Source organism: Schistocerca nitens, chromosome 12 (assembly GCF_023898315.1).
Source record: "Schistocerca nitens isolate TAMUIC-IGC-003100 chromosome 12, iqSchNite1.1, whole genome shotgun sequence".
Lineage (NCBI taxonomy): Eukaryota > Metazoa > Arthropoda > Insecta > Orthoptera > Acrididae > Schistocerca > Schistocerca nitens.
In genome coordinates, this window is record NC_064625.1 from 15,770,705 (window position 1) to 15,899,530 (window position 128,826).

The following is a 128,826-nucleotide window of genomic DNA, read 5'->3' on the forward strand; positions in this document are numbered from 1 at the left end:
GGCAGTCGTTGACCGCAAACAATCACTTCCTACGTCACGCGCCTACAGCTGATCGAGCGCTCAGTGCGAATGCACTGACAGACGTAAACAAATACAGAGTCTAATTTCTCCGACTAAATTCTGTATAAAGCTATAAGGACTTCATAAATTATGTTATTAACGTTCAGTATTTTTCAGGATACGGTTGTATAAAATATTTAAGACCTTCAGGTAAATTCTATGTGTGTCCGACGTTAAGAGGACTTGCTATGGAGAAAATTTCAGGAAGAATGTAATTTCAAAAAAAAAAAAAAAAAGAAGGAAGTAAAAAAAACCAAAAAGGTAACGATTAATTGAGTTTATTTTTCAGGTAACATATTTCCACTTAGGTACGTACTTTAGACGTAATTTGCTGCTCGCGATTACGTGATTCATACTTTGTGCTAAATTTCATGTTCTATGAATTTACTAGTGAAGCGACGTGCTTGGGCACATTAACTGATTTTGACAATGATTGACTAATGAACAGGGTTGTTATTTGTATATATTATGCATTGCTTGGCTGCACTGCTTTTTCACTGATGTCATATTTTTTATTATGTGCCTGCTGTGCTTATTTATTTAAATTATAATTGTCACCCTATTAGTTGTGCTGTTATGTATGTAGGTTACACTTTGTGATTTATCTGCTTGCGCCTTCATGTTTACTTATTAAGATTACATACGAACATTTATTTGCTTATGCTGATATGATGCTAATGACTTGTTTATTACGTAAGATATATGTTTGCTGCTTTTTGTATGGATTGCATATTTACACATTTCTGTTTTGTTGTCATAACTACTCTCCAATTTAGAATATAGCAATGATGATGTACAGTGTACGAACATAGAGTTTAGGTTACACTGTGGTATTAATTATAGATTGTTCGCTTGGCGGAGCCTCGTTGTAAGAATTGTGCTGCATCCACTTGTTGACATTCTGTTCTCTACTGGTATATTTACTCGCTATTGCATGTTTTGCTTATGCTCAGTGCCTTATATTTTAAGATAAGAAAATGAACTGCTATAATTCGACGAACGACATTAGTACAAGAAACTTCACAGAAGCCACATGAGCTGGAGGTTTTATGGAAGGTGTATAAATATATGCTAATAGGAAGGAAGCTAACGACATGACATACCAACGCTAGGTTAGACCATTAACAGTAATTACACTGCATTCTTCGTGAGCAATTGAAATAGGAAGTGACACTTGACACAAGAAATACTCCATATGTTTGCTTCTGTTTGCCATAATTTTTGAAGTGGTGTACTCACTGTGAAATATTATGATCATTCACACTCCGTAATCGTACTTAATTACTGAAAGTTATTCAAACTAAAGGCTGTTAGAGGTCATGTATGCATTTCTTTTATTTAATGATGGACAAGGAACCAAAATGTGTCTTATAATTTATAATGAGTAGAAAATTTGGGTCAGATGGATTACACAGAGGTTGTGTGTAGACACTGTGTCTTCGGATTGTATGGGATGATGAATTGAAGTTGCACTAGGATTTTGTCTGTACTTGTTCGAGGAGACTGACTAGAGGAGAGAGTTGTTATGGAAGTGAAATGATATTGGTGCTGAGGTTTATATATATCGACGTAGTGAAGAGGTATTATTGAAGTATTAAGATTAAGTGATGATTATTGGAGTTTTCGTGGACAAGAGGTAAGGTAAATGATATTGATGATAAGGTTTATATGTATCGACGTATTGAAGAGGTATTAGTGAATTATTGAGATTATGCTGACGATTATTGGAGTTTTGGTGGATAAGAGGTAAAGTAAGTGAGGAGCATATTTTTTTTGTTGGTCCATATGGAACAAGGAGGATGAAGATGGCAGACTAGAACACTCAAGTAGAAGGAAGATTGTCTACACACACACTTTGTCAAATCACAAAGCAGTATATACTTTTTTTTGAGAGAGGAAGCATCTGCATATCTTGGTACACTGACAGTTGTTCAGCAACCGTACATTTTGATCTGGCTTGGCAAACATGACGTTGACTTAACTATTATTGACTGTTATACATTGCTGCCACTACTACTTGGTACACATGATGAACATCAAATCTTGGACAGAGTTACATTTACACAGTTAACACTATTCAATTACACAGTAGTACTTAATGTGGATGAAAGATGAGTGAGTGTGTTTTGTGTGTTTTCCTTTCCTAATCCTACCCACCTATCTCCTAAATATTATTTTATTTGTTGGTAGTGGCTTGCACTGACACCCATAAATGTTATAGGTTTACTGGTATTTGTGTATTGTAATAGTTAATAGGACAATTATCTGATATCATTTGTGTGTTTGTTATGATTTGTATGTTTAGTGTAAAAGCATTGTATGTGTATTCAAACTATTGTTCATGCCTGAACTGTCTGATTAGTGATGGTGCTGCACTTTTCAACATGATGCATGACATTTAGTCATGTTTAATTTCTGCTGATGAACTGTGTGATCAGTGATTGTAAAAAATTATGGACTGTTACTTGTACCTTTTCTACATGATTGGTGCCGCTAGGACATGTTTAATTTCTGCTTATAAACTCTGATGAACAGTGTGATCAGTGCTAGTGAATTTTATGGAACTGCTTCTGCTGAGAAATGTGACTTGTTGATGTCTGCACCTGCTCTACATTGCTGGGTGCCACTGATGGACTGTTTCTACTGAAAAGATGTCACCTGTTGATATCTGTACCTGCTCAACATTGCTGGTGCCACTAATGGAACTGCTTCTACTGAAATGGTGTTACTTGTTGATGTCTGCACCTGCTCAACATTGCTGGGTACCACTGATGGACTGCTTCTACTGAAATGGTGTTACTTGTTGATGTCTGCACCTGCTCAACATTGCTGCGTGCCACTGATGGACTGTTTCTACTGAAAAGATGTCACCTGTCGCTGTCTGCACCTGCTCAACATTGCTGGGTGCCACTGATGGACTGCTTCTACTGAAATGATGTCACTTGTTGGTGTCTGCACCTGCTCAACATTGCTGGTGCCACTAATGGAATTGCTTATACTGAAATGGTGTTACTTGTTGGTGTCTGCACCTATTCAACATTACTGGGTGCCACTGATGGACTGCTTCTACTGAAATGATGTCACTTGTTGGTGTCTGCACCTGTTTAACATTACTGGGTGCCACTGATGGACTGCTTCTACTGAAATGATGTCACTTGTTGGTGTCTGCACCTGTTTAACATTACTGGGTGCCACTGATGGACTGTTTCTACTAAAAAAATGTCACTTGTTGGTTTTTGCACCTGTTGACCATTGCTGGGTGCTACTGCTGGAACTGTCAACTGCTTATTCTTGGGCTATGGAAAGCGTTTATGTGAATATTTGTATAAACTGATTTTTTGTGTATTACTGTTTGTGAAAAGTTATGAGACTCTTACCTGCACATATTCGTCATTGCTGACGCTATTGATTGAATTGTTTAACCACATAATACTTGTGTAAACTATTATGTAAAGTCACATGTATGAAAGAATTTGTATTGCTTACTGTATTCTATATAATAGGTTATTGAAAGGTCAGTGCAAAGCCAAAATTTTATCTAGTTATATGATATTTACGTATTAATATTATCTTTTATTTTTGTCTGTATTTTTTTGACGAATTTGGTGGTATTTTCACCACCAATGCTGGCAAAAATACCATCAAATTCTAGCCGTGGAGGAAGGGCATATGAAAGGTGGCTACACTGAGCCACAGCGCCAGAGATCGCTAGAGAGCATTGTTCCGCCGCCTCCACTGGCGGTGATTATTGAGATGTCGTAGTGGGAGTGCTTGTCGAGGACTCGTAGTAGTCAGTTCGTGTTCAGATGTGCTAGTAGGGAGTGCTTGCTGAGATGTGATACTGAAAAGTTCTTGTTGAGATGTGGTAATAGCGAGTCGGTGTGGAGATATATTGTAATGATTAGAGTGATTTTGGTCAATATATGAAGGTAACGAAACTTGATTTATTTTTCATTATTTCCATGTTTTAAATAATGCGTCATTACAGGTTCAGTCAACAAAGCATCTGGCTTGTGTTCTTGTATTAGAGTGTAATTCTGGTTCTCTTGAGTAATTATGGTATTTTTATTTTCTTTAATTAATTCAGTATAAATGATATTTAAAATTTCTTGTGTTGTTGAAGAAGAACCGTGCCAGATGCGTACGTTGAGTTATACTTCCACACGCAGAACAGTTACACTTGTGCTTTGGTTTCGTAGGTTTTATAGTTGCTGGGGACTTAATTAATTAATGGTGTTAATGAAAATTTCCATTTCATTCTTTATTATTGTTCTATGCAGTCAGATAGCGTAATAATACTAGTCAGGGCCAACCGTTACGAGACTTCGTAATCGGACAAACAGCTACTAAAAACAAAAAATTAAAATTATTTTCATTATATATTAATTAAGCCCCCATGCAATATTGAAAAGCCTTAATTTGAAGTCATATTGTGTGATGGTTGGGCAGTAATTATGGGAGGATGATAGTCAGAAACATGTAGATTACCGCACATGGCTTTTGAAAAATATCAACGTTGGTTTGTTAAACCCTATCCATTAATCAAGAATGATGAAGTAAGGTTTTCCCTTACCAGTCACGTGAATTCACAGAAAAGTAGCTACTGGCTAATGGATAACCCTAACACTGTGTATCAGTAACAACTCCTTGATGAAAAAATCGGCATTAATTGTTGTGTAACAGGAACACGCATCATTAGACCAATATTTTTTTAGACAACCTTCAATACGGTTGCATGTATGAAAATTTTGACACATATTGTGCTCGACTCACTGAATACAAAAGACAACACTGCATCTCCCAGCAAGATGGGGCAACATGCCATAGGTCTAAGGTATCACTGGAACGAACTGTCAGCAAACATTTATCGGCACCACGTTCGCCATCTAACAACATGTAATTTCTTCTTGTGGGGACACCTGAAGAGTAAGATCTACAAAAAAAATTCACACACAATACAGGAACTAAAAACACAACATTACCTGTGAAGTCGCCATCATCAGTATGTGCACTATCTCCTGGCAGAATCTGAATATGCACAGACGCTCACAGTTGCGTATTGATATTGCAGGAGGTCACTTTCAGCATCTTCTATAATAGATTTTTCGCTGTAAATGAATGGTACGTCCATTTTAGCTCATCATTGCAGTAATTTCATTGCATTTCCTTTATATTTACACTGGCTACCCTGTAAATTTTTTAATTATCAAAATGTTTCTATTTCTGCATCTTTTTTCTAATAATACATCTGTTACAGACAACTGCAAAAATTTGAGGATGCTGTTAACATTACATGCCAGGTCCTTAATATTCAAGATGACCTATAAGTGTGCCAGCACATATTCCTGTGGCACAACTGAAGTTAATTTTACTTCTATTGACGACTCTCCACCCAATATACATGCTGCATCCTGTCTAACAAGAATTCTTCTGTCTAGACACGAATTTGGTGTTACACCCCATTTATTTCTGTAAGTTTATACGGCTCTGGCACCAAGTTAAAGATTTTTCAGAAATAAAAATGTACTGCACCTATATGATTTTCTCGATCCATGGTTTTCAGCATATTATGTGATAAATGTGTAAGATGAGTTTCGTGTGACTGATATTTTAGGAATCGCATTGATGAAGTCATTCTGTTCGACACTTCATTATGTTTGAGAGTGGAGTATGTTCCAGAATTCGACAACAGTTGGATACCAACGAAATTGGATGGTGTTTTGTTCATCAGTAATGTTACTGTACCCTACTTGTAGTCAGGCATGATGTACACTGTCTTCCAATCATTTGTCACACTTTTTTGTTAAAGGAATCTGTGCAGTGACATTAGTGTGCTCTTTAAGCTTGCCATTAAAGGTTTTTCTTTTATTTACATATTCTTCCACTTATCGCTAAAAGTTCGTTTTGGTTACATTCGGCTGTTTAGGCCTAATTTTTGATTGTGCATATTTAGCATTATACCACAAATGTAAGTGCATTTGGTAATAGTTTACTTACATATTAGTTTCCAAAACATTTTAGTGTCCTTTGGCATCTGTATTTAATATATTATCGCTATCACTTAGTAAATCTCTTAACTAATTTCCAAACTACCATGGATACTAAGTGTGTGAGCTGCAGTAGGTAAGTTAGTTCAGGGGTTTTGTGCAGCTGATGTGACAGGTGGTTTCATTGCGGAAATTGTAGTGGCGTGGGAACTGGGGAAGCAAACGAGACTCTTCCATCCATTCTCTTGCAGGGTTTGCTCAAGAGATAGGGGTGGGTGTAGTTTGGGGGAAGAGACCAAACAGCGAGGTCATCGGTCTCATCAGATTAGGGAAGAATCGGGAAGGAAGTCGGCCATGCCCTTTCAAAGGAACCATCTCGGCATTTGGCTGGAGCGATTTAGGGAAATCACAGAAAACCTCAATCAGGATGGCCGGACGCGGGACTGAACTGTCATTCTCCCGAATACGAGTCCAGTGTGCTAACTACTGCACCACCTCGCTCGGTCAAGAGATAGGATTATAGCTGAACAGGAGGAGAAAATTAGAGCCCTTCAGGTTGATTTGGACAGAGTGAGGGAGGAACTGAAGAGGTTAAGGGGGGAGGAGGGCAAACAGCGGTGGGAAGTGATAACTGTGAACAGGGGCCACAGAAAGAGGAAGGTGTCTGACATAACCAACAGATTTGTCTTGCTACCACAGTTAAGTATGGAAGAGGCTCCAGTAGAAGTAGGCAACAGAATCTCACTAGGAAACCAACTGTTTCAAAAAAAGTAGAAAGTAAGAGGAAAGTTCTGTTGCTAGGTTGCAGTCATGGAAGAGGTGTGGGCCAGATTTTGCAGGAAAAATTAGGTGACAGATACCAGGTCACAAACTTTTTCAAGACAAGTGCAAGTCTTAGCCAGGTGGTAGATATAGGTTCCTCGTGCAAGGAATTCACAAAGCAGGATCATGTGATGATAGTAGGTTGAGTGGGAAACAGAATTGATAGGGATCAGGGCTACAGCATTGAGTGTGACCTGGTAAAAATAGCCTCAGCAACGACCCATACCAATGTCGGGCTGGCACCTGTTTCGTGTGGCATGATCAGCCCCAGTTGAACTGCTCTGTCAGGAGTGTAAATATGGAGTTGGATCAGTTGCGTAGGGTGGCCACTATGTCAGACATTGGATTGGTTCCTGTCGAGGCTATAGATAGTGGGGATTTCAAAAGGCATGGCTTACATCTCAATAGGAAAGGGAAGGGTAAACTGGCAGGGTTGTTAGCGAAATCCATAAGGGAGGACACTAGTACTCATGGATGTACCTCTTTTTAGTCTAATATCAGTGTCCAATGAGATGTTCAGGCAGGCAGGTTATAAAGAGGTCCAAAACTCACAAAATTCTCACAACAGGAAAGTAAATAATTATGTTACCATATTTAACCAAAATATTGGTGGATTAAAGAAAAAAGTAGATTCTCACAAAAGTAAAGTAAAAAATAATGTTACCATTTTTCACCAAAATATTCGGGATTGAAGAATAAAGTAGATGAGCTCCTGGTTTGTTCAGATGACATTGAATCTGATAATGCAACAGATATACTATGCCTGTCTGAGCATCACATTGTGTCCAATATGGAAAAGGTAAATATCAGTGGTTATAAACTAGCTGCACATATGAATAAAGAGAATAAGGTGGGAGGAGGAGTTGCCATATATGTCAAAAGTTATCACTGTGTAGAAAGCTTAGATACAAAAAAGTTTTGTCTAGAGCAACATATAGAAGCATGTGCCTGTCAACTTAAACTGAAGGAGGGCTCTTTTGTAATTTTAACAGTATATAGGTCCCCTTCAGGAAACTTTCATTTATTCCTGGAAAACTTGGATGCCTTGTTGTGCTATCTGTCAGATAGGGGAAAGCAAATTATTATTTGTGGGGACTTCAATGTTGATTCACTGCAAGAGTGTAATAGGAATAATGACCTGGAAGTCTTGCTCGGTTCTTTCAATTTGATATCTGTCATTGATTTTCTTACTCGGGTAGTAAAGGACAGCAGCACATTGATGGATAACACTTTTATAGACAAAGATAGGTTTAAAAACATAAATTCTTGTCCTGTTGAGAATGGGCTTTCTGATCATGATGCTTAGCTAGTTATAGTATATGACATAACTCCATTCAGTAATGCAAAACTACCCTGCAAAGTTGTGCATTCAATTAATGACTCAACAATTAGAAATTTCAGAAAAAGTCTTCAGCAGTTAGACTGGGATGAGGTGTACAAGGAACCCGATGCTAATTTAATGTATAACTATTTCATGATACACTTTTAAGAGAATTTCCCAAAGAAAGTAGTTAAATCTAATTATAAGGAACCATGCAAAAAACCTTGGCTTACTAAAGGAATAAAAATATCTTGTAACCACAAAAGGGAACTGTATCTAACAACAAGAAAGAGTAATGACACAGAAACAGCCAAATATTATAAAAACTACTGTGCTACATTAAGAAAGGTTATTAAAAAGTCTAGAAGCATGTGCATCATGTCTGAGATTAATACCTCTGATAACAAAATCAAAACAATTTGGAATATTATTACAAGTGAGACAGGACAATCAAGAGTACAGGACGACGCCATCGCCATCAAAGCGAATGGAAACTTGATAAACAACAAGCCAAAAGTCGAAAACATTTTGAATAATCATTTTTAAATGTTGTAGAGAAAATAGGATCTAAATGTTCATTAGAAGAAGAAAGGCTGTTAATGAAAAAGGCCTTACCTACACCATTTGATACGATTGAAATTCCACCCACCTCTCCTTCTGAATTTAGGAAGATAATAAACTCTCTCAAGAATAAAAGCTCACATGGAATTGATGGCATTTCCAGCAGGATAATAAAAGCTTGTTCCCAAGAAATAAGTATGATTCTTAGCCACATATGTAATAGCTCACTGAAGCAGGGTATTTTCCCAAATATACTGAAGTATGCCATTGTTAAACCACTGCATAAAAAGGGGATATGTCTGATGTCAACAACTACTGCCCAATCTCTCTTCTGACTTCCATATCCTAAATTCTTGAAAAAGAAATGTATTGTAGAGTAGCTTCACACCTTTGTAAAAATAAAGTTTTAACAAAATGTTAGTTTGGTTTCTAGAAGGGTTTTTCAACAGAAAATGCTATATATACTTTCACTAATGAAATATTAAAAGCTCTGAGTAACTGGAAGCCACCCGTTGGGATTTTTTGTGATCTATCAAAGACTTTTGATTGTGTAAATTATGGAATACTTCTAGATATGCTCAAGTACTGTGGTATGAATGGGACGGTGCTCAACTGCTTTAAATCATACCTAACTGGAAGAGTGCAGAAAGTTGAAATAAACAGTTCACATAATATGCAAAAAACTGATGATTTCTCAACTTATGCTATTAGGGTCATTGCAAATTTTGGTGATATACATCTGAGTAAATTAGCTTACCAGTCCTATTTTCATTCTCTGCTTTCGTATGGCATCATATTCTGGGGTAACTCATCATTGAGTAAAAGAGTGTTCATTGCACAAAAGCATATAATCAGAATAATTGCTGGAGCTCATCCAAGATCATCCTGCAGACACTTATTTAAAGAGCTAGAAATCTTCACTGTAGCCTCACAATATATACATTCACTTACGAAATTTGTTATTAACAATCCCAACGATTCAAAAGTAATAGCAGTGTACATGGCTACACCACTAGGAGAAAGGATGATCTTCACTACTCAAGGTTAAGTCTAACTTTTTCTCAGAAGGGGGTAAATTATGCTGCCACAAAAGTCTTTGGTCACTTATCTAAGTTTGACAGATAGCCATATAGCATTTACAAGGAAATTAAAAGAATTTCTTAAGGTCAACTCCTTCTACTCATTAGATGAATTTTTGGATATAGTAAGTGGGTAATTTCCCAACCCCTACAAAAAAATTAAAAATATTGAGTGTCATGTAATATTTTGTCTAATGTAATATCTTGTATAGTCAGCTTTTATTAACCTGACACGTTCCACATCATTACAAAGTGTCGTATTCATGATCTATGGAACAAGTACTAACCTAATCTAATCTTCATCCTGTGGTGCAATGAGCAAATAGAAATATTCATGACTGAGAAAATTTTATAATGCGTGAAGATTTTAAACTCATCTGCTCTTCTACCTATGTGAAAGATAATTATTTAGTACAGCTTAAGCAAAGCAACTTGCCTCTGCAAAGAGATGCATTCTCATTCTCAGCACTGGGTCCACACCTTTATACTGGAAGGATGGCCATCAATTCTCTCAGCTTTAAAGCATATGAGAAAATTATCGAATCTTATTGAGTCAAATCCTGAACCCTTTCACATGCCACCCCACATAAATGGGGGAGAAAGTTTCCATTTTCTAAGCTAACCAATTCAGATATTAAATATCTTAAGAAGAATTCCTCATTTTAATTACCCTACAAATACTTGAGCATTAGTTATGTTTATATTTCCATTTTGTTAATAAATTATTAATCCACACAAAATATCCACACCATTCCTGACTTGCTTTCGGAAACTACTAGTCTATGAATTACATCAGGTAATTATATACTTATCGTAATTAGCTTCACTATTCCCTATTACTGTTGTCCTTATTTTTCTTTCAAAGTCACAAATCCACAGGGATTTTATGCCCTCAGTTCCAATAATGTCATACTATTGCTATATAATCATTTATCAGTATCTTGTCTTTAGAACTGAAACTTGGTTTATATCATATACAGATATGATAGTCTAAGGGACTTATCACTTCTGAACTACCACATTCTTCCACTTATTACAATAAAAAGTTATTCCTGACTTTATACTGACAATACCATAACCTCACACTTATTAAAACAAAATTTTCTTTTTAGCTTCCATTGACAATAAAGATAAAGTATTTATATAATCCACCCTCTTACACTATTACACAAAATTTTACTCCATATTTTAATGTAAGGGTTAGTATGATTTCCTATTTACGAAAATGTTAACTTATTTCTGATCCAATGTGCTATTAAAAAATATCTCAACCAGAAGCTAGTTGGACACAGCTTCAACTTGCAAAGACCTGCGAAAACAATTTTTAAATACACCAGAAAAAAGAAGAGTTCAGACAATGCAATATATGAAGATGGATTGATGAAGAACAGAATGGTACCCCAAAAAAGATGTAAGTCCCCAAAGATAGATATACATCCCAGCCTTCATTCCAGGACAGCCTCTATGAAGAGCTCCACTGATGGGCCATAGGAAATGTTCAACAGTCCTACAGAGTAGTAACTGCTGGCCTTCCTCTTCAGAGTCCCAAAAATTGGTTACAACATCTTACCGAAGAAAGCCTGTGAAGAGTGATGCAATGCACTTGGCTATGTCCATTCACAAAAAGAACCAGACTGCTAAGTGGATGGACTAATTAGCCATACATGCAGCCCAATCTTAAATTATTTAAGTTTGGCAAGGCATTCACAAAATACCAAACAGTGCAAATCCCTACATATAAAACCTATACAATACTCATATCACCACCTTGTTGAAAACTGTAGAAACTCTTACCAGTTGTCGCTTAATAGATCAAATTTATGAAATCCCACTACAAAAATAAGTGAAATACACACCAGCAACACTAAATTCCGAACTTGTTAGGGAATTGATGGAATCATCAATTTAGACCATGTTTCTCATAGTTGAAGATTCTATGCCAATACTAGCATTAATATTTCAGTTGGAGTCTCCTATATGAAATACAACACATAGAACTAAAAACATGGTTATTACAATTACCAATGGAGCCAGAACAGAACTATGCCCCTGGACAGAGTGCACAGCTATTTATACAATAATTGAGTAGTGCGAAATGCTGGTATTTATAAAAACATAGAATATCTCGGAATATGCAGATATTACAGACTTTTTGAGAACCTTCCAGAAATGATAAATACTAAGTAAAAAAATTCTTTGTGGACGGTTTGAACTGGAAATCTACTCTGTTCCTGCAAGCACGCCACATTGATTGCGGCACAGCAAGCAGCACTGCTCGCACTTCTGCAGAAACACCGCCCTGCTGTTTCAGAATCATGTAAAATCCAGACGACATGTTTTAGGAATGGTTATCCTTTAGGCTGATATCCTGTTACCTCTGCAGGAACCAATTTCGTACTGAATGGTAACTCTTCTCAAATTTCTCGATCATTTCTATATACTTGTTATGCTTATTTGCATGTATAATTCTTGCTGGTGGATTTTCTTGCGGATATTACTTGTAAATGAATATATGGTTTATATTTTCCCTGCTAAATGTTCTTCAAACTTCTTTGCAGTGAACTGAGATCCATCATCAGACAGTAAGTTGATGGGTTACCCAATATTCTTACATTAATGACCCTTCAGTTCATCTATTGCAATATTTGCCTTGATCCTTTTTAAAGAATATAGTTTCAGCAATTTAAAACAATATTTTACTACCACATAAATATATGCTATTCGTCCCAGACCACATGGCAGACGCTCAAAAAGACACTGCCACAGGATCCTGAAGACCTTCTGGTACTACTGGATGGGAAATAGTGTGTATAGATGAAGTACCTGCTTTCTCTTTCTGACATGTGCATCAGCTTCTCAGTGTTTTCTCTACTATTCTAACAGTACACCCTGCAAGCATTTGAACATACCTAGTTGTGGCCTGTACTAAATTACTGTTTGTCCCTATTACTCTTTTTATGATATTTGCACCCTGTTCACTGTAATATTCTGACTTGATGTAACTATGAGTAAATGCTAAACTTTATTTTCTAACTTTTTTCACCAAGTCTTGATGATCGTATGAATCTACTTCACTCTCTTTTCTAGTGTTATCGTTCTCCAGTTTAATTGAGAAACCTAATCAACTGTTCATCATCTATGTTAGAATGTCTTCTGTCCCTTTGAGAAAATTTTTTGTCCATTTTAGAAAATCTCTTCTCGGTTTATTTATTATGGAATACAAGTGTGAAAATGTTGTAATAAAATTTCCTATTGGGGAATTAGAGATACAGCCGCAGATTGGATTGAAATGCAGGTTTTGATGAGCCTGCGCCACAAAGGAGTGTAGGGCACAAGTTTTCACACATTCATGCCAAGACCCTCTTATGTGTCACATGTGTATTCTGGTTAGAGCCGCCTTGTGAGCAAATTGATGCAGCAGAGCAGTTGGAATGCAGCACTCCAGAGTCCAGCATCGCTGCAACATCATCTCACCTCAGCAAATCTGTTTTATGTTACTTCTTGTCCATGACTTTGCTTCTTACGTTTTTCACTTACCTACTGATGCTGTCATCACAAATAATTCAGCACCATGTAAAAATTTATTTAGCATAGATCATTACATTCGTTGCCGATTCAGTCATTATCCTTCTAGAGCTACTCCGCCCATTCCTTTTCCTATGATCTGCCATAACTGTTTTGGATTATAGTATTCACATTCATTTCATCCAAGTATAGTATTTGTTTGATAGTTTGTTGTTGCATATTATCCAAAATCTCAGATCAATAAATTTATAATGTTTCAGAATCCTTGTCTCATTCAAGTAGTCAATAGCCGCCATCACTAATCACTGAATTATTAATGTTTATCAGGCACACATCTAGGATTCATATGTTAGGGGCATTCTTCCTTCCATTGCCTTACATGCATATCATTACCATACGTCTGTACCATAGTGGGATGATTTGCATTTCGAGAGGGGATACTCAATGTATAGCAAAGGCACATTTGGTAGAGTAGAGCCAACTCATAGACCTCTTGCATCATCTTCTCCTCCCACTCTCTGTGTAGACCTACTCCTCCCTCTGAAGTCTACCTCATCCTCTTATCACTATTCGTCTATGTCCTCCTCCCTACTCTCTCAATCGCTTCAACTCCTCCTCCCTCTCTCTCTATCCATTTCCTCTTACCCTTCTTTCTTACCATATCTATTTCCCCCTCGCCCTGACCATTTCCTCCTCCTCCTCTTTCCACCTGCTCACCACCACTCTCCAATTTTCACCTGCCTCACACATCTTCCCCTGCTCGCCCTTGCTCTCTCCATCTGCTCCTCTGTCCATCTCAACCCGTTCCTAGCCGTGCTTATCAGCATATGTAGCCCCTGCAATTCTGTTCCATAAAGCAGACCAATGTTACTCCGACAACACATGTGTTGCACATGCCAAGCTACATATCAGGGGCCTCAAATTAATTTATTTGCCTGTGACATACAGGCTGCCATGCAAAGTTGGTTGATAAAGCATGCCAATGCTACTCCAACACAAAATTCCTGTAAACCGTTTTTTGGCCCTGATTGTAGGCTGCACTGCGAAGTAGGTTGATTTAGCGCCTCTACGTATATATAACGATTGCAGGAGTCTCCGGTTCTTTTTAGGTTACGCATTTTCTCAGTCTTAAACATTGTACTTTAGCACTTCCATCTGATTTATTCGAAGTCTCACAGATTCAGTATTCTTCACTGTTTTCGCCATCTAAAAGATATTTCTGAGCATCAGAGACGAACTGAAATGTCGAGTATTTGCATTCAATATGTCACTTGTCCCTAACGAATTTTCAAAAGTAACTATTGTCTAATATCCATCAAAGTATCTAATTCCGCTATGTCGAAGTAAAACACACATAATAGTGATTAAGTGTTTTCTCGTTCTTCCGAGTTTCATTGAATAAAATTTTGCTATTTCAGACTATCACTGAACTTTTATTATAGACATTTGTGTACAAACATCCTGTTTGAGCAACAGTAAGCTCACGCTACTTAATAGCTTTACCTTACTTCTGATCTTTTTCTTTGTTAGCATTGCTGTCTGGCATTCCATGGAAGTACATAGGAATGCTGCAGCCTGATATCCTCCTTGGTTCAGCTGTACTCCACACACCACTGGTTGCTCCAGACAGTACCTGCTGTGACATGGGATTTTTGCTGTGCAACTCCATTGCTGCACAACGCCCAAGGAACATGTGAAACAAATAATAGATACACAAAGCAAATTCCTGAACATACACCGTGTAACGAAATGAAAAGTGAACCACTTTGAAGACGCTCTCAGCTGTCAGTATAGCCTCATACAATACATGTCATTGGTGGGTATGCAAATGATTAGATCTGCAATTTTCTGTTACTATTAGAATGGCCACCAGAGTAGATTAGTACTCTTCAGGTTTAGTGCTATCAGGCCTATTAAGGTATGTAAGGAATGTGAACAGAGCCATATTTTGAAAGATCACTGTGGAGAAGCCACATACTCAAGTGAGTAAGTGTTATCAGCATGCGACAGAGTTTGAAAGTAGCCTTATGGGGGTCTCAATTTGGTCAACTGGTCGAATCGTGTAACATCCATATCATTGGGGCATTTTTATGTGACAGTGGCTTGGTCTTGAACTGCAGGAGAAAATGGCATTCATGTTCATTGTCAAGATTCTTGTCGAGCATGTCTGATCATGATAAGGGAGGATCATTGTATTGTGTGCCAAGCACATCATGAGACTGACACATTGACACCTAGTATACAAGCATAAACAATGGACTCCTTGCAACGTTCTGGTCATCCTGCACTGCTGGCTAGAGACTAGCTGCAGTCACACTAGACTAGGAAATTACCATCCCATGTGTAGGCTGATGTTAACACGATAAAAGTGACTGTGATGCACGACCGCTGTTGCAGGTCCTGTACGGGCCTTTCTGGATACAGAAAATGTTCGACTGCTGCCCTGGCCAGCATATTCTCCAGATTTCTCACCAATTGAAAGCGTCTGGTCAATCGTGGCCGAGCAACTGGCTTGTCACAATACGCCAGTCACTACTCTTCATGAACTGTGGTATCGTGTTGAAGCTGCATGGGCAGCTGTACCTGTACACACCATCCAACCTCTGTTTGACTCAATGCGCAGGCGTATCAAGGCCGTTATTACGGCCAGAGGTGGTTGTTCTGGGTTCTGATTTCTCAGGATCTATGCACCCAATTGCGTGAAAATGTAATCATATGTCAGTTCTAGTATAATATATTTGTCCAATGAATACCCGTTTATTATCTGCATTTCTTCTTGGTGTAGCAATTTTAATGGCCAGTAGTATATTTTGTTCTTCAGTTTCATTTTGTAGTCTTTCATTCAAATCATACACCAGTATTCCTTTCACTCCTGCAAACGACAGTCTTCAATTTGGGAACAGATTCCACACTTCTCCACTATGCCATGATGGAGGCTTCATGAACATATGGCTGTGTATTGGCGGAAATGAGCTTAGGGGTTATGAGATCAACAAAGATCAATGACATCAGCTGTCAAAACTTTCTTTTCACGAAACCTTGATGGTAGTGTGTCGTGATGGCCAGTGTTGATGCCATTATTTGAAATGCATTACACAATGATTTGAAGGGACGTGTCTTGATGTGATGGTCAATGTGAACTGACCTTTACTATCCATGATGTAGGAGTATAGTAACAAAACTGAGGAACTAGCAACAATGAAGGTTATTAATGACCAAGGCTAAATTCATGCCAAATGTTCTTATCAGTTTTGTGTGGTAAAATAGTGAGGAGTAAAACACCACATGAAAACATCGACATCGATTTGCTATCTAAAATTTATACATAGATACAAGTCAAAAAATATTTAAAAGGAGTAAATATAGCCTTTTGACCTTATGTAACTAATAACATCACAAAAGACTGTGTTTTTCTCCTTCATTGGAGCTGACTTGTTCACTTACACTTTTATTTAATGAAAACTGCTTCATCAACTTACGTTCTTATTTATATACAGTGTGGCCATCAGCTCTGTTTTGTCACTGTAAACCGTAAATAATTCTTCATTTCCAGATATCTGACCCTGCTTGTGGAAGAACACTCAATAGAAAAAGTATCACAGTCGCTTTCGAACATTTGCAATATGTCACGATAACAAAGTACAGTAATAAAAGTAAGTGTTAAGAAGACACAAGAACAAAAAATCCGCTCCTATGATATCAGTGGGCGCGGCAGTGTTATCAGACGACGCTGCCGTCAAAACTTGCTTTCTGAGAAACCTTCTCGTGATGTGACGTGGCATGACGATCCATAAACGGCCTCTGTGAATGCACCTATTTGAACTGCACTGTAGAATGTTTTGATAGCCAGTGTGGGTTGGCCGTAATATAGTTCTGCGTCGGGAGAGGGCTGCTGCGTTGTCATTTGCCAAGACTCTGGCTTGTGACAAGTCACCTGTGATATGAAAGAACATTTAAGTTCAGCAATGAGACAGGGTTGTAAGAGTAACTTTAAGCTGACTAATTTTGAACATGTTGGTATGGGATTAAATCTCAAGAGATCACACTATGGATTTAAAATGACACTAGACACAGCAGCATCAATGGTTCGAGGGAAGATAGTTTTGACATTGACTTTGGTGAGGGGACGATACAGTTGTCTGCTAACAGGGATTTAGACTATTCACTGTGCACTCACTAAAACTATGTTAGTAGATTTTGTGAATTTGCGTTTTCTTAATCTTTATGGTAATGTTATTATTATTAGTATAATTGTTACTTTTTTATTTTATTGTTGATTTGGCCTACTAAGGACCACAGGAAATAGCTCAGATCTTCCTTTCCTCCTTTCCTTCTTTCCAATCATTCTTCATTCTTTCGCTATATTTTTCTTTTCTTCGTTCTGACCATAAAGCTTATTTATTCGATCTTGGACAATTCAGTACAAAAGTACCAGACATGTCATATACAACACAGAAGTCATAAATACATATATAAAATATAAACAGAGTAGGCTAGAATTAGGTGAGGATAAGGCAGGAAGTTGTTTACTTTAGGAAAGTTGTTTACTGTAGTTTGGTCACATCTGATTCAAGTTCCATGAGGACTGAGATATCTTTCCTGTAAGTGTGCGTCCACAAAAGAGATCAAATAGATTGATGGAAGACGTCAACCTCATTTTGATTGTACATTATGTGAGTGCTTCCAGTGTCCAAACCTGATTCTAGACTAAGACATAAAGATTATAGGCTATTAATGAAAACTTCATGCCTTTAAAAATAGGCTAAAACAGTAGTTCATTATTGGGAACTGGACTTGCATAGTTTTTTAATCGTTTTTAAGAAATTAGCTAATTCAATCATATAAAAGAAACTCCTTTAATTCTCGCATTTTAAATAAGATTCTGTAGTTAATATTTTTCTAGTTCTGTAGATGAGCGTTACCTCAATATGTTAGGCTGGAACATTCGCTCGGAAGTACTGAGAGTGGTTTGTACAATATTTCAGTCGTTTGACTTCATTCAAAGGAAGCTGGTTTAGATCTCCCATCCTGCAACCTTGTTTCAAATTTCAATCACTTCTGAAGAATGCCGAAACAGTTTCTCAGCATTAAGACTGTCGCCAGTTCCTACACTCTCTAATGCAGGCGTTATTCCTACTCAAAAAATTGAGGTATTGATAAGTCACCAAACTCTATAAATTTCCATTATTCATCTTTACTCCATCAACTGTTTTAAAGAGTCCATCTGAAAGAACCAAAAGTCTGGGAAGACATGAATAGGGTGACCAAATGCTATTGTGTAAAAAGGAGGACAAACAGCTTCAAAAAGGAGGACATAGGAAAAAAAAAGAGGACACATCGAACGGGTCAACTGCAGATACCACCCATCAGCTTTGGACAAGTCACGTGACTGTCGGGAATTACCGGTAAAACTAGTAGTTACTTGTTACTGATGATCAGGTGGTGGTTAACTGAGCAATATAAAAAAAAATTAAAAACATTGATTGTGGTGACAGTGTGGCGTCAATTGTTTTGTTATGTCAACAACACGGAATTGTTTACAAAGCATGAAACGTAAGACCATTTACCTCCCTTCATTCGACGCACCGCTACCAACATCTACAATTCAAGCAGCAACTGATGACATGTAAACTGCACTTTAACCTTCTGAATACAAATAAACTGAATGACTATGAAACAATGAAATAAAACAATGACAGTTAATCTGTCGAGTTATTTCTTACCTTTATTGGCCACTGAAACGTACGTTCCACCTCCACATATCTTACATTCCGTTTCAAATACATTTCTCCCTTTCTTAAAGCCGGATATTTGCAGGAAAGGACATCTGAAAATGTACACTTTCGTTTAGGCATAGCCAAATATTTTACGTAACTCACTAGGTTAAAAATTACACTCACAAATCACACTTGTACTACAGGAACCCAAGCCAATACAAAGCGACGATACGAAACGAAAATTTCAAATAATCGATATTTGCATTCGCCTATAAAGTAGATCGACGATATCATCGACGATCCTGGTGCCACCTACTAACACCGCCTTCGTGCGTGTTCATCACGAAGACTGTGCCAATAGTTAAAGTATTTAAGAAAAGAGCAATAGAACGGGACGAATTGTAAATTTAACTGTATTACGCCAACTTTGCGAAGAAGCTGGACACTGCAAAAATCCGCCTGGACCCCGGGCAAAGAGCTAAAAAGGAGGATAGTCCTGATTAATCGGACGTGTGGTCATCCTAGACATGAAGGTGGAGAGGATGACAGGAAGTCGTAATTTCTTGGGTTCATATTACATTTTACCTCAAACAGTCTGCTCAGCACAGTCTTCCACTTGTGTGATGCAGTGCAAATAGTTATTTGGCTCTGGCAGCATAGAAATGAGTCCAGTTTCACCATCCCTACACCTGTTTTCTGTCTTTAAAACACATATACCAGAATTCATTATCATTTTATGTGTAAAGTTTATTCTGAAATGTCCACACAAATGATCCAATTAACTATAGTAAGGAAAACTGTGTGTACATTTAAATAGAGGTTATGTGTTCATTCAGAACACAGAAAAAGTCCTTGAGAGAATTGTCCAACAGTGTTAAGTCCATAATTAAAGGCTACAGAATAACAGCAATCCAAATTGCAACGATTTTTGTATTTCACATGGCGAATGTCCAAGTTTTAATCATTAGTTCCACTGTAGCAGTCCCAAGCAGAGAATCGTCCTTTGATGCTTTAACTATTTTTTGCTTTTTTCACATTGATAAACTGCAGTGTTAATCGTTGGTACAATAGTGTAGGTGCCACAAATTTAGTTAAACGAAAAATCCGTATATTTCGCATGTTTATTTACACATATGGGCTTATTGGCTGGCTATCCTTTTTGTGTGATTGATTGTGTCCCAGATAGGTCTGATACGAAATTTTAGAATCTAATATTTTACTGTTCATATCATTTTCGCATAATCTTCTATTAATTTTAACAAGGCTTCTGTGTATCACAGTGTATTGTGTAGTTTTGAACATTGGCAAAACTGTTGAGTGGGTACAGAACTTGCCTGAATTAAATTTGGGATTTTTTGCATAAGCATTAGAGGTGTGAAACTTTGTAAATGCACTCTCGACAGTTACAAATGATCAAACGTGTGTGCAACTAATTTTACTACCCTTACAACAACAATTCAATTGTTTGAAGGTATGGGTATTCCATAAAGCTTTCTACCATCATGAATGTTGTTTCCTCATCATTTACCTCTAATCCAGCTTCCTTTGCTTTTTGAAAGCGCCCTTTTTCTAGTATTTTAAGGTCATTCGAATTTTTAGCGATTATTGCTATATCATCTGCAAAGGCCAGTACATTTATTTTTGTTCCTATTTTAATTTCCTGTTCTGCTTCACTTGCTGCGTCCAGGGATTCGTGTATTACGATGTTGTACAAGAGGGGTGATATTCCACTCCCTGCCTGGCTGCTGTTTTTATGTCATGCACCCTGGAATATTCTCCATTCATTTTCACTACCCCTTTTGAGCCTTGCAGTGTCATATTCACAAGATTTATAATCTTTTTCGGTATTCCGAATCTCTGGATTTTCCCGCACAACGTATCTCTGGATATACTGTCATAGGCTTTCTTAAAATCAACAAATAATATTGTCCTTTTTTTGTTACACTCCCAGTATTTGAATATGGCCTCTTTTAGTGTGACTATCTGGACAGTAGTGGAACGATTCTTCATAAATCCTGCTCGTTTCTCAATTATTATCTCTTTTAAATATAGTTCTAATTTTTTCTGGAGCATCTTGGAGAACAATTTATAGGCAGTGCTAATTAATTAGATGACTCTGTCGTTCCTGCATTTTTGTATGTCGTCCTTTTTATGAATTCGTATTATTATTGCTTCTATCCACTCATCTGGCATTCTTTCTTCATTCCAGATATTATTTGTTTTGCATTTTTTATTCCTTCCTGCTTAAACAATTCAGCTGTTATGCCATCTCTCCCTGGAGCTTTGTTGTTTATTAGTATTTTGACTGAGTCTGTTGTCTCTTTCTTTTTTGGCAGTTGTACAAAGTGAGCTACATTTTGATAATCATGCTGTTGCTTCATTTGTGTACTTCTGTCTTAAACATTTAGAAGCTCAGAAAATGTTCCCTCCAAATTAACATACTTTTGGGTCTTTTCAAAACTGTATTGCCTCTTTTATCTTTAATGCCTTACAACTGTGGTATATGTCTTTTTCTGAAAAATCTGACTGATCTGTAAAAATTTCTTGCATTCCCTGTACTTTTAACCTCCTCTGCTCTTCTGATTAAACTATCCACATGTTCTCTCTTTTTATTTCTGAGAAGATTTTTAGTTCCTGCATTAGCATTTTCATATGCTCCTTTATTTATGTTGAAATCCTCTTGGAGGTGCTTTCTTTGACTTTTTGCTCGTATTTTGATGAAAACTGTGGATTATTCTTCCTTCTTTTTCTCTTTCTGAATACTTCCAGTACTGCTTCTTTCACATTTGTTTTTATCATTGTATCTACCTTACTTTCCATAATTTTATTGTATCTTACATTCGACTAGCTTGGACTTGAATAATTGTGATCTCCAATAGAACTAACTGCCAGTTCATTTTCACATTTTTTCCCTACAACAGCGATACAGAGTGCTTCTGGATGTTACTTGCATCTATTAACCCTTAACTCACGAGGTGTGCTCTCTCAGACTGCGCCAGAATTTTCCAAGTCGCTCTCGTAGGTCAATTATGACCTAACGTATTTATGCACCACTTACCCTCTTTTAATCACCAACCCTACAAATACACTCCTGGAAATTGAAATAAGAACACCGTGAATTCATTATCCCAGGAAGGGGAAACTTTATTGACACATTCCTGGGGTCAGATACATCACATGATCACACTGACAGAACCACAGGCACATAGACACAGGCAACAGAGCATGCACAATGTCGGCACTAGTACAGTGTATATCCACCTTTCGCAGCAATGCAGGCTGCTATTCTCCCATGGAGACGATCGTAGAGATGCTGGATGTAGTCCTGTGGAACGGCTTGCCATGCCATTTCCACCTGGCACCTCAGTTGGACCAGCGTTCGTGCTGGACGTGCAGACCGCGTGAGACGACGCTTCATCCAGTCCCAAACATGCTCAATGGGGGACAGATCCGGAGATCTTGCTGGCCAGGGTAGTTGACTTACACCTTCTAGAGCACGTTGGGTGGCACAGGATACATGCGGACGTGCATTGTCCTGTTGGAACAGCAAGTTCCCTTGCCGGTCTAGGAATGGTAGAACGATGGGTTCGATGACGGTTTGGATGTACCGTGCACTATTCAGTGTCCCCTCGACGATCACCAGTGGTGTACGGCCAGTGTAGGAGATCGCTCCCCACACCATGATGCCGGGTGTTGGCCCTGTGTGCCTCGGTCGTATGCAGTCCTGATTGTGGCGCTCACCTGCACGGCGCCAAACACGCATACGACCATCATTGGCACCAAGGCAGAAGCGACTCTCATCGCTGAAGACGACACGTCTCCATTCGTCCCTCCATTCACGCCTGTCGCGACACCACTGGAGGCGGGCTGCACGATGTTGGGGCGTGAGCGGAAGACGGCCTAACGGTATGCGGGACCATAGCCCAGCTTCATGGAGACGGTTGCGAATGATCCTCGCCGATACCCCAGGAGCAACAGTGTCCCTAATTTGCTGGGAAGTGGCGGTGCGGTCCCCTACGGCACTGCGTAGGATCCTACGGTCTTGGCGTGCATCCGTGCGTCGCTGCGGTCCGGTCCCAGGTCGACGGGCACGTGCACCTTCCGCCGACCACTGGCGACAACATCGATGTACTGTGGAGACCTCACGCCCCACGTGTTGAGCAATTCGGCGGTACGTCCACCCGGCCTCCCGCATGCCCACTATACGCCCTCGCTCAAAGTCCGTCAACTGCACATACGGTTCACGTCCACGCTGTCGCGGCATGCCACCAGTGTTAAAGACTTCGATGGAGCTCCGTATGCCATGGCAAACTGGCTGACACTGACGGCGGCGGTGCACAAATGCTGCGCAGCTAGCGCCATTCGACGGCCAACACCGCGGTTCCTGGAGTGTCCGCTGTGCCGTGCGTGTGATCATTGCTTGTACAGCCCTCTCGCAGTGTCCGGAGCAAGTATGGTGGGTCTGACACACCGGTGTCAATGTGTTCTTTTTTCCATTTCCAGGAGTGTATATGTGATGATAGCTGCAGCTGTAGCTGAGGGTTTCAATTAATTATCATTTATTCTAGAAAAGCTGCAAGGTCATTAATGGCACCTGCTCTTTCGAGAACAGTTACTATCTTCATATATATAGTTAAAGGCTACCCAGCCATTGAACTTCATCTGTGCGAATGCGCACAGGTTGCCTGAGATCTTCCGGGAATCGTCACCTTTGTATGTGCAGGTAATAAGTGGATGGTCAAATATGTATTAGGTACATTACGTATGTAGATTGTGGACAGTTAGGAATGTGAGTCTCACGGGATGCATACAAGGGATAAGTCCTTGCATTTGCGCTATTCATCTGTGTCCTCGGTGGCTCAGATGGGTAAAGCATCTGCCATGTAAGCAGGAGATCCCGGTTCGAGTCCTGGTCGGGGCACACATTTTCAGCTGTCCCCATCGAGGTATATCAACAACAACTGTCGGCAGCTGATGGTTTCAATTAATTATTTATTCTAGAGAAGCTGCACGGTCATCAATGGTATCTCTTCTTTCGAGAATAGTTACTATCTTCATATATATATATATATATATATATATATATATATATATATATATATATATATATATATATATATATATATATAGTTAAAGACTACCCAGCCATTGACTTTCATCTGTGGGAATGCGCACAGGTTGTATGAACTCTTACGGGAATCGTCACCTTAGTGTGCGCTAGTACTGAGTGGATGGGCAAATATTAGTTAGGTACATTACGTATGTAGATTGTGGACAGTTGGGAATGTGGATCTCATGGGAAGCGTGCAAGGGATAAGTCCCCGCAGTCTCGCTATTGATATGTGTCCTCAGTGGCTCAGATGGATAGAGCATCTACCATGTAACCAGGAGATCCCGGGTTTGAGTCTTGGTTGGGGCACACATTTTCAGCTGTCCCCATCGAGGTATATGAACAATACCTATCGCCAGCTGTGGGTTTCAATTAATTATCATTTATTGTAACCCTACAAATGTCAGTTGCATTATCGCCTTATTTGATTGTTGTTGACATGTGTTACTCACATGTGATGAGGTCTTGTAGACCACGCCTCTTGAACTACACACTTGTTTTCGTCAGTTCAGTACAAAATGTGTCAGCAAGAATGTGACAATTTTTCACACTATAAGTTTGATGAAATTTTTAGTCAGTGGTTGGAGAATGATGTGATGATATGGAACAAGAAGTAGACGAAGAAGACATTGATTTTCCAATAGCCAGTGATCACAATTCTGCTATTAAACAAGAGGACCATTCAGAGGAAGAACTTCAGGACAAGGGTGATGAGGATCTTTCTGTTCCTCCAACAAAAAACTAAGTTAAAATTAAATGTGTACTGAGTGGTGGTAAAGAAAGATGTAGATCTCAGTATTGAATATTAATTTCGCAGCATGTCTTTTTCTGGCTATCGAGTTCAGCTTTCATATGCAAGTTTAAACCCCAGAAATTAGTTTTATGAGAAAATTTTCTTTCTACAGAGATAGCATAGTTTTTCAGAATGTAAAGTTTCAGTTCTCTAACAGTTCGTTTTGTATTCTATTGAAAAAGCTTCACAAAAGTATGTGATTTTTGCTTGGTACAAAAATGAAATACTGTCGGCTATATTTAATGCAAGAAAATCAACAAGGAGTATTTAAACAACACTTACATAGTTGTAACGATAAATATTATGTAAGATAAATTAAATTTTCAAATGATTTACAGCTTAAATCTTGGGTTAAAGATAGGGGTCTCAGAGACCACACCTCGTAGTATACATTGCAGAAAAGTCACCTCGTGAGTTAAGTTTTCTCAGATCATCATTTACTAAGTCCAAACGCAGAATTGTCCTACAAATGGCGGCTTCAATATGAGAAAGCTGCATTAACACTAGTGAACAGTCTAGTTATTTTTGGTAAGTATATGGCAAACATCCTCCACACTTCATTTTCTCATACATTTAATTGTTATTACGTTATTCTAAGTCATTGTGTTTCATTGTTTTTGTTATTTCTTATAAATTTTTCCATTTCGTTATTTGTATTGTTAAAATTAAAAACTTTATAGTGACTGATGAAAAATTACTTGAAACAGAAAGACAGCAGTCTGAACAATTAGGAGGTACACAAGCTCTGTTAGGAAAGAGACATTATGGAACACAACTGAATTAAAGAATATTTGAGGTCTGATTCATAAACACCTTAAACCTTCATCCTTTTGTATTGTAATTAGGATGTGCCAGAAATGATTTTCAATCGCACTTTTAAACTACTTCACCTCTATCACATTTATAAAGCGTTGTTTTGTGAATTTTACGATGAAATGGACTGCAATATTGCTTAACTTGAAGTGAAGAAAGTATTGTCGACAGAATCAGATTGATTAGTACGTGGAATTTATTTGTATGTCGTCAGGCATATTTAATGCTTACTAAAGAGATGGACTGAAACCTCCAGTGGAAAAATGCTTGTTTTGTGAATTAAACATCAACTGATTTATTATAGCCATATGTATAAATACGTTATGCAGCTCCTTGATTTGTGGTTATACTAGCTAACCACAGTAGAAATAAGGTACCTGAACTATAAAATGCCAAATACAAGATGTAAACAAAACCTGTAAATCTTGAAGGGTAGGTATTGGGAGAGATATGACTATAGCAAAAATTTGCACTCATCTGGCGACTAAACTTAACCGTAAACAAAAGAATTTTTCAGAGTGTCTGATAGGAGCATTTAGCACTGCGTTCCTTTTAGTAATTTATGGTGTAATTTGATGTAACAAATGAAAAAATTGAGTTTTCGAGATTCTAAATTATTTATAAAATGCGGATTCCTCTTCCTTGAGCTCCTTGTAGAGTATGTGAAATTAGCCTACTGTGACATAATTTTTTGAAACCCCACTTGTTTCTATATTGTTTTCGTCCTCTAGTATACAAATTCTCTCTGCAAGCTACGTGTGGCTGAGGTCAGCAGGAAAAATTGGAAACACATTTACTGACACAGACTTTTAAAAAAATTATATTTACTACATATTTTCTTCAGAATACATCCAATACAATTAAGAGGAGTACTTCTCAGTTGAGTATGAATTTCTCAACATTTTTCATTGGGCAACACAATCTTATAGAAATCACTGCAATGTTCATCATAACTGAAGTAAGTGTATAATCAATTTTTATTAGATTAGGTGAAGAGATGTTTCGCTCATCCCTCATAATGAAAAAAAAACACTCTCTGTGTATGCATTTGTAGGAAATTTACTCAAAACAAATTTAAATAAAACTAAAATACTGCACATGTTTGATGTGCCAGTCAGTTCTATGATGTAGATCCATCTCTGTGATATTCTCATCGTAGTTGCCTTTTCATTCAAATGGTCAGTCCCTTCCCCAGAAAAACAAATCGGTACCATAGTGATCTCTCAACACATACTATCTGAACTAAGGAAATTAACAACACAAAATGATTTGGCTAATCCCTAAACATTTAGAAACACAGGTTTTTTTCAAGTGGTATGCAATTCTTTAAGGATATAGGGTACTTTTCTGGCTCAATATTATGTAAAAAACATCACCTATTTCTTTCAGGCACAGTTTGTAATGTGTATGTTTTGCAGATTTTTTGTTGATATCAGGTAATGCAGCACACTTTCTAAACAAATTAGAAGTATTTAGAATATTTTTGAACCTGCTTAGAGTTATTAAAAAATTTACAAAGAAATTGGTGCAGTTTTTTGCAAAGTGCTTCCTTAAATTGAGGTAGCACTTAATCCAATGTTATACATTTGAAGGAGACCAAATTTTTACCGGATATGAATGACATGATGGCTGAGGTACTTGTAGTTTATGCAGATTAACGCAGCTAAATCACAGGTAATAAATATTTAAGGGACAAAATAAACTTATGCTTTATTCGCACAACACATATTGATACAATATATTATGTTGCCCCATCAACAAACACGGAACATGTATATTCCATGGGGTCTAAAGAACTCTGCACATCATATCTTGTGCACCACTATCCACACTGTAAAATGTTTGTTCACATATCCCCAACATTCCCCCTTAAACAAATATTTTTCAGATACTCAACACTATACATCCCAGGTTAAACCATAATGTTTCACCAGCTTCTGAAATTTGTCCTTACTGAGAGGCTTGGTTAGGAGATCAGATAACATTTTTTTCCGTCCATAGATAACTGAGGATTAGATTCCCCTGTTCCACATGATGTCTTCTAAAGTGATACCTTATGTCAATATGTTTGGATCTTACACTGGTGACATTATTTTTTGCAAGTTTAATAGGTCCCATATTGTCACAAAATACCAGAGTTGGCTTTAATGTTGGAGGAGATTCTATTCCACTCATCAGTGTACAGATCCAAAGAGCTTCTTGGATAGTGGAGGACAAGGCCATATATTCAGTTTCTACAGTACTCAAAGCAACAGTTCTTTGTCTCTTACAAGACCATGATATCAATCCTCTTATTAGTCTAAAACAAATTCCAGTGAGAGTGCTATTTAAATGTCTGAATATTCTCTTGTCTGCCATCCAGTGCTTTTCTCTCGGATCACTGCACAACTTGCTGTGCTAAGTACAGTAGACTTCCTACAGCTTCCAAATAGGGTACACTTTCCTTACATTTCTTGTCGTCATCAGTTATTAGCAGTTTTGCATGTACTCCATAGGAGTAGAAATAGGTTTACAATTTTCCATATTGAACTTTTATAAGATCTTCCTTGTGTACAGAGATTGATCAATCTATAATTCTTCTCTGTTGGCACTTCTTAGAATCTTCATGCCTAAGTATTGATTAATTTCCCCTAAATCATGCATATTAAATTTTGACCATAACTGTTCTTTAAAAAGTCCATCTGTCTTTCACTATTGGTTAAAATAAAAAAAGGTCATCTACACATATGGCTATGATTGCAATTTCTTCATTGCTCTTTTTATGATATATGATGGGATCTGCCTTTGACTATAACATGCCTAGTTTTATAAAACTTTTATGCAAACATTTATTCCAGCAATGACAACTTTGTTATCCATATATGCCTTTCTTCAAATGGCCAATTCTCCTGTTCCCTTGATAAGGTCGCTTAACTTCTTCAGATGCAGTCACATATATTTCCTCTTCCAGTCTTCCATTCAGATAGGCTGTTTTCCCATCCATTTGATGAATTAATAAGTCTTCCTTTACTGCCAGAGCTAAAAGGTATCTTAATGATGAATACCTCAGCACTGGTGAGAAAGTTTCCTTGTAGTCTATTCCTTCTTTCTGGGAATATTCTTTATCTACCAATCTGGCTTTGAATTTTGGTATTGCACTCTCAGGATTTTTAATACTAAACACCCAACTTGCTCTTAGTGGCATGTCAACCCATTCATATGTATCATTATCCACAAAAGATTGCAGCTGCTTTTCAATAGCCTTTTTCCAATCTTGAGCATTTGAACTTGCTACAGCTTCATCAACTGTGATTGGTTCATTGTTGATTGTTTGGGCAGCATAAATTTCTTAATCTGGATATTCTTTCGGTTTTTCTTTACATGAAGACTGCTTTAAACTGACTTCCTCGATTTGATTCTTGGGTAGCACATCAGCTTCCTCTTTATTCTCGTCTTCCTCTGTTTCAGTTTCCATCTCTGTTTCAGCACTATTACACATTATGCTTCGTTGCATTACTGTATCATTTGGACTACTTTCCTTTATTTTAGGTCTATAATCCTCCAAAAATACTACATCTCTACTACTTATTATCTTCCTATTCACAGGATTATAAAATCTAGCCTTTTGAGTCCTCACAGAAGCCAACAAAAATATATTTTTGAGATTTTGCATCCCACTTTCCTTTAATGGTATTGGAATCTGAATCATGGCTTCACATGCAAAGACTTTTAAGTGCTTTAGAACCGGTTTCTTCCCAGTCGATACTTCATAAGGTGTCTTGTGCCTCACAGATTTGGTAGTTGATCTGTTAATTAAATACTCTGCTGTTGATACAGCCTCTGCCCAAAAACACTTCGGTAGCTCAGAATTCCTTAACATAGTTCTTGGACGACATGGACGATAAATAGCGTGGACAAGAAGAGAATAGAAGCTTTCAAAATGTGGTGCTACCGAAGAATGCTGAAGATAAGGTGGGTAGATCACGTAACTAATGAGAAGGTATTGAATAGGATTGGGGAGAAGAGAAGTTTGTGGCACAACTTGACTAGGAGAAGGGATCGGTTGGTAGGACATGTTTTGAGGCATCAAGGGATCACAAATTTAGCATTGGAGGGCAGCGTGAAGGGTAAAAATCATAGAGGGAGACCAAGAGATGAATACACTAAGCAGATTCAGAAGGATGTAGGTTGCAGTAGGTACTGGGAGATGAAGAAGCTTGCACAGGATAGAGTAGCATGGAGAGCTGCATCAAACCAGTCTCAGTACTGAAGACCACAACAACAACAACAACTTCTTGCCTTTTCTACAGTGGTTCTGTTGGCCCGTTCTGCAACTCCATTCTGAGAAGGACTGTAGCGAATGGTAGTCTGATGCCTAATACCCATTCCATTCAACTGTTCCTTAAACTGTCTGTTTACCTATTCTGATCTATTGTCTGATCAAATAATTTTAATTTTCATTCCTGTCTGTCTTTCGACCATTTTGCAATAAACAACAAATACATCATTCACTTGATCCTTGCTACTTATAGAATAAACATGCATGTATCTAGAAAAATCATGTATGAATGTCAGGAAATGGAAGCTACCTGCTAAGGATTCATTCTCCATACGATCACAGAGATCTGAATGTATGAGTTGCAAGACCTCGGTAGATATGCTCTGACTCAATTTAAATGGCAATCTAGCCTGCTTCCCTTGCAAACGCACCTCCCATTAAACATTATTCATTCCATAATTATCCATCCCAATTACCATATTCTTCAGTAAAGTCATACTCTTCCTATTCAAACGTCCAAGTCTCCTATGCCACAAGAAACCTTTTGCGGCGTAAACAGAGTCATTTCCTGTTTCAGCAGTATTTTGAATTGCATTCATTTTGTAAATACCTCTTACATTACTTGCAGTGGCTACAATATCACCTCAAGAGTCTATCACTTTTGCTCCCTCTATATCGAAGATAACTTTATTACCCTTCTTTACTATTTCACTTACTGACAACAAATTAGTTACAATATTCTTTACATAATGAACATCATGAGCAGTACCAATTTCCTTTTCCCCATTCACAAGCAAATTAAGATCCACTTTTCGTGCGAGTTCAGACCTTAACTTAGATCCATCAGCTGTAGAAATTCCAATGTCAGTCCTTGACTGAACATCGCACAAACCTGACCGAGCTTTGGTAATGTGCACAGATGCTCCTGAATCTAGGAACCATTCTGCATAATCGTCACTCACTTCATTAAAAGAGTAAAAAACAGAAAATGCCTTACCTTTATCGGTAGCCTTTCTTTCAGGACTACTAGAATTAACATGCTTCTTTTCTTTTATATTTAACTTTTCGTTACACTTCGAAGCAATATGTCCAATTCACTGGCATCTGAAACATATTATTGGCTTCTTCTTCTTGTACTTAGAGTATAATGCTTCTGAAGCATTATAATCTGGTTCATTCTTCACGTCCTATAGAATCTTTACTTTAACGCTATCTGCTGTAATGGATATTCCCGAACATTCCAAACCCATAATCGTTGGCGAATATTTCTCTGGTAGTCTAGCTAACAATAAAGTTCCAATTCATTCATCTGTATTTTCAAAACCAATATTCCTCAGACGATTGGAGACTGAAATTCTTTTATTCACATATTCATCTATGCTTTTACACTTATTCTATCTTGTGGTTATCAGCTCACGAAGTAATCCTACTTTTCTGGTTAAACTACCATCTTCACTTCCTTTTTCAGTTTCTCCCATACCTACTTTGCTGATGTAGCCTTTTCTATGTGAACATAATTCACTGGATCAATCAAAAGGATTAGTTTTGATTTCGCCTTCCGATCCTTAGTAGCAAAACTTGATTCCGTAGGCGCCAATTTACCGTTTACGACGTCCCGTAAGTCAAATTGCTCAAATGGCTCTGAGTACTATGGGACTTAACATCTGAGGTCATCAGACCCCTAGAACTTAGAACTAGTTAAACCTAACTAAGGACATCACACACATCCATGCCCGAGACAGGATTCGAACCTGCGACCGTAACGGTCGCGCGGTTCCAGACTGAAGTGCCTAGAACCGCTCTACCACATCGGCTGGCGACATAAGTCATCCAAGTGCAAATACGCCTCAACGACAAAATTCCAGGTCGCGTAATTTTCGCGCCCTACAAACCGCTCTGTTTGTGGTATCTGTGTTGTACTCATTTTTCCATTACTTTCTTCTTCGTATAGCGTACACAATCCAAGTGTACACAACTTCCGTGCACCTTTTGCGTAAATACACATCACCTTAAAGTTTATTATTTCGCTTTACCTGGCCCCATAACCTGTTGTAGTTGATGCAGTTTACCGCAGCTAAATGACAGGTAACAACTATTTAAGGAACAAAACAAACTTATGCTTTATTCTCACAACACATATTAATACATTTGACTACCAAATTATATTACTTTGCCCCATCAACAAACACAGAACATGTATATTCCATAGAGTCTAATGCACTCTGCACATCATACCTTGTGTGCCACTATGCACGCTGAAAAATGTTTGTTCACATATCCCCAACAGTACTAGACCTACTTAATTCCACCTATTATGTATATTGCAGTGATAGAAAATATCACATCCTACATTTTAATTTTTATAATTTTTTCCCAATGAAAATGTTATTTTTTCTGTAATTTAGTTAACTCTGCAACAAAGCTTAGGTCTACTGTATAAGTATGGACTATTACAAGTTACAGTAAAAAATTAGAGCAATGTTTTATAAACTTTAGGAAACAATTGTACCTGAATTATGAAAACTACAACTTGCAGGGAATTCTGAATAAAGATATGAATCCAATTAAACTGTGCCTCAGAACATCCATGAAACATAGTCTTCATCCTGCAGCATTTCTGCTTCTTCTAGCTTCCTCTCGGCATTCCTTTTAGCACTTCTTGCTTCTTTGGTAACTTGAAGAGCGAATATTTCAGCTTAATGCACCCATTGTCTGTCACAGGCAAACAATTGATCTTCCTTGTTAGAGCCACATTTTATGCATAAATCTCTCAGGAATTACAACCTTCCCATCACTCCATCATTGAAACATATCACTGCATCTAGTACACCAACTTTTAATATATTTAGTCCTACAAAAACATTCGTGGGTAATGTTTCCCATATGCAGTGGTTGATACTTTCATTTGTATTCTTTGTGCCCCCATGAAGACATTTACTAAACAAAACAGGGTCACTCAGGTCTCTAAAAATTGGTTTTATTTCATTCATAACAGGCTCATTGAGAGAATGTTTATGATGCTATATTTGACCACTTTCTTTTGCTTTTTAGTAACCAAGCCAAGAATCTGCTCGTTTATGGCAAAGTCCATGAACAGGGTGGTCATCTGTGGACAACTTATGAAAGTAGGTGACCCATACAGCTTTCCTCATTGCTGTAGTTTGATTCAGAGGTGCAGTTCGTCTAATGGCCAGGTCTATTTCAGTTTCTGTCAATCTGCCTCTGTCAGACAGAGATTTTCCATCAGATAGCAACTATCCTTTCGTTTCTCTTCGCAGCTTCCTCATTCTAGCACTCATCCTCTTTTGCACATGTCCACAACACTCCAATTTTGTTACCAAGGTATCACCATAAACATTGAACTCATTAAATTTATTGAAAGCTTTAGAGTCAGCAACGCCTAGGTACTTTGTATACCTAACGTTATAAATGGGCACCGACCTCTGAAATATTTTTAGAGCTCCATCACACTCCATACCTCTACTGTAACCATCATAATTCTTAGAAAACGGATGTTCAATATGTCCTTCAGTGTTACCAAGGCAGGTGTGGCAGTACTTAGATAAGCACTCAACATCAACAACTTTTCCATTCTCCAGAAAGGTAGCATTTACAACACCATTCAAAGAATGATGTCCTCGATATCGCCATGTCCTATCAAGCGCAACAGCAATGTCACTGGTTCCACTAGCATTTACAGTTTCTTCTACTGCACGTTTCATAGATGCAATAGACACAACCATCAAGGCACCTAAAAGTATTTTTATGTACTTCCTGAAGCTACTGGGAGGAGCAGCAAGGTCCATCAAACCACAAAACGTTTGATTAAACTTTTTTCCTTTTCCTATTGCACGCATTGCATACACTAACTTCAAATTCACATCATATGAATTCTGGACAATGTTCGAAGTCATTTTTGAGGTAGATTTATTGCAGAATCTACATAGAACAACTAATTTTGTCGCTAAATCCCCTTCCTTCTACTTTGTTGTTCAATTATTTCCAGACAGCCTACACAATCACATTGTTTACATTTCGCCACTTCCTTTATCAAATAAGAAAAGATGCCCAAATCCACTACAAACAGCGTCATTCTTAACATACAAATTTGATCACCAGGAGGTGTGGTAAGTGGGAGTTTCTTCCCTGAAGAACTGATACATAGGTTACTTTCAACAGTGTGGCTTGTTTTGTTTATGAACTGGTTACCAAGGAATTTACTTTTATTGAATTTCTTGATGTGTGGCATAGTTCGTCTTTATTGCGCACTAAAGCATATGTACTTCCACAAATATATGGGCAATACACATTCAGTAACATGTGAACAAACTGATTCAGCAAAACAATAGTAAATACTAGCAAAGACAGTTATTTACAGACACTAGAGACCTGCACTGTTACCAACATATACAATATATCATACATATAATTCTTTTCGAAATAATACTTTTTTCTGTAACAGAAATACAGGGGATGTGGCAGTATACATGCCTTTCACTTTAAAATTTGTTATATATATGTAATTTTTCATTTGGGAACCTATAATTTATATATCAATGTAATCAGGAAAGATTATAGGATTTAATAAAGTAATAAAAAATTCGATTTTTCCACCATTTATAAGTATCCTGTATCCTTAAGGACAAAATATTACTATCATCATTAAATATTTCAGACACAGTTTATATGTATGTCAGCATTCTTCCAGTTGTGTATTTATGGTCTATATGTACACCACCGTTTGGTTTCACTATACCACAATTTTCACAATTTTCCTTTTTTAAGTGAACATAGGGAAAGTTGTTCTTCCGATAGTTTGCATTTATATTGTTTACGGTAAAACTTGAAACATGGGGACAGATTCAGGTTTTCAAGATCTGCTCATACACTGCTAATACATATTCACCTGAGTCCTCATAGAAATCTAGAATTCTGTGGGATACACATGCTTGCTCATCAAAACACCTAACAGAACCAGGAATACTTTTAATTACCGATGTTGTAAGTATCAAGTACCACAGCAAAAAATTTTTATGCTTTAAGTTTTGAATTAAATTATTGATGCTGTTAGGGTCCAAAACACCAGTAATTGATGACTGACATTTTGTTTTACCACATGTGATTTTATTTGCAATTGTCGGATCTGGGAATAACTGAGACGATATTTTCACACTGAACTCAGTGCTAGCGTAGTTAAAATGATGTTTAAATATGTGAAACTCGAACTTAAGAGCAAATGCAGTTATCTGAAACGAAAAGATCACTATTAATAGTAACTTTTTATAATTTCCTAAATGGATCTTTCATTACCTTGAAAATTAGAAATGTTGAAATTAGTGTGCACTTACTAAATATCTTGTCTGCTTCAGCAGAGTCCCTCTTGTAGAGATGGTTCGTCAGTGTGGTTTGTACTGATGTTGAGGGTCTGCATTTGTCGGTAACAATGTTAAAATGATGCCTAACATCAGTTATACTGCTATATGAAATGTGAAATCCCTCTCCATCTTTTACAATGCATATAGTACACCTTGCTTTATATGCATTTGCTGGAATTCGTCGCAATACTGGAAATTCTTTTTCCCAAACTGAATGATACACTATCAGGCTTCTATTCCGGTGAATATCTATTTTACTTTCGTGGGATTTGTCACACTCCCACCCATTTTGAACACACTATTTCCACGACTAAATCAGCTCCCAAATTTAAAATATACGAAATATTACGATAAAGCATTGAACCTGCTTCCAAAATGAATGAAGCCATATGCCTTCTTGCATGCAATGAAAGCACAGAATGTTGGTCTGCTCCTGTCGATGGATACTATCATCACATGCGCTTTTGCACTGTGCCTGTAACAAAATGGGAAAATCCTCTATTGTTCCAGCTAAAACCATCCAAATGGTAACCACTCTGCAGACTGCATGCCATTTTCTTCTGATAAATGTCACATTCATACAAATATGGACTCCATTATCCATGCATATAAGCTACCGCATTGCGTACATGCCCTTTCTGCAAAAAAAGTTGAAAATCATCTTATGAAGACCCCAATTCCTATGAAAGTCATGTAAGTTGAGATCACGAAGCTTGAACTGGCGTGACGTGAATTGGCCTTCCTCACAACTCACAGTCACAGCTTGGATTTGATGTGATGTTACAAGACGTGACAGACTGTGTGAATAAACCCCATAGTAGAGCTGTGGGGTGATGTTACGTAACAATAACGCAAAATCGGTAAGAATCTGCATGTAGAAAGAGTAAAAAAAACTTAAAAACATGAGTCATTATATAATGAAACTGTATAATGCTCTGACAATCTGCATCAAGGAAATGGAAGATGTGGGAAAATTTAAGTTAGGATTAAAAAATTAAGTATTAAATAAAGGTTTGACTAACACAGAAGAATATTTAAAATACCCACATCACTAACATGTACTGTATTTTCTTCATTGTCATTTGAATCTTGCTTTTCTAAGTGTAGATTTTATATTTTGTTTGTATACTCTTTTCGCTCTTAATGATGTGATACAAATGATATGATAAATGAGTTTCTCAAAGTGTCTTTTATTATTTGAATTCATTACTTACTTGCTCAGAAATATGTAAGTTCAATGTATTAGTTTATTGTGCGAATTTCCTTAATACTATGTAAAGTGTTCATTTTATGTTTGTTATATTAATTTGTAGACTTGTGCTGTGCATATGCTGTACAATATTATGACAACTCCTACATCATTTATGTGATGCAAAGGCTGACTATAAACTAAAGGAAAGATGGCCAGTGTGAAATGGCCTTTAAGGGAAATATGCATTGTGATTGCTTTTGACTTTAGTTGTTTGTAAGATGTGCGAGACCTGTTAAAAATATTTCCTGTAGACTTCCAAAGTCCGCTGATTTTCTGTAAGGGCAGCAATACTGAAATATAGCGTCAGAGCGTGAAGACAGAATAAACTGCATCGATGTAACACATTAGTAAAAAATTGTGAATTGCTTATACAAACGAGGAATTCTGAAAAATGGATTGGCAATTTATAAGGCATCTGTGATCTATGTGAGACGTTGTAGAGAAGAGAAAATTAATAACAATTATTATTTCCCAAGATCTGCAAGTAAATGATCAAAAGCACGCAAAAACGCGACAGAATGAGGTGAAGGTACGATTCCAAGAATTTTTCCCGATCTATCACATTGTTTAACTAATTGGTTCTTGGTTCCAAGATGGCCGCCGAGTAAGTGACGCCAGAAACCATTTCCAGAAAGATAAGTGATTTAGACAGTAATATAATTTAGTTTAACGCCGACAACAAATTAAATACGTGCATTAGTGTATCGTTTAGTCTTGCCATTAAAGGTTTCACTTTTCTTTGCGTATTTTTTCAGAAAACACAAAAAGATCGTAACTTCGCGAAGTCGCGCTTAGGCTTAAATTTTGTAAACGTGTTTGTTTCTTGTTTCACGGTAATTTAACTAGTTTCTCGGTAACAAATAAGTAAACTACCGCAAATAGCGTATAACTTCATTGTTTTAATACAGATTTCAGAAAAACAGCGTAACTTTATATCAGAAACTTGCCTATATACATTTGTTTATAGGCCTAATTCTCGTAACGTTTTTGGAGAATCAAAGTTAAAGTATCTCGTTTAATTGTCCTTTTTTTCATTCCATCGAGTGAAATATATAATAAATAGCGTATACCTTCATTGTTTTAATACAGATCTAAGAAAAACAGCGGAATTTTAAATCAGAAACTTGCTTATATACATTTGTGAATAGGCTTAATTCTTGTAACGTCTTTTTTGATTTTCGGTAATTTAATTGATTTATTCTAGCTAAAGTATTATTTTTGCCATGAGTGAGAAGTGCCTGACTTGCCGTAGAATTGTTAGTTCCGGGGTTTGGTGTGATGGATGTAGTAGTTTTTTTCACTGGGGGGACTGCAGTGGCGTGGGTGTTGGGAAAGTGGATCAGGCTCATCAGTGGTTATGTAGGATTTGCAGCAGAGATAGGAAGATAGTGGAACAGGAGGGGAAAATTGCTGCCCTTCAGGCTGAGCTAGATCAGGCTAGGGAAGATCTGGACAGGTTAAGGAGGGAGAAGGGCAAAGAGAGGTGGGAAGTGGCAACAGGTAGCAGAAGGAACAGGCCTAGAACTAAGTCTGACAGTTTTGTGGTGAATGTCAAAAATAAGTTTGACCTGTTGCTTCAGTTAGAAACTGATGAGCCTCAAGCAGAGGTAGGTGTAGACAGGACACAACAAACTTTCAATAGGAAATTGAAAAAGAATGTAGGAAAGTTATCGAAAAGGAAGAAAGTTTTGTTGTTAGGCAGTTCTCATGCCAGAGGTGTAGGCCAACTTCTGCAGGAGGAATTAGGACCAGAATACCAGGTCACAAATTTTTTCAAACCAAGTGCTAGTCTGGATCAGGTGACAGAGGATTTAGGTTCACTCTGTAAAGGATTTACCAGGGAAGACACCGTGGTTATTGTGGGAGGGCCAGGGAACAGCATTGACAGAGATCCTGGGTACAGTATAGAGTGTGACCTGGTAAAGATTGCGTCGGCATCGAGACACACCAATGTTGAATTTGTATCTGTCCTGAGACGTCATGACCGGCCTCATTTGGACTCTTCTGTTGGGAGAGTTAATTTGGAGTTGGAACGGCTGCTTGGGTCGGGTGCGGGGGCTCATATTGGTGTGGTTCCTGTTGATTATCTCAGTAGGTGGGACTATACCAGGCACGGCCTACATCTCAACAGGAAAGGGAAGGGGAAACTGGCTGGGGTAATAGCAGGAAATTTAAGGGGGGGAGGCACTGCCATGAATGGTAAAATACCAGTGGTTACAGGTGTTGGAGCAGCACCTTTTTTAGGATAGGTAAGACAGAAAGATGTCAAGTTCTACGAGAGGTCAGGATTGAAACAAATCTTCAGTTTAGGAAAGAAATTAAACAGCACAATTCTAGCACATTGGATCACCAATCACAGCTATCAATTATAAATTTTCACCAATCACCAGAAATTTTATTTCCACCAAGTTGTAGCTCAGTCCTAGGTAATTGCATTGATGAATTAAAGTCACCCAACCCAGTTAACATAATCTGCCTCTCTGAACACCGTGTGACCACTGGTATAGGAACTAGGCCTAAGCACAATGAGAAACTCAGACAGGAGAGTACTGCAAATGTTAGAATAAGGAAAGGTTCTCATAAAGGTATAATTAAAAATAATGTAAGTATATTTCATCAAAATATTGGGAGTTTAAAGAATAAAGTAGATGAGCTTCTGGTTTGTTTAGAAGCTTTAGAAGCTGAGAATGAAATAGATATACTATGCCTGTCTGAGCATCACATTGTTACTGATATGGATAAGGTAAATGTAAGTGGATATAAGCTCTCTGCACATGTAATGAGAGAAAATATGGAGAAAGGAGGAGTTGCCATATATGTCAAAAGTTATCATTGTGCAAAAAGTATAGAAACAAAAAAGTTTTGTGTAGAGAAACATATAGAAGCATGTGCCTGTGAGCTTAAATTAAATAAAGGCACATTTATAATTGTAACTGTATATAGGTCCCCATCAGGAAATTTTCATCTATTTCTGAAAAATTTGGACTCCTTGTTGTGCTATCTGTCAGACAGGGGGAAGCAAATTATTATTTGTGGGGACTTCAATGTAGATTCTCTGAAAGAGGGTAATAGGAAAAATGACCTTGAAGTATTACTCGGTTCTTTCAATTTGACACCCGTTATTGATTTTCCTACTCGGGTGGTAAAGGATAGCAGCTCACTGATAGATAACTTCTTTATAGACCAAGATAAGTTTAACCAGATAAATGCTCAGCCTGTTGAGAATGGTCTTTCTGATCATGGTGCACAGCTAGTTACAATATATGACATAGCTCCATTCAGCAATACTAAACAGTCCTCCAAAGTGGTACGTTCAGTCAACGATTTAACAATTGCAAATTTCAGGGAAAGCCTACAGCAGTTAGACTGGGATGAGGTGTACCGTGAACCTGATGCCAATTTAAAATATAATTTATTTCATGACATTTTTGTAAATGCATTTGAAAACTGCTTCCCCAAGAAAATAGTTAAATATACTCGTAAGAAACCTTGTAAGAAACCATGGCTTACTAAGGGTATAAAAATATCTTGTAACCGCAAAAGGGAAATGTATCTGACAGCAAGAAAGAGTAGTGACCCAGAAACTACCAAAAATTATAAAAACTACTGTGTTATATTAAGAAAAGTTATTAAAAAATCCAGGAGTATGTGTATCATGTCTGAAATCAGCAACTCTGATAATAAAATTAAAACAATTTGGAATATTATTAAAAGAGAAACAGGTCAACCAAGAGCAGAGGAAGACAGTATTACCATCAAATTGAATGAAAACTTTACGAACAAAAAGTCAGAAGTTGAAAATATTTTTAATAATCATTTTCTAAATGTTGTGGATATAGTAGGATCCAGGTGTTCATTAGAAGATGCTAGGCTGTTAATGGAAGAGGCCATACCTATGCAATTTGATACAATTGAAATCTCACCCACTTCTCCCTTTGAAATTAGGAAAATAATAAACTTGCTTAAAAGCAAAAACTCACATGGAATTGATGGCATTTCCAGCAAAATACTAAAAGCTTGTTCTCAACAGATAAGTAAGATTCTCAGCCACCTGTGTAATAGCTCTCTGGAACAGGGCATTTTCCCTGATAGACTGAAATATGCTATTGTTATACCTTTGCATAAAAAGGGGGATAGATCTGATGTCAACAATTACCGTCCAATCTCCCTTCTAACAGCTTTATCCAAAATTTTTGAGAAAGTAATGTATTCAAGAGTAGCTTCACATATCTGTAAAAATGAAGTACTAACAAAATGTCAGTTTGGTTTTCAGAAAGGTTTTTCAACAGAAAATGCCATATATGCTTTCACCAGTAAAATTTTGAATGATCTGAATAACCGAACACCACCCATTGGGATTTTTTGTGATCTCTCAAAGGCTTTTGATTGTGTAAATCATGAAATTCTGCTAGACAAGCTCAAGTATTGTGGCATGAGTGGGACAGTGCACAAATGGTTTAATTCGTACCTAACTGGAAGAGTGCAGAAAGTTGAAATAAGTAGTTCTCGTAACATGCAAAGATCAGCACATTCCTCAAACTGGGGAACTATCAAGAATGGGGTTCCACAAGGGTCAGTCTTGGGTCCTTTGTTGTTCTTATTATATATTAATGACTTGCCATTCTATATTCATGAAGAGGCAAAGTTAGTTCTCTTTGCTGATGATACAAGTATAGTAATCACACCTGACAAACAAGAATTAACTGATGAAATTGTCAATACTGTCTTTCAGAAAATTACTAAGTGGTTCCTTGTAAACGGACTCTCACTGAATTTTGATAAGACACAGTACATACAGTTCCGTACAGTGAATGGTATGACGCCATTAATAAATATAGACCTTAATCAGAAGCATATAGCTAAGGTAGAATATTCCAAATTTTTAGGTGTGTCCATTGATGAGAGATTAAATTGGAAGAAACACATTGATGATCTGCTGAAACGTTTGAGTTCAGCTACTTATGCAATAAGGGTCATTGCAAATTTTGGTGATAAACATCTTAGTAAATTAGCTTACTACGCCTATTTTCACTCATTGCTTTCATATGGCATCATATTTTGGGGTAATTCATCACTGAGGAATAAAGTATTTATTGCACAAAAGCGTGTAATCAGAATAATAGCTGGAGTCCACCCAAGATCATCCTGCAGACATTTATTTAAGGATCTAGGGATATTCACAGTAGCTTCTCAGTATATATACTCTCTTATGAAATTTGTTATTAACAACCAAACCCAATTCAAAAGTAATAGCAGTGTGCATAACTACAATACTAGGAGAAAGGATGATCTTCACTATTCAAGATTAAATCTAACTTTGGCACAGAAAGGGGTGAATTATACTGGCACTAAAGTCTTTGGTCACTTACCAAATAGTATCAAAAGTCTGACAGATAACCAACAAGTATTTAAGAAGAAATTAAAAGAATTTCTGAATGACAACTCCTTCTACTCCATAGAGGAATTTTTAGATATAAATTAAGAAAAAAAAGAAAAAAATATTAAAAAAATAAAAATAAAAAATAAAGAAAAACAAAAAACACAAAAAAATAAAGTTGTTATATTAACTTAAGTATGTTGTTAAATTAACCTAATTATGTCATGTATTGGAAAATTCGACTCGTTCCACATCATTACGAAATATCGTATTCATGATCCATGGAACTAGTATTAATCTAATCTAATCTAATCTAATCTAATCAAGAAAAATATCAGTCTGCAAAAGATCCCAGTGCAGCGTGAAAATGTACATAAGAGTATAGAAAGTGCAAATTGAACTATACTGTAATGAATGATTCTTTATGTTCCTATAGTTTGAAAGTGGAAGGAATTCCAAAAACTCAAACTATCATAAAGATTGACATTTATAAGGTTATTACTTCTTTACACAGTTCATCTGAAAATACGTCAGATAAACCTATATGGAAGTAATCTCATACCTTGTTCTCGTATATATGATTCTAATTGTTACCTGTTGGTTTTTCTGATGAAGAAAGTGTGACAACAAAACAGCATAAAGAGATGTATATACCAAATTCAAACGACACAACACAAAGCCTTATCCTACCATCTAACATTTAAAACAGTTACTTAAATGGAATTGTGTTCATACTGAACTGTTTTTCTGCTTTGTATAATTTTTTAAAAATTTCCCTTTGAGTAATTTCTGCTGGATATACAAACTCCTGGAACAAATGTACCAAAACAGCTTATCACAAGAGTCATGTTTGTCAAACCAGATATCGTTACGTCTTACTGTTTACATTTAGGAAACATTCCCTAGAATATGCAGATTGTATAATACTGGCAGAAACAAGATTGTGCATCTTACTTTTAATACATGATAGCTGTTTGTCATCCTCTTTAATATTTGTTAAATTTCTTTAATGTGTTGTCTATGTGCATACTTTAAAGCTGCACAATGTTTAGTTTTCGTATATCATAATTTTCGTCATTTGTTAAAATTCCATTCTTGTCCATTTAGGTCTAAATAGGAATATTATTACTGATTCGTTCTTGTGGACGTATGTTATTCATATCTTTGCGTTTATACTGGGTATCCCACCTAAACATTTCACTGCCAATATCCCTGGAACCACAATAGATATTGACAAACGGCTTTACGGGTATGAATGTACAGTAGGGGCCCACGAAAGTAAACACTATGAGACATTCTGAATTCTGTGCTTATATTGCTTAACATAAACTTCTGTATTTTTAATGGACAGTTCATATTATTCTATACGCAATCAATAACATGAGAAATCACGATAATAACGGCGTTGGTTGCATCGCAATACGTCAGTTACATCCTGAGAAATTGGAACTCTAAGTTGACTCATGAAATGAACGAAACACGCCGCTATTGCACTTCTCGTGATGCAAGCATGACCCGAACGTTGCTCGTAATCGCTATGTGATTGAATATGTATTCTTTCTTTCACTGTTATCATGAGGGCCAACAGTAATAATAGGGATTCCTGCCACAAACATTGATATGTACATAACGGTGTCCCTTGTTGCGTGTTGCGTTTACCTATGTGCAGACAACAGAACAGTACCTGCCTGAACACACCTCCCTGTTACACCACCCAGGTAAACCCCTTGCCTCTGCAGCTGTGTATAGGAATAGACCACAATCGGCACTGTGTGTGTGGGAAGGCTCACTAGAAAGAAGGTTGCTGTATGTGCAGTATGTACAGGTACCTGAGACCAGTGTGCTGTACACTACTGTAATTGGAATTATTGTTGTAATCGGATATTAATTTACCTGTCCATCTGTTCTAGGCATTCGAAATGGTTGACACGATATTACTGTATGGAAAATGTTACCAAAATGGCACATGTACAGCACAGATTAATGCCCAGTGTTTCTCTAATAGATGTCATTCAACTGACCCTACCTTCATGAATATTGTTAGAAGGCTTGGTGTGACAGGGTGGTTGTCTCCATGAATGCAGATGTGGAGCAGAGGCGTAACACATGAAGCAGCCGCTACAGTAAACCCTCATGCAAGTATTCATGATATGGGGAGACAGAAGGGAATCCCTCGAACAAGCACAATGTGTACTCTGCACAGGCGTAGATGCCACACACACTACATGGTGTTACATCAGGACTCCCATGGGAACGACGTGCACAATCACAGAATACTGACAGTGGGTTCTGTGGCAAGCCCATGACCTTATGCATAGGGTATTGCTCGCTGATGAAGCCATGTTTACACACCATGGGAATGTCAACTTACACAATTTGCACTACTGGTCTCCAGAAAACTGGATTCGCCGGGTTGAACATCAACATCAGTGGTGTGTCAGTGTATGTTGTGGTATTGTAGGACATCACACCACTGGTCCATATTTAATTGATGGCACTCTTAATGGTTGACAGTACGAGATGTACCTTAGCTGGACTGATGAAAGACCTACCCATTCATTTGCATCAAATTATGTGTTATCAGCATGATGGATCCCTCGCACATAATGCCATGGTGGCGCGAACAGGCGCTAAACCAACAATTCCTACATTGGTTGATTAGCCAGGGCAGTCCCAATCAGGGATTTCCAGCACGGTCGTCGGACCTCACCATCGTGGATCTATTCTCTCGGTACTTGTGAAAGATGTGGTGTATCAGCAGGTCCCAACAATAATGGCCAACATGAAAGGCCGTATTACCGCTCTATAGGCTGCAATAACCCCATAAACTCTGAAAGCCATGAGTGGATCAGTGATGGAGCATGCACATTGGTGCTGCCAATCAAATGATGATCTCTTCGAACATATGCTGTAGCATTTCAGCTGTGAGACGTGTGGTTGCACATTTTGTGTATTACAAGGAAGATGTATGTTTTTTTTGTTGTTGTTACTAATGTACATTTATGTGTGTGTTGCACCATCTGCAACAGTTTAATTGTGTCCCAGTCACTAAAGATATTCAATGATATGCTCCTGTACGTGGCATGTACCATTGTGTAATTGATGTACAACTACATACAAATAGCATGTATCCCTCTGTACGACCCTTTGACAGTCATTAATTTTGTTTAATCTGGCCAGTAGTTATCGGTATTTCATTGCCATTATGTCGAGTGTAGTTCAGTCAAACAGTTCAATAAAGCACATATGAGAAAATCATATCCTTGTTTTCATTGTGAGTGACTGGGCATCCATATGTATCCCAGGTCATGTACTAACAGTGTACATAGCAATATGTAGGTACAGAGTTTGAAGCATCGTAATAAGTCAATCACATCGCGATTACGAGCGACGCGTGGGTCACGTTTGCAACTCGGCAACTGCAACAGCGGCGCGTTTCGTTCATATCACACGTCAACTTCACGTTCCAGTCTCTCCGAATGTAATCGACGTTTTGCGATGCAACCAACGCCATTACTATTGTGATTTCTGATGTTATTGATTGAATAGAACAACATGGGGTGTCCATTACAAAAAGAGATGTCTTGTAGTATTTACTTTCGAGAGAACCTGCCATACATTCATACCCGTGAAAGCCGCTTGTCAATATCTGTTGTGGTTCCAGGGATATTGGGAGTAACAAGTTTAAATTACAATAAAATGCAGACCTAAATACCAATGGGGACAGTTGAAAATGTATCCTCCCAACTGGGACTCGAACCCGGGATCTCCTGGGACTCCCTTTATATGAGAATATGACACGTCCTGTCTTGCAATATAAATTTCTGCACTGTGCACAAGGCTCCGCTGTCGTGTTTCAGAATTTTCGAAACTTATTAAAATTACATTCGTCGTTATTGAATAGGGAGATATCAGTGATTTGTTCTTGTGAGTATGTGTTAAACACACAACTGTATGTGTTAGGGAGGAAAACAGCTTGGTTTTCATGTGAAATTGTCCATTCTGTGTCTCCTGCCGTCTGTTTGACGTATTTGACTGCGGCACTGTGTTGTCATATTGAAGTCTCCGGCTTAATGGTATGCTTCATACAGAGCCATACTTCGCTGAAAGTTTCTTATTGAAACTTATATTGGCTGGATTTTTGTTTTAAATGCGCAACTGCAAGGTTAAGTAACATTTAATGATCCAGATATAATAAATATGTATCAGGTTATCAGGAAATTTAAGAAGGAATAATTAAATTGGGATACTTTTGGTTCATTATTGGATATCCTAGTCCGCTACATATTTTCAAATTCTAGGAAAAATTAGTTTTAAATTCGTGGTGCGTTTAGTAATCCAATGTTTAGATGGATATGTCAAGGCCTGGAAGCTTGGCGGACTTGCTTTGTAGTATGAGATCGCATATTCGATTACAAATTTAAATAAAATCTTTGCTCGTTTGCATTGAAGGGGGGTTCTGGGTTTTGAAAGATAAATGTAGGGAGAAGCTATGTTATTATTTGTGTTTGTTGTCTTTGTGAGTGTTTTGAACGTTGTTGAATGCTGTTGATAAATGTGATAGTTGAAATACGATTTGGTTGATTTTGAAAAGTTCAGAAATCGGACTGTCAGTTGCAGTCATCAGTGGATAGAAAGCGCTTAATTGCATTATTAAAGGTATGTATCCAGTCTTCGTAGTGGTATTTTGTAAGACATGGCATTGTATAGTTGTGCGTTTGAATGCAAACTTTCGAAGGTATAGAGAGGAAAAAATTGATTGCCTGGGGCTTGTCATACAAATAAATTGCCTTGGTTATTTCCCAAGGCCGTCACTTCAAGAACACTAAGAAAATTTCGATTTGATGACTTTTTTTCTTTGTGTTGGAGTATCAATGCGAAATTGTATTGTAGGATTATTTAAATAGATACCACTTGCGATTCCGTCCGTAGGTCGTGTAATCCGCCTCCGGTATTACTTTCCCTACATTACGTATCTTGTCAATGACTAGAGAAACACAGACATTGTATGAACTGTAAATATGTATTGCAGATTAAATATTACCACAATATTATTGTATTTTTTCGTTCATTTTGAAAATGTAAATGTCACGTTTTATCTCAGTTCCAATTTTCTTCGTAGTGCCATTGATTTTTTCCTCGGTGTGCCCTGTAAAGCGATTGTTTTTATTAAACTTGATTAACCTTTTTTTTTGTGTCGAAGTATTTGTTTCTCCTCCTCCTGCCCCATATGGCTAGATGTGTATCAAACAATTTCTGCGTTGTGTATTATGATTTCAATGTTCCAGTGGCTGGTGGTGATGTATGTGTTACAATAATATTTTTTTGGTGTCTTAAGATAGGCCTAATTGAATTTGCATTGTGCAAACTATAGCCTCATGAAATAATGTTTGCTGGGATAGGCCTAATAATTTTTGAAGAGGTATGTATGATGTCAGCTTTGCATATGGAGCTGCAGCAGACATTGTACCTTTAATTTTAACATTCTGCTGTGAACAATTGTGTAAGCCAGACGGATCAGCCAATGTCAATTCTAATGTTAAGCGGATAAGACTGAAGAAAGATCAATATATTAATGAATTTATTGACAGGTTAAATGGTGTCAATTGGGACTCAGTTTTTGATAATTTCTTGAACCAAACTCTCTGAGTTATGGTACTCACACTCATCATTAATCAAAAATATCCCCAGGCATAAAATGAAAGAGAAAATGTTATATGATATACACATGAGCTGGCCCTCAATAGAGTAGAGATACTCAAGCTGTGCATAATATGTAAAAATTCTTGTATGCAACTGGAAGACCCTACTGATAGAGCTTATTTAAATTGTAATAAATAAATTTGACCCAGGTGAAAAACCTTGCTCTCGAACTTCACGCAGAAGGTGGTTCAAACAACTTCAAAGCAGCAAGGGACATTACCAAACAAGAAGATTCCCAAATTTGCATACAAAATATTCCGCTGGCCCCCACTGGAAGTGTGTGATTACTTTCTAACCTCAGTGAGCGAGCTGAAAAACAAAATCAAGGCAAACGGAATTTCTGCATTAGATCTTCTTCGTGCTGAGTGACATAGAACGTTCAAGATTTCAGGGGGAGGGAGATCCAGTACATAACCTTAGCCGGTGTTATAAAATTAGTATCAGGGTTCTCCAACTCCAGAACTGTGGACTATTATTGGTTCTCAAATTAAATTATGTAATAAAATGTATTTTTTTTATCAGCAGTTGCTTTCTTTCATTTTTTCCTGGTCCAGTTAAAACTGCTCTAAATAGTAATCTATCTTTAAAAAAAGGAGATGTGCATGTGCTGGAAAACTAGTGACCAATTTCTATTGTTCCAGTTTTTTCTAAATCTTTTAATTTCTAATGTACAACAAGATTTGTATTTTGAATACTGCTGTAACGAAAGTTGTTAACCAGATGTTAACTGAATTTGAAAATAAGGATTTGTTATCTGTTGTACTGTGTGACCTCAGCGAAGCCTTTGACTGTATACCTCAAGCACTTGACAACTTGTGTCCATGGCTCCATGGGGTGTGCACCGCACATGAACTGTAGCATCAGCTCTCCCCAACTGAAATCACGACTCATCTGATCACGCCATTCCAGTCGTGTAGAGTGCAACTGGTAAGATAATGAGCCCAGAGAGACGCTGCAGGTGATGTGCTGTTAGCAAAGGCACTTGCATTGTTCATCTGCTGCCATAGCCCATTAACGCAAAATTTCTCTGCACTATCCTAATAGATATGTTCATCACATGTCTCGCATTGATTTCTGTGGTTGTTTTGTGCAGTGTTACTTGTCTGTTAGCGCTGACAACTCTGCACAAAAACCGCTGTTCTCAGTTGTTAAGTGAAGACTGTTGGCCACTGCGTTGTCCGTGGTGAGAAGTAATGCCTGAAATGTGGTATTCTCGGCACACTATTGACACTGTGGACCTTGGAATATTGAATTTTCCAACTATTCTGATACACCTGTATACGTACATATCACTATCCCATGACTTTTGTCGCCTCTTTGTAAAGCTCTGTCTCCACTTAGCACAAAGTATTTTGATCACAAATGTTTGCCACACTTTTTCCTTGCTTCCACTGTGAATGGCCGTGTTTGTTGTAGGAAAACAGAATTCATATATTTGTGAGTAGGCTATATTTTTTTAGGAAAGAATTAAATTTCTCATCTGCTGTGTAATCTTGGTAAACTTCTCTGTAAACACTCTGTGAATAATGTAGCCTAACTGAGTCAGCATTTACATTTATGTGAAAATTTCCTTTTCTGTGCTTACTTAAACTTAACTGATGGTGATGTATTATTGCTGCCATCATAGTCAGATAAACCATTTACTATGGGGTTCGCATTATTTAATTAAAGAATGTTGAATTTAGACATAAATTGCTGTTATACTATGCCCTTCTATTATTTTTGGGAATGTTACTGGGAAAGTCAAACTAAAGCTGCACATCAGTAACTTAGGTGCCTATATATATGCAGACTGAAGTGATGAATTGTCTGTAGAGATGTTGTTGTTGTGGTCTTCAGTCCTGAGACTGGTTTGATGCAGCTCTCCATGCTACTCTATCCTGTGCAAGCTTCTTCATCTCCCAGTACCTACTGCAACCTACATCCTTCTGAATCTGCTTAGTGTATGCATCTCTTGGTCTCCCCCTACGATTTTTACCCTCCACGCTGCCCTCCAATACTAAATTGGTGATCCCTTGATGCCTCAGAACATGTCCTACCAACCGATCCCTTCTTCTGGTCAAGTTGTGCCACAAACTCCTCTTCTCCCCAATCCTGTTCAGTACCTCCTCATTAGTTATGTGATCTACCCATCTAATCTTCAGCATTCTTCTGTAGCACCACATTTCGAAAGCTTCTATTCTCTTCTTGTCCAAACTATTTATCGTCCATGTTTCACTTCCATACATGGCTACACTCCATACAAATACTTTCAGAAAAGACTTCCTGACACTTAAATCTATACTCGATGTTAACAAATTTCTCTTCTTCAGAAACGCTTTCCTTGCCATTGCCAGTCTACATTTTATATCCTCTCTACTTCGACCATCATCAGTTATTTTGCTCCCCAAATAGCAAAACTCCTTTACTACTTTAAGTGTCTCATTTCCTAATCTAATACCCTCAACATCACCCGACTTAATTCGACTACATTCCATTATCCTCGTTTTGCTTTTGTTGATGTTCATCTTATATCCTCCCTTCAAGACACCATCCATTCCATTCAACTGCTCTTCCAAGTCCTTTGCTGTCTCTGACAGAATTACAATGTCATCGGCGAACCTCAAAGTTTTTATTTCTTCTCCATGGATTTTAATACCTACTCCGAATTTTTCTTTTGTTTCCTTTACTGCTTGCTCAATATACAGATTGAATAACATCGGGGAGAGGCTACAACCCTGTCTTACTCCCTTCCCAACCACTGCTTCCCTTTCATGTCCCTCGACTCTTATAACTGCCATCTGGTTTCTGTACAAATTGTAAATAGCCTTTCGCTCCCTGTATTTTACCCCCGCCACCTTTAGAATTTGAAAGAGAGTATTCCAGTCAACATTGTCAAAAGCTTTCTCTAAGTCTACAAATGCTAGAAACGTAGGTTTGCCTTTCCTTAATCTTTCTTCTAAGATAAGTCGTAAGGTCAGTATTGCCTCACGTGTCCCAGTATTTCTACGGAATCCAAACTGATCTTCCCCGAGGTCGGCTTCTACTAGTTTTTCCATTCGTCTGTAAAGAATTCGTGTTAGTCTTTTGCAGCTGTGGCTTATTAAACTGATTGTTCGGTAATTCTCACATCTGTCAACACCTGCTTTCTTTGGGATTGGAATTATTATATTCTTCTTGAAGTCTGAGGGTATTTCGCCTGTTTCATACATCTTGCTCACCAGATGGTAGAGTTTTGTCAGGACTGGCTCTCCCAAGGCCGTCAGTAGTTCCGATGGAATGTTGTCTACTCCGGGGGCCTTGTTTCGACTCAGGTCTTTCAGTGCTCTGTCAAACTCTTCACGCAGTATCGTATCTCCCATTTCATCTTCATCTACATCCTCTTCCATTTCCATAATATTGTCCTCAAGTACATCGCCCTTGTATAGACCCTCTATATACTCCTTCCACCTTTCTGCTTTCTCTTCTTTGCTTAGAACTGGGTTTCCATCTGAGCTCTTGATGTTCATACAAGTGGTTCTCTTATCTCCAAAGGTCTCTTTAATTTTCCTGTAGGCAGTATCTATCTTACCCCTAGTAAGATAAGCCTCTACATCCTTACATTTGTCCTCTAGCCATCCCTGCTTAGCCATTTTGCACTTCCTGTCGATCTCATTTTTGAGACGTTTGTATTCCTTTTTGCCTGCTTCATTTACTGCATTTTTATATTTTCTCCTTTCATCAATTAAATTCAATATTTCTTCTGTTACCCAAGGATTTCTACTAGCCCTCGTCTTTTTACCTACTTGATCCTCTGTAGAGATAGCACTTAAGAAAGTACTGTTATCACTGTTTGGCTAGTAACATAAACAATGTACTAAACTCACTACTACAGCTGCAGATACAGTAAAACTAGACTTCTGAGTACCACTTTTACAGTAGATTTTTAATCACTAAAATACCAAAACTTGGCAGCACTTGCAAGTTGTAGCAATGTTGCCAGCATCAGTATTGCTCCTTCTTGATTAGTGCACTATGGACACTCCCATCTTCAGAGATAACAGCATTCGTGCACACAGGGCTGCACTGCATGCATACATTTCCTTTTGATAAGCACTCGGGCATCCTATTCCACCCAGACTGGCCAGCTAAATCCCCCAATTTAAGCCTGTGGAAAATGTCTGGGACTATTTGTAACAGCCGGTGAAACATAGTAATCAAAATCCTCGCTTCTTGATAGCTCTTCCTAATCTAATCATTGATGAGTAACTTCGGCCAAATATGGCAGAGCTGAAAAAAGCTGTGAAGCTCCTTTCGCATTGAATTGAAGCCATTATCAGGGCTAGAGGCGGTGTGTGACAGTATTATCTGACATCTCCTGGGAGGGATCAGTGTTCTTATACAGTACAAATATTTCTGATTGTTTTACTGAAGATACGTGTTGTGCTTGATACGAGTTCAGCAAGACAGCAAATAAATATTCGTATTATATAGCTTCAGTCAGTGTTATTTAAAAGTGGCTTTTGTTCACCATATTCAAGCTGCATAGACCACTGTTCATTATAATGTTTTGTAAATAATGTAGGAGTAAAGCTGGCCACTCACCAAAAAGCAGAAGCATCAGCTTGGCAATAGAAAGAAAGGAAAAAAAAAACTTGTTAGCTAAAGTACAAATATGCGCACAAAACACACACACTTTTGTGCCCCTGCACAGTGCCGGCATCATTCATAATACCAGAATTGCAGTTTCACTGGTGGACATGGGTGATGCTGTATGGAGTGGGTGGGTAGAGCGCGAGAGAGGGGGGAGGCAGGAAAGGGCATTGGGGGGAGGTGGCTAGCAGCTCAAGAGACAGGCAGCTGGTTTGCTCAGCGGTGATGGCGAGCAGCGCATGATAAGGGGTGAAGGGGAAGTGCGAATTGGGTGTGGGTAGTGGGAGAGAGGAAGAGGAAATTGTTGGGTGGAGGGTGTGGGGACAGTGGCTTAAGGAAGATTGAGGCCAGGAGGGTTATGGACGCGAAGGATGTGTTGCAAAGATGACTTCCATCTGTGTAATTCACCTCAACCCCTCTGATGGCTCCATCCACACCTCTGCCCATATTAAACTCATTAACCACCAACACTATCTCCATTTTGACAGCTGTCATCCCCCGAACACTGAAAAAATCCCTCTCGTACAGCCTGGCCACTTGGTGACAGCGTGTCTGCAGTGATGAGAACTCCCTTTCCCAGTATGCTGAAGGTCTCATGAGGACCTTTAAAGACTTTCCGTGCCATATCCTCACACATACCCAACCCTTCCACCACCCCAAGAATCAGTGACAAAGGAGCTCACCCTCTCATCACTCAGTATCACCCTGGAGTTGAACAAGTGATCTGTATACTTCAACAGTGTTCTGATTATCTGTTGTCATGCCCTAAAAGGACAGACCATCGTATCCAAGATTCTTCCCACCCTTCTAAAAGTGGCGTTCCAGTGCCCTCCCAACCTACAAAACATCCTAGTTCATTTTCTATGCCACTCCCAACTCCATGCCACAGGGGTTATAGCCCTGTGGAAGACAGATGCAAGACCTCCCAAATCGACCCATACGACACCTCCTTCTCCAGTCCTGTCAGGCTTATCCTGCCCCATCAGAGGCCGGGCCACCTGTGACAGGAGCCTGGTAATATACTATCTCTGCTGCAATCTCTGCACAGCTTTTAATGTCAGTATGACAACCAACCAGCTGTCCACCAGAATGAATGGACACTGCCAAACTGTGGCTGAGAAAAAACTTGACCACCCAGTACCACAACTTGCAGCTGGGCACGAGTTCGTTTTCAATGGCTGCTTATCAGCCCAGGCCAACTGGATCCTTCCCTCCAACACCAGCTTTTCTGAACTATGAAGAGGGGAGTTGTCCTCACAACACATCCTTTCTATCCGTAACAGTCCTGGACGCTTATCTCCATTAGCCCACTGTCGTCACATCCTCCACCAAACAGTTTCATCTTGATCTGTCATATTGCCTCCTCCTAATTCACGTCTCTACTTCACCTTCATCATTCACTGCTCCCCAGTGTCTCTGACACGTGTGTACCATGTGCCTAGCCAATACAAAGCTCAACAATGTACACATTCCAAAAGCTGGCAAGTTTTTCTTCTTTTTGTGTACACGTGTTGATGACTTGAACTTCTGCGTTTTGGTGATTAGTCTTCTTTACTCCTAAAGCTTTTATATTCTGCCAGAACTTTCCACTGTAATTAACGTGTTTTTGTTTTGCTCGACAGGTAGAAGGCTGTGACAGCAAGATGCCTCTTATTGAAGGTGTCGGAGATGAGGTGATACAGTTTTTCTCGGTGCTGATTGCTGTGATTGTCGCGGTGGTGGCCTGGCGATCCACAGGAATCTCTGACAGGCCTATCTTCCGTACGGTGCGGAACCGCACCTATATGGTGAAACTTTGATCTCTAATTGTTTCAGTTCATGTGTTGTATTCACTGTGCCTGTATATGCAAAGTGTCTGTTACATTCGCTCTAAAATAAGTTCCAATGGTGCTGCTAAGTAGAAACTTGGCTCATTGTCGATTTTATTGTGAACGTATGGTTTATTTTTCGGTAGTCTATACTGTTACTTTTCAAAAGATTTAGTGTGGAACTGGGTCACAAAAGGAAGCAGAATATTTTCTCGGTACATTTATCGTGTCTGCGCCTTTCAAATTTGGCAGCTGGAAGCTTATATCACCGTTTATTAGATATGCGAGTGACTGATCGGAGTTTGTGCCTGTGGCTGCTGTTATTTTGTGAAGGATATGTAAATATAATCTTTAATGTTATTTATGGCAAGTACTTGGTATTGCAGGTCAAAATGAACTTAATAAACAATACTGACCTAACAGAACACATGGTCTGATTAAAATATCATTTTCTGTTTGTGAAATTGTATGTACTACACAACAGAAGAAAGAAATGTGTACTCTGGTTGCTGTTGCTGTGTAATGATAACTTAAATGGAATGTTGTGCTCACATACTGGGACTGTGAATATGGCAAGCACCGAATTTTGCTTGAAACAGAAAACTGTTCAGAACTATTCTAATTAGCACTGGAGTGCAGTATGAAAGTTTTTGCACAGTGGAGGTATGATCAGTTGTAGTAAACTTTGTTATGTTTCGCTAATTAACTTCTTGCCTTGTCTATGGGGGAAATGTTAGACTAGGACTAGAACAGTGCCACAGGTTTACTCGTTTATCTTTGTCAGCTCCACAACTGTTTTCGGAGGGATCCTTAATTGTTATTACAAATTTGTTTTCCATTTATTAATAGTTGTGTTTATATTATTTAAAACTGACTGATTTCAGGCAGTGTCACCCATCTTCAGATCTGTCAAATAAAATAAAAATATGATCTCTCTAGTTTTCTCGGCATGTCTGATTAATAGAGAGCTTCCCGGTGTAGAACTTAGTTGCTGTCTACATTTTCTGCACAATATTTCGACGACCGGCCCAGTTGTCTTCTTCAGTTGCCGCGAGTCCTGCTACTACGTGTACTCGCCGCCTGGACTCTGATCAAACTGTGAGCTATTATTCGTCTCACACAGCTATGTGTATCCGAGTTCGATTTGTCCTTTGATGCCCTTTTTGTTTTTCAGAGCACATACTGATAACTCCATGAAATGCAGATTCCCTCAGTGCTTTCCAACTCTGATGAATCTGATGGTCATTGAGGTATTAATAAATTGAGTGCTGAATCCCAAGCGGTATTTAAATTGGAACTCCATTCCTGTTTATTAAGTTTTCTGACATCTTAATTTCAATAGACTCCTGAATTATGCTGTCCCAGAAACTTGGCATTTGCGCTACGATATTGCTCTCATTTCATTTCACAATTATACTCAAGGCACTGCTCTGTGACCGCTGATTCACTTCGGTTGGTTTAGTCAGGTGTGTCGCAGACTGTATTCCTTACTTCTTTCCTTGACTGTTCTGATAGTCCGACGTAAAACGTTGCAAGGAATGTGGTACACACCCGCAACAAACATACTTTTTTATCGTAGTTGAAGTGAGCAAAATACACTGGATGACACGTTTCCATAGAAGTCTACCTACCTTTCCAGGCTCAACTTTTTTCTCAGCGATTTTTGAGTTTGGCTGCATTACCTGTTCGGTTTGTTGCTCTGAGTACCCCTTAGGAACACCAATTTTTTTTTACGGGGTATTAGTGCGTGCTTCGTAAAACAAAAGAGCTTCAGAGGATGCAGTGGATATTGGAAATCAAAGTTGGGTGAAAATAGTGCCGTGAGACTGACAATAGCTCACAGTCTGGTTGGAGTCCAGGCACTGAGTACACGTAACAGCAAAACTTGCAGCACCTGAATAGGATTGCTGGGTAGGCTGCCAAAATAAATTTTGAAAGAGCTCTTGATCGGTTTTTAATTCTGTAATATTATTGACTGCTCTCTACACATTTTAAAATATTAAGTTTGGACTTAGTGAATGACAGTGAAAGTGATAGTTCCATTAAGGCTAATTAGTGTACTTTGTACCTACAAGAAGTGGTATGTTAATACAGCATTTGTATAGTAATCAGATAGAAAAGGATTAAGATCTATATAATACAGAATACACAAGATTAGAAACCAGTTTTAATTTTTTTAAATATTGTTTAACAGATCAGAAGTGGGCAATAATTAAAAAAGATTGATAGGCAGAAAATAAGTCTATTTTCGAGAAATCTTCATAACTAAGAATATTGTAGAGCAGGTTCCTGTGCTTGCTGCAGTTGTCTCAATGCTGTATTTTGCTTCATTCAGCTTCTGAATAATTTATTTATACTGAATGGTTTGAAACTCTCATAGGCCTGGTTATCTTGTCTGATCAAATCAGTGGTTTCAAATTGTGCTAAGTGACTGGATCTCTTTTGTGAATCTTAAAATAATTTTTGTTCTCCCAGTATCAGAAATATTCTTAGTGGGAAAGGTAAATATCCAATAATAATTGTTAATAAGGATACCTAAAAATAAATGTTAATGTTGTTCCTACTCTGAGTGAATATTTTGTCACTTGAGAATTGAAATGCACCTTTGAATCTTCTTAGGTTTTGCACAAAAATGACAATTAATTATATAATTGGCTCTATTCATAGCAAATCTGGTAGTAGTGCAAAAATATCAGCTGAGTAATTTTAAATTTAATGCAATACAGGAGAGGCTACACAACTAGATCTATTTTGAATTATTTTATGGCATTTGTGTTGTTTCATCTGATGTACCCTCAACATCCAATTGCTTTAAGACTTCACTGTCTTGTCATCGATTTCGGGAGGATGACAGTTTAAATCCACATCTGGCCATCCTCATTTAGGTTTTCCATAATTTCCCTAAATTGCATCAGGCAAATGCCAGGATGCTGCCACAATGGAAACCGTATTTTTCGAATCCAAGCCGCACTTTTTTTCCGGTTTTTGTAATCCAAAAAACCGCCTTCGGCTTAGAATCGAGTGCAAAGCAAGCGGAAGTTCTGAAAAATGTTGGTAGGTGCCGCCACAACTAACTTCTGCTGTCGAATATATGTAGCGCTACACGGGCATGCTTTGTAGGCTAGGCACAAAGATAAATACTGGCGCCAAAACCTCTGCGTCAGTAAATAAATTAAAAAAAAAAAGGTGGAAGACGAGCTTTTTTTCTCCGCCCCGAATTTCGACCACTGCATTTTCATACATTATCCAACAAAGTAAATACAAATTCCATATTGTTCATCTTTGAATGTAGCAGAATTTCAATGTACTACGAAAATCCGACTGGCAAGACTGTTTGGGATGTTTGTCAATGTGGCCAACTCTACGTTCTGAATTTTTTCCTGCCTTTGAGAAGAGATGGTTGCTAATAGGAACCTGATGAAATGTGATTGACATGCAGTATTCTCTTCACCATAAGAATAATATGAATATAAACATTTTGCCATGTATTCTTTCGTGTTTGCTGCTATCTCATTTAAATCCTGTCTGTCTAATAAACTACGAAACTAGAGTGAGACAACAGCAAACGCGGAAGAATATAAGTATCGTGTCATGTTTATATTCGTATTATTCTTATGCCTAATAGTGATACAGTCAGAAATGAAGCATGGCAACTGACTAGATTTTTAAATCTAAGATGACTCTAATTTCTGTGCAGAATTTGATGTATTAAAGAAGCAGCTGCAAAGATTTTCAAACGGAGAAAAATTTTCGCCTAACTCTCGTTCAGAACATGTTCTATCATACGCAGTCTGTTATTTGGTTCTTGGTGATCATTATCAAAGAAAGCAGCAGTGTAAGTAACAACAAATAGCAGTCTCTTGCCATTGTTTTGCTAATGAGACGATTCCTCTCCTTTTTTTTTTTTTTTTTTTTTTTAAAGCGGCGGTAGTGCGCACAAAAGCAAGCCATGCAGCGTGTGGTGACAGGCCATAAACACGCACTATCAGAATGCAACAAACAATGCATGACACAGTACAGTAATGCATTTTCAGCTTAGAGTGACGTAAACACCTATAACAAAGAAAACGGCACTTATCAGATCAAAGCAAAATAAGCAATCGATTCAAACCAGATGAAGCATGTGAAAAAGGAAGGGTACCCGTATAAATACGGACGGAGCACCTGACGCTTAGCAATGGCTACCTGGTAAAGCTTCACTACTAAGCTTACGACTCGAACCAAACTACTGTAGCGGTATCACCATTCATACGACCTAAATTGTGTCTCATATTACAATGCCCCCCCCCCCCCCCGCCCCCCATGAACCATGGACCTTGCCGTTGGTGGGGAGGCTTGCGTGCCTCAGCGATACAGATAGCCGTACCGTAGGTGCAACCACAACGGAGGGGTATCTGTTGAGAGGCCAGACAAACATGTGCTTCCTGAAGAGGTGCAGCAGCATTTCAGTAGTTGCAAGAGCAACAGTCTGGATGATTGACTGATCTGGCCTTGTAACAGTAACCAAAACGGCCTTGCTGTGCTGCTACTGCGAACGGCTGAAAGCAAGGGGAAACTACGGCCGTAATTTTTCCCGAGGGCATGCAGCTTTACTGTATGATTAAATGATGATGGCGTCCTCTTGGGTAAAATATTCCGGAGGTAAAATAGTCCCCCATTCGGATCTCCGGGCAGGGACTACTCAAGAGGATGTCGTTATCAGGAGAAAGAAAACTGGCGTTCTACGGATCGGAGCGTGGAATGTCAGGTCCCTTAATCGGGCAGGTAGGTTAGAAAATTTGAAAAGGGAAATGGATAGGTTAAAGTTAGATATAGTGGGAATTAGTGAAGTTCGGTGGCAGGAGGAACAAGACTTCTGGTCAGGTGACTACAGGGTTATAAACACAAAGTCAAATAGGGGTAATGCAGGAGTAGGTTTAATAATGAATAGGAAAATAGGAACGCGGGTAAGCTACTACAAACAGCTTAGTGAACGCATTATTGTGGCCAAGATAGATACGAAGCCCACACCTACTACAGTAGTACAAGTTTATATGCCAACTAGCTCTGCAGATGACGAAGAAATTGAAGAAATGTATGATGAAATAAAAGAAATTATTCAGATAGTGAAGGGAGACGAAAATTTAATAGTCATGGGTGACTGGAATTCGAGTGTAGGAAAAGGGAGAGAAGGAAACGTAGTAGGTGAATATGGATTGGGGCTAAGAAATGAAAGAGGAAGCCACCTGGTAGAATTTTGCACAGAGCACAACTTAATCATAGCTAACACTTGGTTTAAGAATCATGATAGAAGGTTGTATACATGGAAGAACCCTGGAGATACTAAAAGGTATCAGATAGATTATATAATGGTAAGACAGAGATTTAGGAACCAGGTTTTAAATAGTAAGACATTTCCAGGGGCAGATGTGGACTCTGACCACAATCTGTTGGTTATGACCTGTAGCTTAAAACTGAAGAAACTGCAAAAAGGTGGGAATTTAAGGAGATGGGACCTGGATAAACTGAAAGAACCAGGGGTTGTACAGAGTTTCAGGGAGAGCATAAGGGAACAATTGACAGGAATGGGGGAAAGAAATACAGTAGAAGAAGAATGGGTAGCTTTGAGGGATGAAGTAGTGAAGGCAGCAGAGGATCAAATAGGTAAAAAGACGAGGGCTAGTAGAAATCCTTGGGTAACAGAAGAAATATTGAATTTAATTGATGAAAGGAGAAAATATAAAAAAATGCAGTAAATGAAGCAGGCAAAAAGGAATACAAACGTCTCAAAAATGAGATCGACAGAAAGTGCAAAATGGCTAAGCAGGGATGGCCAGAGGACAAATGTAAGGATGTAGAGGCTTATCTCACTAGGGGTAAGATAGATACTGCCTACAGGAAAATTAAAGAGACCTTTGGAGATAAGAGAACCACTTGTATGAACATCAAGAGCTCAGATGGAAACCCAGTTCTAAGCAAAGAAGGGAAAGCAGAAAGGTGGAAGGAGTACATAGAGGGTCTATACAAGGGCGATGTACTTGAGGACAATATTATGGAAATGAAGAGGATGTAGATGAAGATGAAATGGGAGATACGATACTGCGTGAAGAGTTTGACAGAGCACTGAAAGACCTGAGTCGAAACAAGCCCCCCGGAGTAGACAACATTCCATTGGAACTACTGACGGCCTTGGGAGAGCCAGTCCTGACAAAACTCTACCATCTGGTGAGCAAGATGTATGAAACAGGCGAAATACCCTCAGACTTCAAGAAGAATATAATAATTCCAATCCCAAAGAAAGCAGGTGTTGACAGATGTGAAAATTACCGGACAATCAGTTTAATAAGCCACAGCTGCAAAATACTAACACGAATTCTTTACAGACGAATGGAAAAACTAGTAGAAGCTGGCCTCGGGGAAGATCAGTTTGGATTCCGTAGAAATACTGGAACACGTGAGGCAATACTGACCTTACGACTTATCTTAGAAGAAAGATTAAGGAAAGGCAAACCTATGTTTCTAGCATTTGTAGACTTAGAGAAAGCTTTTGACAATGTTGACTGGAATACTCTCTTTCAAATTCTGAAGGTGGCAGCGGTAAAATACAGGGAGCGAAAGGCTATTTACAATTTGTACAGAAACCAGATGGCAGTTATAAGAGTCGAGGGGCATGAAAGGGAAGCAGTGGTTGGGAAGGGAGTGAGACAGGGTTGTAGCCTCTCCCCGATGTTATTCAATCTGTATATTGAGCAAGCAGTAAAGGAAACAAAAGAAAAATTCGGAGTAGGTATTAAAATTCATGGAGAAGAAGTAAAAACTTTGAGGTTCGCCGATGACATTGTAATTCTGTCAGAGACAGCAAAGGACTTGGAAGAGCAGTTGAACGGAATGGATGGTGTCTTGAAAGGAGGATATAAGATGAACATCAACAAAAGCAAAACGAGGATAATGGAATGTAGTCGAATTAAGTCGGGTGATGTTGAGGGTATTAGATTAGGAAATGAGACACTTAAAGTAGTAAAGGAGTTTTGCTATTTGGGGAGCAAAATAACTGATGATGGTCGAAGTAGAGAGAATATAAAATGTAGACTGGCAATGGCAAGGAAAGCGTTTCTGAAGAAGAGAAATTTGTTAACATCGAATATAGATTTTAGTGTCAGGAAGTCTTTTCTGAAAGTATTTGTATGGAGTGTAGCCATGTATGGAAGTGAAACATGGACGGTAAATAGGTTGGACAAGAAGAGAATAGAAGCTTTCGAAATGTGGTGCTACAGAAGAATGCTGAAGATTAGATGGGTAGATCACATAACTAATGAGGAAGTATTGAATAGGATTGGGGAGAAGAGAAGTTTGTGGCACAACTTGACCAGAAGAAGGGATCGGTTGGTAGGACATGTTCTGAGGCATCAAGGGATCACCAATTTAGTATTGGAGGGCATCGTGGATGGTAAAAATCGTAGGGGGAGACCAAGAGATGAATACACTAAGCAGATTCAGAAGGATGTAGGTTGCAGTAGGTACTGGGAGATGAAGAGGCTTGCACAGGATAGAGTAGCATGGAGAGCTGCATCAAACCAGTCTCAGGACTGAAGACCACAACAACAACAACAACAACAACAATACAATGGACCAACTTTGTTTAGATTTGGAGGTGCGGCCTAAAACTTTTCTCTCCCCTTGAATTTCGAGTCTCAAATTTCAGGTGCGGCTTAGATTCGGGAAATTTTTTTTCCCTTTATTTCAAGTCTCATTTTTCAGATGCGGCTTAGATTCGAGTAAATACGGTATAACCTGTTCAGGAAATATGTCAGTGGCAGCAGGTGACCCTGAGGCGTAGACTGCCTCATTGAGTGTTTAATGTCTTCCCAGTCTCACAATCACGTCATCCTCCAGTGAAATTGTGGTGGTTTTTCAACCACCTGGCTGAGCTATGGCAGCTGTTAAGCTTTACACCTGCTTTCTGCATTGCCCTCCAGGAAATCTGGTTCCCGGCAATGTGGACCCCTGCCTTGCATGGCTACAGGGGATAATACAAGAACCGTAGCGAATATAATAGAATGTCAGGTGGAGTTTTCGTTTATGCCCTGAACTCGGTATCTAGTGAACCTGTTCCCCTTCAATCTCCTCTTGAAGCTGTGGCTGTCAGGATACAGATGACACAGGAAATAACTGTCTGCAACATATATCTCCCTCCAGATAGTGTGGTACCCCTGAATTTATTGGCTGCACTGATTGATCAACTGCCTAGACCTTTCCTACTTTTGGGAGATTTTAACGTCAATAACTCCTTGTGGGATAGCACCATGCTTACTGGCCGTGACAGAGATGTCGAAAATTTACTGTCCCAACTCGACCTCTGCCTTTTAAATACTGAGGCCGCCACACATTTCAGTGCAGCTCATGGTAGTTACTCGACCATTGATTTATCAATTTGCAGCCCAGGACTCCTCCAGTCTGTCCACTGTAGAGCACATGATGACCTGTTTGGTAGTGACCACTTCCCCATCTTCCTGTCACTGCCACAGCATCAGGCCCACAGATGCCTGCCCAGACAGGCTTTAAACAAGGCAGACTGGGTAGCCTCCACCTCTGCTGTCACCATTGAATCTTCCCCACGTGATGCCATCAATTTTGTGATTGAGCATTTCACTACAACGATAATTTGTGCAGTGGAAAACGCGATCCCTCGTCGTCTAGGATGCCCCCCGTGTAAGACTGTCGCAGAGGCAATTAAAGAGCGTCAGTGAGCTCTACAGTGACATAAGCGGCACCCTTCCCTAGAGCACCTAATAGCCTTTCAGCAGCTCCGTGCCCATGTTCCCCTGGTTATACAACAACGGAAACAGGAGTATTGGGAGAGGCCGTACGTCACCTTTCCAAGTCTGGGCGAAGATCAGACATCTTTTTGGGTACCAGACCCCAGCAGGTGTCCCAGGCATTATTATCAATGGCGTGCTCTCTACCGACGCAAACGTGATTGCTGAGCACTATGCTCGAGCCGCTTGTGTTGGAGAACTACCCTCCAGCCTTTCGCACCCTCAAACGGCAGATGGAAAGGAAAGTCCTCTCATTCACTACACGCCACAGCGAACCCTATAACGCTGCACTTACAGAGTGGGAGCTCCTCAGTGTCCTTGCACATTGCCCTGACACAGGTCCTGGGCTGGATCAGATCCACACTTAGATGAATAAACATCTATCGTCTGACTACAAGCGACATATCCTCGTCATCTTCAACCGGATCTGGTAGGATGGCGTCTTTCCATTGCAGTGGCGGGAGACACCATCATTCCGGTGTTAAAACCTGGTAAAAACCCACTTGTTGTGGATAGCTAGCCCATCAGCCTCACCAGCGTTCTCTGTAAGCTGCTTCAACATATGGTGTGTTGTGCGGTTGGGTTGGGTCCTGGAGTCACTGGCCTACTGGCTCCATCTCAAGGCAGCTTCTACCAGGGTCACACTACCACTGATAATCTTGTGTCCCTTGTGTCTGCCATCCGAACAGCTTTTTCCAGACGCCAACATCTGGTTGCCATCTTTTTTGACTTGCATAAAGCGTATGACACGACCTGGCGACAACATATCCTTGCCACATTGAGTGAGTGGGTTATCTGGGGCCTGCTCCCGATTTTTATGCAAAACTTCCTGTCACTCCGTATTTTCCATGTCCAAGTTGGTGCCTCCCATAGTTCCCCCCGTATTCAGGAGAATGGCGTTCCGCAGGGTTCTGTATTGAGTGTATCTCTATTTTTTTGTGGTCATCAACGGCCTAGCAGCAGCTGTAGGGCCGTCTGTATCACTTTCTCTGTGTACGGATGACTTCTGCATTTCGTATTGCTCCTCCAGTACTGGTCTTGCTGAGCAGCGCCTACAGGGAGCCATTCACAAGGCACAGTCACGTGCTCTAGCCCACAGCTTCCAGTTTTCAGCCGCGAAGTTGTGTCATACACTTCTGTTGGCATGGTACTGTTCATGCAGAACCAGAACTTTATCTTAATGACAATTTACTCACTGTAGTGGAGACATATTGATTCTTAGGACTGGTTTTTGATGCCCGATTGACTTGGCTACCTCACCTTTCTCAGCTTAAGCGGGAGTGCTGGCAGCACCTCAATGCCCTCCGCTAGCTGAGCAACACCAACTGGGGTGCAGAGCGTTCTACACTGCTGCAGCTCTACAGAGCCCTTGTTCAATCCTGCCTTGACTATGGGAGTGTAGTTTATGGTTTGGCGGCACCCTCAATGTTGCGTTTCCTCGACCCAGTGCACCACTGTGGCATTCGCTTAGCGACGGGAGCTTTTAGAACGAGTCTGGTGACCAGTGTTCTGGCGGAGGCCGGAGTCCTTCCATTGCGGATCCGACATGCACAACTGCTCGTCAGTTATGTTGCACACATTCGTAGTTCTCCTGAACATCCGGATTACTTTCTCCTTTTCCCACCCACAGCAATTCATCTCCTACATCAGCGGCTCAGGTCAGGACTCGCAATTGCGGTTCGCGTGCGATCCCTTCTCTCCGAACCGGAGTCCTTCCCTTTACCACCTCTACTTGAGGCCCATTCACTTACACCTGCATGGTGTACACCTCGGCGGTAGCTTTGTCTGGACCTTTTGCATGGCCCTAAGGACTCCGTGATCCCTGCCGCTCTCCGCTGTCACTTCCTCTCAATTCTTGACGTCTTCTGGGGCTCTGAAGTTGTTAACACTGACGTCTCGGTGGCTGATGGTAATGTTGACTTCGCCTACATCCACAGAGGCGATGTTGAACAGCATTCCTTGCCTGCTGGCTGCAGTGTATTCACTACAGAGCTTGTGGCCATATCTCGTGCGCTTCAGTACATCTGCTCCTTTCCTGGTGAGTCGTTTCTTCTCTATTCTGACACCCTGAACAGCTTACAAGCTATCGACCAGTGCTACCCTTACCATTCTTTGGTAGCGAACATCCAGGAGTCCATGTCTGCCCTGGAATGGTCCAGTCATTCAGTGGTATTTGTGTGAACCCCAGGACACGTCGGAATGCCAGGCAACGAACTTGCTGACAGGCTGACCAAACATTCTACGCGAAACCGTTCCTGGAGATGAGCATCTTTGAAACTGACTTGTGTTTTGTCTTACGCCGTAAGGTTTTTCGGCTTTGGGAGAGGGAGTGGCATAACAGTATGCACAGCAAACTCTGTGTCATTAAGGAGACTGAGAATGTGTGGAAGTCTTTCTTGTGGCTCTCTTGCAGGGAATCAGTTGTCCTTTGCCAACTCCGCATTTTCCATATGTGGCTCACACATGGTTACCCCCTCCGTCGCGAGCGCCCACCTCAGTGTCGCTGTGGTTCCCAAATGACAGTCGTCCACCTCTTGCTGGACTGCCCACTTTTAGCTGCTCTGTGGCAGACTTTTAACTTTCCCAGCACCCTACCTTCAGCGTTGGGCGACAATGCGTCAACAGCAGCTGTAGTTTTATGTTTTATTCGTGAAGGTGGGTTTTATCATTTGGTCTGAGTTTTAGCGCATGTCCTTTGTGCCTCTGTGTCCTCCATCCTAAGGCTTTTAGGGTGGAGGTTTTAATGTGTTGCAGAGTGTCTGGCTTCTCCTGTTTTTATTCTCAAGGTCAGCCAGCCGTGGTAATCTACTTTCTTGTTTCTGATCTCCTGTCCCTGTTTCTCTGCTCTCTGTGGTTTTCTTGTCCTGTTTTGTCCATTGTAGTGTTTGTTGTCCTTTTGTCGTTCTTCTGGTTCTTCCTTTCTCCTGTCATTGTGCCGTTCATCTTCTTTATTTTCTTATTTCTCTTGGATAATTGTTCTACTGGGAACAGTTTGCCCCCCCCCCCCCCTTTAAATCAATCAATCAACCAACCAACCGGGATGGTGCCTTTGAAAAGGCACGGCTGACTTCCTTCCCTAATCTGAAAGGAGTGATGACCTCATTGTTTGGTCCCATCCCCCAAACCAACCAACCAACTTCACTGTCTTCAATGCAGACTTATACGTGACCTTGCGGGCACTGAAACAACTGAGATGTGTTGTGGCTGCTAAGTAAAAGCTAATTCTTTCTAATGTACACATTTTTCATGCTCCACCAGCACTCAGACATTGTCAGTTCAGAGTCGTGACAAAACAAGAGGTAAGGCAGGAAGGTGTGAAAAGACTGATACCATCCTTCAAAGTGAAATGTACCTGTACAAACTGAAATTGTGATGTGGCTGTTTAGGCTTTCCTGGCATAAGAATTTTTGATATTCTTCTTGGGTTTACTGCCAGATCTTAAAATCAACTTGACACAATATTTCAGCAGTCCGCCACCTCACAACATTCTGCAACAAAAATGTTACACTGCAGTCTTGATTGAAAGTGGTTATTACATTTGTGTAGGCCTCTAACTGCAAAAAAAAAGTGTGTCTCATAGGGGCAGCTGTCGATCTGCCCGACCATTAGTGAGGCTCTGGGCTTTGTGGCACGTGAAACACCCTGGTGCTGCCACATGTGCTTACTGGCGAGAGCGGCTCTTGCAGAGGCCTCTACCTGTCTACCTTCTCACTGAAATGCTTCATTTCATTTATCTTGAAGAGTATCCATTGACACTGAGAGGAAATGGTTATTACAAAACACATAATGGAAAGGAGGATTGTGACATTGGTGAGAACGGGAGTAGTCGCAGGGGCTAAACGAAGAATTGTAGATGGTACAGTCGACCGATCTGGGTGTGGCAAATATCGCGCCTGTCACACCGATAGAAGGAAGCAACACTCACATTTATTCCTGCAGTGGAATCTTCCACTGATGTGTGAAAGTCATGAAATATTACTGTCAGTACAGTATATGTTAGGTGCATGTGTTGATATACTTACATACTGACAACCCTCTCCATGGCTGAAGACCTACCCAGCTGTCTAGATGACCACAGCAGCTGTGTAGCACGCAATCTAATACCATGTTAATTGTCGGGCTCTTTTACCTAAAGAGCTGGCGAGAGGAAGTAGGTCAGATCTGACCGCACGGTTGAGCCCCCAATTGTTATTGAGTTGCCAGCCACCCACATGCACATATTTTAGAATTTTTAATCAGCCAGGTCTTGTTCCCTTAACTACCGTCTTGCGTTGGGATTGGTACAGTTTTCCTCAACTTAGGAGACACTAGTGTGAAATGCGACGCTAATTGACCACCCACCACAGTAACAGCGAATTGGATATTTCGAGTGTCACAGTTTAGTGTGTTGTAAGTACATTTTTCAAAACAGTTGATGGATTTTAATATATGATTACATAACTGGACAATTTATTTTGCTAGTGACAACCACCTATCAAAACATTCTGAAGGTACCTACGAATACATGTTTCCGGAGAAACTGTCTCTACATCTACATCTGTACTCCGCAAACCACCATGAAGTGCATAGCAAAGGGTATGCCCCATTGTACCATTTATTAGGAATTCTTTCTGTTCCATTCACATACGGAGTGTGGGAAGAAAGCTCGTTTGGGTGCCACTGTGCGTGCAGCAATTATTCTACTCTTATGCTCATGATCCCTATGTGAGCGATATGTAGGGGTCTGTAGTATATTTCTAGAGTAATCATTTAAAGCCACTTCTTGAAACTTTGTCACAAGACTTTCTCTGGATAGTTTACATCTATCTTAGAGTCTTCCAGTTCAGTTCTTTCAGTATCTCTCTTGCATGGATTAAACAAACCTGTGACCATTCATGCTGCCCTTCTCTGTATACATTCAATCCCTCGTTAGTCGTGTATGGTACAGGTCCTACGCACCTGAGCAGTACTCTAGAACCGGCTGCACGAGTGATTTGTAAGCAATCTCCTATGTAGATTTACTGCATTTCCAGCAATAAACCGAAGTCTACCACCTGCTTTATCCCCGACTGAAGCCATGTGATCATTCCACTTCATATCCGTACATATGGTTGCATCCAGTTATTTTTGTGTGTTGGCCGATTCCAACAGTGACTCGTTGATATGATAGGCAAAGGATACTATGTTTTTTGTTTTGTGAAGTCCACAGTTTTACATTTTTGAACATTTAAAGCAAGTTGCCAATCTTTGCACCACTTTGACATCTTATCCAGATCTGACTGAATATTTATGCAGCTCCTTTCAGATAGTACTTCATTATAGATAGCTGCATCATCTGCAAAAGCCTTATTTTACTGTTAGTATTGTCTGCGAGTTCATTAATATACAACATGAACAGCAAGGGTCCTAACACACTTCCCTGGGGCACACCCAAAGTTATTTCTAAATCTGACAATGACTCTCCATCCAAGATAACGTGTTGCATTCTACCTACCAAAAAAAGTCATTTGAGTCACAAATTTCACTTGATACTCCATATGATCATACTTTTGGATATAAATGTATGTGTGGTATTGCGTCAAATCCTTTTTGGAAATCAAGAGATACAGCATCTACCTGATTGCCTTGATCAAAGAGCTCTCAGTATGTCGTGCGAAAAAAGTGCGAGTTGGGTTTCACAAGATTGGTGTTTTTGAAATCCGTGCTGGTTGTTATTGAGGAGGTCATTCTGTTAAAGATACCTCATGTTTGAGCTCAGAATATTTCTAGGATTCTACAACACATCGGTGTCAAGGATATGGGATGATAGTTTTGTGGATCACTTCTACTACCCTTCTTGTAGATGGGTATGACCTGTGCCTTTCTCCAAGAGCTGGGCATGAGTTTTTGTTTGAGGTATCTACGATAGATTACAGCTACAAGATGGTCTAATTCAGCCATGAATTCAATATAGAATGTGACAGGGATTCCATTGGGTCCTGGAGCTGTTTCTCAACAACACTGACTTATTTCATTCATCTTTTCAATGGTAAAAGAATGAAATTGGGATAATTCTCCTTTGTAAAGAAACATTTGAAACTGGAGCTAAGCATTTCAATGTTCGTTTTGCTACCCTCAATTGACCAGACACAAACTTTGGCCCCACCAACAGCCTTTACATATTACCAGAATTTCTTTGGGTTCTGTGAAAGATCACTTGGCAATATGGTAATCATTTAAGATATCATCCATTGCTCTCTTGACAGCCAAATGTATTTCATTCAGCATCTATCTATCTATAGCGCTATGCTTTGTTTTACATCTGTTGTTGTTGTTGTGGTCTTCAGTCCTGAGACTGGTTTGATGCAGCTCTCCATGCTACTCTATCCTGTGCAAGCCTCTTCATCTCCCCGTACCTACTGCAACCTACATCCTTCTGAATCTGCTTAGTGTATTCATCTCTTGGTCTCCCCCTACGATTTTTACCCTCCACGATGCCCTCCAATACTAAATTGGTGATCCCTTGATGCCTCAGAACATGTCCTACCAACCGATCCCTTCTTCTGGTCAAGTTGTGCCACAAACTTCTCTTCTCCCCAATCCTATTCAATACTTCCTCATTAGTTATGTGATCTACCCATCTAATCTTCAGCATTCTTCTGTAGCACCACATTTCGAAAGCTTCTATTCTCTTCTTGTCCAACCTATTTACCGTCCATGTTTCACTTCCATACATGGCTACACTCCATACAAATACTTTCAGAAAAGACTTCCTGACACTAAAATCTATATTCGATGTTAACAAATTTCTCTTCTTCAGAAACGCTTTCCTTGCCATTGCCAGTCTACATTTTATATTCTCTCTACTTCGACCATCATCAGTTATTTTGCTCCCCAAATAGCAAAACTCCTTTACTACTTTAAGTGTCTCATTTCCTAATCTAATACCCTCAACATCACCCGACTTAATTCGACTACATTCCATTATCCTCGTTTTGCTTTTGTTGATGTTCATCTTATATCCTCCTTTCAAGACACCATCCATTCCGTTCAACTGCTCTTCCAAGTCCTTTGCTGTCTCTGACAGAATTACAATGTCATCGGCGAACCTCAAAGTTTTTACTTCTTCTCCATGAATTTTAATACCTACTCCGAATTTTTCTTTTGTTTCCTTTACTGCTTGCTCAATATACAGATTGAATAACATCGGGGAGAGGCTACAACCCTGTCTCACTCCCTTCCCAACCACTGCTTCCCTTTCATGCCCCTCGACTCTTATAATTGCCATCTGGTTTCTGTACAAATTGTAAATAGCCTTTCGCTCCCTGTATTTTACCGCTGCCACCTTCAGAATTTGAAAGAGAGTATTCCAGTCAACATTGTCAAAAGCTTTCTCCAAGTCTACAAATGCTAGAAACGTAGGTTTGCCTTTCCTTAATCTTTCTTCTAAGATAAGTCGTAAGGTCAGTATTGCCTCACGTGTTCCAGTATTTCTACGGAATCCAAACTGATCTTCCCCGGGGCCGGCTTCTACTAGTTTTTCCACTCGCCTGTAAAGAATTCGTGTTAGTATTTTGCAGCTGTGACTTATTAAACTGATAGTTCGGTAATTTTCACATCTGTCAACACCTGCTTTCTTTGGTATTGGAATTATTATATTCTTCTTGAAGTCTGAGGGTATTTCGCCTGTCTCATACATCTTGCTCACCAGATGGTAGAGTTTTGTCAGGACTGGCTCTCCCAAGGCCGTCAGTAGTTCCAATGGAATGTTGTCTACTCCGGGGGGCTTGTTTCGACCTAGGTCTTTCAGTGCTCTGTCAAACTCTTCACGCAGTATCGTATCTCCCATTTCATCTTCATCTACATCCTCTTCCATTTCCATAATATTGTCCTCAAGTACATCGCCCTTGTATAGACCCTCTATGTACTCCTTCCACCTTTCTGCTTTCCCTTCTTTGCTTAGAACTGGGTTTCCATCTGAGCTCTTGATGTTCATACAAGTGGTTCTCTTATCTCCAAAGGTCTCTTTAATTTTCCTGTAGGCAGTATCTATCTTACCCCTAGTGAGATAAGCCTCTACATCCTTACATTTGTCCTCTAGCCTTCCCTGCTTAGCCATTTTGCACTTCCTGTCGATCTCATTTTTGAGACGTTTGTATTCCTTTTTGCCTGCTTCATTTACTGCATTTTTATATTTTCTCCTTTCATCAATTAAATTCAATATTTCTTCTGTTACCCAAGGATTTCTACTAGCCCTCGTCTTTTTACCTATTTGATCCTCTGCTGCCTTCACTACTTCATCCCTCAAAGCTACCCATTCCTCTTCTACTGTATTTCTTTCCCCCATTCCTGTCAATTGTTCCCTTATGCTCTCCCTGAAACTCTGTACAACCCCTGGTTCTTTCAGTTTATCCAGGTCCCATCTCCTTAAATTCCCACCTTTTTGCAGTTTCTTCAGTTTTAATCTACAGGTCATAACCAATAGATTGTGGTCAGAGTCCACATTTGCCCCTGGAAATGTCTTACTATTTAAAACCTGGTTCCTAAATCTCTGTCTTACCATTATATAATCTATCTGATACCTTTTAGTATCTCCAGGGTTCTTCCATGTATACAACCTTCTATCATGATTCTTAAACCAAGTGTTAGCTATGATTAAGTTGTGCTCTGTGCAAAATTCTACCAGGCAGCTTCCTCTTTCATTTCTTAGCCCCAATCCATATTCACCTACTACGTTTCCTTCTCTCCCTTTTCCTACACTCGAATTCCAGTCACCCATGACTATTAAATTTTCGTCTCCCTTCTCTATCTGAATAATTTCTTTTATTTCATCATACATTTCTTCAATTTCTTCGTCATCTGCAGAGCTAGTTGGCATATAAATTTGTACTACTGTAGTAGGTGTGGGCTTCGTATCTATCTTGGCCACAATAATGCGTTCACTAAGCTGTTTGTAGTAGCTTACCCGCATTCCTATTTTCCTATTCATTATTAAACCTACTCCTGCATTACCCCTATTTGATTTTGTGTTTATAACCCTGTAGTCACCTGACCAGAAGTCTTGTTCCTCCTGCCACCGAACTTCACTAATTCCCACTATATCTAACTTCAACCTATCCATTTCCCTTTTTAAATTTTCTAACCTACCTGCCCGATTAAGGGATCTGACATTCCACACTCCGATCCGTAGAACGCCAGTTTTCTTTCTCCTGATAACGACATCCTCTTGAGTAGTCCCCGCCCGGAGATCCGAATGGGGGACTATTTTACCTCCGGAATATTTTACCCAAGAGGACGCCATCATCATTTAATCATACAGTAAAGCTGCATGCCCTCGGGAAAAATTATGGCTGTAGTTTCCCCTTGCTTTCAGCCGTTCGCAGTACCAGCACAGCAAGGCCGTTTTACATCTATTATGCAGTAATCTGTGTTTCTTTAGAAGTTTAATTACATTGTCTGTATACCATGGAGGGTTCCCTTCCATTATGAACTGTTCTATTGGGTATGTAGGTACCCAGTGCATGGTCAACAATTTTTTTTTTTAAACTTGAACCAGAGTTCCTGTACATGCTCCTACCCCGTGCTGAAAGTTTCAGGTTCCTCATTTAGAAATTACACTACTGGTTTTTTATCCAGTTTACTGAATGTATATTTCTTTCTGCTTGTTTTAGTTGTCCTTTGTACTTTGGTAATCATTATTGTCACAACCATGTCATGGTGACTGATACCGATTCCAGTGTAGACAACCTCAAACAGGTTATGTCTATTTGTTGCCATTAGATCCAATATATTTTCATAATGAGTGGGATTCCTAACTGTCTGTTCTAGGTAGTTTTCAGAGAATGCATTTATTGAAGTTTCACAGGATGTCTTATCACACCCACCACTAACAAAACTTCAGTTTTGCCAATGAATTGTTGGATGATTAAAGTTTTCATCAATGATTATAGTATGTTGGGGAACTTACATACAGGTAAACAGTGGTTTTCTCTAAAGTTTTCAGTTTAATCAGGAGATGAGTCTGGTGGGCGATAGAAGGATCCATTTATTTTATGCTCACCCCTGATACTGAGTCTTGCTCAAACAATCCCACATGCAGGTGGATTTGAGTTTTTTCTCTACTGTGACAAATACACCACCTCTATACCCATTTAGCTATCCTTTTGATATACACTTAAATTTTCCCCAAAAATTGCACTGCTATCAATTTCAGGTTTCAACCAGCTTTCTGTACTTAATATTACGTGAGCTTCACTGTTTTTCATGAGCACTTCAAACTCTGGCACATTGTTGCAAATGCTTCAGCAGTTTACCATTAGGATTTTAATACCCACACTTGTGGGAGGCATTTCTTTCAATCTTACCCTTATATTTATCGGTTTCCTACAGCAGTAGTTATCTGGATTAGTTGGAGAGCCACCTAATCTAAAAAAGTCTTGTGTGCACCCCATACACAGTCAGCTACCTGAGTGGCAGCTCTGACGTGCAGTGCACACCTGACCCATTTTGGGGGACGCAACAGTTCTCAACCATATGGCGCAAGTCCAGGAAGTTGCAGCCTAACTTGTCACAGAACTTTTGAAGTCTCTGGTTCAGTCCTTCCAGTTGACTCGGAACCAAAGTGCCACAAACAGTTCGGGGGACAATTGTGCAAATTGTGATCTTCATTGAAACTCCATGCACAAGGCTGGTCATCTCGCACCTGCTTTCCTTTCCTGGCCCTTGCTGCCAATTCCCTAAGATATATCATCATTTGTTATACATTTGAACTGTCGACGATTAATAGACTCCTATCCTTTTGTGTTTGCCTCCTCCTGATTCCAGACAAAACAGATTTCCCCATAACAGATGAAGTGAGTCCCACTGGCTCAGTTCAGTTTCAGTGAAAGACAGCATCTCAGACTTGTTAAGTTAGGGGGATTGGTACAACGTCCTGAGTCCTCCCTGGTCCCTGTCCACCTGTCACCTAGATCTATTGTTAACATCCCACTCACAGTCAAGTGGACAAGTAATGACAGATCCTTTATCTTCTGCAGAGGAAACAGGATCCACGGGAGAGGATAGTAATAAGGTAACTCAGGTGCAGGTATCACAGGTACATGACTCTCTAGAGCTTTTCCAACACACCTATTCACAGCAACTGCCAATCGTTTGACAGTAGTCGGGATGGTTTCCAGCTGTGTACGAACTTTAATCAACTCATCCTGTGTTCGAGAACAGCATTCACAGTGGGGCTACATTTTGGCTGGTGCAACATATTACAAGGCAGTGAACAAATAACTTTAAATGAAGCCCACTGATTATCTTTTAACCTGTCAAGCTAAAAAGTTGCTAATTCCCTATAAGAATTGTAGCAAATAACGAAACGAGATTTCCGTTAAGATAACCCAAAAATCTGCAGTAAAAACTGCTAGTTTCCTAGAACATTTTGAGGTTAATTATAGTTGTTAGCAAACTCAAAAACCTGAAGTAATTTGTGATAAATGCAGATAATATATAGTGCTGCTTCTCTTCGAGGGAAAACTAGATGTAACACAATATGTTAGTCAGAAAATCTGCTATAGTAACTAAATCACAAACAAACAATTGCTTGTAGATTATGCAAATAACAGTGGTAACCTCCAAAAATTCTCAAAAATGCACATTTATTTGCATTGCCATGCAATGAAGTTCAGGGGTAATGTACTCTTTGGCAGAAAACACAAACATTGATTTTCTACGAAACAAATTATATATCCAAAAAATCCCGTACCAGTAACTTAATGGAAATAGTTTTTTAAGTGTCTGAAAATTCTCAAAAAAACTATTTCTCACATAATTATACATTGAAATTAGAGAACGATTGTTTTGAACAAGGATAGTCTTTCTGTACACAAAGATTTTGAAAGAGCACAGTTAAATTTAAGCCTACAGTTAACGATAAGGGTAAGAGTTTACTGTGGGACACGTGAATGTTCGAAATTCCATAACATACCAAAATACAAACAAGTATTGATACACTCAGTGAAAGATTATGCAGAAACAACGGAAACAGTAAAATATGCAAATCCAGAACTTCAAATTGACACATAACCTTGTACACGATGTCTCACACAAAGGAAAATTCGTAAGTCAGTGTATATATATAAATAAATTCCAATTGGAATGACTCCTTACCCTCTCCCTTAAAACCCACATCCTTTTGTCTTTCCCTCCCCTTCCCTCTTTTCTGATGAAGCAAACAGAGATTGCGAAAGCTTGAAATTTGTGTTGTGTTTGTGTGTTTTTTTATTGTCTATATCTACCAGCACTTTCCCTTTTGGTAAGTCACAGCATCTTTGTTTTTTATTTATATATATATATATATATATATATATAAGGGCTTGAATTTTTTGTGTGTGTGTTTGTGTTTGTTTGTGTGTCTATCGACCTGCCAGCGCTTTCGTTCGGTAAGTCACAACATCTTTGTATATATATATATATATATAAAAAAAATAGAGGGAAACATTCCACGTGGGAAAAATATATCTAAAAACAAAGATGATGTGACTTATCAAATGAAAGTGCTGGCAGGTCGACAGACACACAAACATACACACAAAATTCAAGCTTTCGCAACAAACTGTTGCCTCATCAGGAAAGAGGGAAGGAGAGGGAAAGACAAAAGGATGTGGGTTTTAAGGGAGAGGGTAAGGAGTCATTCCAATCCCGGGAGCGGAAAGACTTACCTTAGGGGAAAAAGGACGGGTATACACTCGCGCGCACACACACACACACACACACACACACATCCATCCACACATATACAGACACAAGCAGACATATTTAAAGACAAAGAGTTTGGGCAGAGATGTCAGTCGAGGCGGAAGTGCAGAGGCAAAGATGTTGTTGAATGACAGGTGAGGTATGAGTGGCGGCAACTTGAAATTAGCGGAGATTGAGGCCTGGTGGGTAACGGGAAGAGAGGATATATTGAAGAGCAAGTTCCCATCTCCGGAGTTCGGATAGGTTGGTGTTGGTGGGAAGTATCCAGGTAACCCGGACGGTGTAACACTGTGCCAAGATGTGCTGGCCGTGCACCAAGGCATGTTTAGCCACAGGGTGATCCTCATTAGCAACAAACACTGTCTGCCTGTGTCCATTCATGCGAATGGACAGTTTGTTGCTGGTCATTCCCACATAGAATGCATCACAGTGTAGGCAGGTCAGTTGGTAAATCACATGGGTGCTTTCACACGTGGCTCTGCCTTTGATCGTGTACACCTTCCGGGTTACAGGACTGGAGTAGGTGGTGGTGGGAGGGTGCATGGGACAGGTTTTACACCGGGGGCGGTTACAAGGATAGGAGCCAGAGGGTAGGGAAGGTGGTTTGGGGATTTCGTAGGGATGAACTAACAGGTTACGAAGGTTAGGTGGACGGCGGAAAGACACTCTTGGTGGAGTGGGGAGGATTTCATGAAGGATGGATCTCATTTCAGGGCAGGATTTGAGGAAGTCGTATCCTTGCTGGAGAGCCTTCTTCTGTGGGAGGTTCTGGGTTTGAGGGGATGAGGAAGTGGCTCTGGTTATTTGCTTCTGTACCAGGTCGGGAGGGTAGTTACGGGATGCGAAAGCTGTTGTCAGGTTGTTGGTGTAATGGTTCAGGGATTCCGGACTGGAGCAGATTTGTTTGCCATGAAGACCTAGGCTGTAGGGAAGGGACCGTTTGATGTGGAATGGGTGGCAGCTGTCATAATGGAGGTACTGTTGCTTGTTGGTGGGTTTGATGTGGACGGACATGTGAAGCTGGCCATTGGACAGATGGAGGTCAACGTCAAGGAAAGTGGCGTGGGATTTGGAGTAAGACCAGGTGAATCTGATGGAATCAAAGGAGTTGAGGTTGGAGAGGAAATTCTGGAGTTCTTCTTCACTGTGAGTCCAGATCATGAAGATGTCATCAATAAATCTGTACCAAACTTTGGGTTGGCAGGCCTGGATAACCGAGAAGGCTTCCTCTAGGCGACCCATGAATAGGTTGGCGTACGAGGGGGCCATCCTGGTACCCATGGCTGTTCCCTTTAATTGTTGGTATGTCTGGCCTTCAAAAGTGAAGAAGTTGTGGGTCAGGATGAAGCTGGCTAAGGTAATGAGGAAAGAGGTTTTAGGTAGGGTGGCAGGTGATCGGCGTGAAAGGAAATGCTCCATCGCAGCGAGGCCCTGGACGTGCGGAATATTTGTGTATAAGGAAGTGGCATCAATGGTTACAAGGATGGTTTCTGGGGGTAACGGATTGGGTAAGGATTCCAGGCGTTCGAGAAAGTGGTTGGTGTCTTTGATGAAGGATGGGAGACTGCATTAAAACCCACATCCTTTCGTCTTTCCCTTTCCTTCCCTCTTTCCTGATGAGGCAACAGTTTGTTGCGAAAGCTTGAATTTTGTGTGTATGTTTGTGTTTGTTTGTGTGTCTATCGACCTGCCAGCGCTTTCGTTCGGTAAGTCATATATATATATATATATATATATATATATATATATGTGTGTGTGTGTCCGTATTGCATGAATTTTTCACATAGCTGATTCAGTGCCCACTTCTACACTGGTTTGCAAGAACAACATTGCAGCGTGAGTTATCTTGATCAAAATTGCTAAAATGTGCAGCACCAATGAAGCATGTCTTCTGCCTGTCGCAGCTAAGAATCTTTGGAGCAATTCCATTTGTGAGAACAGACATTGTTCAAACTGTGAGGAGCTTACATTAATAGCTAGTAAGGGTGCCACTGACTATGCTGTTGAGCACACCAAATGTGACATTATCATTATCTCATGTAGAATGTGCTTTTATCATCGTGAGATGGAATTTACATTCAGTAATTGAACGAGCAGGTAACAGGTTTCTTCAGTTCAGTTAAACAGTCTGCACAGTGCTGCTTGTTGAAACAGTATAGTGGACTATAATTGATGAGTGCTAGTTTCATGAGAAGTACGCCATAAAAACCCAAAAACAGTGACATAATTATGGCAAAGATGTTATGTGCTACAACACAATGTAATGTGACATTAATAAATTTAAGATGCCTGTACACTGTAGAGTTTTCTTGTAGAGTTGCTCTAGTTTTAAATCTCTCTGAGAAGTTTGGAAGAGAGAAGGCTCTCGAGGGCTCTGTTGCAGATGTGGCTGGAAGCCTTAAAGAGTGACAAAGCCAGGCTATAGCATACAGTACAATGTACACAGTGTTCCTATTCTGTAACGAACAGTCTCAAGCTCTTCATCATGCAAAATGGATTTTGCACTCTGCGAATGTGTTGTAGATGAAGTTTGGAGATTTGAAAATGGTGTGATGAGTTGACTAGGACAAATAATTACTGGTAAGATTGGGTATTAAAAACTTAAGCATTTGGAACTATTAAAGAATCCAGAGAAATAAATGTTGGAGAAATAAGCAAAAACACGACAATCTGTGATGCAAAATGAATTCTGAAGTGAGGAAAACGAACCAGGAAAAGAGTGGGGTTGGCTGTGATGAAGCTAAGAACAACAGATGAAATTTTTTGATGTTCATATTTTCATGCTGTTATCGACTGTTGTCGACTGCAACTCAGGAGCTGCCTTTTGTCGTGTCATTTATGTATAGTTTTTCTAGCTTTATATGTTCAACAGACTCACTTTTAGGTTTACTACCACAGCACAGTAGGCCAATAAATGTGTTATTACTCGGGGGGGGGGGGGGGGGGTGAACCGGAACTGGTCACCTGGCCACGGTGACAGCACTGTTGTGTTTACGCCTGAGAAGTGGGTAGGGGAGGCAGTAACAGTAAACGCTCCAGTGGAGCACTGTCATGTGCTACACGTCTGTGGATGCCACTGAATGAAGTGTCCATTTATAACGAGAGTGGGGACAGAATGTACAGTACACGTTGATTGCTCAATGCTTTGCTGGCAGTATCTCTAAAACTACCTCACCCGGTGAAAGCTGAATTCATTTGTCATTGGCTGATGATGATAATGGGTTACGCTTTGAATCGATACTGACTGATTTTATTACATTTTCAGTTTCATTATCAATTAATGTATCTCACCCGCAGTTGTCATCAGACACTTTTTTGGTGTGATATGTAGCGTTTCTAGTGTCACTAAAGAAAAAGTGAATGTCAACAGCAACAATAACAGACTGACCACATAGTCTAGTGGTTAGTGTTTGTGGATAGTAATGCTGAGGTCTCGTGTTTGGTTTATGGTGGAAAGGTGTGGAAGGAGGTTCCCTCAGCCGTGTGAGTCCAAGCGAAAAGCTACTCGAATATAAAAGTGGCAAAATTGTCACATGAGTAACCAAAGCAGCAGTAAGCATGAAAGGCTTGCAGTAGGATAGATGGCACACAGTGTTCATTTATTAGGAGCAAAAGCATCAGCTGTCACGTTTAGGGTTAGAGAGCAAGATGCTTGACTGATTACGACTAACTGTTTTAATTCTAATGCTTCACTCTTTCTGCAAGTACCACACCCCACAGTGTGGGACGCACAAATTACTATTTGAGATAAATCTCTGTGAAATATCTATGAATATTGGACTGTTAAATTCATTGTGATCGAATTATTAATTTACTGCGTGACAGTTAATCTCAGCCTAGCACTTTTTCATCTGACCAAAAATGTGTAAGAAAGTACTTTGTGTCAAAAGAAAGTTCATTCAGTGAAATGAGATGGAAATTCTGGAAAGTACTTACCTTCAGGAAACAAAATGTTTACTATTTGTGACACACACACACACACACACACACACACACAAATGTAAATGCAAAGACATTATCCTAGCTTTCTAAACTATTAGTACCTTCTTCTGGAAGGAGAGAATAGGTTGGAGAGTTTAAAAGAGAGAGCAGATCACTCAGATGTGAAGAGATAAAGAATCACCTATGGTGAGGATAAGGATGGACAAAGATCACATCTTGGTTCTCAATGACATGCCTTCCCTGTTTACCTTCCCCATTCCCCAACCTATCCTTCTCTCACCCACTACTCCCCCCCCACCCCACCCCCCACCCCCCACCCCCCACCCCTGCCCCGCTCCCGAAAAAGGAACTGATAGTTCCGAAAGCTTGGATAATGTCTTCACTTTTACTTTTATGTGTTTCTGTCAACAGTACTACACATTTTGCCTCCCAAAGGTAAATCTAGGCAACGATCCTTTCCATAATTTATAAGACAGACTCAGGGTTCCTCTGTCACAGTCATATTACTGAAGATTATAAATGTATTACACCAACTGAAAATGGGCAAAAGCCTAAAATGCATCCTGGAATAAAGGAAAATCCAGGAAAAAAAGGCAGTTGCTATTCACCATACAGTGCTGATGCTGAGTTGTAGATAGGCACAACGAAAAGATTGTTGGAAAGTGGGCTTTCGGCCGACAGGGCCTTCGTCAAAGTTAGACAATACGCACGCATGCACGCGCGTGCGCACACACACACACACACACACACACACACACACACACCAACTCAGGCAAATGCAATTCACACACACACACATGACCACAGTCCTTGGCAGCTGAAGCTGGACTGCGAGCAGCAGCACGATGGGAGAGGCAAATCGGTGGTGAGAAATGGGGGAAGCTAGGGTGAGAGGGGGAGGGATAGCAGGGTATGGGTAGGGGATGGTAAGCTCCCAAAAGCAGCACTTTTAAGCTCCCAAAAGCAGCACTTTACTATCCCCAACCCCTACCCTGCTATCCCTCTCCCTCCCTGCCCCATCCTCCTCCTTACCGCCACCAGCTGGTTGTGTCTTGCAGCATGCACTGCTGCTCACAGTGTGGCTTCAGCTGCCAGGGACTGTGGACCTGTTGTATGTGTGTGTGTGTGTGTGTGTGTGTTTGTAATTTCGACAAAGGCCTTGTTAACTGAAAGAGCTCACTTTCTGACCGTCTTTCTGTTGTGCCTATCTGTGACTCACCCTCTCCGCTATATGGTAACAACTGTCCTTTTCGTAATATTGCAAGATGAAAGAAGCATGTAGTTGCTGATTTTTTTCAATTAATCGCACAGAAGCACTCTAACTTTAATTGTTTATTGTAATGTTTTGTAGTATAAGGTTCAGACCCTTAGTAGCTGTCCTCAGAGCTACTCGCTAATTGTGCCAATCCCATTCTGCCAGGTGCTGATACTGGAACGTCGCAGCCGCCTCAGACAAGCTCTGGGGGAACTCCCACCTCCCAGTGCCACCGTAGGGGCCAATTTGTCTGTAGAGAGTGACGATACGGGACAAACGGACGTCACCATTGACACGGCGGACGAGGGTTCTCCGGCGGAAGAGACGACGGCTGACGACACTCTTGCAGTTGCCGAGGCAGAAGCAGGAGGTGACACGGAGAGCGGCTCTGTGGACGACAAAGAGCCCGATTCGGAGGGCACTGGTTCGCCAAACACTTTGAGGAGGAGGAGACTGGCTTTCTTCCAAAGTCGTCAGGTGAGCAGTGTACTGCCGAGGCGAGAGTGCAGCTCACAGCTGGAAAGAGTGTAACTCTCTTCTGTCCTACTCTGTTGTGTAGGGCACTGTTGGTGGCATCTACACCCTATATTAGTGGTGGTTTGGTGCAACGTAACCCATCCCCCCCCCCCTCCCCCCACATGCCATCATCCTTGCTCCTCACGTCTATCTAACTCTGTTCCACAATTGGCCAATCATAATTAGTAGTTCTAGGCCATTTTCATGCACACGTTAGTGGTCACCAAGTTTCCCTTGCAAGGACCCGCACTATAGGCTGAACCTAGGGATCTGCAAATGTTAAATATGGTCCTGAACTAGTAGATAAGTTCAGTTTTTCTATGTAGCCAAATAGCAATTCACGAGATCATTTTAAGAATGATCGCTGTATTGAAAATAGAGGCTGTTATTGACAACAAGTAATTACAGATCACTAAACATTGTGTTTGTCGTTATAATTGTTCTCTCTCTACGAAGTTGAAGCTACACTTTGATTTAGAAAAGTCCTGTACACCACAACACATAATGAAACAGTGGAAACTCCAGATTGGAATATCATGATATAAGGAAAAACTACGTGGCTTCTCACCTTAAAGATGACACGTTGAGTTCGAGAAAAGAACAAAGAAAAGACAATTATACGTTAGATTTCAGTCGAAGTCAGTTTCAGAGAAGGCAACACACACACACACACACACACACACACACACACACACACACACACACACTCTCTCTCTCTCTCTCTCTCTCTCTCTCTCTCTCTCTCTCTCTCTCTCTCTCCCCCTTACTCACTCACTCATTCACACAAGCAAGCACACTATGTACCAATGCCTCTTCTTTAGTCTTTTTCTTCTTCTTGTTTATCCCGGCTTCTAGAGATCTCTTGTGAAGAGACACGATGCAACAAGTTCCGTAGTGGTGTAGGACTGTCAGTGAAGTAACACAACAGTTAATAATTTAACTTTTGAAACTGCTGGTTTATTGGAATTTATGAAAAGAAAAATACTCTCATGCAGTCAGCAAACTTTGTGTAACACTTTGTGTGTGTAATGGGCCTTACTATGTCGCAAATTGTTCTAATGAATTAATTAAGCTGCTTTGAATAAACTTTTGGTTCATTTTTTTGTCAAAATCGGCACTTGTCTCAAAATTAATGCCCAACTTCGTGCATTAAGTCCAAACACATTTGCAACTATTGTACAAGATTTACTGGACAGCTCGTTAGTGCACTGGCGTGTAACGTATTTCAAATCGAGCGGCCAGGTTTCAGTTTCCCCTAATCGGCTAAACAACTTCTTGTAATAATGTGATGTGTCTATCTCACGTAAAGTTTAAATGAACTGAATTTACTCTCCATTCGGGTCAAGATGACAAAATAAAATTCACCACATAGGTCAGCGAATTGTACAAGTGCACTTTTTGCACTGAAAGTGATAACTCGTCTCAGAGTAAAAACCGCACATAAATTCACTCTTTTTAATGCATACAAAATTCAAAACACCTTTATGTTAAACAAATAAATTATGGCATGTAATTACTAATGAAACATTTCCGATGCTGAATAAACTTCAAGAACTTGTATTTCATAATCAATAAAATTTTATTGCCTGAGAGAAATTATTAGTTTATTAAAAGGGATTCAGATTACATTCAACTCGTGACTGGACGATGACGTCACGAATTGACATTTGCTCGGAATGAATGAAATACCTGTACTGAAAAAATACTGTCCTTTGAGTAATTTACTGACTTTTATAACAAATTTTGTGCCCCTTGCATCGCTACACCACCTCACACACAGGACTGCCATCTCTGGTAGCTTGGACCAGAATGAATGAATGAATCAATCAATCAATGAATAATGATAATGATAATGATGATGGTGGTGTTGGTGGTGGCAGCAGCGGCGGCGGCGGCGGCCTCCATGCATCTGCACCTTGTGAGCAGCGCCTATTGGCTGTGTCCGATTCAAATATTATACCCAGTGCATGCACGGCTCAAGAAACTTAAGGCTAGTTGTGAAACATTATCAGCACTATTATTATCATTATTATTATCAACATTTTCTGCCAGAGGTTCGATATGGGGCCAAACGAAAGAATAAACTTAAAGAATGGGCCAAAATGTGACAGATATACCGATGAGGCAAAACATGATGACCTCTGTCCACCGCGAGACTGAATGGCATCTGGTGGTGGTTTGCAATGTGGTGCAACAGGGCAAGTATATAAGCAGAGCACAGACAAACAGGAAATTGTTGTAGCTGTAATGCAGGGCATAAATGAAAAAAGCCCCTGACTTACGAAATTTTGACAAAGGCCAACAATATTATGAGAAGGAAAGATTCCACTCACCATATAGCGGAGATGCTGAGTCGCAGATAGGCACAACAAAGACTGTCACAAATAAGCTTGTGGCCAGCAAGGCCTTCATCTTGAATAGACAACACACACACACACACACACACACACACACACACACACACACAAAAACAAACAAACACAAACACGTATGACTGCAGGCTCTGCAACTGAAGCCACATTGCAAGCAGCAGCATCAGTGCATGATGGGAGTGGTGACTGAGTGGCAGTAAGGGAGAGGCTGAGGCAAGGAGGGATAGGGATAGAAGTGTAGAGGGGGGGGGGGGAGACAGTGAAATGCTGCTGGGGAGTGTGTAGGGACACGGCAGGGAGATGATAGGGCAGCTATTTGCAGTTGGGAGGTTAGACGGATGGCAGGGGAGTGGTGGGGGCAGGGTAGGGGTAACAGAAAAGGAGAGACATAAAAAGACTGAGTGCGATGGGGGAATGAGGGCTGTGTAGTGCTGGAATGGGAACAGGGAAGGGGCTGGATGGGTGAGGACAATGACTAACGAAGTTTGAGGCCAGGAGGGATATGGGAAAGTTCTCACGTGCACATTTCAGAAAAGCTGGTGTTGCTGGGAAGGATCAATATGGCACAGACTCTGAAGCAGTCATTGAAATGAAGGATGTCGTGTTAGACAGCATGCTAGCAACAGTGTTGTCCACTTGGTCTCACATAGAATGCAGCATAGTGGTTGCAATTTAGCTTGTAGATCACGACTCGTTTCACAGTGAGCCCTGCCTGCAATGGGATAGGTGATGTTTGTGACTGGACTGGAATAGGTAGTGGTGGGAGGATGGAACAGGTCTTGCATCGAGGTCTGTTACAGGGGTATGAGCCATGAGGTAAGAAGTTGGGAGCAGGGGTTGTGTGGGGATGGATGAGTATATTGTGCAGGTTCGGTGGTAGGCGGAATACCACTGTAGGGGGGTTGGGGGGGGGGGGGGAGGATAGTGGGCAGGAACATTTCTCATTTCAGGGCACAACGAGAGGTAGTCGAAACCTTAGTCCAAGTTGCCATGGCCACCTATGTCCTCTCCCGAAATTACTCCTCCTTTGAAGACATTACCTACAAACAAATCTAGGGTCCGGCTACGAGCACCTGCATGGCACCATGCTATGCCAACCTATTCATGAACCATCTAGAGGAATTCTTAAACACCCATAATCCTAAACACCTCACTTGGTTCAGATTCATTGATGGCACCTTTGCGATCTGGATCGAGTGTGAGGACACCGTCTCCACATTCCTCCATAACCTCAACAACCCATCTGCTTCACCTGGTCCTACACAACACAAGAAGCCACCTTTTTAGATGTTGACCTCCACCTCAAAGATGGCTGCATCAGTACCTCCATCCATATCAAACCTACTAATCACTAGCAATACCTTCACTTCGACAACTGCCACCCATTCCATACCAAGAAGTCCCTTCCATACAGCCTAGCCACCTGTGGTCGTTGCTTCTGCAGTGACAAGAGGTCCCTCTCGATATATGCTGAGGGTCTCACCGAAGCCTTCACAGACACTAATTACCCTTCCAACCTTGTTAAAAAAAATCTCCTGTGGCTTATCTTTCTAGTCTCCCTCCACCTCCCAAAGACTCACTGTCTGGCCACAGAGGAGCATTCCCCTTGTAACTGTGCCACTGAAGCAACTGAAGTACATTCTCTGCCTTCCCCTGTGGGTACGGGGATTAGAATAGGCCCGAGGTATTCCTGCCTGTCATAAGAGGCGATTAAAAGGAGTTTCACATGTTTCGGCCTTTATGTGATGGTCCCCTGTAGGGTTTGACCTCCGTTCTTCAAAATTTTCCTGAAGAGCGAGCCAATTGGGGAAGGGTGCCTTACATGGTGCAGCGTGTCCATCGTGCATTGAGATCTTTAGCCCACTTTCTCGTTGTCGCATTGCTGTCCCGCCCATTCTCCATCTCGTGGGTGAGGACACCTTCCTGGGTGTGTTTTCCACCGTGCACTATGCAGTGTCACTTTCTGCGTCGACGATGACCATGGACGTCTTTGCACCTGACACCCAGCACGATAGCTAGTTTGTTGTGGTGGGGCCGCCATGTACCCTGTTGGTTGTAGCCCCCTGACCACACAGGGATCACTCTGCTGATGCCTGCACCATTAACTCCTCATGTATGCCAAGGGGTAGATGCCCATCCCCTGGGGCATCGGGATTCCCGGCAATGGCCGTCCTGCCAGGTGGCCTTTGCTGCAGTTGCATGGCGCCCTGGGAAGGGCCCCTGGTTGGAGTGAGTGGCATCAAGGTGGACGACACGTGATGAAGCGTAGTCCATCGTCTCTTGCTGGTGGGAAAACACCAGCAGTCTCTAAGTGATCATGAGCTCAATTCAATGCACAGAAGTACGACCCCAAATCATTCCTCTCCCTGGCCACACCATGGGAGGATGGCAGCGGATCTTATTTACCCCGCTACCTTGTATGTTCGAGAGCTGATGGGGAATCTTTCATGACAATGAAGCCTCAGTTTTTTGTTGAGCATTTAGAGGACAAGTTTGGGGAGGTGGAGGGCTTGTCCAAAATGAAATCTGGGTCAGTCTTGATCAAAACAGCATCCTCTGCCCAGTCATGGACGTTACTTGCTTGTGACAAGCTGTGGGATGTTTCTGTAACCATCACGCCCCATAAGAGCTTAAATATGGCCCCGGGTATCATATTTCACAGGGACCTTCTTTTGCAGTCTGACGATGAGTTGCGCACCAATTTAGAGCGGCGAGGTGTACACTTCGTCTGGCGTCTCCACCAGGGTCCTCTCCCCACCTCCCATCTGTGTCATCTGCGGAGAGCGCCATTCGCCTTGCTTGCCAGACTGCAGGATTCTCCAGAAAGAAAGGAAAATCATGGAGCACAAGACCCTGGACCAACTGACCTATACTGAGGCTAAGAGAAAATTTGAATGCCTGCATCCTGTGCGTATGACATCGTCTTACGCCACGCCTACAACAATTCTGGCACCATCAGTTCCGCTAACCCAAGTCACCTCTCAGAGACGGAAGACTACACCTGCCCTCTTGATGGTTGGGGGCATTTCCCTCCCTGTTGCTCCTGCACCATCTACTTTTGGGAGCAACACTCCCCCAACCATCTGGGACATCCGTCCCCACTTCTAAGCCGGAGAAGCGTAAGTCTTCTTCGGCTTCTCTCGCGAGGAAGGGGTGCCTTGGGTCACCCCCTTCCCAGCTTTCTGCTAGTGGGAAAGACGACACCCGCCAGTGGCTGAATAGCCCAAAAGCAATTGGTCGTAGGGCTTCATGCTCATCATCAGTACCGGAGAAGACTGAGCAAGTGAAGTCCACCCAACCAGGGAAACCCAAGGAGCAGCGATAGAAATCCAAAAAGAAAACACCGAAGACCAAGGAAATTGTGGTGGCACCCACACCACCGCTACCTACAAGCTCTGCGTCTGAGGATGGGGTGGAGATTTTGGCATCTGCTGAGAACCTAAATCTCACCAGGCCCTCAGACAAAATGGATATAGACTGCTCAGGCAAAAAGTTGGTGGCAGCGTAAACTGCCTCATTAATTGTTCCATGCCTTCCCAGTCTCATGATGACGTCATCCTACAGTGGAATTGCGGCAGTTTTTTCCACCTAATGGCTGAGCTACGGCAACTGTTATGCTTTACACCTGCTATCTGCATTGCCCTCCAGGAAACCTGGTTCCCGGCAATGCGGACTCCTGCCCTCCGGGGCTATAAGGGATATTACAGGAACCGTAGCGACTATAATCGAGTGTCAGGTGGAGTTTGCATTAATGTCCTAAATTCAGTCTGTAGTGAACATTTGCCCCTTCAAACCCATTTTGAAGCTGTGGCTGTCAGAATAAGGACGACACAGGAAATAACTGTCTGCAATGTATGTCTTCCTCCAGATGGTGCAGTACGCCTGAATGTATTAGCTGCACTGATTGATCAACTCCCTAAACCTTTCCTACTTTTGGGAGATTTTAATGCCCATAACCCCTTGTGGGGTGGTACCATGCTTACTGGCCGAGGCAGAGATGTCGAAACTTTACTGTCTCAGTTCGACCTCTGCCTCTTAAACACTGGGGCTGCCACACATTTCAGTGTGGCTCATGGTAGTTACTCAACCATTGATTTATCAATTTCCAGCCCAAGACTTCTCCCATCTATCCACCGGAGAGCATATGAGGACCTGTGTGGTAGTGACCACTTCCCCATCTTCCTGTCATTGCCCCAGCGTCAGGCCCACGGACGCCTGCCCACATGGGCTTTAAACAAGGCAGACTGGGAAACTTTCACCTCTGCTGTCACTGTTGAATCTCCCCCACACGGTAACATTGATGTGATGGTTGAACAAGTGACTGCAACAATTGTTTCTGCAGCAGAGAACGCGATCCCTCGCTCTTTAGGGTGCTCGAGGCGTAAAGCAGTCCCTTGGGGGTTGCCGGAAGTCACTGAAGCAATTAAGGAGCGTCGGTGAGCTCTACAGTGGCATAAGCGCCACCCTTCCCTGGAGCACTTCATAGCCTTTTTAGACAGCTGCGTGCCTGTGTTCACTATCTTATCAAATGACGGGAACAGGAGTGTTGGGAGAGATACGTCTTGACCATTGGGTGCCATACGTCACCTTCCCAAGTCTGGGCAAAGATTAAATGTCTTTTCGGGTACCAGGCTCCAACAGGTGCCCCGGTGTTACCATAAATGGTGTGTTATCTACCAACACAAACGCAATTGCCGAGCACTTTGCTCGAGCCTCTGCGTCGGAGAAATAACCCCCAGCCTTTCAGGCACTCAAACGGCGGCTGAAAGGGAATGTCCTCTCATTCACTACATATTGCAGTGAAATCCTATAACACCCCATTTATAGAGTGGGAGCTCCTCAGTGCCCTTGCACATTGCCCCGACACAGATCCTGGGCGTGATCGGATCCACAGCCAGATGATTAAACATCTCTCAGCTGACTGCAAGCGACATCTCCTCCTCATCTTCAACCGGATCTGGTAGGATTGTGTCTTTCCATCGCAATGGCGGGAGACCACCATCATTCCAGTCCTCCAACCCGCTAAAAACCCGCTTGAGGTGGAAAGCTATCGGCCCATCAGCCTCACCAATGTTCTATGTAAGCTGTTGGAACGTATGTTATGTCGGCGTTTGGGTTGGGTCCTGGAGTCACGTGGTCTGCTGGCACCATGTCAGGGCGGCTTCCCCCAGGGTCGCTCTACCACTGATAATCTTGTGTCCCTTGTGTCTGCCATCCGAACAACCTTTTCCAGACAGCAACACCTGGTTGCCGACTTTTTGGAATTACATAATGCATACCACACGACCTAGTAGCATCATATCCTTGCCACATTGTATGAGTGGGGTCTCCTGGGCCTTCTCCCGGTTTTTATCCATAACTTACTGTGGCTCCGTACGTTCCTTGTCCAAGATGGTGCCTCCCATAGTTCCATCCATATCCATGAGAATGGAGTCCTGCAGGGCAACGTGAATAGTCCAGATGAAGCTGCGGCCAAGGTGTACACCATGGAGGCGTACATGAACGGACCGCAAGTAGAGGTGGTAAAGGGAAGGACTCCAGTTCGGAGAGTAGGGACTGCACACGAACCTCAATCGTTGGCCCCGATCTGGGCCGCCGATGCAGGTGATGGACTGTCGTGGGAGGGAAAAGGAGACAGTAATTTGGATGCTCAGGGGAACTATGAATGTGTGCTGCGTAACTGGCGAGCAGTTGCACAAGTCTGATCTGCAATGGAGGGACACCAGCCTCCACCAGTACCCTGGTCACCGGACTCGCCCAAAAAGCTCCTGTCACTAGTCGAACCCCACAGTGGTGCACAGGGTCGAGTAAATGCAACGTCTGAAGGCACTGCTGAACCATAAACTACACTCTCATAACCAATTCGGGATAGGACAAGGGCTCTGTAGAGCTGCAGCAGCGTAGAGCGATCTGCAGCCCAATTGGTGTTGCCCAGGCAACGGAGGGCATTGAGGTGCTGTTAGCACTCCCGCTTAAGCTGACGAAGGTGAGGTAGCCAAGTCAATGGGGCATCAAAAACCAGTCCTAAGAATCAATGTCTCCACTATAGTGAATGAAGCATCATTCAGATAAAGTTCTGGTTCCGGATGAACAGTACCACGCCGCCAGAAGTGCATGACACACGACTTCGCAGCTGAAAACTGGAAGCCATAGGCTACGGCACGTGTCTGCACTTTTGTGTTGTGAATGGCTCACTGTAGGCGCCGCTCAGCAACACCAGTACTGGAGCAGCAGTACGAAATGCAGAAGTTATCTGCATACAGAGAAGGTGATATGGAGGGCCTGACAGCTGCTGCTAGACCATTAATGGCCACTAAAAATAGACACACACTAAATACTCGATGGCTGAGAGTCACATTGGCTTTGCCTACGTGCATGGTGGTCATGTTGAGGAGCATTCCTTACCCTATGGGTGAGTGTATTCACTGCAGAGTTGGTGGCCATTTCTCGTGCACTTCAATATATCCGTTCATGTCCTGGGCAATCTTTTCTTTTATGTACTGACTCTCGGAGCAGCCTGAAAACTATTGACCAGTGCTACCCTCGTCATCCTTTGGTAGTGTACATCCAGGAGTCTATCTATGCCCTTGAACGGTCCAGTCGTTCAGTGGTGTTTCTCTGGACCCCTGGTCATGTCGGAATCCCAGGAAATGAACTAGCTGACAGGCTGGCCAAACAGGCTACACGCAAACCACTTCTGCAGATGGGCCTCCCCGCAACTGACCTGTGTTCGTTATTGCACCGCAAGGTTTTTCAGCTTTGGGAGACGGCATGGCAAAATCTCAGTATGCACAACAAACTGCGAGCCATTAAGTGGACCATGAATGTGTGGAAGTCCTCGATGAGGACGTCTCGCAGGGACTCTGTGGTTCTCTGCAGGCTCCACATTGGCCATGCATGGGCGACCCACGGCTACCTCCTGCGCCGTGAAGACCCATCTCAGTGTCGGTGCAGCGCCCGGTTGACAGTGGCCCATATTCTTCTGCTATGTCCTTCTTAGGCTGCCCTGAGACTTCATCTTCGGTTGCCGGTCTCATTATCATTGATTTTAGCAGACAACGCCTCATCGGCTGATTTGGTTTTACGTTTCATCCATGAGAGTAGGTTTTATCATTTCGATCTGAGTTTTAGCGCCTGTCCTTTCTCCCTCTGTGTCCTCCACCCTAGTGCTTTTAGGGTGAAGGTTTTAATGTGTTGCAGGGTGCTTGGCTTTTCCTTTTTATTTTCGTGGTCGGCCAGCCATTGTAATCTGCTTCCTTGTTTTACTCTCTTCTAATTTGTTCTTGCATCTCTCTGTTGTTCTCTTGTCCTCTTTTGTTCCTTTCAGTATTCGTTGCCTTTCCTTCATTCTTGTGGTCTTTCCTTTCCTTCCATTTTGTGTTATACATCTTGTCTATTTTATTCTCACACTTGTGGCATTGTTTGGTTAGGAACAAGGGACCCGTGACCTTGCAGTTTTGTCCCTTTCCCTCCTCTTTTAAACCAACCAACCAACCAACCAACCTACATTCTCCGCCATGATTTCAAGTACCTTTCGTCATGCCGTGAAATGAGAAATGTCCTTCCCACCCTCCCACAGTGGTATTCCACCATCCACTGAACCTACACAATAAACTTGTTCGTCCCTACAAAACCCCCACTCCCAAACTCTTACCTCATGGCTCTGACCCTGTAATAGATCTAGAAGCAAGACATGTCCCATAAATCCTCCCACCACCACCTACTCGAGTCCGGTCACAAACATCACCTATCCTCTCAAATGTGAGGCTACTTGTGAAACCCAAGAAACAAGTGGACCACCCTGTTGCAGAGCACTGTGCCCAACACGACATCCTTCATTTCAGAGACTGCTTCACAGCCTGTGCCGTATGAATCCTTCCCACCAACACCAGCTTTTCTGAGTCGCGCAGATGGGAACTTTCCCTGCAATATATTGTACGTTCCTGTAACCCTCCTGGCCTCAACCTTCGTTAGTCATTGCCCTCACCCATCCAGCCCCTTCCCTGTTCCCATTCCAGTACTACACAGCCCTCATTCCACCATCGCTCCTTTTCTGCTATCCTCTTTACCTCTCCCCTGCCCTCTGTCTAACCCCCCAACTGCACATAGGTGCCCTACCCTCTCTCCACCTCATGCCTGCAGGCTCGCCAGCAGCACTTCACTGTCCCCCACCCCTACCATACTATCCCTCCCCCTCCCCAGCCTCCTCCTCATCTCCGCCCAGCTGCCATCACCTCATGCACTGGTGCTGCTGCTCGCAGTGTGGCTTCAGTTGCAGGTGTGTGTGTGTGTGTGTGTGTGTGTGTCATCTAGTTTTGACAAAGGTCTTACTGGCTGAAAGCTTATTTGTGACAGTCTTTTATTGTGTCTATCTGCGATTAAGCATCTTTCCTATATAATAAGTGGCAACTTTCCTCTTCATTGTATTGTTATTGACAAAGGCCACACTGTTGCAGCCCAGCACGAGCATCTCCAAAGTGGCAAAGACAGTTATTTGAGTGCATGCACACTCCTATGTGTTCCCACGTTCACCTGACAAAATTGTCACTAATGATTGTAGCGCACATGTGACCTTGAGATTGGACTGGGAGTCAATGGAAATGTCTCCCTTTCAGGTGAATTTTGTTCCTTCTCACACTGGGCCGACAATCGTGACCGAATACATTCTCATTGAGGTGAACAGCTGTTAGAATCTAATATCGTGCCGGAGGGGGCAGGATCGTGCTGCGGGGGACATTTGTCTGCACCTCTGTGGGACGCATGGTAGTAATCGAAGGCACTGCAACAGCTGCAGACATTATTGTGAACCATCGCATCCCTTCATGCCCGACGTCTCATCTGTCGGCAGCAGCGTATTCCGGCAGGGTAACTGTCTGTGTCTCGAAGCCAGAATCGTGCTACAGTTGTTTGTGGAGCACGATAGTGCTCGACAGGACGACATCTGCGATGTTTTTGGCACCAGCTCCACGGTCACAAGCGACTAGCTGTAATTTACAGGAATTGTGAGATCTGTATGTAGACATCTGCTGTCATGCACCACCGGAAACCAAACGACAACTTGTCGAATGCATGCCACGCAGAATAGCTGCTGTATTGCAGTTCAAAGGGGTAGTGACTTTTAAGCAGATAGTGATAATGTTTTGGTAAATGATTGAGGTTCATTTAAAATATTGAGTTCGGAAGCAAAGAGCAACAAGCTGCAGGTATAAGTGCGTAATTCTGCAAGTGTCCCTGATACATTGTTGTAGCAGTTGTCATTATTTTTGTGGTCTTCAGTCAAAAGCTGGTTCAGTGTAGCTTTTGTGCTATTCTGTCCTGTGCAGGCCTCTCCATATGTAACCGCAGCAGCCGATGTCCACTTGAACCTGCTCACTACAGTACATGGTGATTTAGAAGTAACAGCGCACACTTCCTTGGTGTAATGTATGCGTCAAAATGAGAGTAAAATGTTAAATAAAGATTTATGTGAAATTTATTTATTCTGAGCGATGATGCATAATGTCATTTTTGGTAGGCATTACACTACGGGCAGGGGACTGATGACCTAAGAAGTTAAGTCCCATAGTGCTCAGAGCCATTTGAACACCATGGGCCAGTACATGTTTTCGGGATGTCGTGTTGGCCTGCATGTCAGCTGATATTGTTTTGTACACTCCTCTATGCTGCCTGGTTGATTCTGGCACAAAATGCCTCTATTTACTTGACTTTTTTGTGGCCTGTTGTACTGTATGGTGGTTGCCCCGGTACCAGATGTACTACATACATTCATTCTGTCAGTAGTTCTTAGACTGCAGTTGATACGTACGGTACGATGGCGTACCCAAACGGTGCAGCAGAAGGCAATGCACGAGCAGCTAGCTGACGGTATATGAAAATGCTTCCAAACAGAAAAGTACCAAACCACCATGCTTTCACAGCTGTGGACAGGCACATAAGGGAATACGGCATTTGTGTTGTGCCATGGGTAGGTCTTCCTCAGCTGGATGGACTGGGTATCGAGGATTATCCTGTAAAAGGTAGATGCAGATCCAGCCATATAAGTGCCGCTGTCAGGGTTCCTCAATCAGCTGTATGGCGCCTGCAATGCAGACAGCAATTCCACTCTTTTCACCTGCAAATAGTATACTAGCTGACACCTGTAGACTACACTTGACGTCAGAATTTCTGTCAGTGGTTACTTGAGTGCCGTGCTGCTGTTTCGTGGTTCAGTCATCGAGTACTGTTTACGGATGAGAGCCTTTGTACCCAGGCAGGTATCGTGAATGTTCATAGTTTACACGTGTGGACATTTGAGAATCCTCACATAACTACAGTAGGGTGATATCGAAATCATTTTGCAGTGAACATTTGGCGCAGTGAAGTGTACAGTCAATTAATTGGACTGCAAGTTACTCCACAGTACCTGATTGGTGGAGAGTGTGACGTTTGCCTGCTTTATTTCATTGTCGATTCTGCCTGGAGTCGACGTACTGTGTTGTGATACTGGCTGAAAAATGAGGGTGGAAGTTCAACGCTGACTACTTTAAATGAAGTAGCTGACAGATGCACATTCGCGTTTCGCAGTTCTTTACTTTCACAGTTCACAACCCCCAATAATACACATTTATATGGCCAGTGCTCTGTTGTTTAACTTTCGATAAGCCTCATTAATAGGTTGCAGGCAAGCATCCACATACTGCTACAATAGGTTACTGTTAACATCTATGAGCAGTAAAAGCCAAACCACACATTTCACTGTCTATCAAATAAATTGAACAGACACTGTCATTGTTTTAACACATGGCCTAATTGTGTTACACTTACATCACAGTTAAGTTAACTCGGCCGTGGACTGACTGTCTCGGAACAAAAAATCGGGCCCTTATACAGGGTGTCACAAAAAGGTACGGCCAAACTTTCAGGAAACATTCCTCACACACAAAGAAAGAAAATATGTTATGTGGACATGTGTCCGGAAACGCTTACTTTCCATGTTAGAGCTTATTTTATTACTTCTCTTCAAATCACATTAATCATGGAATGGAAACACACAGCAACAGAATGTACCAGCGTGACTTCAAACACTTTGATACAGGAAATGTTCAAAATGTTCTCTGTTAGCGAGGATACATGCATCCACCCTCCGTCGCATGGAATCCCTGATGCGCTGATGCAGCCCTGGAGAATGGCGTATTGTATCATAGCCATCCACAATACGAGCACGAAGAGTCTCTACATTTGGTACCGGGGTTGCGTAGACAAGAGCTTTCAAATGCCCCCATAAATGAAAGTCAAGAGGGTTGAGGTCAGGAGAGGGTGGAGGCCATGGAATTGGTCCGCCTCTACCAATTCATCGGTCACCGAATCTGTTTTTGAGAAGTGTACGAACACTTCGACTGAAATGTGCAGGGGCTCCATCGTGCATGAACCACATGTTGTGTCGTACTTGTAAAGGCACATGTTCTAGCAGCACAGGTAGAGTATCCCGTATGAAATCATGATAGCATGCTCCATTGAGCGTAGGTGGAAGAACATGGGGCCCAATCAAGACATCACCACAATGCCTGCCCAAACGTTCACAGAAAATCTGTCTTGATGACGTGATTGCACAATTGCGGATTCTCGTCAGCCCACGCATGTTGATTGTGAAAATTTACAATTTGATCATGTTGGAATGAAGCATCATCCGTAAAGAGAACATTTGCACTGAAATGAGGATTGACACATTGTTGGATGAACCATTCGCAGAAGTGTACCCGTGGAGGCCAATCAGCTGCTGATAGTGCCTGCACACGCTGTACATGGTACGGAAACAACTGGTTCTCCCATAGCACTCTCCATACAGTGACATGGTCAATGTTACCTTGTACAGCAGCAACCTCTCTGATGCTGACGTTAGGGTTATCATCAACTGCACGAAGGATTGCCTCGTCTATTGCAGGTGTCCTCGTAATTATAGGTCTTCCCCAGTCGTGAGTCATAGGCTGGAATGTTCCGTGCTCCCTAAGACGCCGATCAATTGCTTCAAATGTCTTCCTGTCGGGACACCTTCATTCTGGAAATTTGTCTCGATACAAACGTACTGCGCCATGGCTATTGCCCCGTGCTAATCCATACATCAACTGGGCATCTGCCAACTCCGCATTTGTAAACACTGCACTGACTGCAAAACCACGTTCGTGATGAACACTAACCTGTTGATGCTCGTACTGATGTGCTTGATGCTAGTACTGTAGAGCAATGAGTCGCATGTCAACACAAGCACCAAAGTCAACACTACCTTCCTTCAATTGGGCCAACTGGCGGTGAATCGAGGAAGTACAGTACATACTGACGAAACTAAAATGAGGTGTAACGTGGAAATTAAGCATTTGCGGACACGTGTCCACATAACATATTTTCTTTATTTGTGTGTGAGGAATGTTTCCTGAAAGTTTCGCCGTACCTTTTTGTAACACCCTGTATATCCTCACAATAATAGGCACTGAAACTACACATTATTTGATGTTTAATTTACAGAAATCACAATTAAAACCTCACTCCTTCAATTAACTGCATGCATCGAAAAATTGGTTCTTTTTAACAGTTTCTTCTACTACAAGAGTTAGGCCGAATTATTTGTTTAAGTGATGAAATTAACAGATATTGTTACCCAAAAAATACTTTTGACAAAACTGTTGATTACTTTGGAATTAATTAAGGGCTGGCTTTGCTAGCATGTTTTCGAATAGAACCAAATTGATCCTTTAAGAATACTATTAGTTGTTCCTCCAAATGTTTACAATTAGTACAGAATTTATATTTGTTTATGAGTCAACAATAGAATTTGAGTTACAAAACAGTTACTGACTTCACCCTATAACAATACTAACTAGGAATAGTCAAAATGAATTAGAAAATCAATTACATACATAAAACTAAGCACAAAATTAGATCTAGTGTTATATTCTTTAAAACTGAGGGCCAACCTTTCTCTTTTATGAAAATGCAGATTATACTCCAGTATGTTAATGATAATTAGTCAGACATGAAAAAATGAATTTTAAGGGGGCATATGGTAAAACAAGAGGGGAAGTAAAAATATCGCAGCTTGCTTCGTCAAAAGGGTATTGACAGTTTTTGGAACACGAATTGGACGATTTGCTTCACGATGTCCCACTTGCTACACAAACCGATTTACAGTTTATGCGTGATCGTGCTGCTGCACATTTCAGTCGGCAAGCGAGAGAGCATCTCGATGTTGCTTATCCTTTTAAGTGGACAAGTTGTGCAGGACCAGTTGCTTGGCCGGCCAGATCTTTTGACCCCTGGACTCCTACCCTTGGGGCCGTCTCGAGGAGCTTGAGTACGGTGTTGCAAAATGTGGCACAATTACAACAGCAAACTGAAAATTGTTGTACAGCTGTGCAGAATGAGATTGACAGAGCCAGCAACAGTTAGAGAGTGATAAGATGTTGAGCATGCCACTGTCTTTGTCTACGTGGACATCAGTTTGAACACAGTATGCAGTAAAGTAGGAATCACAAGGGTAACGAAGACACCACAAAAGTAATTCTTCTCAGAAAGCAATGACACGAAGGGATCCCTACTTTACTGCATAACTATAAAATAAAGCAGTTTCACACACAACTTCATTTAACATTTTATGCTTATTTTGATGCATACATTATACCCACAAAGTGTGTACTGTTACTTTTGAATCACAAAGAATTGTGGTGCACTTGTGATCATTACTCAACTGCATATATCTGGAATAAAGCAATTGGAGATAAACTTTATTTAACATGTTTCTCTTATTTTGATGCATATGTTACACTCACAGAGTGTGTACAGTTACTTTCAGTTGCTTTTGAATCACTCTGTACATATTCTTGTTCTCCGTCTACAAGTTTTACCTTATACACTTCCTTCCATCACCAAACTGGTGGTTCCTTGATGCCTCGCGATGTGTCCTGTTCTACCATATCTTCCTTCATCGTTGGCGTTGTCGTTGTTACCGTGAGGCACCGTTATACCAAGTGGAAAGGTGCGTCGATCTTAGAGCATGAGATACGGTAACCTTAAGTCATTGACAACACACGACGGTCACCATAGCACCTGATTCCAGAATAGCTGCAGTAGTTAGGATCTACGAACTACCTCCTCTTGACCAGGTCCCCAAAACTTAACTCGTAACGAGATCCCTTTGAAGCAAATTGTCATAACGATTGTCTATAAAGGCTTTGCACAATGATAAGAAATGTTACAGTTTATGGAATAAAAACAGATACGATCAAACTGTCTTGTTTCTTCTGTTTTATTTAACGTAACTTTGTTCACAGTTTTATTTCGCATTCACCACTCATTCACACTCAGATGTGAAGTATATGCGAGTGCCTGAACCCTAACTCCCAAGTTCCATCGAAACCCTTTGATGAACAGTTTTGGTTGCTCGATACCAACAGTCAATGATAATGATACAGTATTTTGTAATTGACTCTTGTAGTTTAGCCACCGCCTCCATGAATGTTTGTTAGGTGTAAGGCAATTACACACTTTTCTCTCCGATCCGCAATTATTAAGAGTTCATGTAAAAGTTAACGTTTTTCTCCTTTTCATAAACTGGAGCCCGCTCTCCGCGATATAATTAAAAAAAAAAAGCTCTCAATACCGCGTCCCTCTTGAGATGCGTATAGATTTATCCCGGAATTGACTGCCCTGTAGGTGTACTCAATTTAATGACCACACTTCGCTATCCATGATTTCATGTAACTAAATGTCGTTTTGTTACTCTGATTGTATACCATAGTTATTTAAAACTTGCCCCTATATTTTTCACTACGCACAATTTGCACTTCTTTACTTGTTTATTTCTAAGAGTAAACGAAAAAAAATGACGCCGTATCATCACCTTCGTCGATATAAAGCAAAACACCTCAATATGCCCAATTTTACCTCTTCTTATAGGATCGGCTACCTTATTCATTAATTTACAACATATTATTTCCAATAACACTAAACAGGTATCACCTTTATATTTTAATTGTATTCAAAAGCATGTTATTATTATTATGACAGACCAAATCGTAACAAATCGCGCGGTGTGCGTTTTTAACGATAGCTTTACACTCGCTCAGCCTTTATTCATGCAATATTATATATAAATATACAGACAGGACCGAAAGATTGATCTCTCTACCGTAACCAATAGAGGCAAATACGCTATTCAAGTTCCGTTACATCCATCTTGACTTATATTGTTACACTGTCAACTAATCTCTTCCTCTGGTCCAGTTGTACCATAATTTTTTCCCTCAATTCCATTCAGTGCCTCCTCATTAGTTATCTGAGGTACCCATCTAATATTCAACATTCTCCTGTAACACCATATTTCAAAAGTTTCTCTGGTGCTTACAAATCTGTAAACCTAGTGACCTTTACTACAAACTGAATCGAACTGCGCAGTTATAACTTCTTTTGCATACCTTTGTGTATACAGTCATTTCAGCATTTTCTATTTCATAAATAATTGATTTCAGGTGACTCTTTTAGAGCCAAATGCAACGTCTGATGTTGTTGTGGAAGCTAGTGCTCCACCTGCAGAGGAAGCCAGCTCTGCAGCGGAAGATGCCGGAAACTGCATACGTATCAGACTGAAGTATCTCAACGACGATCAGAAACTCGTCGATGGCAAGCTGAATGAGCGGTTGGGGGATTTTAAAAGGTATTTGAAAATATGTGGAATGAGTTTTCTGTGTTTTGAAACAAAATATCATCAGAAACTTTGTCAGGCTAAATCAAGAAATTTATAACTTAGGGTTGACATTAATTGGTAATGCCCTGGGGTGGCCATGTTGGATGTGATATGCCCTTGCCTTCCTCTTAGCTTGGAACCGAGCTGCGCAGTTAGTTTTAGGGAGAGCAACAGTTTAATGTGAATTCTGAACCACTGTGCCGCTGGCATTTTTAACATTAAAAAATGGTTTCCAGAGGTGAAAGAAGCGAAAACTGTCAGGAAAAAAGCTGTAGGACTGAGGAATGAACCCTGAATCTTTTGATTTGAAGTATGGCAGGTACCCCCTTCACCACACTACATTTATTTTTTTCATCTTCCAGTTTACTGCCACATACCATCAACATAAGTTTAAGATTCTTCCTCAAATAGACTCTAATCTGAATACCAAAACATATTATTTTATTGTTGTTCCTTTAGTTTGATGTCTCTCAGCAGGTAGCCAAAAACTTTGAAGTGTATTGGTATGTTTAGATGCTACCATGTGCATCCTTATCCTGGAGAACTCTAGACGTGGGTAAGTGTTTCAAGTTGTAGATATCTTACTGATTTTGAGATTAATGATACCAAATTTATCTTTATCATGCTGGTCCAGATGTGTATACTGTTCTGTTACTGTACTTACATTTAATGGAAGAAGGTTGTAACTTGGTATTTGTGGTGAATCAGTCTGTGATGTATGTATTATTGTTGTTGTTGTTAAAGGTGTTATTTTAAGAGTCGATATTCTGAATTACAAAAGAACACAGTATGTTATGAGTGTGCACTGTTTCAAAATTTCCTGGAAGATTAAAATTCTGTGTTGATTGGGACTCAAATTTGGGGTCCCTGTTTGCCTCACAGTTGTAATTTGCCAGGAAGTTTCGATCATAAAAATATTTCAAAAATTGATAAGGGAATTGTGTACTTACAAGGTGATCCCACATTTTTGGATATTCCTTATACATGCCGAGGTAATGTGTATCAAACACAGAATTGTCAGGTGGATATAACACATAAACAGTTATGGAGTTTCGCCTCGTCAAGTCTTTCATCACAGACTTTAAGCTCAAAGATAATGAAGTTTAATCACCACTTCTCTGACAGTTTGGCCAATAAACAATTTTCAAAGTAGAGGCAAATTAGACCTAGAAACACAGTACTCTCAGTGTGAAGATGAATGTCTGTTCTTTCGGACATGTCCGAAAGAACAGATACCATTGGTGATCTTGCAGCTCTCGAAGAGTAAAATTACAACGAAATCCACACCATTCGTTGCTTACAGGTGTTGATAAATATCAACACGACAGTTGAAAATGTGTGCCCCGGCCAGTACTCAACCCGGGATCTCCTGTTACCTGGCAGACGCTCTATCGGACTGAGCCACTGAGGACACAGAGGATAGTGTGATTGCAGGGGCTTATCTCTGATCTTCTTCAGTGCAGATGCACTCATATTGCTCAAACTCTTACGGGAATTGGTAGATTGACTGCCGCGAGTAATGAGTATAGTTGGCAGAGGTGCTACAAAGGTAGTGTGTGAACAGTAAGTTGGAAGTGTGGGTCTCACGGGGAGCATGCCGGAGATAAGTCCCTGCAGTCACACTACCCTGTGTGTCCTCGGTGGCTCAGTCGGATACAGCGTCTGCCATGTAAGCAGGAGACCCCGGGTTCGAGTCCCGGTCAGGGCACACATTTTCAACTGTCTCCGTTGACATTTATCAACACCTTTAAGCAGCTAAAGGTGTGGATTTCGTTGTTATTTTTTATACTCTCAGGGTTGAAAAGATGATAGTATGACGTTGACAGTAAGAGGAAGCACAATCCCTCTCAGTGCAGCGCATGCAGTTACCATCTGCATACTGCTGAGGTGGGATTGAACATAACCCTTTCCAAGGTAAATGTTAAGTCTGATAAATGGAGCATGGTTGAAAATGTACAACTCAAAAACACACTACTGTACACTGTCAGAGAATTCATCTAAATTTTCTGGCATATAAATATGATCTTTCGACACATTGAACTAGACTGGCAAGCATTTCTATTATCTTCAGGCAAAATTAAAAATTTTTGGTCAATCTGTCTCCCCATTTTTCATTACAGCAGTGAGTACTGTACATTTTACGAATATACAAGGCAGAAACTTAGAGCTGTGCAGCAAGGCATGCAGAGGTGTGTGTTGGGATTTACACAGAAAGACAAAAGAATCACAGAAGACACAGGACCAGTTATCGATGTCATGGACACCCTTGGAGAGAACAGGCCTATGAAATGGCAATGTCTGTGTTGTCAGAAGGAATTACGACTGATGAATAAAGGCGGTGATGGAATGGAGTTCAAGAGACAGAGACAGATCATGAGGAAGACAGCCAGTGCGTTGGCACAAAGACTTACAGGAGGTCGATGGAATCAGCTGTCTATTTCCCTAGACCATTACTTGTGGAAGAATTAGTTGCAGGCATACCTGAGTTCAATACTTGGAAAGGCCATGTCATTTAATGATGGACATGGCTGATGATGATGATCTCTTCAAGTATAGTAGACTTCTATCAGTCCACCATCAAACAATCAAGAACATCAGATTTTCCAACACCATCCTCCCAAGTTTGAAACTACTTGGAAGTCACCACTACACATCTGCTACTGTTAGATACAATCGACATTGTTTGGAATCAGTTGGTAGCATTTGAACTTGACAGAGCTTATCTCGGCTGTTACCACACACAGGTTCAGTTCATTGTTTTGATTGAAAGCCGTTTTTTTCTAGCAAATTAGGATCCATATTACTGTAGTGAACGTAAATATTGAAGTAGCCTGCGGAAGTTTTATTGATATTTAAGCAGTGACAATGTTCTCGAAACCAAAACCTTCTACAAGTTCCAAATCAGGAGAGAAATGCAAGTACATAACTCTGTCCATCGAAATTGGAAATCATCAAATGCCCAGAGAGAGGTGAGAATAGAAATATTTTGATGAATTAATTTAATATTGGTTCATTGACCATTTACTGACTACTGTAGTTTGATTCTCAGTCAGTAAGACCGAGCGAGGTGGCGCAGTGGTTAGTGCACTGGACTCGCATTTGGGAGGATGACGGTTCAATTCCATTTCTGGCCATCCTGATTTAGGTTTTCCATGATTTCCACAAATTGCTCCAGGCAAATGCCGGGATGGTCCCTTTGAAAGGGCACGGCTGACTTCCTTCCCCGTCCATCCCTAATCAGATGAGACCGATGACCTCGCTGTCTGATCTCCTCCCCCAAAACAGCCCAACTCAGTTGGTAATAACTGAAAAATTGGCTTTCAGGCACATATTAAGAAACCAAAATTGGAACAGTTGGATTTTACATTATATAAATGGTTCAGTGCAGTACACTCTGAAGGAAAGTTGCTAACAGGGCCAATGGTTATTGAAAATGCAAGGCAATTCTGTATTGCAGAAACTGAATGCAAATTTTCTGATGGTTGGCTCAGAAACTTCAGGTTTTGGCAAGGAATTTGAAGACGTCATGTAACTGGAGAAACTGTTTCAGTGAACCAAGACTCAGCAGATAAATACAAAGACAAGTATGAAGAAATAATCAGAGGTAATAATCTAACAGCTGATCAAATTTACTAGGCCGATGAAAGAGACCCACTCTAGCCAGGGGAGATAGGGAGAGGGAGGGGGTGGGAGGGGGGAGGGAGGGAGTGAGAGAGAGAGAGAGAGAGAGAGAGAGAGTTGTGCTATGTGCTAGTACATATGGAAGCCGCTGAATAACCCCTTTTGTAATTGGTAAAGTTGGAAGAAAGCTTTAGAAATCTCAGTACACCAGAAGACAGCAAGCCATCCATCATTTGGACAACTATAAAGCACATCCACTAGTAGCTGAGTTAGTTTTTGGAAAACTATTTACCACATTTCTGCCACATAATCTTAATCAATGATTCAGCTCATGAATCTAGGGGTAATCCAGAACTTTAAACGTTTTTATAGGGTCTCTTTTATTCACAGTCTGTTAAATGCTGAGTGTGATGTTACAGACTTTCAGAAAAAGTTTTATATACAAGATACTGCGTATGCTGTAATGCCGCCATAGGCTCGAGTACAAAGTTATTTTACGATGCTGTGGGAGAAAACTTTGGCCAACTGCATATCCTGTTTATGATTCAACATCACAGATTGTCGAGGAGGAACGACATTTTGAATCAGTGTCTGAAGTTTTGGACATTGTATGAAGCATAACCAATAACAATCCTTTGGAACACATATCTGAAGAACAACTTGCAGAGTGGATTCAAATGGATAATGATGAACCTTTTGAGTAGGAGGACATTATCCAAAGTGTAGTAAAACCTCAACCTATACAGATACTTGAAGAGAGTGACTCGGGTGAGAAAACAGAAGGAGAGGAGACACTCAGTTGGGCAGAAACTGCAGAGTCCGTAGATAAATTCAACACTTTTGATGACTGTATACTAATTATAATGCCTCTGAAGTTGTTGGTTTACTTATAATTAGAAATAACTTTTGTGCCAAGTGACAACGATTCTGAAAACAGAATAATGTTCAAGATTTTTTTAAACCAAACTAAAATATTGTACAGTACATTTATTTAACTAAATGTGTCGAATAAATATTTTGTACTGGTCTAATTTTGAGCTAAAGTTATTAACTTAACAATTGTGCTAATTAACATTTTACTGCAAAACACCGTGTTACAGCTATTTTCACTGTATGGCTTAGCCTATACCAGTAATAAGAGTTACTTCCCAATAATCCGGCATTTTTGATAATCTGCCATGGCCAGTCCCAAATGTACCGGATTATCAGACTTCTACTGTATATTGTAACACCTTATCAAAATATCTTCTAAATTTTTAATACCTTTAACTGAACTTTTACCCTCATTGTTCAGCAAATACAGGGTGGCCAAAATAAAAGAAGCCTCATGTCTTATAAACAACATACAGACAATTCACTCATTTACTGTAAATTCAGAATACAGAGTAGTAAATTATTGTTATGAAAAACAATGTACTGAACATTCCGTAGTTCACAAGAAGAGCTGAAAGTGTCCACCATAAACATTGACAATATAATAATCTTTGATACACAACTCTTGTTTCTGGAAACTTTTGCCTAATCATTTGGTACAGTTTCTGCAACCGCATTGTGAATGTTTGCTTTTAACTCTTCAGTTGTATGCAGGTTGTTTCTGTAGACTTCACACTTAAAATTACCCCACAAACAGAAGTCACAAGTAGACAGTTCAGGTGGTTTGGGAGGCCATAAATTTGCGGAAACTGTACATTCTTCTCTGAAAATTTCATGGAGATTTGACACGAAAATTGAAATATGCACTGGAGCACAATCTTGTTCGAAAAACGCGCACTCTTGTTCTTCCTCCAATGGCTGTGCTATGAATAGTTGCAACAGTTCTATTACATACATGTTAGAGTTCATGGTGTTGTTAAAGAAAATGGAGTCTACAATCTGTTGGCCTAAAACTGCACACCCAACACCTACTTTCAGATCATGCAGAGGCACCTCAAAGCATTCTGTGGAATTGTCTGTTGACACATAGTGTGTGTTTTGAGAGTTCATGTACCCAATAATGTGAAACCAGGCCTCGTCTGAGTTGAAGAAAAGATTTGGATACAGATAACCATCAGCAACATTTGTGAATTACCATTTGCAATGTTGTTGTCATTATGCGTAATCCGTAGGTCTTAACTGTTTGCTTCACTCTTACTTTGTATGCTCTCACATGTAACAACCTCATTGTCTTCTAGCATGATATTCATTTGATGTTTAGTTGGGAGAATAGATACGTAGTTAATTTCCGTGAACTTCTACCATAGACACATTCAGTATTTTCGGGTGAAAAAACTTCCTTTACATGGCGACATTGGTGTTACTGAATGAACATGTTGCTCTAAATGTAGTGATCAGTTTCTCCACAACACTCCTTGCAAGAGCAGCTGTCTCTGGATATTTTGTCATGAACCTATCATTTAACATTTTAAATGATTTATGTAAAAAAAGTGATATTATACACTTTTTGATTGAAAAAAGGCATTCTGTAGAACTGTATTCACAAGCTTGAAACTGCCTACTGACATCACAGCACTGATCACTAAACCACCACTCGACATAACGTGCCACTGTTCGAGCACTGCACCAGCATTAAGAAAAATAGCAACACTCAGATAGCTTCAGATATCACGTTCAGTATAACACGGGTACCCTCTTTTCCTGGCCACCCCATATATATCAAATTTTCACAACATTTTTTCTCGTTATGTTCGTAACGATAAATGAAGATGCTCATTTATTGATACGGGCTGTGCTCTCATAGTATTTTTTTTTTTTTTTTTAATTTTCATATGGTTTTTACCATTATTTCCCAGTTTTCCTGCAAGGTGAAAAGTAAAAAAAAAAGGCGATCATTTTTGAGAACGAGACTGGTTGGTGTGTTACAGGAGGCACTTTGCTTCCGAGCTGTCGGCAGACAAACTGGTGCGGCTGATTTTCAATGGGCAGGTGCTGGGCAGTGACTCGGAGACCCTGCGACAGCTGGGCCTGTTCGACAACTGCGTCGTGCACTGCCTGGTGCACACGCCGCGCCCAGGAAGCACAGGTGGGCACTGTGCCAGGCTCGCATGGTAGAAAGCATTGCAGCTGTGCAATTTGGTGCCAATTCCTTTGCATTTTCCATTAACCTGTGTAGTGCTGAGTTTACCTTGTGAGACCATAAAGGCCATATTGCTTTGGTGCGCAACTCTGAGCAAAACAGAAGATGGAACTGGTTTTTGTCTCTAATAGGTTGTCGCTATCGTAGCTGTTCTGTAATCTGCTAACTGTCAATCACTTGGTTATTCTGATTTGAATGTAATGCCTGTCGATAATGTCAATATTTCAAATGGAAACATTGTTATTTATGGACTGTTTGTTTGTTATTGGCCAGATTAAACTTTTAAGTCATTATCAAGCAGTCAATAAACATACCAAAACACAGACAGAAAAACATGTGGGTGTGTAAAAAAAAAGACAAATAGCAGTATTTTTAATTCAACACAGGAAGCAACCTTCTACGTCCATTCAGATAACCTCTATTTAGCACGTCATAACACATGTAGTGTGGAAATTAACCCACCCACACATGTGGAGCCAGTTACAAACATTACTGTGATCTGCATCAAATAGGAACAGAATGTTTATAATGCATGTAAAATATGGCTTAATTATGTATTGAACAACAAACCACTGGCAGTCCACATAATTTCATGCACCAACATCAAATTTATTCTAGTGATGTATCCAAATGCAGATGGATGTATCCAAATGCATTAATTTCATGCACCAACATCAAATTTATTCTAGTGATGTATCCAAATGCAGATGGATGTATCCAAATGCAGATGGAAGTACAAAACAGTGGTCCCGATGTACAAAAATGTGGACATTACATGAGAATAAGTTTGAGATTGATATATAAAGTGATGTGGATTCTCTGTGGTTTGTTGTTCAATACATACTTAACTTAAATTGTACATGGTTCTCCCATGTACATTATAAATTTTTGGTCCTTATTAGATACAAAACTTGCATTAGTGTTTACCATAAAGTTCTGATCCTTCAAAGTTGAATTTCTGTGTATAAAACAGCTTCAGATGTCTGATTACTTTACAGATGAGTTTGTGTGTTATAAATTTTCCATTAAGCTTGCTAGCAGGAAAAAGTTAAGGAAAAATTTCAAATTTTGTTTAACGAGTTTTGGAAGATGGTGTGGAGCACATCCATATCTTACCACTGACTTCTAGTATCAGCCACACGCAGTTGACAGCAACAAGTGTATGGTCCTGAAGATGACGTCATTACAACGTTGAAACTAGATGCCAAAATAAAATTGACACCTTAAATACAGCTGGAGGAATTTCTTCATTTTTAATATAGAGAGCTTAAAGGTGGGCCATCCTCACTGTAAGACTTGCCCTACGCACCATCCTCCCACCACCTGTATCAGCCCTTTAATTGGCAAAACATATGCTTTCAAAAGGAGAGCCACCTCTGAAATAACAGACATTGCATACCAGCTGTTATGTAAACACTGTTTGGGCTTCTACATTGGTTTGAGTACCATCAAATTATCAGTTAGGATGAATGGGCATAGATAGGGGGCATATACTGGCAACACACAATATCCTGTTGCAGACCAAGCTCTACAACATGGCAGTTGTGACCTCTGTTCCTATTTCACCACATGTGCCATCTGGATTCTTCCTCCAGACACCAGTTCCTCAGAACTCTGCCGTTGGGAATTGGCATTGCAAAATGTTCTCAGTTCTCATCACCCACTTGGCCCTAATTTATGTCAGTTTCTTTGGTCTCTGCGTTTCTTCTCAGTAACTATTCCTTTCTTCGCTTACTTTTAATTTTATATTCTCTTATTTCTGACATCTCTATTTTCCACCTCTGACATATACAATGCACTTAGCTTTCTGCTCATCTGTTGCACGATGTTTTGTTGGTAAGTTCTGTCTTGCATAGTACCCTAGCTTCAACCTTTAAGCTCTCAGGTTTCCAAATCTCATCTGGCGCAGTCCCCAACAATCAGTCTTTCCTTCTCATCTCGTCCAGTAAATTTCCCATGATTTGGCCCTTCAACCCTTCTGCCAGGAGATCGGACCACCGGCTCAGAAAGCTTGCGAATATCCTTAACCTTCATGTGTGTGTGTCCTGCTGCCTCTTGGTCAGTAGATTTATCTCTCTGGTTACATTATATTTCCAAAAATTGACAATTTTTTGTCAAATATTTTTTAAAATTTTTGCAGTTTTCTGTAGCATCTTTTTTTTTTTTTTAATCTTCTAGAGATTGTTTAGTAGTATTTGTTTCTAGAGATGTGTCTGTGATTTTGTAGCAGATATATGGAGGCTAATAACCTTTATATTTTCCCTGAATATTCTGTAGAAATTTCTCATTTTATTTTCTATTGAAGTCTTCCTCAATTTCATTTAGTGTACTTTTGTCATATGACATTCTCACTCTTCTAGTATCTTTGAAGGATTTTTGTAGACTTTGTGGGAATCCTGGCATGTTTCTGTTGTTATGTTACTGCTAAACTTCTTGCATGCCTCGATTCTTAGTTCAGTAGTCTTGATTCCAAGTTGCATTTTGTGCGATATTGATCCAGATGCATTGGTTTTTGAACTGTCTTCTGAAGGTTTCCAATTTTCTGTCATATTTTGATTAATTTTTGCAATAATTTTGTCTTTGAAGAATGTTATAGTTTACCGCCAAGAGCTTATGATAAAATTTCTTTTTTTTGAAAAGCCAGTTTCAATCAATGGGCCATCTCAAGTTCATAAAAGCAATTTTCATCATCGTACATGATGCTCCGTGGACTGATTGATTGTTCAGTAAAGAAATTGTATCAGCAGCTCTTGGTAAATTAAGACCTTCTTTAAATATTTAGTAGTTGTGGGGCACTACGTTCTTCAGTTATTATGGGTTTGGTCTTACAGTTGTTTCGTTTCTAGGGATTAGACTAACACTTACTTGTAGCAAGTGAGGTCAGACTCAAAGATTCTTTGCATGTTTCCACATCCAGAATTTCTCTTATACTTCTGTTTGTTATGCTAACGATCTGTTTGGAATTCTCTCCAAATGTTTTTGGACATTGTTGTGAGTTTTTGTCTTGGCTTTTGGAATTCTGTTGACATAATTTTGAGAATAATGTATGAGATTTTTCCCATTCCTGTTTGTGGCTGTGTCTGAGTGTGCAATTTACTTGTACTTTTTCTCTTTACTTAGTTATGCATTAAAATCTCCTATTACAATTTTGACATTTCTTTCTGGTGTTTTGTATTTTTGTTATTTCTCCACGTTCCCAAATGTCTTCAATTTTTTGCACTTTCTTTCTGTTGCAATCATTTGTTGGTGCATGTGTGTTGATGATCATGTATCTTTTGTTTCCTGATTAGAAGGTTATTGGGGAGATAGTTTCTGATAGGGATTTAAAATCTGGGATGTTGACTATAACTGACTTACGTACTGCAAATCCTGTGCCAAACATTGTCGATGATCTCTTTCTGACAGCCATTTTCCTTTGTATATCCTGCAGTTCCCCAACAGTTTGTCATGATAACCCTCTGGAGGGCATCCGACAACTCTACCAGTGAATGCCAAGCCATATAACTGCTTGCATAGTGGCCTCAGGTGGATCAACACATAATTGACTTGCTCAATTTGTGAACCTCTTTTGTTTGAATAAATTTTCTATTTTTTCTGAAATTGTAATAATTTTTTTTGTCCCTACATGTACATCACATCTAATGACTTCTGTCCTATTTGGATAATTCCTTCATAGTGTGTTTTTAGTGTATTTTGCCTGCCGTGACTATTTCATTTCCCCAGCATCACCCATCTACTCTTACACATTTCTTTTATAAGTGTCACTTGTTTTATTCTATTTGTGTTTTGGTATATTAATAGGTTGGTTGATAATGACTAAAAAGTCAAAATTGGCTGATAGCAAATAAATGTGAAAATTATACAGCAGGTAGTATTTTCATTTGAAAAGTATATTGAGGCTGTGGATTCGTGCAGACAAAATTATGTTGGTGTTAGCAATATGAATCCACAGATAGGAATAAACATTGTGCAGTGAGTTACCTTATTTATTATCTGAATTTAGTTTTTCTATTTGTAATTGTTTTAGTAATTGTGTTTTGTTTGGCTCGTCAAATCAGGTGTGGGGTCATCATCCCAACTGCACTCGCAGCAGTCGAGTCTCCGGGGCAGCCTCACACTGGGGGGCGGTGACGCTGGTGTGGGCGGAGCGGCGGGGACAGAGGGTGGACGTGAGTGGGACCTGGGCAATGTGCTGTTCGCGTCTCTCAGCCTGGCGCTGGGGGTGGCCTGGTACTGCCGCCTGCAGTACGCCCAGCTGTTCAGCGTCACAACAACCGTCGCACTCGTCGGGCTCACTGGGGTTGTCGCCTTCACTGTGCTAGGCACCTACATCCCGGACCAGGATGTCGTGCGCCAGTAAGGGGAGGAAGTGCGCAGCGCGGGCGTACTTTCCTGCCGTCTGTCCCTCGTGACTCAAAAGTCGTTGAGTGGAAAATGTTAAACTGTTATCAGAAACATGCGTACTGTATCTTCTCTCAGAGCTGCGTGAAGGTAAATACTTGTCAAGGAGAAGGGTAACTATATGGATTACCCACTTCTTTTTGTTCATAAAATAAGAAACAATTATATCTCTGTTCTTCAGAGATTTTTTTTCCAAATGTCAGCCAAGTTTTCTAACAATCTGACAGAGCCATTTCGTCATATTACAGTCACAAAGAACTTTCCACTGATGTGTGAGAGAATATGATGTACAGGCAGACAAAAATAGTGTTCTGAGTATGTGTTTGAACCAGGATTGCTCTCCTTGTCTTGTCACTTTTCTAATCACTACTATGGTTATGGTTTGTCACTTTTGGTGCTGTAGATTTCCATATTCGTTGCAGGTCGCACCTGTGAGGAAGGATGTTTGTTGTTAGAAGGTATATCATGGGAGACCAAATTTGTGCTGGTAATTAATTGTAAGACTGAAAAGGGTAATTTTCTGACAGTAAGGGGCAATTGATAAATACAGTTCTTCTCCTCCCCCTCCCTTTACTCCTTTTTCAGGTTGCATAATATTTTCACATATTTTATTTTATATGCATTGCTTGTCAGGGAAGGTTTACTCAGTGCCATCTAGTAGTGAAGGGCTTCACGTGCAGCATTGTTGTAATGTAAAATGTTACAAGGAAACACAGTTGCATTGGGTATAAGTTGGCTGAAATTAAGGATTCTGCAATGTCTGTGTATGATGTCGTACACATCAGAGCACAAGTAGTTGGTTTCTACGTGTGGCTCAAATCTTTCAGTCTCCCATGATGATTGATCTTTCATACTCAGCAGTGTAAAATTGTGTTTGGAAATGACTGTCAGACTATGACAAGCCACTGGTACATTACTGGAGAGAATTAATTCTGACTGTGTTACCCAAAAGGAAAATTTGATGTATACAGCATGAGTTTCAAAACAGTTTTTTTTCCACAGCCTGGTTTCCTTGTTTCCTGTTTGTTTCATTCTCATTTCTGCTTTATGCTCTTGTAAATAAGTACCACATGTGGTTGGAAAGTAATTATTCAGCACACATTCAGTGCATGGTTTCTGATTTTGTTGCCATTATTTATGGTACATTAGTTGATGAGTACAGTCTGCGTCTCTGTCATAGATAAGAGAGTTGTTTGCATCAATATTTTTCCTCATTTTACTGCAGTGTACACATTGATGAGTAAACATTGTATCATAACGAAATTAAGGTAAATTGCCCTTAACGAAAGGACCAGTTCATTATTTTTTTATTATTATTTTTAATAATGCATACGGATCCTCTCTAGTATATTACTAGTCTAAAAACTACAAAAGTTTGTTGCTGTATGTAACTTGTGACAGATATCATAAGACCTGCAATATCCAAGTGGCATGACTTTGGAATAAATGTGTTTGTGCTGTCAGGCTGCCAAGTGATTATGTTATACTTGATACACAGACGGGTAAAAGTTTTCATTTTTTTACATGTAGTTAACACTTGAAGAAGCTGTGTTATTCTCTTTCCTCTAGTTGTGAATATAGAGAGACTGAAAAAGTTATTTAGTATCACAGGAAAACTGACTCCTCTATCTACTGTAAATACATGTGAAATAATTTATATATGTATATTATTGTACAATATGAAGAGGATGTAATTAAGGACTGGCATGTGTGCAGTATGTATAAATATATATATATATACACATCGTTGTTTTACTGTTTTTATTATTTTATGTATTGCCTTTTGTATCGTATTTCAAGAGAAAACTCTAAAACTGAAATTCCTACCCTTTGAAATACAATCAGGTAGATTAAAGAGCAATGTGTTTATTTCCCAATACACAGTACATGCATGCATTTCAGAAATTTAGAAAGAAAATGACATAAATGATAGTGGTCAGTAAATTTAGAAATAGGGACAAAATATGCAGTTCTGTTCACGTGGGACCTTGCTTGTTTTGTTGCTGAAGTGTAGATTGTAATTTCTAAGATGTGGCAAGTGCCAAAATTTTTAGCCATTGTGTTGAAGAAAATGTGTACATAGTGCAAATATCAGTGGAATTCTCTATGTGAATTCTTGTAAATACGAGCATTTTAGGGTTATCAAGTTTATTTGTGAAGCTTGTTTTAGTAAACAGTATTCTTGTGACAATAAAGTTGCTGACAAAGAATTGCTAATTTTGGCAAATTCTTATGTACAACTGTGACACAAAAACAAACACTGTATGAGCTAACATTTGAATTGTTAATGGAGAACTTTATTGCACAATCTGTAAAACACAACCAAATTTTATGTACAGTGTCATAACAGGATACAATGTTCTGTCATACATATTCCATCATTACTAAGTTGTTTGTTCTCATTTTCAGTGCTTTATTTTCTGTCACAGATCCATTGAAAGATGATGTAGAATGCTGTAGTTGATCCATTTTCACAAATATTTTTCAAGCACATAAAGAACGTCACAGTGCCATTACAGCTGTGGTCTAATTTCAGAAAACAAAATTTAGGAATGGAGAATTGACACTAAAATGCAAGACAGATACTTATTCACCAGTTGGTAAGAAGTTAATGCAGTAATGGCAAATCATTTGTGGAATATACCAAGCAGTGTAGCACAGTAAGACATTTAATTCTTGAATGGATCAAGGGACAAATACCTGTTTGGCAGTGTAGATGTATATTCTCCAGATTCACAAATGAACTGAATTTCTGAATGATTTTTTTAACACATCGACTGCTATGAGGCCCCCTGGTGGGCACAACAAAGGTGCACACATGACGCCATATACTCTCCTCATGCCAGTGACCCCACACTCCACTCTGTTTAGTATTATATATCTTTGGATGGTGGGTAAATTTCCAAAAAACAAAGTTCAAAATGTCGATCAAGGTATTGTGTATGATTTCCTGCACACCGGCATCGACCCCAATGAGAAATAAAAATGAATTCACAGTACTGAACTATATACTGCAATACACTGACAGGAGCAAATGGCCATCGGCGGGCGCATAGTGTCAGGTGTGAACACCTGCTGTGTCCACTGACAGCTGCACGTAAGTTGATGTTTTAAATAAGGGGGTGGCTGATTTAATTCCTTTTTCGTGTCCATTTCTAATTAGCTTAACACTGAAAAGAATTTTACACTCATACTATCTTCCAGGGTGGAATGCAAATGATACGAGTGAAGATGATTGTTCCCCCATGAGTTGACAGTCCACATGCTACCATGTGTCACAGCATAACTCTGGAATGCCTAAGACATCTGCTCACAAAGACCCCACTGTCTCCTCACGCCTTGAATCTATTCATATCGAGGCTTGCTTCTATGTGTAACCCACCATTTAAAATATTAGTCACCTCCTTATGAATACCCTCTGGTGACTCGGGAGCAATGTAGAACTGGAACAAGCAGTCACATGGCCGACCACCACTGCCAATTGCGGCAGTGGTGTGTGTGTGTGTGTGTGTGTGTGTGTGTGTGTGTGTGTGTGTGTCAGTCAGTTTGATGGAATCAGCACAATGAAACAGGTTGACATGGAGACGTGGCAGATAGGACGTATTATATGGGAATGCAGGCATTCTCACTGAATTTCGATGATGAAGTCTTCTCGGGTTTTCAGCCGAGTCCAGGCATTATTCTGCAACAACTTTTGGACAAGTTTAGTACTTGTCGTCTTCAGGCGAAGTGTTGGGGTTTGTGTCCAGTTCGTACCTTTGTAGCCGTTTGACTGCAGGCTCCTCTGCCTCGTTTGCAACAGCTGGACCAATCGTGTGCCTCGGGAATGCATGTCACAGTGGTGAGCTGCCCATCTATTCTGTCCGCTGCCTTTGTTGCTCTCACATCAGAGTGCATTTTACATATTCTTATAAGTGTTACATCCTGTGTGAAGCTCATTCAGAAATTGCTGTTATGTTTGGATGTGCTCAAGACCACTCTGTGAAAGAAGGTGGCCAATTTGTAAGTGTTTCCAATCTGTAACCCCCGGAAACCATCCTTGTAACCATTGATGCCACTTCCTTATACACAAATATTCTGCATGTCCAGGGCCTCGCTGCGATGGAGCACTTCCTTTCACACCGATCACCTGCCACCCTACCTAAAACCCCTTTCCTCATTACCTTAGCCAGCTTCATCCTGACTCACAACTTCTTCACTTTCGAAGGCCAGACATACCAACAATTAAAGGGTACAGCCATGGGTACCAGGATGGCCCCCTCGTATGCCAACCTATTTATGGGTCACTTAGAGGAAGCCTTCTTGGTTACCCAGGCCTGCCAACCCAAAGTTTGGTACAGATTTATTGATGACATCTTCATGATCTGGACTCACAGTGAAGAAGAACTCCAGAATTTCCTCTCCAACCTCAACTCCTTTGGTTCCATCAGATTCACCTGGTCCTACTCCAAATCCAATGCCACTTTCCTTGTCGTTGACCTCCATCTGTCCAATGGCCAGCTTCACACATCCGTACACATCAAACCCACCAACAAGCAACAGGACCTCCATTATGACAGCTGCACCCATTCCACATCAAATGGTCCCTTCCCTACAGCCTACGTCTTCGTGGCAAAAGAATCTGCTCCAGTCCGGAATCCCTGAACCGTTACACCAACAACCTGAAAACAGCTTTCGCATCCCGCAACTATCCTCTCGACCTGGTACAGAAGCAAATTACCAGAGCCACTTCCTCATCCCCTCAAACCCAGAACCTCCGACAGAAGAACCCCAAAAGTGCCCCACTTGTGACAGGATACTTTCCGGGACTGGATCAGACTCTGAATGTGGCTCTCCAGCAGGGATACGACTTCCTCAAATCCTGCCCTAAAATGAGATCCATCCTTCATGAAATCCTCCCCACTCCACCAAGAGTGTCTTTTCGCCGTCCACCTAACCTTTGTAACCTCTTGGTTCATTCCTATGAAATCCCCAAACCACCTTCCCTACCCTCTGGCTCCTACCCTTGTAACCGCCCCCAGTGTAAATCCTGTCCCATGCACCCTCCCACCACCACCTACTCCAGTCCTGTAACACAGAAGGTGTACGTGATCAAAGCACCCATGTGATTTACCAACTGACCTGCCTACACTGTGAAGCTTTCTATATGGGAATGACCAGCAACAAACTGTCCATTCACATGAATGGACACAGGCAGACAGTGTTTGTTGGTAATGAGGATCACCCTGTGGCTAAACATGCCTTGGTGCACGGCCAGCACATCTTGGCACAGTGTTACACTGTCCGGGTTATCTGGATACTTCCCACTTACACCAACCTGTCAGAACTCCGGAGATGGGAACTTACCCTCTCTTCGCATTACCCACCAGGCCTCAACCTCCGCTAATTTCAAGTTGCCGCCGCTCATACCTCACCTGTCATTCAACAACATCTTTGCCTCTGTACTTCCACCTCGACTGACATCTCTGCCCAAACTCTTTGCCTTTACAAATGTCTGCTTGTGTCTGTACATGTGCGGATGGATATGTGTGTGTGTGCGCGAGTGTATACCTGTCCTTTTTTCGCCCTAAGGTAAGTCTTTCCGCTCCCGGGATTGGAATGACTCCTTACCCTCTCCCTTAAAACCCACATCCTTTCGTCTTTCCCTCTCCTTCCCTCTTTCCTGATGAAGCAACCGTTGGTTGCGAAAGCTTGAATTTTGTGTGTATGTTTGTGTGTCTATCAACCTGCCAGCGCTTTCGTTTGGTAAGTCACGTCATCTTTGTTTTTTAAAAAAAAAAAAAAAAAAAAAAAAAAAAAAAAAACCATGACAGTATGTCAGACCGGCCGTCTGTAAGCATGAGAGGCACCACAGGACATTTTAATTTCCACTGTCCTGAATATGCTTTGATGGCATCCATTACAAAATATACATGTTTCAATTCCACAGAGCGAAATACAGTGACGTGCGGTAGGAGAATGTTGTGTGAAGAGGTGTGGCACTGCACTTGGGCACACTTACGACCATATAACATGTCTTACATTTCCTCGAACACACGTTTTATGCATTAGACATTTCAGAAAGATTTGCACTACAAAATGAATATTTTTTGAAAATAAGATTTTTTTCTCATGTCTGTCGTTCTATCTCAAACTCTCGAGGGAGTGGCGGGGTATTGCCCCGGTTCGGTTAATATCGTAGATCTGGGGCTGATGCGCATCTTGACCCGTGTTTACATTTAGTGATTTTGTTGTTTCCTCTTCGTTTATTGCTCTCACGTCAAATAAAAACAAAACAGATTTCTGTGGCAGGGGTCTATCAAGTGAATTAAAATACATTCACATAATTACAGAAGGCTAAAATGTGTTGTTAGATGCAGATTTTATTTCCACCTTTCTGACAGTCAAGCATCAATTGCTTTGCAGAACAATGAAGTTATTTTTGTCGGTTTGCTGAAGAAATTTTCTTTTATTAATCTTTTCTGCTGAGGCAGACAATATATTTAAAACCATATGGTTCCAACTCTTCCCCGCTACATGACTTGGTCTATGCACCCTCCTACCCCCACCTATACCAGCCCTGTGACTGGCAAAACATGTACTATCAAAGGGAGAGGCACCTGTGAAATGACATGTCATATACCAGCTGCTATGTAAACACTGTTCGGCCTTTTAAATCAGCATGACTTTTTACCCCCAAGTTGTCAGTTAGGATGAACAGGTAGAGGGTGTATACTGGCAACACACAATATCCTGCTGTAGAGCATGGTCTACAACATGACAGTTGTGAACTTTGTGATTGCTTCACTACATGCGCCATCCGGATTCCTCCCCCAAAGACCAGTTTCTCAGAACTCCACTGGTGGGATCTAGCGCTACAACATTGTTCTTGGTTTTCACCACTTATCTTGCCCTAATTTACGTTACTTACTTCCTCTCAGCATTTCTTCACAGTAACTACTCCTTTCTTCACTCCATTTTAGTTTTCTACATCTTTCATTTTCTAACCTGTCTATTTTTCGCAGTCCGCCTCCCACCTACAATGCACTTAGCTTTTAACTCCTTTTAACTTGTTTTCACTCCTTTTAACTTGTATGCAGTGTTTCAGCAGGAATCTCTGTCTTGCATATAACCCTGTCTTCTGCCTTTAAGCTGTAACTTTTTCAAATCTCGTCTGGTGCAGTCCCCAGCAATCAGTCCTTCCTTATCATCCCTTCTGGTAAGTCTCCCCTGACCCGCAGTTCTGGGTGACTTTTGCGAAATCTTCCCCTCTTTCTAAACCTCTCCAGTTCTTTTCCTTCATCCCTCTTCCTTCCCCTTCAACACTTCTACCAGAAGAAGGGGGCACTGGTTTAGAAAGCTTGCATAAGTATAACCTCCTTTTATGTGTGTATTCTCCTGCCACTGCTTGGTGAGTAGATTTTTTTATGTATCCAATTAAATAATTTGAACAGCTAGTCATGTTTCTTCATCACGTGCGTTTCCGCAAGCAAGCAAGCACCAGAGCAGCACTAGCAATTGTCAGGGTATTCTGATTATTTTTTCTGACTTTTATCTTTACTTAATCGTCTGTGAGAAACCTACTTTTTTCACGTCCTTGCCCAGTGACCCCCCCTTTTTTTACAGTAGTTGCAAGTGCAACATTTCGTAGTCCTAAATTTTTGTTGGCCTGCTTTTGCTTGTCTTTTGTAAAGTGTCACATTTTACATTTCTGACAATAATTCTCTCCTACAAACAAGGTTGAACTGTTATTTCATCAAGTTTTGGTTTCATATTTATTTAATAACATCTAACTAGAGTGAAAAATTTCAAAATATGCAAATGTTTGCAAACTAGTGTATGTTCTGGCAAAATATTTTCATTCCTAGCTACAAGGCTATTGTTTCATTCTACAAGCTTTTTAATCTTCATAGGGGAGCTGATATATCCTCACCTGTTGCCAGATAAAGGCAAATCTTGCACAACTAATATCTTCAACTGGCTTTGAATTACTGCTTTAAGGCCATAGCCCCTTCATACAACAGTTATTGTTTTACTAATCATTTGTGTATGATTTCTAATGCACCCCTCATGGTAGTCCAGCAAGTCAATTTTTATTCTCTATACCGGCCATTCTGCTTCTCCAGTTAAAGGTTTAGTGTGATCTGATAATTATGTTGTTACATTCAGTTTACATACACCCACAATGCTTTATAAAATTTTATCAATGAGTATAACTTTAAACATGCATTTGTTGCTCATAGCTTTGATTCTTAAAATTCGTGTCACAGGACCCATAACCTTTTATATTTCTACACAGAATATATTTGTAACATATTGCTTTAATTCTGAGAATGGCATAAAATCTAGTGCACTACTTCTACTATCTACAGAGAGTATTATTTATGTCACTTCTATTTTTTTTATCAAATCAAGGAATAATTTTTATTAAATACAAAGCCTGTACAATTTTAACAAAATATGCACATATGTTTATAACATGACAGCTTGAAATTGTAATATGGAACTTTTTTTTAAATGTTTGGAACCATCTGAAGTGTGTGGAGTGGTGGGGCAGGACACATTATATTCAGAAGCACTCAAAACTGATAATGCTTAAAAGTGACTGGTTAATACAGAAACAAATTGCCTTTTTTTATTTATAAAGAAAAAAAGGTCATCCAGTGAGCAATGTTTCCTTTATAGTTTAAAGGAATATCAGCATATAATAGAGGGAAAAAAAAGTTGCTGTTGTGGTCTCTCTCGAAGACTGTTTTGATGCAGCTCTCCTGCTACTGTATCCTGTGCATACCTCTTCATCACCAAATAACTACTGCAACCTACATCCTTCTGAATCTTCTGCCTGTATTCATTTCTTGGTCTCTCTCTCTCTACGATTTTTACCCTCCACACATCACTTCAGTTCTAAACTGGTGACTGCTCCATTTCTCAGAATGTGTCCTACCAACCACACTTCTTCTGGTCAGGTTACACCATAAATTTCTTTTCTCTCCAATTCTTTCCTGTGCCTCCTCATTAGTTACATGATCTGCCTATCTAATATTCAGAATTATTCTTTAGGGCCACATTTCAAAAGCTTGTATTCTCTTCTTGCCTAAACTGTTTACCATCCATGTTTAACTTCCATACATGGCTACATTCCCTACAGATACTTTCTGAAATGACCTCCTAACACACAAATCTGTGTTCAATGTTACCAAATTTCTCTTCTTTAGAAACACTTTTTTTGCCATTGCCAGTGTACATTTTATATCCTTTCTACTTCGGCCATCATCAGTTATTTTTGTGCCCAAATAACAAAACTCAAAACTGTAAATGCCTTGGTTCCTAATCTAATACCTTCAGCATCACTTGATTCAATTTGACTATATTCCATTATCCCTGTAGAAAAAAATAGCCTTTGCAATAGAATTTAAAGATCCATCATTATGAAACAATGAAAGAAATAAGAATGAGAAACTGAAAATACATTAATCTTTCGTCCTATCTGTATGAGTACTAGTTCTCATTATCCAGAACAGCAACCATTGCTTTTGAATTAGAGGAAGGCACCGAGTATATTGTGCAGCTGGGCACACCGAGGTCACTGCAGGCCTACCTTCAAAAAACTAAACATTATGACTGATTCTTATCTTTATTTCCAGTGTGTGCTGTATGTGGTCGCTGCTTTCTAGCAGTAATGTCTAATCAACAGGTACTGGCTCACAAGTTTGATTACCTCCAGCATAGGAGCTCAAAACTAGCTCCAGATACCTGACAAAGTATCTGTCAAATGGACACACTTGATACCCACAGCTGAGAAAGAGGACATGGCCTGCTCTGTGAGAAGTGGACGATCCATAGCCCAATGTGTTATCTATTTTATGAAGACAACAAACTGAGCATCAATGACCTGAGGATGAAAGCATTCTCTCTTGAAATGCACAGCTGAATTAAATCAAGTGCTATTAAAGCAGTTGAATGAAAATAATTAGTACTGATAATGTATAACAACTGCTCCCAAACATCCAACATTTGATAATATTAAAATAGTATCATCAGCGATAGTGGCCGAAGACTTCTAACAAAGGAGTCCTTCCCTCATTCTGCCAATGGTCACGTCAATGAGGGCAGATGAATACACAGAGGCGGGGGCATCATCTTGCCCTTGGAGTGGGAAACTGCCCCTCAGATATGGAACCATAAGAAATGACTGATGGCACGAGGACCTGGTGGGCAATGCAAACCCCTGCATTACACACACGACATGTATCCACAGGAAATATGGCCTGTACCATGATCTCTCTATTGATAAGAGAGTCCACTTTTAGTCCCCCGTTCAGATAGCCGGAGGGGACTGCCAATGGGAAGAGGGCCATGAGAAAAAAAGACTGAGAAGGCAATGGAAAGGGTGACGTTATATGAATCTGAGTGTGGAATGTCAGAAGTTCGAATTGTTATATGTAAATTAAAAATTCTGAAAAGGAAATTGCAAACGTTGAATTTAGTTATAATAATAGCCTGTGAAGTGAAATTGAAAGCAGATTTCTGGATAGACTTATGCAGGGTAATATCTTCAAATACTTATCAGAACCGACAGCAACGCAACGCCGACAATAGTATTTCAGGTATACATTCTGATGTTACAAACAGAAGATGGGGAGGGAGGGGGTCGGTGAGTGAGTGAGTGAGTGTGTGTGTGTGTGTGAGAGAGAGAGAGAGAGAGAGAGAGAGAGAGAGGAAATGGGACAGCTATTCAAGTGTATAAAGGAAGATGAAAATCTAATAATCATGGTGTTACTAAAAACAGGAGAAGGAATAGATGACAGAGTTATGGAAGAATGTGGGCTCAATAGTAGGAAACAGAGGAGACAAATATTCTTTTGAGTGTAGTAATACATTTTAGCTGGAATTTGTAGAAGCACTATTTGAAAATCGCAATAGAAAAAAGGAACTTGGAAAAGACCGGAAAACACAGAAAGATGCTAGATGAAATTTTTCTCTAGGAGAGGGAAGAACTGTCTTCTGATGTGATAGAAGAATAAATGGGATTCAATTTGGACAACAGAGCAGATCCAGTATAGGAGTCAGAGATTGACAAAACTTTGGAAGGCTTGCTATGAAACAAGACAGAATGTATAAATTATATTCCTTCAGAATTTCTAAGCTCACTGGGGGAGAGGGGTGGCATCCCAATAATTCAAGTTAGTGTACAGAATCCATGAGATTGGAGACATACTATCCAATTTTCCGTAGAAGACCAGTTGTACAATTCTGAAGATAGCAAAGGCAGAACAATAGAAGAAGAATACAGTCAGTTTAATGGGTCATGCATCCAAGCTGCTCATTAGAATTATATACAGAAGAATTGAGAAGAAGTCTGAGGGTCTGCTGTACAACACGCAATTCAGCTTTAGGAAAGGTTAAGGCACAGGCACCAGAGAGACATTTCTGACTGGCAATGAAGGCAAGACACACAAAAATAAATCAACGTTTTTCACAAGACTTGTTGAGCTTGAAAAAGCTTTTGCAAGTGTCAATTGGTGCGGGATGTTTTAATTCTCGGATATAAAAGTAAAACTATAGGAATGTGCAAGTAATATACGATATGTACAAGAATGGAAGACCTAGGAGAGAAATGCTTGGATTAAAAAGTGCACAAGGCAGGGATGTAGTCTTCCTCTCCTATTTGGGTTTGTTTTGCTTTAGGGTGCAAAAAACCACTGGGGTCATACGCGGCCAAGTCGAAACTATAGAACATGAAGACAGAGATGAGTTAAAAACGACTATACGTCAGTCCCAATTGACATAATAGAAGACAGCTAAGAACAGGCATGTGGAAAAAGAGCTAAAAAAACATCATACAGACACAGAGATCCAAAACTAAAAATTAAATGGCCTTCGCCATATTGCTTTGGCGGATAAGAAATAAAATACAGTCGACAGCCCGCGCCTCATTTGCTAAAACTCAGATGGCAAACCCAAGCGGGAATGTAAATGGTTAAAAAAAATGGGCATTCCATCCGGAAGTGGCAGACAGCTAAAACTTGGGTGCGCAATATGTACGAAGAGGTGGGGTAGCACCACATTTCAAATGACGATGACTAAAAAGGCAGTGCCCAGTACGCAGCCTAGTTAAAATGACCTCCTCCCAGCAGGGGGGCCGAAAGGAGGTCGTCCAAGCTGCTGGAGATGCTTAATAAGTTGAAGCTTATTCCCGTGAAGGGAGGACCACTGGCGATGCCAAAGGGACACCACCTCTCGACAGACAGCAATACAGAGCTCATTGGAGGGAAGACAGGAACTTTCGGGCTGAGATACGAGGACTGCAGCTTTGGCAGCAGCGTCAGCAGCCTTATTTCCTGGAAGACCGACATGACCAGGAACCCACAGAAACATCACACTGGCTCCACAAAGAGTGAGCAAGAGACTGTTTGCCTGGACCTGCTGCACTAAGGTATGGGCGGTGTACAGCACACATAGACTTTGAAGGGCGCTGAGTGAATCTGAGCAGGGGGGACAATTGAAAAGTCTGTGTCGCCAGATGTACTCCGTGGCCTGATACAGGGCAAAGAGCTCGGCTGTAAATACCGAGCAGTGTGCCGGAAGCCGATATTGAAAGACACGGGTGGCAATGATGAAGGCACACCCAAACCCACAGTCAGTTCGAGAGCCATCAGTGTATACAAAGGTACCGTTGTGAAGTTCCATGCGAAGGTTGTGAAACTGAAGGCGAGAGACGGAGGCTAGAGTAGTGTCCTTAGGAAGCAAATGAATGCCAAGGTTAGCTTCGGCTGCTTCATGAAGCCAAGGTGGTGAAGGGTTCACACACACCATGAAAGTTGCAGGTAGTGTGAAGTTAAGCTGCCGTAGCAAGTGCTGAAAGCGGACTCCAGGAGGTAACAAAGAGGGACGCGCCCCATACTGGCGATCATAGGAATCGTAGGATGGGTGGCCATGCATGCAAGGCAGACAAATGGCATGCATACCTGCTGAAGAAAAAGTCACGGCAGTAGGACAGTGGTAGTTCAGCAGCTTTCAGCATACAGACTCTCAACTGGGCTAGTGTAAAAAGTGCCCATGGCCAAATGGATGCCACAATGATGGATAGTGTTGAGATGGCATAAGAGGGATGGATGTGCAGACGCATAAACAAAGCACCCATAGTCGAGTTTCGAACAGAAAAGGGACCGGTACAAATGGAGGAGGGTGGTTCGATCGGCAACCCAGGAAGTACCACTGAACACATTGAGGAACTGTGTACAGCGGGCTGCCACATGGGAGGACCACGAGTGTTTCCTATCGAGCATGAGCCCCAGGAATTTTGCAGTTTCAACAAATGGAAGGGCAACAGGCCGAAGATGTAAAGATGGTGGGAGAAACCAACTGCATCACCAGAAATTCATACAGACGGTTTTGTAAGTGGAAAAGTGAAAGCCATTGTCGAAGCTCCAGGAGTAAAGATGATCAAAACATCGCTGAAGGTGCCGCTCAGTGAGACAGGTCTATGGAGAACTCAATAGATGGCAAAATTGTCAACAAAAAGGTATCCAGAGATACTCGGCAGGAGACAGGTCATTATAGGGTTAATTGTGATGGCAAAGAAGATGCTGCTCAGGATGGAACCCTGAGGCACAAAACTTTCCTGGATAAAAGTGTTCGACAAAGCAGAACCCACCCGCACCTTGAAAACAAAAAATGCCTGAAGGAAACGGGGCAGACGGCCATGGAAGCCCCATGTGTAACGAGTACGGAGGATACCAGTTCTCCAGCAGGTGTCGTAGGGCTTCTCCACATGGAAAAACTTGGCCACAGTGTGGGATTTCCACAGAAAACCATACATGACATGGGTGGATAAAGTAATGAGATGGTCAACTGCAGAATGCAGCGTTCGAAATCCACACTGTGCATTCATCAGTAAATTGCGAGCCTCAAGCCACCATATCAGCTGGGCGTGAATCATGCAGTCCATCACCTTGCAAACGCAGGTGGTAAGAGAGATGAGGCAGTAGCTAGAAGGAAGGTTTTTGTCCTTACTGACAGTGGCTTTGCACCAGCGCCCGGGAAATGTGCCCTCTGCGGTTGTACGTGTTAAGCAGAAAGTGCTTGCCTGCAAGAGAAGGGTGCTGCATCTGAATGTGGATTGTGTCTGGCCCTGGGGCAGAGTATTGGAATGAACTGAGAGCATGATCGAGCTCCCTCACAGTAAATATGGCATTGTAACATGATTCGGGGAATAGAAAAATTTAAAATAAATGTTAGCACTTCTACTTATAATATGAATTCTACATACCTCCTCGTTGCTAAACACAATGTAGAGTTCTCAAGGAATGGGAGAATGTGAGGAAGGCACAAATACGCTGACATCATCTAATGCATCCTCTCCCTTCTTTCCTTATTAGTTGTTTTTCATGTGTCGCCAAAAAAAAGGGGATGAAGAACTATTCAAGTGGATAAAGGGATTGACAGCATATGTTCTTCTGACAGATGTATGTACACTCTAAGGAAGGAAGGGGGGGGAGGGGAGGGGAGGGGGAGGAATTATCAATGCACAACAAAGGAATCATTAGAGTGGGACAGAAATTGGTAGATGTAATGTTGGTATATCACTGCTGTCTGGGGTGTCTCCAGACACGTCTTAAGCCTGGAAAATCATTGACTGAGGTAAATTTTCTTCAGTGATGAGCCCCACTTCAAACTGAGCCCTGGTGGCCAGCAAAGACTTGTCTGAAGACAACCCGGACAGCGGTGGGATATATCAATCTGGCTGATGGCCGCCATTCGGACCAACAAACAGGAGTGATGATCCGAGGTGCCATTTCTTTTCATAGCAGACCCCTTTGGTTGTCATCTGAGGTACCTTTACAGCAAAGCAGTATGTGAACGATATTCTATATCCCAATTTGTTGCCCTGGCCAGTGAGGTAGGCAGATCTCTCCCCGCTTGAGAACACTTAGGGTATTATGCACCAGCACAGATGTTGATGATCTAAAGTGCCAATTGGACATCCAACAATTCTATCTATAAATGCCAATCTGAATAACTGCTTCCCTAACGGACAGAGGCAGAGCAAACTCTTAATCTTGAATAAATAATCCAGTTTTTCTGAAATTATAACAACTTGTTTGTTTGTGCATGCACATCATATCTACAGATTTCCGTCCCATCTGGATAACTCCTTCACGGTGTGTCTTTTTTTCTTTTGTCTTAAAGTTTATTTGTCCAAATCCATCCTGGATGAACTGCAACCAGTTATCCCACTGCAGCTGCAGTGATCCAAACCTAATAGTCACACCCATAATTTCATTCTGTGCTGTTGTAGCTATGCATTTCAGAGGGTAGCAAGATTGGTGGGATTTTGACACAGACAGTCTGTCACCTTTGTGCAAACAAACTTCTTACTTTTTGGGCAGTATGAGGAGTTCCCAGAAGTCACTGCCAGCTGGGAGGTACGTAACACATGTTCCAGTAGTGAGATGTAATGGCTTGTTTTGTTTCGTGCTTGTACTTATGGAAACCGGCAGGATGAAGACATCAGCAGATGGCAATCACAGCAGATCGAGGTTTGTACCCACTTCTGAAGCCGATTTAATCTTGATGCTGGCATATGAGATGCCTCGATCTCACTAGTCTTGGAATCACATTGGACTTTCCCACTTTTTGGCATGTATGAAGACATTGGTCCTCCTTTGAATACCATCTTAAATATGTTTTCACACTTACCTATGAGATGGCAATTACTTCTGCAATACAAATGATCAGAGGATCACATTCACACATACTGACACATGGTCTATAGATATCTCACAAGTAAAGTGTAGCTAATGCATTAAAGACAGAGCCTGTCGCCAATTCACGCAACACTGCTAAGGTGAGTGATATACATATTAGTGCCAACGCCACTGAGAAACAGCTGAAACTGAAGAGAGCTCCAGTGCACAAAAGATCCCCACCACATTCTATTCTGACTATAATAAACTGTATCTCCCTCAAATAGAAATCCATGCCAAATAGCTGGAACAAAGCACAGATCACACCTGTCAATAAGCACGGTGGCAGAAATGATGCACAAAATCAGCTATCATTTCATTGACATCCATCAGTTGTAGAATCTTACACCGTATCCAGAGCTCAAACACAATGAGTATTTCAGATAGAATGTGGCTTCTGCAAACACTGGTCGTGCAAATCCCACTTGCATCTTTCCCATACAACATCCTGAGGGCTACATTACAAGACAGTCACGTAGATGCAGTTTTCCTTGACTTCCACATACACCCTCATTAACAATATGGACAGCTCCAGAGTTAACTTGTATTTCACACACCATCCATTGCGTTTTCTACGTGCTGTCTGTAGGTGCCATCTGCTGCGATATATTTTAACAGCTTCATCTATTTAGATGTTTACACCGCTGGTCAATATATCAAACCCGATTGCATTCATGTACAGGATGAGCAGGTAGGTATCGAAACTGATGTACAACTTTTGTCTTTGCAGGGTTATTTATTTGAAATTAATACAATATTTACATTGTTATATGGGAATATGATTACATACATTAAAAGTCAATTAAATTTCAGTGTATGCACCTGTGACAACAACTGACCTGGAATGGAATCCATAGCTTTCTGTAGGAAGTTGTGTGGGATGTTTGTATGAATTTCCCAAATTTGTGCTTCCAATATGTCCAATGTGCAAGGTTTCATCCAGTACACCTCCTGTTTTGCCCAGCCCCATAAAATAAAAAGGCACAGGGTATCAGCCTGGAAACTGTGAATTTTAAAATTCTCCCAGCAAACTGAATGTTCAAACAAATTTTGGGCTTGCAGCCAATCACCAATTAATTCACTGCACGATATTTCGTCTGGACACCTGCCAGTCATCTTCGCTGCGAGTATTCCACGCATGCGTCAAAATTCCAGTTGGCAGACGACGGTACCACACTTCATGGCAGCAGCACCCTTGGTGGTGGAACCGCAGAACTCAGTTGTCCTCTGTGTTGCCACTCACCACCACCCCTGATGCACTCTGTCGTCTTCAATTAGAACAAATCGTGGAGATGATGGGAGTCCATGGACCATTAGCTGCTATCACAATTCATCAGATTTTCCACCAGGCCTATTTCTACAGATTCTTTAATAATGGAGTCCCAAAAAGATGTAGCTGTGGTCAGAACCACAGTTTCATACTCCATTGAATGTCCAGGGGAAATACAGTGTTTGACAATAGCAGTCTTGCTTCATTGCAAAGGTGAGTGCAACACTGAAGTTCAGTGCATGTGGTTTGTCCTATCTAAACCATACCACACTGACAAGGTATTTTGTAAATTCCAGCCTTCCACAATAACAAGTCATCCTTAACCAATCCCGAAAGGTCTGCACCCTTAGATGGTGGATGGAAAATCACTTTCACTTGTAATTTACTGATTCTTGTTATTAGGAAGAAAATCTAAAGATTTTGCTGGTGTTCTCCTCTATATCCACAGTGTGCTGAGAGAAATATCCATTCTTTCTAAATATTGTCTTTAGGTTGCTGAGCTCTTTAGGTAAACTATCCTGTAACAGTTGTGATACTAATGTAACTGGGTTTTCTCTTTTAATGCTAGTCAATTGTCAGGATGAGCATTCTAAATCATTATGTCAGGGTGAAAATACTAAATTAATTAATTTTTCTCTCTTAACAACTTGTGGGCAGGGCGGGTTCTTCCTTGGCTCGGGTATGCGGTCAAATGAAACATCATTTTTACGTAAGATAACTTTTATTGAAGATTTGTACAACTGTTTCTTACTCAATGTTCTGGCTCGGAGAGCGGCAGCTGTGTCATTTGCGAAGTCTTCTGCTGCGGCAGCGGCGGCGGTGGCTGATTACGCGTGGCAGTGTGTATCTCGTGTCGCCCAGCTGACTGGAGACGCGCAGTGCAAGGTGGCCCATTTAATTATTGCGAGCGAAGTCGTGCATCGGATGGTGATACCTTGGATGTGGCGTCCCAGTGTTTCTCTTCTCTAAGCGGTCGCGTGTGTTGTGCGTCGGCCAGCGGAGCGACGCGGCAGGGGAAGGCCAGTGCCCTGGACTCTAACAACAGACTCCCGCTTGCCAGTCTTCGGCTGTCAGATCTTCATCCCAGCTCACAGGTGACTGCTGATGTGAGGCCGTCTCCTTCCCATCCTCACGAGTCACCCGGGTATGTAAAAATCAGACTTCAAATACCTTTTAACTTCTGTCTTCTGGCGCAGAGGCTGCTGCTTGCTATTCCATTACAGCGACGGACTTTGTGCGTCTGTGAATGATGTAGACTCTTCTTGCA

General features: G+C 40.6%; 1 protein-coding gene across 2 annotated transcripts; it reads left to right on the forward strand.

Annotated features, from left to right (window-relative positions):
* The first annotated feature begins 46,482 nt into the window (after positions 1-46,482).
* On the forward strand, positions 46,483-112,303 carry LOC126215140 (transmembrane and ubiquitin-like domain-containing protein 1). 2 transcript variants are annotated; one of them, XM_049941802.1, is made up of 6 exons: positions 46,483-46,709; positions 53,987-54,151; positions 81,032-81,343; positions 99,252-99,436; positions 105,949-106,106; positions 110,219-112,303. In XM_049941802.1, exons 2-6 carry the CDS (start codon positions 54,008-54,010, stop codon positions 110,518-110,520), a joined length of 1,101 nt encoding a protein of 366 aa, XP_049797759.1. In that variant the 5' UTR covers positions 46,483-46,709; positions 53,987-54,007; the 3' UTR covers positions 110,521-112,303. The 2 variants fall into 2 exon arrangements, with proteins under 2 accessions (XP_049797759.1, XP_049797760.1); XM_049941803.1 differs by having other exon boundaries at positions 53,987-54,130.
* The last annotated feature ends 16,523 nt before the right edge of the window (positions 112,304-128,826 follow it).

Bases quoted from the DNA above. Each gene is read 5' to 3' on its own strand.
- LOC126215140 (XM_049941802.1), top strand. From the start codon at position 54,008: ATGCCTCTTATTGAAGGTGTCGGAGATGAGGTGATACAGTTTTTCTCG. The intron at 54,152-81,031 runs GTGAAACTTTGA...CCATTCTGCCAG, and splicing joins TGCGGAACCGCACCTATATG to GTGCTGATACTGGAACGTCG. The intron at 106,107-110,218 runs GTGGGCACTGTG...TCGTCAAATCAG, and splicing joins GCCGCGCCCAGGAAGCACAG to GTGTGGGGTCATCATCCCAA.